Source organism: Canis aureus, chromosome 6, assembly GCF_053574225.1.
Source record: "Canis aureus isolate CA01 chromosome 6, VMU_Caureus_v.1.0, whole genome shotgun sequence".
NCBI classification, from domain to species: Eukaryota; Metazoa; Chordata; class Mammalia; order Carnivora; family Canidae; genus Canis; species Canis aureus.
Genome location: NC_135616.1, coordinates 69,441,169 through 69,563,152, shown reverse-complemented (window position 1 = coordinate 69,563,152; position 121,984 = coordinate 69,441,169). Strand labels below are relative to the sequence as shown.

At 42.4% G+C, this 121,984-nt stretch overlaps 2 long non-coding RNA genes across 4 annotated transcripts; one reads left to right on the top strand and one right to left on the bottom strand.

The window, feature by feature from the left end:
* Window positions 1–45,113: 45,113 nt before the first annotated feature.
* On the top strand, window positions 45,114–88,985 carry LOC144316326 (uncharacterized). Its single transcript, XR_013382217.1, has 2 exons — window positions 45,114–45,214; window positions 88,766–88,985. It is a non-coding gene; the product is annotated as an uncharacterized LOC144316326 (long non-coding RNA).
* On the bottom strand, window positions 66,752–120,104 carry LOC144316325 (uncharacterized). Of its 3 annotated transcripts, XR_013382214.1 has the most exons (5): window positions 120,018–120,104; window positions 95,579–95,659; window positions 94,364–94,610; window positions 67,675–67,767; window positions 66,752–66,888 (listed from the first exon to the last, which is right to left on the bottom strand). It is a non-coding gene; the product is annotated as an uncharacterized LOC144316325 (long non-coding RNA). The 3 variants fall into 3 exon arrangements; XR_013382215.1 differs by lacking the exons at window positions 66,752–66,888; window positions 67,675–67,767 and adding an exon at window positions 90,415–92,398; XR_013382216.1 differs by lacking the exons at window positions 66,752–66,888; window positions 67,675–67,767 and adding an exon at window positions 93,663–94,172.
* Window positions 120,105–121,984: the final 1,880 nt, after the last annotated feature.

Genomic DNA, 121,984 nt, shown 5'->3' with positions numbered 1-121,984 from the left:
AAAATCAGGCTTAATTTTAGGGACAGTTTACCTGGAAAGTCTTTCTAAGATTCTTTAAAAAAAACTGCCACAAAGAAAAAAATATTTGAAAATGTTGCAACTTGAAAGTGTCATTGAAGAGTCAAAGTAAACTGGGGGCCTGTTCCCCTCATACCTAGCCTCCTCCCTGGCAGCAAGATTCTTGGCAGTAGATGATGTTAGCCTGAGCAATGCATGGTATAACTCTTAGGAAATGCTGCTTAAGATAGCCATCTGTGGAGAATGGACACACCACAACATTTTATATACTTTGGAACTCTGCAAAACTCCAAAGATTGCTTGAATATTTTATTATCTATTTCTTATGAATGTTTATCAATATTCGGTTGATTACTAATTGTGAATAGCAATACTTTCTTGTTTTTGTTTTTCAACAAGTTCTAGTGCTGTGCTAGGTCCTTTGAAGTGTGTTTTAGAAATCTACGTGTGTTTAGAAATCTATGGAGTTGCTATTTTGGATTTTACATAAACTTATTCCACTTAACTCCCTCCAAGTGAAATCAACAGTTTCTTTTTACTCTTCTATGATTTGTTTCTCCTGAACTGTTTTTCTTTGTCTAACCATGTCCTTGGCTCCTTTTCCTTCATTTCATGATCTGTATTTGAGAGGGTTGATTCCGGGTTTCCTTATCGCTGTGGCCAGAATAGGATACAAGACTCCATGTCTTCAATGTTCTCCTCATGATGTAATCGCCTTTGAAACTCTGAGATATCCCCTGGCATTCTATGACATCATCATTGTTTGTGACATTATTTAAGACTATTGGAAGCAGATGAGGATGTTTGACACCTCAGAGTTAAAAGATCCATTAAAAAAATACATAATTCACATTATTTATCGGATGTTTTCACTTTGGAGGTAAATATTTTGTCTTTGGCCCGGGTAGCATTGGAATTTTAAGAAAGAAGCATATGATTTTCATTTTCCTGTTTCTTTTGCCCTGACCTAGAATATGTGGAGGGGAGTAGTAGGGAAGTATAGTTGGAATGAAAAAAGGAGGAGAAAAATGTAAAGGATGAGAGTTACCCAATTTACTTATTTATGCTCTTTTAATCTTTTACCAAGAAGTTGAAAGGAATGAGGCAATAATAAGAATAATTTATTTCAATGTCTATGTGATGGTCATGGTGTTGGACACTTGGCACCATCACATATGATCTGAGAAGTTAAGAACAAGGGCTATTCACTTATGCAGAAGAAACAGGCTGGTAGAGAGCAGATGAACTGCATCAATGGATGGAACTTATGAGAAGGCAAATATTAAGACTACAAAAAATTGCTAAGTTGTTAGCCTTGTCTGGGAGGGAAGTGACTTTCTGGCTGCAAAAGGGGTTATCTTAAAGATTGCTGACAAAACATGCCAGATAGCTCACCATCTAAAAAGACCTATCAATTTTTTATATTCTTCTGATCTGAAAAAGATATTATTTTAAAAGACATTAAGTCCCATCATCCACATTTTACTGTGCTAGGGAATGTGCTGTGGGAATGCCCCAAACACAAAGGACTTTGCCCTTTAGAAACTGTCAAGTCAAGAGGATAACGCTGAGGATATTCATTATTACTTTAAATACCTCCATTTCAGATTCAGGGGGCCAGCAATGGAGCTTAAGCTTAATCTAGGTGAGATGGGGACCAACAGAAGTTATTTTTTCTCAAAGAATTGGGAAACTTTTCTTAGGGAAGGTAGCATGTTTATATTAGCCTCAACAGTGGAAGAGAGGAGCACATTTTGGTGGATGAGGAGGTAGAGACACTTGGATCCATCTTGAGAAGAGGCCCAAGGATGGAAGTAAGAGATTAAGATCAGCACTGCCCTTAGACCCAGCAAGAAGGGTCCTTGTCTTGGTCCTGAACTTTTGGGGCCCTGTTTTACCTCTTTCTGACCCTTCTCTCTATGGGAGGTGAAGAATCCATGGAACCAAGGATGTGTGCCACCCTGAGCTCATGACTTGTCACCTTCACTTTCTAAATCATGCTCTAGTTTCAGAAACTTGAAATTCCTTGGGCTTCCAAGTCCAGCATAGACTGTTTCTTTGGCCAGCCCCCTGGAACACAGAACAAAATACTCTTGTGCACACCCTAGATCTGAAAGTTTGTGGGGAGTAGCGGCTTACAGAAAGCATATTGGAGATTTGGGCATGTGGACTGGAGTGTCTGCTGATACAAGAGGCTTATGCTGTGCAGGATGGAGCCACAAATGGAAAGAGAAAAGGCAGCAGGGCAGGATCCTGGGATTGGCTTTTTCTATATATCCCAGGCCATGCACAAGTCTGAGTGCAAGAATTCTCATTGTGAAATTGGCTTTCCAGGTTGGTCTGAAGGTGTATTTGTAAGGTATGAACATAGAAGATATTTTCTTAAGCAGTTTGTTGACTTGGTATATATTAGACATGTCCAGTGTGGACTTCATTTGTATTCCTGCCCTGGGCATGCAAATGTTCCCTCACCTCCTCAAGATTATTGTTGAAGATTTTCCTTCGGCGGTAGCTGTTCATTGGACAGAGGATGAGGGCAGCAGAGATTGGGCCTCCATTTCCCACTGATGAATCAGACTTATTCTGGACAAAACACAACATATGTCCTGACAAGTAAGGCTAAGCTCCACGAGTTCTTCTCTCTGTGCATTTCGTTTGTCACAAGGTACCAGTTCTCATGTTGTGGTGTGTATAGGACAGGTGTACTGCCCATGTTCCCAAAGTTCTCTGACTCTCTCTGATAGAGAAGGAAAACTTGTAGAAGAATGAATTGTAAGAGAGATTTGCCTATGAGCATGTTCATTCTCTCTCTTTCTTTCTATCTCTCTCTCATGTGTGTGTGCATATGCGTGCGCATGCACACACACACACATATGCTATTTGAGGAGCTTCCTTCCCATCCCTTTTTCTTTGTACACTTGGGAGGCTCTATGGAAGCTTTTCTTCCACCTGTTTGCATCGGCTACAAAAGGGGCTTGCAAAGAGAGTTGCTATGGCACATCTTTGCAGATAACAGAAGTTGGCAGATGTTTTTTAATTAAAGAAATTCAGGTTATGAAAAAGATGTCATGGGTAGAGAGAGTGGGAACTTGCCAGCCGCAAACCCCTGCTCATATCTGCTCAGCCCCAACACGGAGCATCTGCTTCTGGATTTCATGAAATGCCATTGTCGGAAGTGGAAGGGAGGGGGGAGCAGATGTAGGTATCAAGACGCTGCCAGCTCTTGATTATCTACCAGTACAGGGCCAAAACTGGAATGATCTATACCCATGGAGAACACAAAGCAACACTGTAGCACAATGTTTTGCCTTCTTTCTTTGACAAACTATCCATAGAAGCTCTTTAGAACTTGCAGTATTCTTGACTCCCTCCCCCTTCCTCTGGGGCCAATTATAATAAGGAAATAATGTACAAAGGACAGAGAAGCAAGTATCAAGTCCTGCTTTTCCATGTAGCTCTGTCTGATTGCTTTAGCCAGCAAAGCCATCATATTTTGGTCTTCAAGAGGAACTTGGAGGCCTTCACTTTGTCATTGAGGGAACAGAAGCCCATGGAAGAGAAATGGCTTGCTCAAGGCCTGCCACTGAAATCATTGACAACCTCGTCTAGAACCAGGTCTACTGACTCACTGTCACCAGACTGCCCATGAAGACTCCTTGCTTTTGAAATTCTTAGAGCCGTTTTGAATCATGCATGCTAACATTTGACTGAATGGTTGTTTTTTTTTGTTTTGTTTTGTTTTTTGGTATTTCTCCTGTGTCAGTATCTTTTAATATGCCTAGTGCAAAAGGAGCATGACTATAAGAGTCACAAAATTTAAATGCTTACAGAAGTCAGGTAAAATAAATGTGTAAATAAGTCAAGTGACAACATAATAGGGAGTGGCGAGACCTGGGGCATACCTGAAGATACATGCCCATCTTTAAAGGCATCTAAACAATAAAAATATTTAAACACTGTCCTGGCCAAACAAAACATCTGTAGGACACAGTTGGCTCTTGTGTAGTCAGACTGCAACCCTGCCAAAGGGCCTAAGACTTTGGTAGTAGCCAGGCACAGGCATCAACAAGATCTGATAGAAATGCAAATGCAAGACTCTTTCGTATGTAACTTTAATTTCTAGTAACCATATTGACTGTTAAAAATAAAGAGGTAAAGTTAATTTTAATAATATACCTTGCTTAATCACATATATCCAAAATATTATCATTTCGACATGTAATTAACTTAAAAATTATTAATGAGATGTTTTACCTACTAAGCCTTTACAAGTTAGTGTATATGTTATGGGTCTGGAATTTGACTTTACCTTTCTTATAAGATACTCTCACAATTTCATGGAAGCTGGCAGAAGAGATCACATCCTTGGGTCAAAGATAAAGGACTTTATTATTCATGGCACAGGAAGCAGTGTGAGTACCAGCATATTTGCCTCAGCTCCCCTGGTCCCTGAAATAGGTAGAAGCCTAAGGTGGCCCCAGAAACCCTTAGTCCCTTATATACTCCCACCTTCTCCTCGTTATTTAATCCCTGTGAAGGGATTTTGCAGTCATAATTAAAGTCTGAAATCAGTTGACCCTAAAATAGGGTGATTAGGCAGGTATGTCTGACCTAATCACATGACCTTTTAAAATCTGGGTCTAGAGGTCAGAGATAGAGGAGTCAGAGAGATCAAACACATGGGAAGGATTTCACAATAAGAAATTCTCCATTGTTGGCTTTGACATGAAGGGCATCATGTGGTGAGGAATACAGGAGGCCTCTATGAGCTGACAGTGGCCCCTGCTGACAACCATCAAGGAAAATAGGGGGCTCTCAGTTATGCAATCATAAGGCATTACATTCTGCCAACAACTTGAATGAGCATGGAAGTGAACTTTGCCCCAGAGTCTCCAGATGATAACTCAGCCTTGTGATACTTTATTTTTTTTTAATTTTTAAAAAAGATTTATTTATTTATTCATTTGAGAGAGAGAGTATGTGCATGCACACATGCAAGCATAAGCAGGGGGAGGGGCGGAGGGAGAAGCAGACTCCTCACTGAGCAAGTAGCCCAGTACAGGGACTCTGGGATCATGACCTAAGCTGAAGGCAGACACCCAACCAACTGCACTACCCAGGTGCCCCAACCTGGTGATACTTTAATTTCAGGCTTTGAGACCCTAAGCAGAGAACTCTGCATGGCTCACAACCTACAACACTATGAGCTAATGACTGGGTAATATTTTAAGTTGCAAAATTTGTGATAGTTTGTTATTCTGCAATAGAAAACTAATACCCCTCCAAAGTCCCATGGGGGTGACATTGTGCCCAGGTGGTTACCACACATGTAATGGGTTTATGTTATAGCTGAAGAACCCTAAGCCTGGGAAACTCGCCTTTTCATAGAAAGCAGAAGGTAAAGCTGTTCTTTGTCCCAAAGGCAGATATTATCTCATCCTTCAAGGATGCTCACTGTGAACACAATTCTGATACATGCCCTAGGTAAAAAGTGATCAGTCTTCCATTCTTGGCATACCACTGTAGACTGAATGTCTGTGTCCACCCAAATTCATATGTTGAAATCAAGTCCCCAGTATAGTATGATGGTATTTGGAGGTGGGGCTTTGGAGAGGTGATTAGGTCAAGAGAGTGGAGCCCTTATGGGTAGGATTAGTATTCTTATGAAAGAGATCCCAGAGAGACCCCTCACCCTTTCTACATGAGGGCACAGCAAGAAGATGGCAGTCTACAAACCAGGAGGCAGGCCCTTAGCAGACACCAAATCTGCTGACAGCCTGACCTCAGACTTCCAGCCTCTAAAAGTGCGAGAAATAAATTTCTGTTGTTTAAGCCACCCAGACTATGGTATTTTTATTACATCAGCCCAAAAGGGCTAAGATTCAAACCAAGCAAAACATGTGGCAGCAAGAGAGATCCATGAAAGCATGTCTCAATATTTTATACTCACGGCATATTTCAATTTGGACCAGCCACCTTTCAGGTGCTTGGGAGCCACATATGGCTAGTGGCAAACATATTATACAGCACAGATGTAGAAACTACCAAATATTTGCTGAGAGGCTGACTGAAAACTTGAGAATTGAGCTCTGTGGTCCCTTATCAGTGTGACTGATGCCTTTTCCTAAAGTTTAAAAGCTCTTAATGAAGGACAGTTTAGTTAATTAGTCTGACCATTGACTAAATGGAGGATTACTTAAGGGCAAGATCTGACTGCCAGACTCCTTTGTATCCACCTATTCATGGGTATTATCATCTGTATTCCTGGATATTTTTCAAACTTTCTTTTTTGTTTTTAAAATCGCTGCCCTCTTGAGGATGTTGAAGGGAACCCATTGTACACTGTTGGTGGGAATGCGAGCTGGTGCAACCACTCTGGAAAACACTATGGAAGTCCCTCAAAAAGTTGAAAATAGAGCTACCCTATGACCCAAGCAATTGGGCTACTGGGTATTTACTCCAAAGATACAAATGTAGTGATCCAAAGGGCATCTGCCACCGCCCCCCCCATGCTTTTATAGCAGCAATGTGTACCACAGCCAAACTATGGAAAGAGTCCAAATGTCCACTGAAAGATGAATGGATAAAGAAGATGTGGTATATATATATATATATATATACCACATCTTCCTTATATACCATTATATATAATACATATATATATACAATTATATATATAATATTCCATCATATATATATCATATCAGCCATCATGAAATCTTCCCATTTGAAATGATGTGGATGGAGCTAGAGGGTATTATTTTAAATGACATAAGTCAATCAGAGAAAGACAATTATCATATGATCTCACTCAAATGCAGAATTTAAGAAACAAAACAGAGGATCATAGGGGAAAAGAGGGAAAAATAAAACAAGACAAAATCAGAGAGGGAGATAAACCATAAGAGACTCTTAACTATAGGAAATAAACTGAGGGTTGCTGGAGGAGAGGGGGGATGGGGTAACTCGGTGATGGACATGAAGGAGGACACATGATGTAATGAGCATTGTGTGTTATAGTGTGACCTCTACCTCTGAAATTAATAATACACTATATGTTAATTAATTGAATTTAAATAATAAAAACATTTTAAAAAATAAGATTGTTGCCCCCTTATGGAGCCTTTTAGGATTTTTTTTTTCCTAATTGTTCCCTCCCCCCATGAACTTTTATACCACAGATATACTGTATATCTAATTATGTTCTATGACCCTTTAGAAGGCCATAAGTCATTGTAATATTTAAGTATTTTTACTCCCTCCCCAACCAAATTTTGCTCCGTTGGGGGTAATATTGCCTCTGCTGAGAATGTATCCTCTAGAAGACTATTGTTGTAGTTCTCAGACTCAGCAGAGGCAGACTGATAAACTAGGTTGACATTGTATTTCATTTAAGGTGGAATAACTTTAGGGATGATCTCATAGTGTCAGGAGCTTAGAGCATGAGGATCCTGGGGGGATGCAGATTGGAGATCCAGAAAGTCAGGCTACCTTGTCATTGTCACCCTATGTCCGTGTTGCTGCATGAAGTGCCTCACCTCTTTTTTCTAGACTCTTATCCTGCCAGACTGCAACCCCTCCCCTAGGAACTATAATTTCGATAGAAGCCAGGCATATAGGCCAGTACTATCTTTCCTTGGAGACCACTCTGGATAAAAACCGAAGCATTTTTGTTCTTTTTTAAAAGATTTATTTATTATGATAGACATAGAGAGAGAGGGAGAGAGGCAGAGACATAGGAGGAGGGAGAAGCAGGCTCCATGCAGGGAGCCTGATGCGGGACTCGACCCCAGGACTCCAGGACCCCCCCCTGGGCCAATGGCAGGCGCTAAACCGCTGAGCTACCCAGGGATCCCCAGCATTTTTGTTCTTAAGGTCCCCCTCACCCATCAGTTACACACTCCAATCCCAGTGACCAACCCCTTTTTTCTCAAGCAATTTTAGAAAACATATAGCCCAATTCATCTTTGAGATAGTTGTTTTGGTCTTTGGAAGAGTGGGGCAGAAATGTGTCTGCCCTAGGAAGAATATGTTAAGCCAAACTTTTCAGGTGAGAGTACTTCTAAATTCCTGAAAGTCAATTGTTGGAGCGGCAGGCCTAGGGGAGTCAAGATTGCATATTCAATATCCTTGGAGATCAGATCCTTTCTTTCTTCTGGGGCCACTGATTTAATTTTTAAAAGGGGATGTATTATCCGTTTTACAAGTATACTTTTAACATCTTCAAAGTTTTTTTGTCATTAATTTCTAACTTACTTGTATAATGATCAAGGCATTTGATCTGTATATCATTTTAAAAAAAAGTTTTTTTAAAGATTTTTATTTATTTATTTGGAGAGACAGAGAACAAGTGGTAGGGAGGGTCAGGGGGGCAGAAAGAGAGAAAGAGAAAGAGAAGCAGGGACCCCAGTGCCAGGATTGATTCTAGAATCTGGATATCATGACCTGAGCTGAAGGCAGATGCTTAACTGACTAAGTCACCCAGGCACCCCTGTATGATACCAATCCTTTGGTTTTTATTGAAACTTGCTTAGTAGCCTAGCATATGACAAGTTTTGTTAATGCTTTCTGTGTGCTTGAAAAGGATATATTCCATAAAATTGCCTGAAACATTCTTTATATGACTTTAGGTAAAGTTTGTTAATTGTGTTGCTGAATCTTCTGTGTCATTATTGAGTTTTCTATCTGCTTGATTTACTAATTTGAAAGAAGTATATTATCATCTCTTGTGAGGATGGATTTGTCAATTTCTTCTTGAAAGTATATTAATTTTTGTTTTGTTTATTTCAAAGCTTATGTCAATAGAAGTTTGTAATTATCTGATTTTTCTGATGAGTTGTTCTTTTTATCATTAGAAAGTACCTTTCTCTATCTCTAATAATTCTTGAAATCTATTTCATATGGAATTAACATGGTGACACCGGATTTCTATTAGATACCATTTATCTAATATGTTTTTTCCATCCTTTCATTTATAATATTTATATGCTTTTAAGTTTTAGCTATGTCTTTTATATAGTATAAATAGCTGCCTTTTTAAAAATCACAGTAAGAAAATCTCTGTCTTTTACTGGGGAAGTTTATTTCATTCATAGTTATTGGAATCACAGGTATATTTAAATTTATGTCTCCAAAAGATTTAGTGCTTTCATTTGTTGTGATTTAAGCTTTTCTTCTTTTTTCTCATCATCCCTATTTTATTTTGAGTAGGTAAAAAATATATTTATTCTGTATTTTACTGATTTTAATATTGTTCATCCTATTTTTGTTCTTAAAGGCAACCCTGATATATAGCACACTTATTTGACTTAGAATGTATCATCCAGGATTGTGTTGTACACTTCTAGGGAGTATCAATTACATTGTTTTCTGTATTGTTAAGTGGTAAGACCCTGAAGTCTACCTTCTTTCCAGAAATATAAGGAGCTTAAAACATTAAAAAAAAAAACAACATTTTAATTCATCATTTCTTCCTGTCTCCCAGATTGTTGTCTAACATTTTAATTATCCCTTGCTTTTATACCACAAATTAGCCATTTTAAAATTATCATTGATTTATACTGTTCTTTCTCTCTCTCTCTTTCTTTTTTAGTTATTTATTTATTTTTATTTATTTTTTATTTATTTTTTATTGGTGTTCAATTTACTAACATACAGAATAACCCCCAGTGCCCGTCACCCATTCACTCCCACCCCCCGCCCCCCTCCCCTTCTACCACCCCTAGTTCCTTTCCCAGAGTTAGCAGTCTTTTTTTTTTTTTTTTTTTTTTTTAATTTATGATAGTCACAGAGAGAGAGAGAGAGAGAGAGAGGCAGAGACACAGGCAGAGGGAGAAGCAGGCTCCATGCACCGGGAGCCTGACGTGGGACTCGATCCCGGGTCTCCAGGATCGCGCCCTGGGCCAAAGGCAGGCGCCAAACCGCTGCGCCACCCAGGGATCCCCAGAGTTAGCAGTCTTTACGTTCTGTCTCCCTTTCTGATATTTCCCACACACTTCTTCCCCCTTCCCTTATATTCCCTTTCACTATTATTTATATTCCCCAAATGAATGAGAACATATAATGTTTGTCCTTCTCCGACTGGCTTACTTCACTCAGCATGATACCATCCAGTTCCATCCACGTTGAAGCAAATGGTGGGTATTTGTCATTTCTAATAGCTGAGTAATATTCCATTGTATACATAAACCACATCTTCTTTATCCATTCATCTTTCGTTGGACACCGAGGCTCCTTCCACAGTTTGGCTATCGTGGCCATTGCTGCTATAAACATCAGGGTGCAGGTGTCCCGGCGTTTCATTGCATTTGTATCTTTGGGGTAAATCCCCAACAGTGCAATTGCTGGGTCGTAGGGCAGGTATATTTTTAACTGTTTGAGGAACCTCCACACAGTTTTCCAGAGTGGCTGCACCAGTTCACATTCCCACCAACAGTGTATAAGTGTTCCCTTTTCTCCACATCCTCTCCAACATTTGTTGTTTCCTGCCTTGTTAATTTTCCCCATTCTCACTGGTGTGAGGTGGTATCTCATTGTGGTTTTGATTTGTGTTTCCCTGATGGCAAGTGATGCAGAGCATTTTCTCATGTGCATGTTGGCCATGTCTATGTCTTCCTCTGTGAGATTTCTGTTCATGTCTTTTGCCCATTTCATGATTGGATTGTTTGTTTCTTTGGTGTTGAGTTTGATAAGTTCTTTATAGATCTTGGAAACTAGCCCTTTATCTGATATGTCATTTGCAAATATATTCTCCCATTCTGTAGGTTGTCTTTGAGTTTTGTTGACTGTATCCTTTGCTGTGCAAAAGCTTCTTATCTTGATGAAGTCCCAATAGTTCATTTTTGCTTTTGTTTCTTTTGCCTTCGTGGATGTATCTTGCAAGAAGTTACTAAGTCCTAAGGGGGAAATACATCGCAATACAAGCATCCATTCAAAAACTGGAAAGAAGTCAAATACAAAAGCTAACCTTACACATAAAGGAGCTAGAGAAAAAACAGCAAATAGATCCTACACCCAAGAGAAGAAGGGAGTTAATAAAGATTTGAGCAGAACTCAACGAAATCGAGACCAGAAGAACTGTGGAACAGATCAACAAAACCAGGAGTTGGTTCTTTGAAAGAATTAATAAGATAGATAAACCATTAGCCAGCCTTATTTAAAAAAAGAGAGAGAAGACTCAAATTAATAAAATCATGAATGAGAAAGGAGAGATCACTACCAACACCAAGGAAATACAAACAATTTTAAAAACATATTATGAACAGCTATACGCCAATAAATTAGGCAATCTAGAAGAAATGGACGCATTCCTGGAAAGCCACAAACTACCAAAACTGGAACAGGAAGAAATAGAAAACCTGAACAGGCCAATAACCAGGGAGGAAATTGAAGCAGTCATCAAAAACCTCCCAAGACACAAGAGTCCAGGGCCAGATGGCTTCCCAGGGGAATTTTATCAAACGTTTAAAGAAGAAACCATACCTATTCTCCTAAAGCTGTTTGGAAAGATAGAAAGAGATGGAGTACTTCCAAATTCGTTCTATGAGGCCAGCATCACCTTAATTCCAAAACCAGACAAAGACCCCACCAAAAAGGAGAATTACAGACCAATATCCCTGATGAACATGGATGCAAAAATTCTCAACAAGATACTGGCCAATAGGATCCAACAGTACATTAAAAAAATTATTCACCATGACCAAGTAGGATTTATCCCTGGGACACAAGGCTGGTTCAACACCCGTAAAACAATCAATGTGATTCATCATATCAGCAAGAGAAAAACCAAGAACCATATGATCCTCTCATTGGATGCAGAGAAAGCATTTGACAAAATACAGCATCCATTCCTGATCAAAACTCTTCAGAGTGTAGGGATAGAGGGAACATTCCTCGACATCTTAAAAGCCATCTATGAAAAGCTCACAGCAAATATCATTCTCAATGGGGAAGCACTGGGAGCCTTTCCCCTAAGATCAGGAACAAGACAGGGATGTCCACTCTCACCACTGCTGTTCAACATAGTACTGGAAGTCCTAGCCTCAGCAATCAGACAACAAAAAGACATTAAAGGCATTCAAATTGGCAAAGAAGAAGTCAAACTCTCCCTCTTCGCCGATGACATGATACTCTACATAGAAAACCCAAAAGTCTCCACCCCAAGATTGCTAGAACTCATACAGCAACTCGGTAGCGTGGCAGGATATAAAATCAATGCCCAGAAGTCAGTGGCATTTCTATACACTAACAATGAGACTGAAGAAAGAGAAATTAAGGAGTCAATCCCATTTACAATTGCACCCAAAAGCATAAGATACCTAGGAATAAACCTAACCAAAGATGTAAAGGATCTATACCCTCAAAACTATAGAACACTTCTGAAAGAAATTGAGGAAGACACAGAGATGGAAAAATATTCCATGCTCATGGATTGGCAGAATTAATATTGTGAAAATGTCAATGTTACCCAGGGCAATATACACGTTTAATGCAATCCCTATCAAAATACCATGGACTTTCTTCAGAGAGTTAGAACAAATTATTTTAAGATTTGTGTGGAATCAGAAAAGACCCCGAATAGCCAGGGGAATTTTAAAAAAGAAAACCATATCTGGGGGCATCACAATGCCAGATTTCAGGTTGTACTACAAAGCTGTGGTCATCTTTCTTTTTTAGATTTGATTTATTTATTCATGAGAGACACACAGAGAGAGGCAGAGATATAGGCAGAGGGAGAAGCAGGCTTCCTGTGGGGAGCCTGTCATGGGACTTGATCTTAGGACCCTGGGATCATGACCTGAGCTGAAGGCAGGCACTCAACCATGGAGCTACCAAAGTGCCCCATACTGTCCTTTTTATTTATATTTACCCATAACTTTACCAGTTGTTTTGCTCACCATTTTTGCCTCGCATTTTAATTTTCCTTCTGGATTCAATTTTCTCCTTGAGGGGAAACACTTTAGTAGTTCTTGCATTGAGGGATTGTTAACTTATACACCCTCAGTTTTTGATTGCCTGAAAAAGTCTTAGTTTACCTATATGTTACATATTTTCTCTTGTATGTATTGTATCAAGTGTAACAAAAATTTTTTTTAGCCATTGCTGTGCCTTGAATGATAGGTTAGCTGGGTATAGAAATCTAGGTTCATAGGTATTGTTTTTCTTCAGCCCTTGGAAACTATTTGTGCTTGTTATTAATTTATTGCCTCTCAGCTTCAAATCTGCCCTTCTTTGTCATACACTGTGATATCAGACCTGAACTCTCTAGATTACATTTCTCTCTTGCCAGAGGGCTTCATGTTGGACTCTGCCAAGGGAGGGCGCCAGAGGGACATTACAAGGCTGGAAGAGGAAGAAGGAAAAAGGAAATTTTTTTCTTCTGTTCTGTTTTTTGGCTTAACATTGAACAAATCAAAGTATAAGGATCCTTGTTTATCTGTGGCACTCTCTAGCTAGTTTCTTTGTTACCATGTTGGAGAGTGGTTCTTAGATCTTATGGCTTATCAATGCCCAATTTCTTTGTTACCACATCAGTGGGCATCATATTCTTATGGCAACCATGTCCTCTTCTCAGAGGTCTGAATTTCAGCGTTCTCAGGTCCTGTCCCCTGATATTTTAAGTTCTTTTCTTGTTCACTTTCCTCTCTTTTATAAGGGTGGCAGTTTTCCTGTGTGTATAGTTTCTATCTCTCACACCTTAGAGTTTGTTTTGGATTATCAGTTAATAATCCATTACATTAAGTTTTCCCTGTTTAAACTGCTGGTTTGGTTTCAGTCTCCTGATTGGACCCTGACTGATAAAATACTATTCTATTGTTTTCTGTTTTATATTGTTGCTATGCAAAACAATGTTCTCAGCAAAAAGGTTTGAATAGATACTTCATAAGAGAAGATATAAATCTGCCAATAAGCCTATGAAAAACTCTTCAACAATTATTAGTTATCAAAAAAAATGCAAGCTAAAATCACAATGAGATACCACTACACACCCACAGGAATGGCTAAAAATAAAAAGATTGACAATAGTAAATGTGACAAAAATGTGTAACAACTTGTTGGGAATGTAAAATTATACAACCAATTTAGAGAAAAATCTGGTGGTGTCTTATAAGTGTACACCTACCCTATGACCCCAGTTAGTCCACTCTAGGTATTTATCCAAGAGCTATACTGTTCACAAAAAGAGCTTTTCAAGAATTTTCATATTATTTTTTAAGTGACATGTTTCATCTATGGTTTTTTTCCTTTTTTATGTTCTTTCCTTTTTTTATGTTCTGCACTTTCACTGCAATGTGTTTAGATACGAATTAATTTTTACTGCACTCAGAGTTAATAAGTTTACATCTTTTTTCATTTCTTGAAACTTCTCAACCCATATTTCATTGAATATTATCTTTTTTTCCCCTTTTTTTGCTGGAATTCCTGTTAGATTTGTATTTAAATTTCTTGTCCTATCATCCTCAGATCTTAGCCTCTCTTTTATATATCTTTGTCTCTCTCTGCTGCATTTGGGTGACCCTACCTTGCACCTTCAGGTATGTCATCCTGGTGTCCACTTTTCAGTTTACTCATTCTCTCTTTGGCTGCATCTATTATCCTGGTTACATACAGACTATGTTTTTCATTTCTAGAAATTCCATTTAGCTTTTTCTCAAAATAATTATTTCATTGTGTTTTTTAAAAGATATTTTTATGTGGTTAAGCTTTTAAAACATATTTGTTTTTTAGCTTAATTCTGATAGTTTATTTCAAGTGGGTCTTCTCAGGGGTCAAAATCTGCTCTTTGCTATCTCTGCTGATTCCCACTCATTGTGGATTGCCTCCTTCATAAATTTGGATTGTGATTATGGTAATGGATATTTATCTGAGGGACTCTTCCAGCTTGAGGAAGTTTTGTCCCTCCAGAGAAATTTTCTTGTTTGTACAAGATGTACCAGAGTCATAGGCTCTAATCACTTTTTATATTAGTCATTCATATCGTGCATCTAGAGCAAAGTTGAACCCAAAACCCACATGAAGGCAAGCCTGTGCTCATGAATTATCAGAGGAGACTATTTCTTTTCTTTATCCAGAGCCTGGTTTAAGACAACTAAGCTTCTTGATCATCTTCCTGAGCCTGAGTATAGATTCTACTAAGATAGCACTTCGAGGCTTCTGGTTTTCTGTGGGGGAAAAGGAAAGAGAGGTGTTTGAATTCCACTTTCTTCATCATGTGGACTCAAGGCCTGTTCTCCTAACCACACAAGGATATTCATACCTAGGCCCTTGCATTACCAAATCTGGCCACCACCCCCCATAGGCAGCTAGGGCATCTGTTCAGGCTTTGCACTCTGGAGTTTAGTTCTCCTTTTATTTTGAGTCTCTGGGAATTTCCCTCATTTTCTTATAAACCTAGTTATTGCTTTTAAAAGAATGTTCATTATAATCTACTCAGCATTTTCTAGGTGTTTCATATTGGGAGGGTCTTTAAGTAATTTGATCTTCCATAATGCCAGAAATGAAAGCTGTGTTAGGCATTTCACATGGATTATTTTGTTAATTCTTCACAACAAACATCTATGTATTATTAGTTCAGGAAATCCAGGCATAGGGGAATTAGGCAGTTTCCCCAGGTCTTACAAGCTGGTTGATGTGGAAAAATTGGGATTCTCCCATTGTCTAAATAATTCTGGTATGCAAGCTTTAGTTCTCTTGTGTTCCAAGGGTAGAGAAACCTACCTTCTGCCCTTGGAACATTGTTTTTCCTGGACCAGCAGTGTTACTCAATTAGTACTGTAACAATCTCCCTTCTGGGTGTGCATTCACTATCTTCTCACTCAGCAACAAGGCCTGAAGAGTGTTCTTCGGACCATGAGAAGCAGGTGGCTTTTAGAATTCTCCCATTACTTGTCATGTCCAGCCTGTGGGTTGTCTTGAAGACTAGCATTTGAGGTCCTTTAGGGGGCACTCTTAAGTGACCCCCTGCTGCTTGACCAGAAGACTCAACCACAGGAGCATGAGACTTCTGTGTCTCCTGTAGATTTTGGACTGTTTTATTTGAGTTACCTGCTCTTATTTGCAGACTTGAGAAGCGATGAGCTTTCTGTTTGTCTCTGAAACGGCCTTGCAGACAATTAAGGTGACCAGATGCCCTGGTTTACCGGGGATGTGGTCTTTCCTAGGATGTGGGACTTTCAGTTCCCAAACTGGGTGAGTCCTGGAAAAAACAAAATGTTAGTCACTCTGCAGACCATTCCAGGGGATCATTAACAAGATCAGTCCCAGTTCTTGGCCATGAGAGACCAGAGAGCATCTTCTGGTTTCCAGATTTCCCCAGAGATGAAAGGAAGGGGGTTTAATGGTGAGAAGAGGAGCACAGAGGACAGAAGATTCATTTCAAGGACATCTGGAATGAAGCAAAACATCAACAGGTATTTCACAGCTGTTTCTAGTTACATCCCAGCAAAAGATGGAGCAGCTTGGGGGTGGGGGCAGAAAGTAGGAGCGACAGTGCAAAGAACTGAGATTGACAGAGCATGGTTTTCTGATCCAGATATTTGGTTAGATTCTCAGTCTATATCATATGTTTTAGTCCTGACCAGAACTCTAAGAGGCAGACAATAGTATGCCCATTTTGAAGAGGAGGAAACTGAACCTCTGTACCTCTGCAAGCTTGAGCCCCTTGCCTAATATCATGTTTGTCAATAGTGCTGTTTGGATGCAAACCCAGGTGAGCTGGACCCCAAAGGCAGGCCTTCAAGTTGACCTTTGTGAGGGGATAAGGAAGAGTGCTCATTATCCCAAGCTGTGAGTCAAAAAAGGAGACACCAAAAAGAGGTGGGCTCTGCAAGCTGTCATAGTCTCACCAACAATCCCCACTGTTAGGAAAAACAGATGGTGACCACTGCTCCATCAGGCCTGGGAGATCCAGGGGCATGGACAGGAGAACATGGGGTGCCTCTACCTGTACCCTATATCCCTCTTCCTTTTCTCCTCCCCGACATGCTGCTACCCACTGTCGGGTTCCATGGAGTGGTCAGGGATGCTGGGCTTGGAAATGAAGATTCTTTTCCACTCAGCTGTGCTGTTTATAGATCACTGTGCAAGCAGTCCCACCCTCTGGTGCCTGGTCTTTGCGCTTTGCTGTTGAGTGCCTTACTGCCTGGTCTGAGGTCATGAGCTTGGTCTATCATGCCCCCACTTGCTTATCTTCAGAAAAACAGCCTTCCTATTGCCTGTCGGCTGCATTGTAAAATGCTGTATCAATATTAACCATTATTAGGGCATCCTTCCCTAACAAACACATCCTAAGGATCCAGTGATCAGGGCTGCTTTTAAATGCCTCTTCTAATATTTACCTACCCTGCTTCCTTCTACACTCTTTGCCATGTTTTTCTGAAACAGCTGTGTAGAGAACAGAAGGCTCTTCTGTGCAAACTCATAAGTCACCTGCACTTATTTTGTGTATCTAGGGCTGTTATGCTCTGCAGCAAGCATTTAAAAAAAATAGGAGTGGATATTTGATATAATAGATTATTACATGTTCAGCATATAAATTACTAGGTCTTAGAAGCAAGAAATGAGTAATTTTGCTCTGAGGTAATATAACAGCTACTGTGGAGTCACTAAAATCAATTAAATAGATCATTTGTGGTCAGGGCAGAAGTGTGGAATTACTACCTGAATAGCATTCGGTAGCTGTTCCCTCATTTAATCATTCAACAACAGGTACTGAGAACCCAAGGTGAGTTTGGGACATTATCTAAGTGTTGGGCAAGACTACAAAGAAATACAAAACATATAGTCTCTAGGAAACCAAAGACTTTAGTCAATTCCTTTCCATAGCAAGTTAATGGAAGTCATTGCTCTGTTTGGTGGATATGAATAAGCAAGAGAAAAGTGGGCCTCTTAGAAAACAGCTGGACATGGAACCAGAAGCATGAGGGGTGACCTATATGGCTTTGTTTAGGATGGCATAGGGTGAACATGGATCAGACACGGAAGGTTCTGCCTCCAGAAGACCAGCTATAAGACAAGACATATTCAGAGCTGGGGGGTCTTGGTACCACGCCCAGCTCAATCACTTCTTAGCTGAATGATTTGGGACAAGCTACTTTACCTCAATGCATTCCAGTTTTTTCATCTGCCAAAAGGGATAATCATACTATTTGCCTCAGAGTTATTATAAGAATTAAATGAGATCTCATATGTGAAATGCCTGGCACTCAAAGAAAAGTGTGGTCATGTGCTTTTAATACAGGCCCACATGAAAAGATGGGGTGCCATTCTCACCATGGGGATCATCCCACTCTGCCCAGAAGCCCAGAGCTGTGAGGGTCTAATCTTACCCTGGTTACTGACCTGTGTCACAGTTGAAAAAGAGACTCCAGTTTTCTCATGGCCCCCAAAGAAGAATCCAATTTTGTATGAGTCATGGAGAGTGCAGCATTCTCTGTCCAGGATATAAGACCATTTGCTACTGGATTCTCCTTGGGAAGAGAATTCATTTTTTGCTAGTAAGGAAATTTCATTTGCCTCTCTAATTGAAATAGGACCTCTGGGTCATGGGGTCAATATCATCTGGCCTATGAGTCATTCAGGGCAGTTGTCCACTTTATATCAAGTGAATTAAGAATCTATTGACCCAGGTCAAAGGATGTGGAGGGGTGAGAAATTATGTAATGAATCTGGGTGATCTAGCCCCACCCCTCTTCTGCTTCAGGGGGCACACCAACCTTCAACCCTGATGGCACCCACCCTTCATTGTCACTGTAAAATCCATCTAACAAGAACGGGTGGGCCAAATTGGACTTCTTTTATTAGAGCACCAGTGAGTGAAAGATACTATAAAATAACTTATGTCAAAAACCAAAGTTAAAATAATGTCATACTCTGATAATTAATACTATCAGGCTTGACAGTGGAATATGCTAAAGAAGTCTTTAAATGCTTATGTTTCTTCCAATTATAGGTTTTGGGTCTAATAATTGCTTCACTGAATAGATGAATCGCCTCAATACTCTGCTTACTTTTGCCTGTAAAGATGTGACCTTTACAAACCAATATTCAGTAGAAATACTGCCCACCCCCTTTCCTGGTCTCAATCTGTAAAATGGAGGACATTTTGAAGATTATTAAAGGGACTCATGAGCATGATTTCAATTAGACAACCAATTTCTATAGGATATTGTCTCAATGTAAGGAGTAGGGCTGGCCACTGAACGGGACTCAGAGACAGGGAAGGAAAGTGGTTGTGAGGACTATGAGGGCAATAGAAGGCAGAAAGGGCCTTGAGGAGTAGGGTCAGCACAAAGCATTTTTAATGTTTTGTCGGTGGCTGGACCTTGGCAGCAGCGAAGAGGGTTGAGGAGAGTCTTTTGGTTTCCAAGACATGGCAAAGACAGGGAAGGACAGAAGGAATTCAGGGCCCTCAGAGATGGCTGTCCTTGGGTTCTTTGAACTTAATTCATGTAGTTCCCTGAATGTTAGGAATCCTGTGTCCCTTTAGCTCATTTCTAACCAGCTTGTAGTTGCTGGCAACTTGTGTCTGTCTGATGCTTTTGAGCATCTCACTACTGGTACTTAGACTTGAGACAGAGCAGATCCACCCAGGGCACTGTTGAGACACAGAATCCAGGATGTCACCCAGGTCATCCCCAAAACCTCAGGTTGGAGCCTGGGCATGTGTATATTGATAACCTCTGGGGTTGTGCTTCTCAAACCTTATGTGCACAGGTCCCCCGAGGAGCTTGTTAAATGCAGGCCTGGGGCAGGGCCTGAGAGTCTTGCATTTCCTACCAGCATCCAGGGGAGGCTGAAGCTCTTTGTGCTTGGAGACAGGTCTACCCTTAAACAAGCAGGGTTCTGGGTTTCTGAGTCTTGCCCAAAGTTGACAGTCATCACCCTGGTCTATATGGTGTCTTATTTAGGTGTCTGCAAATATGGATACAACCATCCAAAGGGGATAGAGTGGCTCAGAGCTGAGAGGCGGAGGAAACCAGGACGGGGCTGAGCTGTGGAGTTCAAACTAGCAGAGTTTTAAGGCAGAGGGACTGGCAGGCAGATCTGTGTGTTTCAGAGAGGCCTTGATGGCCAAGCTCTATAGAAGGCAGGCTGGAGGTGATTCCATCCCTGCCAGATCCCACACACAAGACCCTCAGAAGGACCCATTGATTAAATAAATGTGTTCTCAATGTAGGAGGAAACTCCAGGTTTAAAACTAATTTCCTTCTGTGGGGCTCTTCCTCCCTTCCCCAGTATTGACACACATAGACATTCTCAGAGGAAATAACTGGGTGCTTTGAAACAAACCCACATGAGGCAGGCACACACACATTTTGATAGAAAGATGGCCTTCCTGATTTTTTCTGGTTCCCAGACTGGGGAAATATTATTATGTTCCAGTTACATTGAAATGAAACACATTTTAAAGTTGTTTTTTTTTTTCTTAATAATGGAAAAAACAGGTAATCCGAAGAAGTGAATGTAATTCCTTTAAACCATTTTAAAAATAAATGAATTTTTTAAAAATTTTAAATCAGGAAATAGTTTCATTGTTTGAGTTTAGATATAATTAAACCATTGATTTGGCCTCATTAGAAAGTGAGTGTTTATCAAAGGGACAGGGACACTGTGACAAGGATGTAGGTGAAAGGGGGGGGGGGACGACACAGACTTTGTCCAAATTCATTCCGTTAATTTCTTTATAAAAAGATAAAAATTAGGATTAGCGAGTGCCCTCAATAGGGAAGTGTAACAAATGTCTTCTCGTTTTCCTAAGAGCCCACATCTTGGCAATATTGTGTTGCTTAGGAACTAACAAAACATGTCTGTGTGTGTGTGTGTGTGTGTGTGTGTGTGTGTCTTTTTTTTAATGGTCCCTTTGTGCCCTGATATTTTTCCAAGTTGGCAGCTGCGAGGAAAAACAATGTGATTTGGTTAGATGCAGCCTCCTTCTCTCAAGTCTGGAGCAGAATAGATAAGAACTTGTATGTCAGAATACAAGGTTTACTCAGCACCAGGCAAAAGCTTTTGATGTCGCCTGCCCAATCTGGCCTCACATCTTTGAAGTTCTATTACACATGCTAGGGTTCCGTCAATAAGAAACAGACCTTTCTTTCCCCTGCTAGTTAAAACATCTGCCTCCTGGAAACGCCCTGCATTAAAGCAGGTTACAATAGTCCCAGGGCTAATAGAGACCTGGGCTTTGCCACGTTAGTGACAAGAAGAGAAAGGTTTAGGGAATGGAAGGCATTTAAGAAAACCCTCAAGGATCAGGGGTGATGGTATTTTCTTACTCCGAGATTTCAGAGGAAAAGATTCAGCTTGGTTGGGTCTCTCATAAGCAGAGTGGCTGATCAAGGCAGACTTTCCGTGTGGCTCTTTATACAGAGCTGTATTCACGTTATAAGTCACATGTGATCTACACCCTTTATCTGGGGCATTAGCTGTTTTTACAGTGAATAGGAGCAGAGAAAACAGGCTCATTGGTTTGTAGTGTCACTCTTTGCAATGTCATTTAAACTGCTCAGCAAATGGCTTATTTGTCAGAGAATATTGCTTTTTCCTGGAACAAAACCCAGTTACTGATTGCTGAAACCTATGGATATCAGAAATGATATCATGATGTGCTTGCTGCTGCTGCTACAGAGTGGTGCCCTTTGAAGGGACAGAGAGGTGGGGGTAGAAGAGCCTTTGTTCCTGGAAATGAAAGCATCAAAACAATGGAGTATCTGAAGGACCTTACAGGCCAGGCTTCACGCCCCAAACTCTGGCTTGCAACAAAAGCCTTCAACTCAGAGAATCCAGTCCTGGAAATGTTGGAAGTGGGTGGAAGTCCAAGAAACATTGGTGAAGGGCAGGTAGGCAGACAAGCAGTTAAGACTGCAACCCAATGGCCAATGGTCCCAATTGCAAGTCCTGATTCTATGGCTATAGACCTGCTGCATCAGCTGTTAGCGAATGTGGAGTGAAAGTCAAGAGGAAAAAGAACATGAGCCCATGCTTCAGAAAAATCTTTGCCAAAATGTTGAGCTCAATGTGCAAGTGGCAAGGACAGGGGCATGTGAGTGTGCTATGGGGCAACAACATTATTGGGCAGAAAAATTGTTTGCAGGCATCACTGACACCCCCTTTCTGTGCCTTTTCCTCTCTTGATAGCATCTTTTTTGTCTCTTAATCTTTACATTTTGTGCTCTCTTACTCTTTCGTTCTTATTTCCCTCCTTTTCCTCAAATGCTGACACAGGATTAAACTTACCTATTACAAGAATGAATGGCTTGAGATGCTCAATTAGTAACTTCTGCTTAGTGCATTTTCATTTTAAGGGAATACAGTGTTAAAGAAATGAATCTCTAATGGTGGAATTTTAGGAAATGGTGGCTGAATTTCTTTCCCCTGGACTTATACCATGGGAGAGCTCTACCAACCTTGCTAAGGAATGATAAACAGTCCTCAGTCACTTTGAAAAAATAATAGGGAAAAAAGTCACAAGAATTCTAGAATTCTTACTCTTGAAACATTTACAGGTAAACCAAGTCATGGTCCTGTTATGATATGGATGGTGGAAGGTCGATGGTGAGGAGGAGGCTGTGCAGGCTTAATCATATCTCCAAAGCTGATGTGAGTAGGTCCAATCTAAGTTTTAGGGATATGGTTAACAAGGAAGAAAGTCTGAGGCCCCCCCCCCCCCATAGTGGTATGTAGGTCAACTACGTGTCGAGTCAGACAAACTGTGTGAGGGTGCTGGATGACAGACGGGAGAGGAAGATCCTGATCCCCAGGCTGGAGTTCGGGGCTTGCAAAACCAAGCCACCGTGAGAGGAACATGCTGATATTTGTGTCTGGAGAGAGCCACAGTGCATAGGCTGGCTTCGAAGAGGCAGTGGGAAGGTGGAGACAGGGAAATTGTCTGAGAAAGATCCCAAAAAACAATCGGGTAAGGTGTTGAAAACAACTCTACACCTTGACTACCTGCTTGATCCCAGCTCTGCCATCCTATAGCTGTGTGACCCTGGGCAGATGATTTCATCTGAGCCACAGGGTCTTCTTCTATATGATGGGTTGATACTAGCATCTGTCTTTCAGTGGTCTGAGAAGGAGGAAGTTATATATATATATATATATATATATATATATATATATATAATTTGAATATCTATTATCTATCTATCTATCTATTATCTATCTATCTATCTATCTATCTATCTATCTATCTATCTATCTATCTATCATCTATCTATCTCTCATGTGAAGCACCTGATCTGTGCCTGGCACACAGCATATACTGTCAGCGTTAATATTTATGGCTGGTATCCAAATGTGAGGAGGGGAAGTGCAGACCCTCCATGACCACCAGGCGTGATGCTGGTGGAACAGTCCCATGAGACCACAAGTAGGTCTTCAGACCTACTGTGACCCCCTGGATCTGTTGAGGCAAGGCAGGCCCGCAGAAATGTGATGCAACCTGCATGCTTGTCAACAGACACCTTTACCTCATGTCATTCCTTGGGTAACCTGTTGAGGAATTTAGCACCAATCTCAATAAGAAGATGCCAATCTTCAAATCTCTCCTCACATTCCCATTTAGGGAAAACTAAGAAATGGGCTCAAAGTGCAGTTAGACAAAGAGTGGTACAAGCTGCAGGATGGGCTTCCCAAGAGTGAAATGGGGATTTTTGGATCTCCATTCCTGGGTTGGAAAAGGACTGTCAGCACCTCTGGGAGGGGTGGGTGGGGTGAACTGGATCATCTCTTAACTCCACCTGTGCCACTCTTCCCAAGGGAGGGCATGGTGAAAATATGGGCCCAGAGAGTAGTTTCTGTGCCCGAAGCCTTCACTTTCTGCTCACAGCGCCAGGGCACCAATGACTGAGGTCAGCTGTCACCCTCTGAAAGAGAAGTGGCCTCACGGTGTCCACAGCTGCTCTTCATGGCTCCTCCACCCCTCCTCCTGCTTCCACCAGCCCCACCCCACCTCTGCTGTCATTCAAGTGACATTTTAATGTTACTTTTTTCCTTAGTTGCCATTCAGAGTCTATCCACTAGCTCTTTCCTATATTGTTTTGGTTCACAAGATACAGCCTTTGATGGGGGGTGAAAAGTCAGGAAAAGGAGCCATTTATTTAAAGAGAGAAACAGGGGAAAGGTACTTTTCTTTTTATTTGAGAACTTTTAAGATCTAGTCTCTTAGTAACTTTCAAATATACAATATAGTGTTAACTATAGTCACTGGGCTACACCTTATATCTCCAGGACTTATTTATCTTATATAACTGGAGCTTTGTACCTTTTGGCCATCTTCACCCATTTTTCCCACCCTGCAACCCTCACCCCTGACAACTGCTGATTGTTCTCTGTATTGATGAGTTCATTTTTTTTAAGATTCCAGATATAAACAAAATCATAGGATATTTGTCTTTGTCTGCCTTGTTTCATCTAGCAGAGTGCCCTCAAGATCCATCCATGTTGTCACTAGTGGAAAGACTCTTCTTTTTTAGGGCTGAATAATATTCCATTATATATGTATATTTTAATCCATTCATCCATCAATGGACATTTAGGTTGTTTCCATATCTTGGCTGTTTTTTTTTTTTAAGATTTTATTTACTTATTTGAGAGAGAAAGAACATGCACAAGTTGGGGAGGGGGGTTGAGGGAGAAGGAGAAGCACACTCCCTACTGATCAGGGAACCTGATATGGGGTTCAATTCTAGGACCCTGAGAACATAACTCGAGCCAAAGGCAACCAACTGAGCCACCCAGGCACCTCAAGTCTTGGCTATTGTAAATAATGCTGCAGTGAACATGGGGGTCCAGATATTTTTTCCAATTTGTGTTTTCATGCCCTTCAGATAAATTCCCAGAAATGGAATTGCTGGATCATATGGTAGTCCTATTTTTAATTTTTTGAGGAAACTCCATGATGTTTTCCACAGTGGCTGTACCAATTTACATTCCCTCTAATAGTCTACAAGAGTTCCCTTTTCTCCACATCCTCACCAGCACTTGTTATTTCTTGTATTTTTTTTTATACTACCCATTCTGACAGTAAGAGACACAGGGAGATATTTCATGGTTTTTGATCTGCATTTTGCTGATGATTGGTGATGCTGAGAATCTTTTCATGTACCTTGTTGGCCATACGTATGTTTTCTTTGGGAAAAATTCTGATAAAATCCTCAGCCCATTTTTAAATCAAGTTTGTTTTCTTTTTTCTTTTCTTTTCTCTTCTTTTCTTTCTTTCTTCTTTGTTGGTATTGAGTTGTACGGGTTCTTTATATATTTTGGGCGTTAATACCTTGTCAAGTGGTTATTTACTGAAGCACTTTGTCACCATTATCCTAGCTGGGGAGAGCAGCTTGGAGAAAAACATGGGTGTGGGAGATCTGGATGGTATTTGCTGAATAAGAAGTAGTACTGTCTGGCTGGAATATAACTGACCAAGTACTTTAAACTGATCTCCCATTTGCTTGTGTTCCTGGTCATTCTTAGACACCACTTAATGATAGAAAATTTATCTGCTTTTCATAGGTAACTGTACTGAGTTACAGTAAGTCCCAGTATCTAGTCTGAGGTGACACAGCTACTACCTGCCCTGAGCTTCCCTCACTGCTTTACGTCTACTCAGTGGTTTGCATTGGGAAATGGTGGGAGTGAGTCTGGAAAACTAAACTGTGAAGGGATTAAGAAGAAACTTGAAAGATCAAGTCCTTTTATTCTGATAGCAATAGGGAGCCATCCAGCAGAGGTTCTTGAGTAGGACAGGGATGTTGGCCAGACATCTGCTTTATTTTTTTAATATTTTATGTATTTATTTATTTACTTATTCATTTAGAGAGAGTGAGTGAGCTGGGGGCAGAGGGAGAGAGAGAAACTCAAGCAGATACCTCACTGAGCATGGAGCACAATCTCACAACCCTGAGATCATGAGCTGAGCTGAAATCAAGATCCAGAGGCTTAATTGACTGAGCCACCCAGACACCTGCTTTAGAAAGGGCAGTGAGAAATGGTTCGTGGAGAGCAGGGGAGCAGGGTGGAAATGAATGGTCATAAGCCCTGGGCAAGGTGGGCAGAGGGACATGGCAATGTGGGATTGAGGTTGGGGTGGGGGTGCTGAGCTGAAATGAACAGAGGAAGCCAGTTAACTGAGTGGTTAGGAGGCAGAGGACAGAAGGAGGGATGGTGTCAAGAGTCTCCATACCCTGCAGCCCAGAGTAGATCTGTCCACAGAAAGATGGCAATTTTTTAAAAAAAGATTTTATTTATTTATTTGAGAGCAAGAGAGAGCAGGAGAATATGAGCTGAGTGAGGAGCAGTAGGAGAAGCAGACACCCCGCTGAGCAGGGAGCGCCATGCTGGGCTCCATCCCAGGACCCTGAGATCATGACCTGAGTGCAAGGCAGATGTTTAGCAGACTGAGGCACCCAAGTGCCCCAAGATGGCAAACTGAAAGCCATGTCCTAAAGTGCTGGGGACTCCTTTCATGAAAGTTCTTGGTTTTTTCCATGGTTGAGTCTTCAGGGGGCACAAATGAGGGGGAAAACAAAAGAAAACCAGAAACAGGGGATCCCTAAGTGGCTCAGTGGTTTGGCACCTGCCTTCAGCCCAGGGTGTGATCCTGGGGTTCTGGGATCAAGGGTCGTGTTGGCCTCCCTGTGTGGAGCCTGCTTCTTCCTCTGCCTGTGTCTCTGCCTCTCTCTCTGTGTTTCTCATGAATAAATAAATAAAATTTAAAAAAAAGAAAAGAAAAAAGAAAACCAGAAACACAATATGTAGAGGCTGCCCTGGGCCAGAAATCAACTGTTTATAGGGGGATCAAATTTTCCAAGTGCAGTGGTGTTATGCCTAGGGACTGAAGCTCAGGCCTCTTGGCTTGGGTTCTTAGGTTGGGTTCTCTGAAGCAGCACTCAAGTGATTTATGGAGGGTGAGCTCTCAAGAGAGGTCAGTAAGGAGGTGAGGGAAACAGGATCAGGTGGACAAATAAGGTGTGCACAGGGGGCAGTTCTGCAGCCGGGCATCCCCTGTGTGGGCCCAGGGGGCCCTCTGGAGCCTGAACTCTACCTCGAGGAGGTGGTGCTGCCCAGAGCCAAGAGGGATGGGCTCTACCGCTGCAGGTCAGCCGCTGTTGGCCGGGATCTTCTGGAGGTGTGGGGAGTAGAAATGCCCAGGTGTCTCCAGGTAAGGCAGCTCCAGTCGGCCAAGGGCACCTCTCGCCAAGAGGGCAGATGTGAGACCCTCAAAGCTCATATTTGCTGCAAGTGGGGAAGCAAGCAGCTCCCAGTGTGTGTGTCCACCTCCCTCACATGAGCCTGGGGTCTGCTCAGTCTTCACTCCCAGCATCAACTGTTTGCATCCCCTGACCTTACCAGGCCTTTTCAGGCTCTGTGCTGTTCCACATGCTATGCCCTGTGCTCCGAAGGCCCTCGTTCCCTTGTCCTGGGTCATCATTTCAGACCAAGGTAGTGTCAGCTCCTCCGTGGACCCTTCTTTACTCCTCCCAAGCAAAAGCTGATTCTGACTTCTTCTGCCACATGCAGATGTGACCTCTGGCTATATCACAGCATGACAAGATATTGCTCTCATTATTTTTTTCTTGTGTATCTGTGATCTGAATACACTTTGGGCTCTTGGAATATAGGAAATGTATATATTTTTAAGATTCATTTTTGAACAGCCAATGGCTGTCCTCTGTGCCTGACAAATATTCTAAATATGTGCGAAATGAGAAGGTGTTGAATACATGAAGGAAGGTTCTGCAACCTGTAGGTACAGTTGAAAGGGGAGCAGACCCCGATTTCTGGCATAGAGTGCTACCTTCGTGCATGATTTTGGGTGAATAGCTTAGTTTTTCTGTGCTGTAACAAACTATTAGTAAACATGCGAGCCCCAGGACACTTCCAGCTAAACCCTGTTTTCCAGCAGCTTTAGGACCCTCCTGCCAAGCACAGACAAAACCCAAGCAAAAGATAGCCTCTCTCTACTATTTGCCAAAAGAACCTAAAATCCCCCCGACTGTATGTGATGTTGCTGCTAACCTACATCAGCCAGGATCACATTATTGATGAGGGGCACATCCTCAAAAACACCACAAACATTTAAAAATGAATATAAACATTTGAACTGTGACTCTTACCTATTAAAAGATGGCTATATGTAATCAAATGGGGCTCCTAGAGTTTTAAAGGAAGAATGGTTTTGGGGTGAGAGGCACAGTGGAAGATGGGAAATTCCTTTGGATTGGGATGAGGAGGAGGAAACAGGAAAATTAAGCACTTTGGCCAAGGTCACATAGCTAATAAATGATGGGAATTATCTGAACTTTAAAAAATATGTAAAAAATCAATTTTATCGAGTTATAATTTACATACAATAAAATGTACCCACTTGAAGTGTAGTTTGATGAGATTTTTAAAAATTCAGTAGGATTATATTGTTATGAGCTCTCCATGCAGTCTAGTAAATTGGTACTGTTTTAAACATCCATATACAAAGTAAATTTATGCTAATTTATAGTAGGAGCATTATTTTATTATTTTAAGTACTTGCAAATGTTAGTTGTGTTTTGGCATACTGTTGAACATGCCTTCATTTTTGTAAAGATGTTTTTTAATCCAGTTAGTTAACATACAGTGTAATATTAATTTCAGGTGTAAAATATAGTGACTCAGCACTTTCATACATCATCCAGTGCTCACCACCACAGATGCCCTCCTTAATCCCCATCACCTGTTTCACCCATCCCCCCACCCACCTCCCGTCTGGTAGCCACCAGTTTGTTGTCTATAGTTCAGAGACTATTTTTTGGTTTATCTCTTTTTCCCCTTCTATTTGTTTTGTTTCTTAAATGCCACATACAAGTGAAATTGTATGGTTTTTGCCTTTCTCCAGCTGACTTACTTCACTTAGCGTAGTTCTCTCTAGATCTATCCGTGTTGTTATTGCAAATGGCAAGATTTCATTCTTTTTTATGGCTGAATAATATTCCGTTGTAAATATATATTCCATCTTCATCCGTTCATTTATCGATGGACACTTGGGCTGCTTCCGTAATTTGGCTATATTGTAAGTAATGCTGTAGTAAACATAGGGGTGAATGTATCTTTTCAAATTAGTGTTTTCATAGTCTTTGAGCAAATACCCGGTAGTAGAATTACTGTTTTTTTTGTTTGTTTGTTTGTTCTATTTTTTTATTTTTGAGGAAACTCCATACTGTTTTTCAGAGTGGCTGTACCAGTTTGCATTCCCACCAACAGCGCTTCAGGGTTCTGGTTCTTTTTTCTCCACATCCTCACCAACACTTGTTGTTTCCTAAGTTGTTGATTTTAGCCAGTCTGACAGGTGTGAGGCCATATCTCAGTGTGGTTTTGGTGTGCATTTCCCTGATGAGGACTACTGAGTTTGATGAGCTTTAACAAATATACTTGCTTTGTAACACCTCCAAAATCAAGATGCAGAATCTTTTAATCACCTCCTAAAGTTCCCTCATGCCCCCTGTGTAGCCACTTCCCCTGCCCCTGGCCTAGGCATCTATTGATCTGCTTTCTGTCACTGTAGATTAGTTTTACTTTTTCTAGTATTTTATTGAAAAGGAATTATACAGTATGTAGTCCTCCACATCTGGTTTCTTTTTTCACTTGGCATATTGTTTTTGAGATTCACCTCCGTCGTATTTGTTGATTTGTTGATTTTTATTGCTGAGTCATGTTACACCATGTAGATGTTCCACATTTATTCATTCATTCACCAGGGGATGAGCTTTGGGCTGGTTCCAAATTTGAGCCTACTGTGAATAAAGCCACTCTGAACATTTGCGTGAACACATTTTCTTTTCTCTTGGGGAAATAACCCAGAGTAGAGCTGCTGGGTTGTATAGTAAGTATATGTTTAATTTTATAAGAAACTGTCCAACTGCTTTTCCAGGTGTTTGGGTCATTTTGTATTCTGAACAGCAGTGTGCATGTGTTCTGAGTTAAGGTTCACCTGATTATGAAGCTCAGGTCTTCTCTTTCATGTATACCACGTCTATTTTCAAATCCAGAATATGCATGTGAATCATCCAGGGACTCTATTAAAAATACAGATTCCAGGACCCATATGCTTAGAGTATCTAATTCAGTATCCTGGCGTAGAACTTGGGAATTTGCATTTTGGACAAGCACCCCAGAAGTTTGGGTGCTGGTGGTCCCTAGAACAGTCTTTGAGAAACCATGCTGGGTGGTTCACTGGATTTTCCAGAGAAAATCTCCCCAAACAGGGACATCTGGTATTCTAACAGGGAAATGGCTGCAGTTAACAAATGCCAACATCTGGCTTGTCCAGCTGTTTCTATATCACCATTATCTATGGATGCTCTAGATAAAGAGATAAATGACACTGAATGGTGGATAATTTCCAAATCTTTCTAAAGTGACTTTGAAATGTATGTTTATACTTATTTTTTCTAATATTATGCTCTAGGAATTCATGTCAAACAAATAAAGAGGCTACATTTGGAGGAGAGCAGTCAGGAACTGCTGGGAAACTGTGTAATTCCCCTTGCTGCTTAAGTCCTGCTGGACACCAACTATAGGCCTTGAAAAGATACATGGCTCTCAAATGTTATGTGCATAAGAATCTCCTGGGCATGTGTTAATATGCAGATTTTGGAAGAGCTCCCACCAGGAAACTGCATTTGATTAATATCCCAGTTACAGCTGCTGATGGCAGTGGGCCGTGAACCTCACTTTGAAAAACACTGAAATAGCCTAGTTTTTGAGTCTCTCTCCAGGGCAAGAAGAAATGGTCAACTGTCTGGATTCCTAGGAGTTATAGACAAATGAACAGAAGCTGAGTATATATATTTTTTATTTTGTAGTCTCCTCAGTTGGGTTATGATGCGATGGGTAAGAAATTGGTTTTTAGAATCAGATGTGAACTAGAGCTTCGACTACCACTTACTAGCTTTGTGATCCTGGGCTAGTTCTGTGGTACCCTAAGCTTCAGGTGCCTCATCTGTCAAATGGAAATAAAAATATCCACTTCATTTACCCTCCTTAGTTTTCAGTGTCTGTGAAGACTGATTGAGCTCCTTTCTGGAGCTTAGCATACAGTTAGCACTAAGTGGGTGTCAGAAGGAACAGCAGTACTGCCTGCTGTCATTCTTCTGGCCCATATTAGTCCAGGGCTATAAGCAGAGAATCCTCATCATACAGACTTTCCCTCTGCAGAGCCTGGGCCTTCAGAAACACACAGCTTTAGCTTTTCTCTGCTGTGCAAGGGACTGCATTTATTCCAAACCTTTCTCTTCTCCCAGGGGAATGAAAAGTACCCCCTCCTCCCAGCCCTCAGCCCTGTGGGCCTCAGTCCGTTTCCCCAGTGAGCCAGAGCTTATTGCCACTTGTCACTTCTTATCTGATCTCCAAATAACACAAAAGCAACTCCTGCCCAGTGAAGGTCTGATTGCAAGTGACCTTCAGACACCCGGGCGTGTGAATGTGTGAGAACAGCGCAGGCTGGTGCAAGGAATCTGTCTTCTCCCAGCTCGGCACTCCCTGGATGGAATCCTGCCCCTCTCTGGCCACTTCGGGGAGGCCTCCATAGCTGCATGAAAGTGCTTCCCCTCCTGAGGACTCAGCCCCAGGAAAGCGTCTGCAGGTGGAGGCAGGAGCATACTTTTCTGGGTCTCTCCACTCAAACCTGTGGCATAGCTCGACTTGACCTTTGCAGATGGTTCACTGTAATCAAGAGTGTATGTTCAGGTCAGGCTTCAGATTAGGGGCCAATGGCTGCGTTTTCTGGGGGTTTCCCAACCTCAGGTGGAGATGAGGCATGCTGAATTGACAGCAAAGGATCTCACATCAGAATAAGACTATTTTTGTCTCTCTTGTTCCTCCCAGACACCAACCCTCAGGTTTCTTTCTTGCCCGTCCCATCCAGTCTCCCCAGGAGAACAATCTTCCTTTGGAATTCTTTGCTCCTGCTCTGAATGCATTCCTCTCGCCTCCCCTCCCCTTGCCATACACAGTGACCTTGGCATGTCTGCCAACACTCAACATCGTGAGGCTTTATAAACCTCATATCTCAGAAGGGGCTGACATTACATTACAAGAGGATCTGTAAACCTCCCCGGGATGACTGATGTCTTTTTTAAACAACAGACCAAGACTTCATTTAAATTAGTAACATGGAGATTAGAGGCGCTCTCTCAGCCCCTGGCTCGGCCACGCCGCGACGCTGGGAATATCAGTCACATGAAAGCTGTTAAGTTTGAGATGGAAATAAATCTGGGAGCCTGTAAAAACTGTCAGCAGGTCAGGGAAGTTTATGAACTCTTGCTGTATCTAATCATAAATCATCAGAATAAGCTAAAACTGAGAAGAAAAATGTCCTCTTTTGTAATCTAATGCTGTCTGTTAGGGCAATAAAACTCAAATGAAATGCATGCATTGCAATTTTTAGCTGATACTTTACATTATTAGCAAAGTGAAGGAAGAGACTCCAACTTAAAAGAGTGAGACAGATGAGGGGAAGGCCACCATCCTTCTAAGGCTCTGGCTCTCTCTCTGGCTCTGTGGCTCTTTCCTCTCTGCCACCTCCTTGGGGCTCAAAACAACAAGTTGTCAATGGTACAGATCCCAGGGACTTGGGTGCTAAGTGACAGTGTGAGAGTGTCCTGGTGATGGCCTTGAGAAGTCACACGGCCTGGTTCTCAGCTCCCAGCAGGGGGTTCCCACACTGGCCTTGTTCACCCAGTCAACATATTCCCACAGTTTCCAACCGTGGAGGGTGGAAGGTGTGTGCCAGCTTTCCTTGTTCCCAGCTGTCTGGACATTTACCTTCTATCCTTGAAGCCCTTTGAGGGTGACTCACTTCCAAGCTGAAGTTCTTGGGCACTTCTCAGTATCCCTGGAAACCTTCCACAATAATTCACCTATCCCATGTCTTTCTTCCATTTATTGTCTGTGATGTTTGATGTTAAGGATCACCTTTTGCCTTTATGTTTCCTGGGACCTTCCCAGAGATTATTAACAGTGCCCCAAGCAGACACAGAAGTTGTGTGAGGAACAGGCTTTTTTTTTTTTTAATTTATATCAACTACTTATTGAGTGCTAGTATTCAAAGGAAAATAAGTCAATGTTCTACAATAGGATGGAGGTAGGGAGGAAGGTGGGAAGCCCTGGGTTCCTGTTCTAAATATCAAGGATGGCATCCAGCTTACCATGGCCTCTTGTCGGTCTTCCTAAACACTGGGAAGACATGAAAGATGAGAGATGGAGCAGGATGAGAGGCACAGATATGCCTTCAAGGAGATGATGGGTTTTCAGGAGGTAGACAAAGAAACACTGTCATCCACGACTGCTGATAATTGCAAAAGAAATGGGCTAACCTAGTGTTTGGCCATTGTAGGCATTGGAGTAGTTGATAAATAAAAGAATAAATGAATAAAATGAGTTTAAGGTAAAGCAATCTAGACTCTGACTGGATTTACTGTAGAAATTCCTGATCTTTGAGATGTTCAAACATTGGAATAAGGGAGCCTGGGGAGCCTGAGAAAACTGTATCTCTGAAGATCATCCAAAAAATATTAAATATCTATTTGTGTGAGTTTTGATATCCTACTGCAAGAAAGCAAAAGTCGAGTGAGTTCGTCCCTGGAGGTCCTGTTAGGTGCTTCTTTCTACTTTCAACTCAACTAAATTATAGGGTGGGAAATTCTCTTCCAGGTAGGTGGCAGTGTCTCTCATATCCTGTGCCACAAAACAATATCTCCCTGGCCTTAGTCACTGGTGCTCTGTGATTCTCTTCCCCTCAGTGGAAATTGAGTAAAGGTCAGGTGCCTCTGCAAGAGGTACATATACATCAACTCGGTGTAGGGATCAGCATGGCAGTTGGTCATTTCCATTGGCTCCTAGGTTGGGGGACACAGATGAGACTTATAAAGAATGAGCTTCCAAGAGTAGGCTCCCAACCCAAAGATAAACAGAAGAGGAAGGAAATTCAGAGATGGGCAACTTTAAAAAAAATTAAATCTATAAGGAGCACAGGGAAGCAGCTACTAGAAGAGCATCTCTAGTTTGGCCTCTTACGGTAGAGGTGGGAGGTAGTGGGACATCTCAGCAGAAGCTTGATGCCTGCAGAAATCCCCTTCACCAGTGGATCTGTAGCCTTGAGTGAAAAACCCAGACCTGAGTCTTCTGGGGGCTTGTAGGAGGCCCAGGACCACTGAACTGTACATCTCTTACACTTGCTTAAATCTTAATCTTTCCTTTAGGCAACATGTACATTGGAAGAGAAAATTCAAAGAGATTTTGAATTTAAATTTGCCCTTATGGATATGTTACCACTTCCTATGAACTTCCACATATACATTTTTAGTTTAGCTTCTTGATGGTCCAAGGAAGAGGGTTGGTTGCTCAAAATCTATTCCCTTATTTTTAAAGTGGGAAAACAAAGAGCTTAAGAACAGCTAATAAGTGGCATAACCATGACTAAAACCCAGGTCTCTTTGCTTTCAGAGTTTACTATTACATTATTCTACCTGTTAGTCTTCTGAGATTCTGTTGGTCATAGAGGACCAGAGAATTTTTGTGAGCTAAAAAAAAAAAAAAAAAAAAAAAAAAAAAGGAATTGGCTCTGCTACCCAGAGGCTGGAGGTTATCAGGTAATGGGCTAAAAGATGGCTATAATATGGAACTCATGTATATTTTGTGGGTATGTTTTTGTCTCATCTTTGTGATAAGTGATGTGTGTGTGTCTATGTCTGTGTGTGCACGTGTGTAGACCATCAATAATGGAGAGGAGTAGCATTACATAATGTAAATTTTTGTGTAAGATTCTGAAACTTCTAATACCCTCCTGACTTGGGAAAACCATTTGTTATACGTAGTACCCTCTGTTATATTTCCCAGGGGCAGAAAGAGAAGTTGATAGTTTACTTGTAAGGAATGTGAAGAGTAGGAGAGCTAATGATATCACAGCAATCCATTTATGCAGATGTGGGCATAAATCTTCTGCCAGTAGGTAGCATCCTATCATCAGAAAATCCTCTCTTTCAAGGAAAGGCTTCTATGATAAGCTTCATTTACCTTTAAAGAATGGGAGGAAGAAGAGGAGCATCCAGAGATGGAGGTGAAAGCTACCAGAAAGATAGGAGAAATGCAGCATTTGAGAATTAAGGGGCACTTAAAGAAGGAAAAGTCAACATGTCAAAAGTTGAATTTTCGGGGTTAAAGATCTGAGGAAGAAGATTAATGTGCAAGAAGTTTTTAGGGAGTGTTTTGGGAATCAGCACCAATAGAAGAGAAGGGGAAGAAGCAAGACTGGGTAGAGGGAGACACTGAGCCATATGTTCATTCTCAGCTGAGGTCACAGATGACGTAAGAGTGGTCGGAAATTGGAATGACACTTTAAAGATATCCTGAGATGGGGTGAGGGGACTGAACCTTTATACCCCCACACCTATTATACATAGGATGTGGGCTGCTCTGGAAAGGGGATATGATCTTGGGCAAGAGGGTTCGTATCTCTTGAGGCTACTCCCATAGATGACATCTTAGGACCATCTGCTGGCCACACTCCTGACAGCTGGGTGTGGTCATGGTGGTGGTTAGTCATCCTGAAGGGGAATCTAGGCAGTGCATTACAGTGTACACTATAGTTCACCCCTTATGCCTCTCAGAACAACTTCATATATGCTCTGGGAACAGCTCTTCCAGGATTCAATGGGAACTGAATTTCTTCCTGAGGAAAGCTTAGAAGAGGATGAATTAGTAGGACAAACTAAAGCCCCCACCACTGCAGCTAGTCTCAGGACCATGACTGATATTCCTCCTCTCCCCTGTCCCTCTGTCTAGATTCCCTTCACCATCAGCTAGTACTTCTGTCGGTGTTGTTGGCTTAGTGGGTGCCATAACCCAAACCCTTATTTCTGAGAGTCTGAGCCACTGGACTCTATGCCCTTTTCAGATGAGAGTTGCTATATTTGTCCATTTATTGTCAATTCAGCAAGAGAGAACCAAGAGATGCCGGAGCAGCACTTGGGTGCCAAAAATACTCTTCTCTATTCCCATTCTGTAACAACAGCCCTACTTCCTCCCAAAAGTCAGTGTCTATTCCCCTTGCCAGGATGGTGACTCCTCTCCTTGACTGCTTGTCCTTGCACACAAGCCCTCAAAGTACCAGTTATTCATGCTCAGGCTTTTGTTATCTTTTCAAGGTCTCAATAGAACTTCCCAAGGGCCACCAAATTCCACTGTCCTTATAATTATGTCTCTTGCCATGTTTCTCAAATACTTTATATGTTCCCCCAGCTAGTACATCCCCCTCCACCAGTGCATCATCCCATTTCATCAGATAGGAAAGTCGTGACAATGGCCCTGTAACCCTAGGTAGAGGACTACCTGTGTTTGGCCCACCACCAGGGCTGGGTCCTTGTTACCAGATAGGTTGCAGGAGATCCAGTCAAAATTCTCACTTTTTACACCAGCAGCTACATTTGGGGTCCCTGGAGAGTAGAGTCAGATGAAGATTATGTGTAGGAGGTTCATTAGGGGATGCTTTTGGGAGTAATGTCTCTGAAAGGGAGGTTAATAAAACAAGGTTAGGCAGAGGGGGAAGTGGGGCTGTGCTGGAATTATAACTGAGGCCTCAGTGGACCCTAAGGGCAACTTCAAAGTGGGTGTGCCTCTGTAGAGATTTCCTGAGTTGGGGCAGTGAGATAGGACTTTATACTCTCTGTCAATCAGTCAGTGGATGTGAGCCACCCCAAGAAGGGGGCATGGCCTCATGCAAGGCAGCTCTATTCAGCTTAGGCAATCTGCAAAGGGGCTAAGGGTTGTCTGTAAGCAACACTCCCAGCAGTTTGGGGGTATCAGATTTACATTCTTGAAGGAGGTCCTGGGTGGTACATTTTACCACCCAGGGCATGACTGATTCCCAAGGTATGAAATGATCAAAGACAGTGAGGATTTCAGTAAAACATCATCGGATTTGGTACTCAAACCCCAATGACTTCTGAATTACTGAACTGAAGGGAGCACTATAAGAGAAATGTGAAAAAGAAAAAAAAGAAGAAATTATGGATTTTGGAATTGTTTTTGTCAAAGGTTCAGTTGCAATTGAATAAAAAATAAAAATCCAATTAAAGACATTTGAATTCAGAGTTGCAAAATGGTAGCTAAATGTATCTAGCAGTCTTATTTTGTGGTACAGTTTTAATAATTATAACATTTTATTTAAAATTTGAATGTCTAACTTTTCTTGTAAAATGAGAGATTCAGATTAAACTAGGCTAATAATTTTTTGCCTCTATGAAATGAAACAAGTACTATCCAATTGGCCACAGTCCCCACCCCTCCCTATTGTGCCTTACTCCTGTACTACTGCCAAATGTCTGTAGGGATTTGAATTTGTAACCACCCTTTTTGCTGCTTTGTGAATTATGATATAAATTTAGCCTTCCCTTAATATATCATTGGATTTTGCCAACTGCAGGAGTTACATGGGATTTTTATATTGATTCATAAATTGGAAGTATTAATGGAAGATTTCCATTTTGTTGGGCCTCCAGGTCCTGAAGTACAGTGATGAACAAAAGGGGAAAGTTGCCTGCTTACATTATATTTTGTAGGCAGACATCAAGTGAGCCAATCAATTAATGATCAAACAGGTTGCTGTGAAAGACTCTAAGTCCAGGGGTTAAGAGTAGAATCAGGCAAGGCCTCATGTATGACAAGAAGAAACCAACCAAGCAGTGAGGGAGATCTGGGGGTGTGGCCAAATGTGGCAAATGGAGGGTCCAGCAAGGGTACCAGCCCTAAGGTGGGCACGGACTCAGGGTGCTCAAGCAGCAAGAGGTAGGCCAGTGTGGCTGGACACAGTGAAAGGGGTGGTGATGGGAGTCAGGAGGAAGTAGGGCCTGCCCACAAGAGCTGTGAAGAGCTGGCTGAGAGATGTGCCTTTCATTTTAAGAAAAATGGCGAGACACTAGGAAGATTTTTGATGGGGAGATATATGGTCTAATTTGTATTTTTTTGACAAGGTCATGCTGGCTACTGTGTGGACTTTCAAGAGGGCCCGGGAAGGAAGCAGGGAGATTAAATAGGAGGCTACTGCTATGGTCCAGGCAAGAGGAAAATGGCTGATAAAGTTAGAGGTACTTCCCTGGAAGGTTTTATAATCAGGTCAGAAAAGTAGCATACACACACAAACATACATCTACACAGAGCAAACACATAGACCAAATAGTTCAGATTGCATACACAGAACTTTGACCACAGCAGGTTGTAAGGAATGGTAATAAGTCCTTTGGGGACAGCTGCGGGGAAAGGCTTTCATGGAGGAGGTGAGCTGGGAGTTAAAGGACGTGAGGGCCCTGAAAGAGAGGAGGGGAAGGCATTCCAGGTAATAGGTCCAAAGTAGGAAGGAGCTAGTGCAGGGGAATGAAGAGATCCTGGCTGGGCCAGGGAGTGCTATAGGCCACGTGGGAGGTGGGAGGCATGAGGTCAGTGGAGAAGTCAGTGGGGGGCTTAGACCTACCTACACAATCCAATACAGTGGCTTCTAGCCTGCTGTGTCTATTGAGCCCTTGAGATGTGGCTAGTGCACCTGAGGAATGGAATTTTAAGTTCTTTAAATTTAAATCTAAAAGCTGAAGCAATGCAGATAATTTTTTTTCCACTTGACAAAACTTCACTGTTTTGGGTTACATATGACTTCCACTGTTGAAAAATAAGCATCCAAATTAAGATGAGGTGTATGTGTAACCTACAGACCAGATTTCAAAGACGTAGCACACAAAAAAGTAGAGTATCTCATTAATGATTTTATATCAATTACATGCTGAAATGATAATGGTTTTGATTTGTGGGTAAAGTGTATTAACATTAATTTCATTTTTTCCTTTGCTGTTTAAAATGTGATTACTAGAAAATGCAAGATGACACATGACTCTCATGTATTCTATTCTGATAGCACTGCTCTAGGTGAGGAGTTCCCATAATTTCTCATCTGATCATTTAGAGTTGACTTTAAGTCAAGGTCCTCAAGTAGTGATTGCTTACACCACCCTGATCTTTATAACAATAACAATCTATTAATTAATCACCTCCAACAATACTATTAGTCAGCATTTATACTGTGCTTACTTATATAGTGCTCTTCCAAGTATTCTCTGTATCTATATATAAAGATACATATACATTTACATTTATAGACTCATTCTGGCACAGATCCTTTGGTGTGGTTGGCCAAATAGAAGGATTGACTCCTGGCAGGAAGGGCCATGTAGGGCCAAGGGTAGGGTGCTGGAAGGAGAGAAGTGTTAGTACAGAAGTGAGTGGAGGATGGAGAAGAAGTCCAAGTGAAGCCATTCCTCTTGGAAATGTGGCCTGAGCTTAAATTTCATTGAAAAAAAAAATTGGCTCTCTTGGCCTTGAGGATGAGGGGGTAGGGTGATATGTTAGAAACATCAAATAGAAGAAGGAAGAGAGCCATTCCAGAACAATACTTCTTTATTTCCCATCTTGAGCTGTGAAAAGAGAAATTTCCTGTTTATGAAAACACAGTTGGACTGCATTCTGGGGCTGCAATGACACCACCACCACCAGGTCCCAGACTCTTCCTCCTCTTTGTCTTCACTTTCAGGGTAAAGCTCCATCGTGATCTGTATCACATACAGTGACACAAATGTGGCATGTGGCCTCACACACAGACCCCAACTCTGCCTGTGGGTCAGAGAATTTCTTTTGCTTTCCTGCTAAAATTTCCACCTCCAACCATTGTCCCCTGGATGGAGTGACCCGTTTTGGGTTAATGACCGTGACTTCCTCTTGCAACCTCCAAAACACAGTTAATACTTGCTCTCCATCTCCCATGGGGCAGCAGGGCAGAGGAAAAGGTGATGAAACAGCCTCTTGTCCATTTCTCCTCTTTGTTGTGGTGAGAGGACATTACAACTGCATTTCCTCTGCAAAGGGCAAGCAGGAGAAGGGAGCAGACGGGTACACAGGTGTCGCCTTCCTGACTAGGAATGGCCGGGACACAGACCATCAGCCCTCCACACTCTCCTCAGTTGCTTTCAGAAGCAAATTGCTTTCTCCTGCTAGCCCCCCAAGGTGTGCCTTACTCGGGACACCATGTAGTCAGCTGACTTTTTGATGGATGTGCCCAAAGCCTTTACCCAGGGAGTTACAGTGAAGCCAAAGTTGAACAGAGTATATATCATATGATATTGAGCCACGGACAGTCTCCATATTCAACAATTTTAGATCTAACAAATGGCAATTTCATAGATTTTTTTTCCACCTAAGAATGTATGAAACTGTGTGCCTTAGCCTACTGGAAGCTTCCATATCTTGCAGTGATTCCTGAATGACATGGCAAAATGCCCAGTTCCCCAAGAATTTTATTATATTGAAGATTTTTTGTTTTGTTTAAAATACTAGAAACAAAGGCAGAAGTATAGAGAGAAAGGGACATGGGAAAATAATTGCAGGAGGTAAGTTAATTTTGATTGCCAGATGGTTTAAGACGGAGTTACCAAAATGGTTAAGAATTGGCAAAGATTGGCTTGATTAGAAGGATGAAGACATTATCACAAGATATACTGGAAAGCCTTGCCAATTCAGATAAGGTATGAAGAGGGAATGAAAAAGTTTAGGGCATCTTAGTAAAAAAGAATAAAGAATTCTCTGTTCCTCTTTGGTCACACTTTGAGATAACACCTCGGGGGCTGTCCCATGGGCTGATGGGGCTCAGTCTGAGTGTGGCTTTTCTGCCTGGTGGCTCTATTTTGGCTCAAGTTTCTGGCCCCAGTAGTCCACTGAGAGGTGGTTGTCTTCACATCTTTATTATTTTTAAAAGATATTTATTTATTTATTTATTTATTTATTTATTTATGAGAGAGAGGCAGAGCTAGAGAGAGAGCATGCACGTGCATGAGCAGGAGATAGGGGCAGAGATAGAAGCAGACCCCTTGCTGAGCAGGGAGCTTGATGCGGGGCTTGATCCAAGGACCCCGGGATCATGACCTGAGTCACAGGCAGAGGCTTAACCAACTGAGCCACCCAGAGGTACTCATCTTCCCATATTTATTTTACTTTTTAAAAAATATTTTATTTATTTATTTATGAGTGACACACAGAGAGAAGCAGAGACATAGGCAGAGGGAGAAGCAGCTCCCTCCCCTGCAGGGAGCCTGATGTGGGACTCGATTCCAGAACTCCGGGATCACACCCTGAGCTGAAGGCAGATGCTGAGTCACCCAGGTGTCCCTATCTTCCCATCTTTAAAGGGCTTTCTCCACCAGCCTTGTAAATGAGGTCCAGTTGGGGAAGGGACCAGAGTAAAGCTAGCCACTGAAGGAATTGGTTTTAGGTGGGCTTGGCTATGATAGAACAAAGGGTCAGCTTTTTCGCTATGCACAATGTATATCAACAGGGGTCCCCTTTGTCAGGAAAGGGATGTTTGGGTAGGAATTTCATCATTCACGGTTCGATCTTCTAAATTACTTTGGCTAGTCATTGCTTAGATTGCAAATTGACAGCTGGTCCCAAAACCTTACTTCTGAAGAATTCAAATCCTTAAATTAACTTCCTTTCACTAGGCCGTAAGATTTTCATTCTCTTGTTCTTGCAATTATTTAGCAAATTTTTCTCAAATCTAGCACTAGTCTACGAGAGGAAGTCACAGTTTTTGCCCTTGTGAAGTCAAATATTGACATACATATTGGGTAAAACAATGAGAGAATTATCAAGGAAGATGATTACTTTAAGTGTTCGACACTGGTGTTCGACGCCCTGCCCTTGTCAGCCAGGGTAGCCACGTGGATAGATCACAGTAATGGGGGCTGGGCAGGGGCATTGCTCAAAGGGGAGCCAAAGTCAGGGTCAGGGTAGACAGTTCAAGACCAATGTACCGATTAGAGACTTCACAGACTGAGAGCCGAGGAGGATGGCATATCCGGACAAGGCAATGAAAGAAGCATATTGAGTCTTTGTTTCCTTTAACATATAGATGTTTCAATATTTTTTATAATTAAATATACTTTCCTTTGTGATTACTTCTATTGCTTTTAGGTTGAAAAAGTTACTTTCCATCCCTACAGTTAGAAAACAGATAAATATTCACGTATATTTTCCTGTAGTTAAGAAAGTATAAAACTGAAATTGGAATATCCAGGTAACACCCTTCCAGAGACTGGGAGAGAGGCAAGTCGGTGCTCAGATGCAAAGCAAGTGTAGATTCCTGGGTTGGGACCACATCAACCAGGACAAGGGTAAGTGAAGCAGAGCCAAGACCACAGCTGAGAGAGGGTAACTTTCAAGGACATCAAGAGAAAGATGGCTCAAAGCAGAGAGCTAGAAGACCCAGGAAGAGAGCTCATGGAAACCCAAGGGGGGGTTTGACAAAAGAGGGATAAAGGCCCACACCCAGTTTAGCAGGGCGATCCACTTAGGATGATGTAGGAAGGGGGACACGGAGGTCAAAGAGGCTCCAGGAGTGAGTTACCCAGAGGGTCAGCTGCTGTCTGGGACTGGCACTGGGTGACGGAGGCGGCTCCGATGTCTTTTCTGAAGGGTTTAGGTGCTCACTGGTGTCTTTCTCTGGGACCTCCTGATTACCGAGGAGCCCAGAGCTGCTCTGACTGAAGGACCACATTATTTTGTTATTAATTAGGGAAGACACTAATTAAACAGTGCAGGAAATAAACATTGTAAAGGACAGAGCTGGGACAAGGGTCAGGAGAACCTAACGGGGTGCATTCAAAAAGGCACTTGCAGGACCCTGAGGGTGAGCATCTCCTTCATGCCTACCCCACTAAGCACATAGATGGATGGACATGTAATGACTATAAGCCCAATTCCAAAAGGAAGATAGGCTTTAAGAAGTCACCTGTCAATTTCAGGGCTGTTAAAAATTTAAAAAGTCGCATAGACTGATAACTTGTCCCAAGACGCATAACAAAACAAAACAAAACTTCTAGAAACACAGTCTATGAAAATTCAGTTTTACCAGTGCCAGGAGAACATCCATGAGAGGAAGTGTATCTGTGCCTTCAGAAGTGGAGATATTGTTATGACCCATCACCTTCTGTGTTCCCTAGAAATGGATGGGAAGCCGGAGAAGGTGATGAGAAGTCACACGATACAACAGCACAATTGTGGAAAGTTACCTGCTAGCTTAAAGGACGCACAATCTCATGTTAATAAAGAGACTCTCTCTGCAAAGCCACTCAGCCCATACAAAAATTGAACTAGTTTTTAACTCACCTAATCAAGGTATTGAATTTTCTAGTGGTATACCTAAATTTTAATCCCAGCTCTGCTGCTGGCTATCTATGTGACCTTGGGAAAGTTACTTCCTCTCTTTGAGACCTCGGTTTTCCCAGCTATAAAATGGGTGGGTTGACTGAAATGATTGCCAACTGTCCCTATTCAACTTTAGCCATCCACAATGAACGAGGTTAAAAGAAGAGGAAAAATCAGAACTCTCCAGGAAAATACTAACTTTGAGATTTAGTATTTCAGTCCTTCAAAGCAGACTATATCTTACATTTACTATCTTGTGATATTTTAAGATTCTTGTGACTCTCCAAATTTCATGCGAACAAAACGCATGGGAATTTCACTCGCCCGGCGTGGTGTTTGGCATTGGGTATGAAGCTAGGATATGAGGGTAGCATGTTATTGTTTTGCACATTTATGACTGCTGGTTGCATTTGTTTTAAACAACTCTGTTCTATTTAGGGAGCTGGTGATCAATAAGGCAGATAATATTTTCATCATATTCCAAAAGACTAATGTTGTGAAGACAGCCTGTGGAGCGGGCTCTGTTTTCTTAGCAGCTTCATGATTTCCTGCAGACTGTCTCCTATCCAGGCTCTGTTCTTTGCTGGGTTTCTCCTCCGTTCCAAGTACCAGAAGAATCAGACCCAGTCATTTGTTAAAGCTAGAGAAACACACACACACACACACACACACACACACACACACGAAGTGTTACTTCTGGTAGAACTAGGGGGAAAAAAAATCATGGCAAGATTTTCTTTTTCCATATTTCCAAACAGTGGGGGGAAAATAATGGAATGTTTGCCTTGAATTTTGTGTTGCTTTGGCTGCAATAAAGAGATAGTTTCTTGAAGGCAAAAATCTGTCTTTTGTCTTATTATTGCCATCTTCAAACACAGGAAAATCTGTTCTAGCTGGCGTTTTTGCATTATTACTTTTTCCCTCAAATCTGTCGTCTGCATTGGTTGTGGGGTTTCTTGACTCACACGTGGATTTGAAGGGTATGGTAAAGAAAGTGGCTGTGACTCATGAAACAGAGCAGAACTTTCAGCTTCTTCTCCCCTCATTGCCTCTTCTTGACAGCGGAGTCTGGGGAAGAAGCCTGGAATGGGCTCGGATGCTGGGGATTCCAGCAGTGGGGATGCTCCCGTCTGTCTGGGGTAGAAGGCTCTTGACAGCCCGGACACCACAGGAGCACCTAGCAGTCTCCCCCATTCTTTTGATAGTCACTTTTGAAACAAACAGAGAGCCATGAGGTGTCATTATCATTTTGTTGATTCTCCTCTGGGAAAATAACTTGATTTTCTATTCAGGCCTATGGTAAAGGTTGGGGGCAGAAATAGAGTGTACTTGCACCCCTTTTCTTAAGCCCTGTCCCCCAGAACTCTCTTAGTATTTCCTTTCTCTTAGTATTTCCTTTCTTATTCCCAAAGTGATGAGGGTGGTGTCTGTTTTGGGAGATGTCAAAATAAGAGCATTCTCTCTCCATCTGAACCTTAAGATCATTGGGAACCAACCCTCTATCCCCACCGCTCCCACTTTTCCCCATTAATAAGAGACTCACCAGAATTTTGACTTGAAATTTTTATACATCAAAAATTAGCAATCCTAGTGGGTACCTTTTTAATCAGATTATTTGATAAGATAGTCTCAAACATAATAGCCGATTCGTACTACTTAGGAATATTTGTCAAGGGAATGGATGAATAAGTAGTAGGACATTACATGGCCCCAAATACTGATTTTGTGGGAAGATTCGTGGGCTCCCCAGGCTGCAGGGTGGACAGGGCATTGTGACTCACGTGTGAGGCACTCCAGGTGAAGCAATGCTTTGCAAGCTGGAAAGAAATCATAAGGCAGGAACAAAGAACCAGAGAAGACAGATGCGTCCCGATCCCTCATGATCCCTCACACCCTGGCATGTGGCCAGATTCAGGGTTTTCAGAAACAGGTAAGAAATTCCACAAAATGAGTTAATTTTATTTTTCCAAAACAAAAGTCTGGCTCAGTCCAAATGAGTTAGATTTGAGGCAGTGGTTCATATTTATTTTTATTTGACTGGAATATGTTTGTTTAAAAAACAAGTCCTTAAGATACATGAAAAGGTCTCAGATGGTCAAGGATTAAGAAGATAGCCAGAGGTCCCAGGACCTTGACTCCCCTTGACTTAGGAGCCAGGATCGAGGAGCAAGCGCCCTCCAGGTGCAGGGTTTTCTGAGACTGTGCTCCTCACAAGCCTAGCTTGGGCTCGGATGTTAGGACAGGGCTCTGGGCTGGCAGCACTTGGTACCCTGGTCAGGCAGTGACTCAGAATGCTGGATGAGTGGGAATAGAGAGGCTGGTTTAGAAGACAGCCAAAATCTGACAGGTTGCAGTTTGAAGAAAGGGACTGGTGTTGGGGGTCTTCTGGGAAGGAGGCGCATGGGGAGGAGGGATGGGACAAAGACTCTGGCCTATTGGCCAATATCTATTGGGTCAGATATTGATATGATTCAATATCTCATGGTGCTCCCTGACAGTGGAGCTCCTTGGCTAGGACGTTTAATGGTTTCTCAGAACACAGTGGGTTCTTTGGAAGTATTCTCAGAACTCCATGCCTCCAAATTGGATTCTGTCCTTTCTCTATGGCTCTTTGGTTGTTGAAATGGTTAGATCCTTTTTGTGCTCTATTTTCTTCCTGTGGGGCTAGAGAACAATTCTTCTCCTCCCACATAAAACTTTAATCTTCACCCACTCGTCATTCATTCATCCATCCTTCAGTTTCGATGAGAGGATATTTCGTGGCCTTTTTTGAGGTTTCTTAGGATCTCTGAGAGAAGAGGTTATGTTAGACTTGATTTTTCAATTAATATTCTGAGGGTCTCTACTTCCTAGGTCATGACCAGAGGCTCAAATCAAAATTAGGGTCACTGGAAAGCAGAGAGACATGTTTATGTCTTAGCTAGAGATATTAGATGCTGAGCAAAAATGACAAATATTTTTCTCTAGCTGGGAACAGATATAACACCTGGCCATGAGCAGAAGCCAAGGAAAGGGGGCTCATGGAAAGAGGTAGCAGCAGAGGGATTGCCAGATTGTTGGTTTTCTTACTTTTTATCCTTCCTAATTCTAAAGCTGGCCTTGGTGTTGAATCAAACATCTGGTAGCCCCACCTCGTACCTTCTAATTATTGACATTCCATGTTTGTGTGGAGAACCAATCCATTTGGGGACAATCAGCTTCTCCAATGGCTTTGGTCTGCACTGGGAAAGGTCATTGCCCCAGGCAGCTTCTGCTTTTGTTTTATTTTCATTAAAGAAATCAAGGTGATAGTTTTGGTTTTTCACCGTGGAAAATTTGGGAAGTACAGAGAGGTAGGAAAGAGAAATTAACGACACTCTGCCCATTTAGAACTCATTTGGCTATATCTCCTTCTGGTCATTATTCCATTTCTTCTCTCCTGCCTGCTGTTTCCAACTGTATACACCTTGTAGGCATTTTGTTTTACAAATTAGGCGGCAACTGAATGTCCCAACTTCATATATTTGATTTTTTCCCCCCTATCCTCCGTGGTCTTATAGAACATGTTTGTTTTGTTTTGTTTTGTTTTGTTTTTTCATACTGCACAGTATTCCAAAGTGTAGTTTTACCAAGATTTATTTAATGATCCCCAACTTTGGACGTTAAAGCTGTTTCTGATTTTCTCCTGTTATAACTAGACCACTTCCTGTCCACTGGTCCTTCTCAGCTCTGGGGCCTGTTTTTGTAACTGGGCTCCTACTTTGTTCTTTGTCATTGAACCTCCACCCTGTGCCCCATTTCTGGGAACTGTGTCCCTGCTCGGTTTCCTGCTCAGAACCTCAGTTCCTTCCAGGGACTAGAGTCCTGTCTCTGAAATCCAGTCTCTCCCTGGCTGGCTCTCTGTCACCTGCTGCCAGACCTGCCGTGCGGGCTGCTGACACCGCCCTTCTTGCCCGCTACCTGACACTGCTGGGGCAACTGTCTGCCTGGTCCCACCCCGGCAGACTTGTCAAATCTTTAGGTCTTGATTTTCCCTGCTTGGGTGTGATCCCAGGCCTTGGATGCCTGGGAATAGAAAGGAAGATGTTGGGCAGAGGCTTGGGGAAAGGGAGGGATGTGTAAGAGTGTGAGTGGTGCGCATGTGTGAAACAGGGGCTGGGTGGTCAGGGTGGCTCATCTTGGGGGAGCAGGAAGCTGGCACATTCGAGATAATTTACAGTTCCCTGACTCACCGTGTTCTTTCTCACATCTGAGCCTTAGATATTGTGTTAACTTGACCTGGAAAATTCTTTCCCTTCCCTTCAGCCCAACTAGAAGACCCTCATCTTTGGGACACTTCAGTGGCTCAGAGGTTGAGCATCTCCCAGAATCCCGGGATCGAGTCCCACATCGGGCTTCCTGCATAGAGCCTGCTTCTCTCTTTGCCTGTGTCTCTGCCTCTCTCTCTCTCTCTCTCTCTCTGTGTGTGTGTGTGTGTGTGTGTGTCTCTCATGAATAAATAAATAAAATCTTTAAAAAAATGCTTATCCTATGGGTTGCAGCTCAGATCAGAGATTTTCTTTTATTTTTGAAAGATTTTATGTATTTATTCATGAAAGACAGAGAGAGGCAGAGACACAGGCAGAGGGAGAAACAGGTTCCCTGTGGGGAGCCTGATGTGGGACTTGATCCCAGGATCCCGTAATCACCACCTGAGCCAAAGGCAGATGTTCAACCACTGAGCCACCCAGGTGCCCCTCAGATCATAGATTTTTTTTTTTTACGATTTTATTTATTTATTGAGAGACAGAGAGAGAGACAGAGAGAGAGAGGCAAAGACACAGGCAGAGGGAGAAGCAGGCTCCATGTAGGGAGTCTGACATGGGACTCGATCCTGTGTCTCTAGGATCAGGCCCTGGGCTGAAGGCAGCGCTAAACCGCTGAGCCACCCAGGCTGCCCTCAAATTTTCTCTCACTTGGTGTTCTTAGTGTCTCTAATTTTTCATGGAGCTTCCAGGCCCAGAGCAACTCCGAACAGCTACTTGATTAAGTAGTTAGGTCTGAACAATGCAGTGTTTAAGCCGTAAGAAGTTAGTAGCCATTTAAAGAAAAACTCTCACAAATTGAAGGAAGTATAGTATTTAAAATTCATTCTTAAGTACCGTGGTTACCCACTCTCGGGATGCACGAGCTGTGGGAGACACTGTTCACTTGCTTAAGCTTTACAATCAGATAAGACAATACATTGAATTTTACCCAGTACCTGTTTTTTTTTTTTTTTTTTTTTTTTTTTTTTTTTTTAACACAGCGACACTAGCGACGCTGTATATACATCATGGAAAGGAATGCCCTGTGATTGAATGTGGATGCATATCCCACCCTGAGTCAGTAGTTCATGCTCTATCTGATGGGTGCTGAATACTGCTGTGACCCCTCAGGCTTCAAATATCCCATGGAGCCCCCTTGAGTTTGTCATGATGGTCTGGACTTCCTCGGGCCCCCCAGCCGGCGGTGTCTGTTTGCCTGTCCCTTCCCCGTTACCTTCGTTGTGACCCCCCACACACGAAGATGGGGAACATACCTGTCTTGCCTCTAGACCACAGTGCTTGGCACAACTGAGGCGCCCAATAAGTCAACTTTGGTGAAGTGGAGGAACAGAGTCCACCAGGGTCTCCTGCCTGGTCTTTATGAGGCAAGGTTGGAGGATTTGGAAGCAAAGTAGCTGAAGTGCTGGGTGTTTGGTGAGATCAAGGACAGCCCTCCCAATTCGAGAGGCTCTGGTGGATGCTGAGGGGAAATAATCAAGGTTACAATGGAGGACGTATGCAAGGGATACGGCGCCAGGTGCTAAGAAGGATGCTGCTGATTACAGAATGAGGTTGAGGGAGTGCGAACCACGATAAGAAAAGCTCAAGGAGAGGATGAAAAGCAGATTGCACAAGGGGTCAAGACAGATAATGAGAAATGCTTCCCGTACATAAGGAATGTCCGCTCGGGGAGGACAGTGGCGGCAGCCCCTCCAAGACACAGCAAAAGCAATTTATTGACAGACACAGTTTCTGAAAATTAAATGGATCTTCGCCTTGGTAGACTCACAAAAGAAGGGCAGAGGACAGATCCCACAATGACACAAATTTCCCAAGGGATGGAGAAGAAATATCGTGGAAGGTATGGAGGGTGAGTGGAGAGGAGAAAAAAAAAAACAACAACCCCTTATTTCCCTAGCATGGCTCTGACCTTCTGGGGCTGGCAAACGGTCCAAATGGGACACCAATTGAGGAAACCAATCTCTTATCGCTGGCCTCGCTGGCCTCAGAGCTGCCAAGTGTTTGGTGCCCACATCGGTCCTCAGGGACTCATTTTGTCACATTCTGTTCCTGGGTCCGAGGTGAGCGGCTCCAAATGGGCTTCCTTGACAAGTCAGGGCAGCGAGAAAGCTGCACTTTTGAAGTCGGTAATAGTGTCTTCCTCGGCTGATTTCTATAAGGTATTGTTTTCCGGCAAAGGAGGAATAAGGGAAATACTTGAACAATAACGCTCTGAGGGAGTGTGTACAGGGAAATCATTATCTCTTATTGTGCCAATAAGTTTCAAGGCAACAAGCCAAGCTGTTCCTACTCCGAAGGAGCCCCGGCTGCTGCGCTGAGGTGGCAATCCGAACCAAGGAGGGGGGCCTCCCCGGGACGCCCCGAACTGTCAGAGGCATATTTGACACCAACTGTGTCTCTCATTGTGATGCGATGGTTTCCAACTCTGTACTTCTAGGAGAGGAAAGAAATCCTCACAAGGAGAATAAAGCAGAGGAGCTGATGTTACCGAGGCCTTATTCTGTGCCAGGCATCGTCATAAACACTTTGTGTATAATCTCATTTAAAGCTCACTAAACCCCAATACGGGGTGGGGGGGCTGGAATTACCTCCGACTGCAGACGAGGAGACAGAGTGGGAATTGTCCCCAGGCCAGCTCGTTTGCAAAGCTTAGCTTTTCGCCAGGAAGTGATGCTGAGACCATCCAGCGGGTCCAGTTAGTCTTCCTGAACTCGTGTGATGCGCCCGGCGGGGTTTTCAGCCTTGAAGAGGCCATGTGAAGAGGCCATGTGAAGAAGAGTCAGATGTCCTGTCCCCTGCATGCCGAGCTGGAAAGAAGTACAATTTCAGTTAAACTCTGAGGGTGTGGCAATATTATTACAAATTGGAAAAACCGATCAGATGTTAGAAAAAAAGGGATATAAGTTCATAGAACTACATAGTCTTAGAGGAAGAAAAGATGTGGAGATTTAGTATAATCCCCTCCCCTTTAAAAAAAAATTAAGGGCCATGTGGTTGTCACATAGGTGACATAGAGACCTGTCTCCTGTGGTCTGTATTCCAGTGTTTACAATGAACTTCTGAACTAGTTTGTTACTCTCCACCTGCCTGCCTAGTGCTGGAGAAGGAGGGACCAGCCAAGTCTTCTCCCCACCACCCTTAGCCAAGGCCCTGTGCGTGATAGGGAAAGATGACAAGCAGGAGGAAGCCCACACCAGGGGACAGTGTTTATAGTGGCAGTCTGTCACTTGGAAGAGTTTTAAGAATAATACAATAGCAATAACAAATAGTTTCTTGGAGATCCTTAGGTGGCTTAGCAGTTTGGCGTCTGCCTTCGGCCCAGGACATGATCCTGGAGTCTCGGGATCGAGTCCCACATCGGGCTCCCTGTGTGGAGCCTGCTTCTCCCTCTGCCTGTGTCTCTGCCTCTCTCTCTCTCTCTCTGTGTGTGTCTCTCATGAATAAATAAATTAAAAAAACAAAAAAACAAATAGTTTTTTCTCTCAACTTGTAGAAATGTTGGTTTCGTGTCAAGGGTTGGCAGTTCAAGGCAGTTTCTCATTTGCATCCACATGCTTTATGTCTAGTTTGAGTAAGAGATGTCTAGACTCATCTGGCTTTCCTTCCAGTTTGTGTTTTCTGATGCTTAGGGAAGGTTTTCTCAATCCTTCCATCCTCTGGTCTTGTGGGCTCTGCTCAAAGGAGGTAATTTTGACCAGGATCCCAGAAATCTTGCTTCCCACTGCTATCCCCAAATGTCTTCTACATTCCGAAGTCTTGTGCCAGACATGCTGCCTTTGGGGATTCCTCTCTGGGCTGAGTTTGTCATCTCCCTGTTAAAAATGAGACTTTTAGAAGGGTAAGTGTTTGTGTGACTTAAATGAGCAGATCTTTTCACAGGAAGTGAGACATAATGAAAGTCCCTGCAGCATGGAGAATGGCCAGGGGGAGGTGATGAGAGTGTGTGGAGGCCTAGGGTGAATGCAGCGAGGTCCTCACAGCTCACAGAGGCCAGAACCCCTCAGGAAAAAGGCAGTGGGTTCCCTTGGCTTTTGTAAGAGCATCCGTACTACTTCCCTCTAGAAGACATCCTCCTGGTAGCCCAGTGAAGAGTTAGCATGAGGCCTCCAGGGCTGCTCCAGGGCTGTTCCAGGAGCCCAAACGTCAGAAGGTACCGAAGGGAAATAACAGTTGGAAATCAGTATTCCACAGTGGCGACAGGTCGGAGGGTCCACTTGTGGATTACGTCAAAGGCCACCAGGGTATGGCTTCCTCATGGAAACACAAACCTGGACAAAGGCACAGACATGTTTAGACTTCTAAACATGTTTTTTCCTGATTATAAATGTAATCTCTAATCATTGTAGAAAAAAGCCAAAAATATTTTTAAAGATTTAATCAAACATATGCACAGCTAATATCTTCATGGTTTTCTATTATAATATATATATATATATAGCAGACAGCATATATGGTAAAATAAAAAATATGTCTATAAGATATTATATATTGTAGTAAATGCAATACATATAATACATATTTATTGTATAAATACAATAAATATGTTGTAATAAAATATATTATATAGATTATATGTAGATTATTATATAATAATCTCATATTTATATTTTTAAATTTATATTATACTATATTATATAATCTTGTACCTTGCTTTTCAATTAATATTGCATTGAGAATTTTTTTATGCTTTTTTATTCATGTAAAATTATTTCACTAATATAATTTTAAAATGTTTATACATATGATATGGGTATAACAAAATTCATTTGACTATTTCCCCATTGTTTAGCATTTAGGTTATCTTCATTTCTAGGTGCACAAATATTTGTCAACATTTCTAATCTTGTTTTTTAAGATTAGATTCATAGGCCTGGAAATATTAAAACAGAGAACAGCAGTTTGTTAGTATATGGTAAACAAAAAATACGAACATGGGGAGAGATTAAAAGTTATAGGGAGAAAGGAAGGAAAAGAAGAGGAAGAGGAATGGAGAGAGAGAGAGAGAGAGAGAGAGAGAATAAAATCCTTAATTCTATCCAAAGCAGGCCCATCTCTAACATTTTTGTGGGCTCTGACAAGATTATAAACGAGAGCCCACATACCATATATCTAAATATTTAGAAGTCATAAATCCCGCTATTTAATTAAATATGTTGTATCCTTATTGTTGTGACAATCTGAAAGTTTGGGTTCACATTTAGAGTTCAGTCGGAGAAGGACAAACATTATATGTTCTCATTCATTTGGGGAATATAAATAATAGTGAAAGGGAATATAAGGGAAGGGAGAAGAAATGTGTGAGAAATATCAGAAAGGGAGACAGAACGTAAAGACTGCTAACTCTGGGAAACGAACTAGGGGTGGTAGAAGGGGAGGAGGGCGGGGGGTGGGAGTGAATGGGTGACGGGCACTGGGGGTTATTCTGTATGTTAGTAAATTGAACACCAATAAAAAATTAAAAAAAAATAAATGTGACTAATTTAGAATTAAATGTGTGACACATTTAGAGTTCTAAATGGGAATCCTTGAAATACCAGAGTGTGGTAGCAAGAGGAGAGATGACCTCAGGCCCTGGGCACCTCCTTTCTTGTCTCAGCCATGACTCCAGCCTTCATCTTGAGGGCCCATGTACACATGTGTGGACACTGCAGTCCCAAGTGCAAGTGCCACGCACACCCCTGCAAACAGCTTCCTCCTGACCACCTCCTTGGGTCCTGGGCATGCGCACCAGCCATATAATCCGCCCTCAGGGAAAGGGAACGAGGAAGAAGCTCTTGGGGTCCTAAAATGGGAATTCCAGCGTCCTGCATCCTAGAAGGAGGATAGGCCAGGGCTTCAGGTGGGTTCATCTCTTGGGCCTTGGGAGTCCTTGCCCCATAGAGGGAGGTTGGAGAAGGGCCAGAGTGAACCCTTTAGATGATGGGGCTCTAGGAAGGCCCAAGCCTACGGGTGGTATAGCTCTGAAAAAATAAATAAATAAATAAATAAATAAAAAACCAGAAATAAAAGTTGGGAATTCATCCTTTTAGATACTTTTCCACACCTACACCCACAGATAGGATTATTCTGGGTGAGCTATTTTATAATCATCTTTAAACACCAGAGATGTTGTGAACCTATTTCCAGGTTACTACATGTCCGTACACGAACACCTTTATTAAGATATTGTGAAGTGTCTTCCAGTTTTGCCGGCAGTACCTTGTTTTAAAACCATACCCTGTTCAAGGTGGAACATTTTAATGTTTGTTTCATTGTTGATGTATTAAGCAAAGATAACATTTACTGTTGATTCTTAGTCAGATTGAATGTGTCTCCATACATTCATGAACTGGCTTACTTTCTCTTAGATGCGTTGTCCCTTCACGTCCTTGGACTGTTTTACTGATAGGCATCATACAAGTGTTTCAGAGCCTGAAGTTGGGAGAAATGAGGTGTGTGTGGTGGGGGTGCTTGTGATGGATGAGGTGTTGAGGATGCCCCATCCCCACTGCTGGTCGCAAACTATTGCTTTGCCCTTGAGTGCTGAGACACGGAGAGTCCCCAGAGGGCCACCAGGGGAACTAGGCGTCTGTGCAGGAGCTGGGAGGATGTGGGGCGGAAGCACCTACTGTCAGCGATACGAGATCTGCCTCCACAGAGGAAATGCTGTCGACTTGTTTCCTGACCCCGGCCATCTTAGAGTTTCCTATATAATGATTCAGTCCTTCTCCCTCAGGAAAATATAATTTGGCTTGTGACCTTGAAGTTTATTTGGATCAGGGGAGGTGATTATGGTTTGGGACACACACCCCAACCCCCTCTCCCCATCCCGGATTGCAGGAAAACAATACATGACATTTGTCGGCTGACCAACACGTGCAAACAGTTCAGGTAGGAAAACGTCATTCCCTGAGGGTTAACTTGCTTCGGACAGATTTGTTTGTGCAAAGACTCAACACATCAGGTCAGCTGGAGTCACCTGCATTGGCCAGTGGGAGAAACTTGGCCCCTTTCCTGTTTGGGGCCCATCTGCCAGGTTCATTGACACAAGTGACATCCCAGGGTCTGAAGCATGTCCTATGAATTCTTCTTGGGTTGCCTGTTGGGGTTGACACCAGAAATGCTCATGTAATGTTTTGTATTGCTTTATGTATGAAATTTCCCTGACAATAGTAAATAAAGTTTCCTTGGGACCTGATCTCTGTCTCCTTGATTCTTATTCAGCTCTGTTGGTGGTGGGGCCAGAGGGGATGCTCCTTCCCTGCCTTGTTTTCTTTCATTCCATGAAGGTTTCATTTGTTTAACACCCCTGGCCTTTCTCTCTGCCTCCTCATTCACTTCTTTCCAGAAGAGGAGGAATGGCCCATCTACCTGGTCAACCTCAGAATTCCTTCTTCCTTCTAGCTGGGTCTAGCTGCCCACATGAAGGGTAGGTTTTGCTCTGCCCCTCCATTCTCTGGGCTTTATAGGACAGGCTCCCCATGTGTGCCCATTGGGGCAGAGGTGGCGGAGGAATAAACTCAAAACTGGAAAATTATCCAGCCAACTCCATAGGACCTGCAACTCACACCTTAATGGAATATTTACTAATGAGTATTTATCAGAATGCTTTTTCTCCATGAAATGATAATAAGGGTTATTAAGGAAAGTAAAGGGGTTTGTAGTCATGTGAAATAGAGAAGAACCATGTTAAACAAGGTTAAACTGGTTTACATCCTGCAGGACTTCTTAGAGCGTTAAATGTACTCATGTGCATTTTGGATCTTGTGGGTATGCTGGAGGACAATGGTATGGGACAGCATATAGCCCTTGAGACAAAGTTGCTCCCCTGGCTAAAACTTGTGTGCCTAATTTCTGTCTTAAAGTCTTTGGGGTTTCTCAGAAACCATAGTGAAAGGCAAGGATTTGTAATTGTAGCCATCAAGCCGGAGTCTCACCACAATGGGAAAATGCCATTACCAGCATAGATATGAAATCTGTGGAGGGAAGCAGGTCCATGGCATTCACAGAACAAGCTCTTTCCTGGAAAAAATCTGAGCAGTACAGGGGCTGGGAGATGAGGCAACATTCCTGTGATGAATTTCTGCCAAGGCCAGATGGATGGACCAGACCACAGATAGATGCAGAGGAGGAGGGAAGACTCACCTCTCCCTTCAAGATGCTTTAAGCTGAGTGAGAAAATCCCTAAATCTGTGGTTCTCCAGGTGTGGGCCCTGGGCCAGAAGCATCAACATCCCCTAAGAGCTTGTAGGACATACACATTCCCAGGCTCACCCCAGACCTACTGAATCAGACACTCCAGAGCTGGGGCCCAATGATGTGGTTTAACCAGCCTCCAGAGTATTCTAATACATGTGAGGGTTTTAGGACCCTTTGCTTTGTATAATACCCAGGTCTGCATTCTGATTCAGTAAGAGCCTCACATCCCACATTTTTACAATCAGTTACTCTGGTCGCTATTAGTGTCAAGATGAATGGTATAAATGGAAGGGCCTCAGAAATTGGGGAAATGATGTGGCCCAGTGGGAAGGGCTGAGGATCATCCAGAAATTCATCTTGTTTTCCTCATCTGCAAAGGGACTAAATGCTGCCCTGAGTGGCTTCTAGTACTATATAAACACTAACTGAGACATATAACTAAAGTTGCTACAGAGATGTAAGGTGTTTCACATGTGCAAAGACTAGTATTAAGTCAACGTTCTTTGAATCAGGCTTTGGCAATAACTACAGTCTCAGTAAAAATCCAAAGTTGCTTTGGATTCAGGCATCACTTTTACACTGAGACTTTACCTTCAAATAACCACTTGGGTTTTAGGGAGGACATTGGGAGATCTTTCCCTTCAACATAACATTATGAAGTCTGTTTGCTTTGGCAAAGGAAGGTGTAAAGGTGTACAATATTTTTATCAAATTATTCTTGATGTAATCTTAGCTTCTCCTTTAGAGAACAAGAAAAAAACTATATTTTCCACTCTTTAATACCATTTTTCATACCGAGCCTTCTGCAATGAGAATTGAGGAAATCAACACACCTTTCCCCTGGGATGGTGACTGTCATCACTCTTGCATTTTCTGCAATTGCCTAGATTGCCTGTGTCATCAGCAATTATAACTCATTCTCTCCCAACCCACTCTCTTCAACCACCCAAGAAGGCATTTGTTGGGTAGACTTCATCAAGATGTCAGCACATTTTCACTCAGCTAGTCATTATTATGAATGGCGGAAATCTGCAAAATTGCCTTTATGAGTTAGAGGACTTGGTGGCCCCTGGATGGAATAACTTTTGAGATAATTCTCTCCATCCCCAACTGCACCACCCAGCATCACTGTGCTGGGCTCTCCACCCCACGACTACTCCTCCTGCAGGCTCATCTTTGTTACTTCTTATTGTCCACTATGAAAAGTTAGTGCAGTCATGACCTACCTCCTTGAGGGGGTTGGACTTTGGGCTACAGTAAGCTTAGAGTGACAGGCAGGGTCAGAGTACGAGTCTTGGAGCAGGGTTCAGGTTCTTGTTAAGACAAATTGGGACAAAAAAATGGGAAAAGTCCAGAAAGGGAAAGAAAGTAGTGAGCTTTAGACTCCTGCCACTTATCAACTTCATGAAAGACTATCTCTGGCTTTATTTATTTATTTATTTAGATTTTACTTATTTATTCACAAGACACACACACACACACACACTCAGAGGCAGAAACATAGGCAGAGAGAGTAGCAAGCTCCATGCAGGGAGCCCAATATGGGACTCGATACCAGGACTCCAGGATCACTCCTTGGGCCAAAGGCAGGCACTCAACCACTGAGCCACTCAGGTGTCCCTATCTCTGGCTTTAGAACCCATATGACAATTGGTTGCAGCCCATGTTACAGGAAAAAAAAATGTGTCTATTGGGCTTCCTCTTGCTTTCATATAGATTCTCTGATGGTGATTCTAAAGGCAGGGAAGATCTACTTGTAAACAAAAGTTTTAGAGATAACTCTAAGCTTGTGACATGTAAAGCTACAGTGCCTCAATGTCTCTGGACAAAGCACAAGAAGGCCAGGTGCCAGACAATGGATGCCCACCTCACTTGCCCAGGTGGGATTGCTCTCACCCAGCAAAGCCATCCCTAAGGCCAGTGTGGTTGGCTTACTTGTGAAAGCTGGTTCATATAGGAGCCAGTTGAGCTTGATAATCCTTTGTGTTTCACCAGATAAAGAGGCATTTTTCACAGCTGCTGGGTATAAATGTCCAAGGCAGGAGGGAATTGGCTGTTTCTAGGGCTGAGTGGAGGAAAGATCTTTGTATCTTAGGTCAAAGATCAGTGAGGGTCTCTCTAATCCTCATTCTTTCTGGACATGTGTCTGTTCCTAGCCAAGCTCACCAAGTCACAGAATCATTGATTGGTCTGGCCATGTTTGCCCACATTTCACTATAATAGCTGAAGATCTGCCTCCTGGGGAAGTGAAATGGCTCACCCAAAGTCACAGAGCAAAATATGTCAGTCCCAGGAATAAAATCTGGTCTCCTGATCCCCATTCTAGTTCTTTCAGGAATTACATGGATGTGTGGATACCCAGAGTAGGAAAGACTCTCTCATGCCCAAGGGGGTATCTTTTGAGAGTCCATTGTACCAGTTTGGCCTTTCCAGAGGGTGATCCATGGAGGGCTAATAACTCAGCTAAGAAAATTTAGGCATTTAGGGGCAAGTTAACAGCACATAACCTAATTGTGAGAGCCACACCTTAGATAGCAATGCTCCTCTATTGTGAATCTTCTTTCTGGCTTTTGGTCAAAGTAGAACTCTGGGGGTCTCTTTGTTAGTGGAAATTAATGTCTCCCTCCACCATATTACCAGATGTTTTGGATGTCTTATTCTACTGCCAGCTGTGCTTCAGCACTATTCTCAGTTTGCATTCTTGGAGGGCAGAGATCACTTCTTAATCATTTCTTGGTTAATAGAGGTTTCCTTTTGGTTGGTGGTGAAGGGAGAGGGCTGGAGGAAGCATCCCACATGCCCCCAGAAACTTCACCACATGGGACCCAGGGTTAGGGGCAAGACTTGGATCATTCAGCCTGAGGAACAAGGGCTTACAAACCTTTGGGATTGTGACCCACAGGAGGAAATGCATTTTATACTGTGTGTGTGTGTGTGTGTGTGTGTGTGTGTGTGTGCGCGCGCACGCGCGGACATTTAAAAAATCTAGTGAAACAATACCATTCCAATGTGTGATGCACTAATATGTTCTATTCCTTTCTATTTCGTTAAAACAATTGTTAGTCATGACCTGGTAAATTGAGTCTTTGTTCCGCTGATGGGCTGCGACCCCACGATCTGAAAACCACTGCCTCGGAGAACACACCTTCCTGTCCCTCTGAAACAGCATGGGGGCGTGGGAGGCTGGGGGTAGGGGAGCTGGAGCTTTATGTAGCCCAGGCGGGCTGCTCTGGGGGGCTCTGGAGCCAGGAGCACATGGAAGGAACAGTACTGGGGCTCTCGCATTGGCCAATGTCCTCATTCTGTGGATAAACAGAAGACACGAGCCTTCAGTGCCTGCAATCTGCTACCTTTCAAGAGCTTTCCAACTCAGCCTGAGAGAGGAAGGAAGGAAGGCTTGATTATAAAGAAGCAAGCAACCTCCTCTGCCCAGAACGCCTCTAGCACTCGCAGGCTGGATGTGGCCAAGGCTTACTTTCACCATCAGGATGCCCGTTAAGAGCAAGACATCTTGTGGAAAAGCCAGGAAGAAGGGACAAATGATTTGGTGGCACTCAGCCCCCAGGCAGTTCTCCTCCCTTACTGGTGCCTCCCTCCATCCCCGCATGCTCCACAGAACGTGCCATCTGGGGGCCTTGATGCAGGAGATGGCTGGGATTCTGGGAGGCGGCTGAGCTGCTGCTAAGACAGAATGTGTCCCTGCGAGAATGTACACCGAGTCCAGGGGAGCCATCCAGCCTGCCTCCCTTTGAGCCTGGCTCTGCCAATCTCCATGGGGACTGTGGAGAGAGAGAGCCACTCTCTGCAAGGGGTAACTTGGAAGGGGGAGCAGAATGCCACCTCAAAGACTGTTCTGGGCTAGGGAGAGGTCACATGATTAAGAAAAGTTAGTTGGTTAGTTGACCAACTCTAGTCCCACACCCCAAGTGAACAAAGTGCCCCTTGGGTCAGGTGTTTAAAGGAATCCTGTTACATTATATGTCCTCCCCACTGCCCCACTGCAGGGGGTAAGAGTTTGGTAAGGACAGGATTGGAAAAGCAAAGGGCAAGCATGGTCCCAGCTTCTAAGGAGCTTACAATCCAATCAGAAAAAGGATATTAAAAACAGAAAGCTATTTATGCACAGGACATGAGACAAAGTAAGCAAATGCTAAGTGGGGCAGAATGTATATGCTGCAGGAGTCAGGAAAGGGAAGGTGTGTGGTGTGTGGGGGCTGAGCAGCCAGGCGGTTCTCATAGAGGCCTGGGTGGGAAGGATGAGGGAAGGAAGCAATCCTAGGGGTGGGGCCACAGGGGAAAGGTCTAGGGGTGGGGAGAAAGGAGACTATGGTGTTGGGTGGCAGTGCAGACACGGGAAGGAGGCCAGGGGGTCACACTGGAGGATGAAACAGTCTCTGCACACCCTTGATGTTTGGCTAATAAATGTCCTGGGGGAATTTAAAATCTAGATTCTTAATCCTTTGGTGGCATACATGACACATGCAGTGGGCAGACATACCATGAGGTGGGTACCAGAGCAGAAAATGGGTACCTGTAGTAAGGCAGCCACTGTAGGATACCTGATGGGACTGGGCTAAACTTCCAGGGCTTGAGGCCACTGAGAGTCTGAATCCCAGGAGGACAGATCTGTGAGTGGCTGCAGAGCATGATGAGTAGGCATGGTTCTGGAAGCAGACAGGCCTGCATGCATACCCTTGCTCTGCCAACTTTGCACCATGAGATGCTGGCAACATCTGTGGGCCTCAGTGTTCTTGTTGGCAATAAGGGAGGCAGCACAGTAGTCCATCTGGGTCATCCATCAAATATGGATGCGATGGGTCTGGCACATACTTAAGCCCTTGCTTTGGTCTGAATGTTTGTGATCCCCTCCCCTCCACTGCCAAATTCATATGCTGAAATCCTAATGTGATGGTGTTTGAAGGTGGGGCCTTTGGGAGGTGATTAGGTCATGAGGGTGAGGCCCTCATGAATGGGATTAGTGCCCATATAAAAGTGGCCCCCCAGATCTCCCCTGCTCCTTCCACCATGTGAGGACACAGTAAGAATTCAGTCTTTCTGCAATCCACAAGTAGTATCTCACCCAAACTAGACCATGTCAGCAACTTATATTGGACTTCCAGCTTCCAGAACTGTGAGAAGTAAATTTCTGCTGTTTATATGCCACTGTGTGTGGTATTTTGTTTTAGCAACCCAATGGACTAAGACAGCCCTCAATAGAGATACTTATTACTACTATTATTATTATTATTATTATTATTATTACTATTACTCCATTGCTCTTTCTTTAGGTTGGCCCCCTACTTCTTAATGCAGAATGACAGGCTCCTGCAAAGTTCACCCTACTTCCAGGGGTCATCCAGACATGTGTCACAGGAGCTCACCACATGGTGGCTGCCAGGCACTATTGCCCTTCTGTGGTGGTGAGGGGGGTGTGTCACCACATCTAATGAGAATGACAATGGTAATATGCTGGATATCCTTAACAGGTACCACCCATGAGACCCCCTAAAATAAACTGAATCTGTGCCAACTGAATGTATGGAACTGATAGCAAACAATAGGAGGGGAAAGGGCAAGGCATCGACCTGGATATAGAGATGGAAGGAAGAACACCAATCTGATCTCATTTTGTTTAATTTAAAAAATACCTTAAATGCCTTCTCTGTGCTTAGCATTGTGCTACTGCTATGTGCTATTGTACTGGGAAAAGAGCCACTCAATAATTGATTCCAATAATGAAATACTGGAAGTTTATTAGAAGTTAAAAAACATAAATACTATATGTTAGATGATCCATGAAAGGAAGGTTTTGTTTTTAAGGGGAATGTTGAGTAGAGAAACTCATGTGCTCTTGTGAGAGATAAAAGCATGTCCCTGCAATTCCCTTACTGCAAGCGCTGGGCGATACCTGTTTTGCCTTCACTTCCAAGGAACCTGTTGAGTGGCTGATGATGAGTGCTGACCACTTGGTTCACTGGAACAAAGACATTCCAGTGCCCAAAAGTCTGGGATGGAAGCACAGAGATGCTCTACAGAATGAGGTTTCTCTTACTGCGCTAGCTCCTGTCTCCATCAAAGAGGTTTTGACAGAGGGGTCTTCTGAGAATGAAAAATGAGAGAGGGGCTGGAAATTAGGGAATTGCTCTCTGCAGCCTTGTTTCTTTGGAGGATTGGTTCTTCCTCATGATTTATTTTTTCACTTTGAAATATTTCATTCATTCTTCCCACAATTCATTCATGGCATTTCATCAACATGCCACAATGACAAACTGGGCCAACTTAATTTTTTTCCTTTAGCACTAAAAAAAGTTCCCCCAATTCAGTCACATTAGGTTACTTTCTGTTCTAAAAAGGTTGTTCTTTATTTGAAATGGATTTTTAAAACAACACACTGAAGGATGAGGGAGGAGTGATGCTCTATAATGATCCCACTGTAACTTCTAGTTGGTTAGCAGTATGAATAATAATATCAAAACAATGTGGCTGGTCATATCTACAGCTCCTTTGAGAACACTGGATAAGATCATGTGCATGGAAGCACTTTGATGAGTCTGTAGTGCTCAGAATGGGATTTTCTGGGAGCAATATGGGAAGAGCCCAGGGTCAGGAGTCAGACACCTGGGTTCAAATCCTGAGTTCATTATATACTGGCCCTGTGAGCTTTAGCAAGTTATTTGTCCCTGTTAGTTGGAGGTTATGCATATCGAGGAGTGTTTGAGAGATGGTGGACTCAGCTAATGGTAACCACTATTATTATGTAAAAGCAAGGCATTACTATAATCATTATAATGATTCTTTTTCTTATATTCAGCCTTAGTGTGAGTCATATGGCCTCTCTGCAACCTTCTTAAAGATATTTCATTCAGGTTAATGTCAAAATGAGATTGTGTTCCAGGACTCCCCATGTTAGTGAGAGGTGAGGCCAAGGAGTGCAAAGGATCAAGAGGCAATTCCTCAAGGTGAAACCTTGACAGAGAAGAATACCTAAAGTGGTGAACACTGTTTTTTTCTCTAATTGAAAACCCTTAGGTGAGTTCATTCTAGTTCATAAAAGTTCATCTCACTTACTCCATACTAGGTATTGGGAATGCAAAGAATAAACCTCAACAGGCACCTGAGCCGAGGATCACGTTATCACAGGATAATGTGGGGAGTGCAGGGATAGAGATGCTTGTGGCTTATGGGTAGAATAGAGTGGGCCATATGAATCCATAATAGGATGCTCTTGGCCACTAGTAACAGAAAGCTTGACTACAAATAGCTTAAACAATAAAGACATGTGTTATCTTCCATGAAAAGTAGCCCTAATGGAAGAGAGCCCAGAACTGGTTAGTGACTGGGTGCAGACCCAGGTTCTTCTCCTCTTCCCCCCATTGCTCTGGTCACTCAGGCTGCTGTTGAGATGCCCTCTTGATCACAAGATGGCTGCAGTAGCTGCAGACACCGTGTATCAACAGATGAACACACAGGGACACATAGGAGTCTATTTCTTCCACATGCGTCTCTTTTTAAGAACGAAGAATGCTTTCTGAAAAGTGCCTATTTCACCACCACGGACTTCTCCTAACATTGTCTAACCAAGTCACCTGGGCACCTGTGAAGAATCGCAGTAAGGAGAAGGAGAGCAGCACCAAAAATGACATTTAGACCTGTCAAAATGTACCAAGTCATGGGGGAAGGGAGAGGAAGAGGGAAGAGGCCTTGAAATAAAACCGGTTTTGTCAGCACTAAACAAAAGTTGGTCTTGGGGCAACTGGGTGGCTCAATCAGTTACATGTTCCACTCTTGATTTCAGTTTAAGTCACAATCTCAGGGTCCTGAGATCAAGACCTGTCAGGCCCTGTCAAGCTCCGTGCTGGGCATGGAGTCTGCTTGGGATTCCCTCTCTCTTCTTTCCATCAGCCTCTCCTCCCCATACCCTCCTCCTCACACGCTCCCTCTCTCCCTCAAAAACCAAACCAAAACAAAGCAAAGCAAAACACAACAAACACAAGTTGGTCTTTAGCTAGGCAGCCAAAAGTGTCTTCAGCAGCATCTAATAGTCTTAAGATGAGCAAATGGGAATCAGAGGGGCTTTTTGGAGGAGGTAATTCCTACCAAGCTGAGACTGAAGCTTTGCTACTCCATGTGAAGACTATGAAAAAGCAGCATGGGCATTCCCTGGGGCTTGTTAGCAATGCAGAATTTAGAGTCTGTCCAGACCTACTGAATCAGAATCTGCCTTTTTATGAAATGCCCAGGTGAACAGTATATGCAGAGAGGTTTGAGAAGCCCCAATCTAAAGCATGAATAGGAGGTGGCCGAGTAAAAGTGTATGAATATGGAATAGGGCTAGGAAATGGGAGAGGTAACCTCATGAATGAGGGTAGTAGAGGAAAAGTGATCATGTATATTTGGTTGACTGCCAGGAACTCAGGGCTGTGTATTTTTAGAGAGAGCTTCCAGTATTTTAAAATAGAAAATTTGATCTACCCAATGTTGCCTGAAGATGTCCCTGAAGAATCTGTAAGAGCTTGCAGGCTGTGTTGTGGAAGCTGTCCTCATCTATATTGGTTGCTCTGTATTGTGCTGTGAAGGTTGTTCTATTTTTGTGTGGCTGCTAAGCAAACTACATTAACTCTTAGAAAATTGAAACAACAACCATTTGACTATATTTCCTAATTTTATGGGTCGGAAATGTGGGCAGGGTTCTGCTGGGCGATTCTTCTGCTTCACGTTGTGTCAGTGCGATGGTATTCAGGTGGTGGTTGGGTCGGTCTTCAGAGTCCAAGATCGCTAGACTCACACGCTTGGTGCCTTGGCGGGGTGCCTGGAAGACTCAGCACACCCCTCTTCCTCTCCTTGTCATCTCATTGCCTCTTCGTGTGGCTTCTCCAGGGAGGTCACTGGCTAGAGACAAAGGTGGAACTACTGATTCTTGTAAAGATTAGGCCTTGAGCTGGCAAATTTCACTTCTGCTCTATGCTGTTAGCTAAGGTCATAACAGACCAGCCCAGAATCAAGGGGAAGGGGAATAAGATTCCACATTTTATTTTATTTTATTTTATTTTATTTTATTTTATTTTATTTTATTTTATTTCATTTCATTTCATTTCATTTCATTTCATTTCATTTTCACTTTTTATTTTATTTAAAAAAATTTTTTTAATATTTTATTTCATTTATTTATGAGCGACACACAGAGAGAGGAAGCAACATAGACGGAGGGAGAAATAGGCTCCTCACATGGAGCCCGATGCAGGACTTGATCCCAGGACTCCAGGATCATGCCATGAGTAGAAGGCAGATGCTCAACTGCTGAGACACCCAGGTGTCCCAGATCTCACATTTTCATGGGAAGAATATCAAAGAATTGACAACAATTTTTGATCCACCAGACGCTAATTCATTTATTCCCCCAATCACCCTGACATAGTTATTATTAGTTTACAGGTAAGGAAATGGAGGTAGAGTGTGAGTAGCTTGCTCAAGGTCAATGCTCAGTAAGGGAAAGTGTCAAGATTAGAACTCAGTCACTGTGGCTTCAGCAACCATATTTAACCACTGTACCATTACTGCTTCTCCTAAGGAAGACCACATGCACCAAGAATTAGAAAGAATATGTTGCTGTATTTTTAAACCACAAGGAAAGCTATAGCTTCTTTTCTCTGAAGAACCATTTGGCTCTCTCGTTGGCTAACTCATTCTCCATGACACACTTGTTGAATAGCCCACTTACACTTTTAATACCCTGGTTTGGGCCCCACATTTTTAAAACGCTTTTGATCTCTTCTTTCTGTGTCCTGTAACCCTAGCTTGGGTGTGGAGGATCCAGCAGCAGATTAAATGCATTTCAAATAATGAGAAGACAAAACCCTGCCTTTGCTGCCCCCACTACTCCCCTGGATTGGTGACGGATTATTTACTGTGTTTGCCTTGACTTGAGCTATTTAATTTTTCCAAAACAGATGCAGCCGATTGATTAATGGCATTCCCCACTAAAAGTCAGAAATGTCAGCGAGACTCTTAGAAGCCAGTGTCACTCTGGACGAGGACAATAGATACGGCTGAGAAACAGGGACCTGTGCCAAGTATTCTTGAGGCTAGGAGGTCATGTGCCACTTTCCTGCTAAGAGAGAGAGATATATATATAAGGGCAAGGGAAACAGGAGTTTGGGGGGTTGGGGATGGCTGGGCATGTGCTAATAATAGGACGGATCACATGACGCCTAAGTCACCTCGAAAGAGGCTTAGTTGGTGGAGGTGAATTAAAGTGCTCGGAATTAAGGACATTTCTTCAAATATCCCCTGATGTGTAAAAATAGACCCAAGGAAATAACATGTGTGATGAAGAGAGGATGGCGAGGTTAGGCTGACCTCCCTTCAGAGGGCTTTTGTGATTTGCTAAGCAGGACTGGCTACATAATTTGTGGGGCGCAATGCAAAATGCAAATGCCAAGCCACTTGTTTAAAAATTTCTCATTTAGAAATTCAAGATAATGACAACACACAAGTGTGGGGGGGCCTTCTGAGTGCAGAGGCCCTGGAGCCACGATACAGGTCTTTGCCCATGAAGCCAGCTCTGTTACTAGAAGCCGGCACCCGATTTCTCTAGAGCGGAGCAGCAGTGAGTGGATCTGACAGTGATTTGCGGGGTGGCCCCAGGCAAAACTGCACAGGACAGGTTTGTTTAGGAGCTGGCTTCAACTCTGTGGACCTTCCTCTGCTCCTCCTCCCTCAGTCCCCCAGAGATCTCTGGCTCCCTCCCCTGCTCCATCCCTGCCCCTCAGGAAACCCTGCAGGAAAGGATCCAAAAGGTTCCAGACATTGAGGTATAAATGACTGGTAATATTTGGAGTGCTCCCCGTTATGTGTTTGCATTTTTCTAGACGTTTAAGCCTCAAGCAAAGCCATGATGGAATTTCAGGTATTATCTGATTCATGGGAAAATTAAAATTTTTTTTTTTAGGCTGGGAGGTTTGCCCAGAGCCCTTGAGATCACACTGTGAGAGGCATCCACTTACTCTGGCAGCCATGGAGGCTTGTGGCTCTCTGCTGTCAGGAGAATTTATCCTGGAGGGTGTGAGTGGCAGCCTCTTCTTTTGCGAATGGTACTGGATGGACTCTTTTCACCTGTCCCTAGGCTGGACAGTGGGACGTGCTGAAACACCATCCATGGGAGATGTCTATAGACTGAATTTCATTTTGCTTGTACATCTGTAGGCTGTCTTTCCCCCATCCCCGCCCTGAACCCTCCATGCCCACTCAGCTCTTTCAGAGGACACCACTCATGACTCAGCAGGCCTACACTGTCCTTTCTTTGACACCCTCTGGATACTGGAGACAGCCCCCACCCCCGGCCCCATTGGCTGCACATGTCTCAGGACGTTCGCTCCTCTAACCTCCAATAAGCACTCAATTCAAGGTGGGGGGTGGGGTGTCTTCCTGTAAGAAGGGTTGGATGCCATCTGGACATCCCAAACCGGGCTTTGCTCTCTTTCTCTTGGGCCTGCTGTGGATTGCCTGTCCTCTTCCCCTGCTTAGTGTCAAAGGAAACACCTTCTATAACCACAAACCACCAGGACCTCCCTCATTTCTCAGATGAACTTGGCTTCTAGGAAGTGGTTGTGGCCCACAAAGCCACGGCATGAGCCCGGGAGAAAGTCATTTTAGTCACAGAAGGCCAGAGAGAAGCTCGGCCTCCGTGTAGGAGGTTAATAATAGAGCCCATCCTAGAGGCTGTCCGGGAAAGCCTTTGGAATTCGCTGTCTTCAGATATGCCTCAGATGGAGCCATTCAGAAGCACTTTATTCTCTAGGCCTTTCTCTGTGGCAACCTGGCTCTAGAAGGAAGATGATTGCAGTCCTGGTTTTGAAACCTCGGATGCTAGGACTGTTTTAGGGTTTGAAGCCAAAACACATCGAGCAAATGAAAACCTCTGACTCACCAGGAATCTTCCCTCTTCGTTTTCAAACACATCAAAAGACGTGTCAACAGCATTGACGGAAGGTCTAGTCTGTGAAGAAGTATGGACAGGGCTCTGTGGGGAAATTTGCGGAACCTGTATTAATAGCTCATTCATCCATCTTTATCTAGCCATTTAATTCAATTTAGTGAATCAAACCAAATCAGAAATACCCACTGAGCTTTACTAGCCACAAACCCTGCCTTCCAGGGATTCCGGAAATATAGAGGTAGTAATGTATAAAAAGCCACTTGTAAAAGCCTCCCATGTAATGGAGGTGGTGGCAAAGGCAAAGACACAGAGAGGTTCAGCCAGGGGAACTATGATAAATACAACAAGAGAAGCTGCCCAGAAGTGAGCCAGAGATCCAGAGAAGGGACCTGTCACACTGAGTTGGAGGAATGATAAAATGCTGTTTCTTATTAGCAACTCCTGACTGGACACATTATATATTCAATAAGTATATGTTGGCAACTGAAATAAGGTGGGCATGGATACAGGCCTGGGAAGGCTGGTGTGAGAATTCATAATCAGTCAAAGGGAAGGTGGGGTGAAGCCACTGTCCATGGTCGTTTCCACTAGCAGCAAGTCTGGGGAGTCTAGGCGGGCAGCAAGCTGTTGTGCTTATTCATCCATCCTCATTCCTTCCATCTTAGTCATCCACCCACGACGTCATGCTGGCAGCGAGGGGCAGCCCGGGGTGTGTGTGTGTGTGGGGGGGGGGGTGGCAATTGTCATTGCATAGGCCATGAGTAGGAGCTAGAAAGTATTTGCAAAGTAGGAAACAATATCACAGGCCGGGCCAGCAGAATGGAGGAACGATGTTTGATGACAGATCGGGAAGGAGTCAGAGGCAGAGCCCAAAACCTGGGTCAGGGGCCAGAGACGGGGCGAGCAAATAAGGTGACTACATATAGACACCCCAGACGTGGTCACTGAGTCTCTGTGACTCGACTCTAGTTGAGCATTTAGGCCTGGCACTAAGTCTACATTAAGCACTTGCTGTATACTCAGCCTTGTGCCAGGTGAGAAAAAGATCCCAGAGAAATACATGAAATGGTCCTTGTCCTGACAGCGTATACTATCCAGCTGAGCAAAGCCAGAAACATGGTCAAGTACAGCGGAGTAGGAGAACGACTGCGAGAGTGTACGCGTCAAGTGTGAATGAGTCGTGGGAACTGGAAGAGGTTAATTGCGGGGCAAACGCACTTCATAAATACTAACGGGGTGCCTGGTTTCTCTAGGCAGTCACAAGAAGCATGCTGGAGGAGTTGGGTTTTGAACAAGACTCTCAAGACTGCCCAGTGAGATATGGTCAGGCTGGGGACCTCTGCCTCAGCCACCTGCCGCCCTTGGTACAGGTGTGTTCTGGGCCAGCGGTGCTCTGGAGCTGGCTCACCCAGGCTTGGCATAAGATGATTTTGTGTATCTCTTCTCAACTCACTTTCACATGACATCACGTAGGTAGCTTGAAATCGACCTGGACAGGACTGTTTACACCACAGACATCGGCAAATATTTCTTGTAGGGACTCCCTGTCGACCCCAACCCCGCCTGGATTTCTCATGTATCCACACGCTTTGTCCCTGACCCATTTTCCCCTGTCAGGGAAGGAAAGAATTAAATCACTGCTTCCAGGAGGAGACTTATCAGTCTGGATCTAATCAAGATTGTATTTTTATTTAAATTTCAATAAATAGTTCAAGAGTTCATTTCAAAAAAAAAAAAAAAACAAAAACCAAAAAAAAACAAAAAACAAAAAACAGGCACTTTTCAGTACCTATGACCTAGTGGGCATTGTGCTGGTACCAGGAACCCAAAGAGGAGTATGATACCATGGTAAGGACAAGGGACACGCAAATCAGGGCAAGGGACACACGCCTTTGAAGGAAGTACCTCTAGGATGCTAGAGGAACCCAGGACAGGACCTGAGGGGGCAGAGAATCAGGAAGGGCTTTCCTGAGAAAGTACCAGTTGTCCTGATTTCCTGAAAGAGAATCCCAGGCAGGGAAGACATGCCAGCAAAAACAAAGGGATGCTTGAGGGCTTTTTGCTTTGTGCACTGTCATTTGTAAGGCTGGAACATAAGAGGAGCCACAGGGAGATGCTGGGCAGGTAGTCAGGGGCTCCTGATAGCAGTAAGAGCATTTGAATGCTGTCCTAAAGGTGAAGATGGGCCAGGGAGCAGGGTGCAGGGAGGCTGCAGGGGCCAGTAGAGTCGGTAGCTAACTGTGCCAGGTCTGTTTCTTACTTATTCTTACTTGACTTCTGTGAAACCCTTTCACAGCTTCTCACTAGAATTTCTGGGGCTGGGAGAGAAGTAGGGGTTCCCCTGCTTACTGCAGGCATAGGGCAGATCCCGTTCTTCCAAGACTTCTCCAGCCTGGCCTGACATCTCAGATCCACAGTAACTGAGCTTCTAGTTCTTGGGACCACCTGCTCCTTTGGTGATAGTAGAGTTCTCACTTGTCCACTGCCTTCTTTCTTTCTTTTTTTTTTTTTTAGAGGGTTTTCCTTGTTTTTTTTTTTAAAGTATTTTTTTGACACACAAGTAATACATTAGCACATTTTCAGTGTAAAAAAAGAAAAAAAACCTTAAAATATGTTTAAGTGCTCCCTATCTCATTTTTTAAAAAAATGTATTTATTTATTAGAAGTAGGAGAGAGCAAGGGGGAGTGGGAAAGGGACAGTGAGAATCCCAAGCAGACTCCCACCTGAGCCAGACACAGGGCTTGATCCCTGGATCCTGAGCAGAAATCAAGAGTTGGACACTCAACCAACTAAGCCACCCAGGCACCCCGTTCCCTATCCCATTTTAATTCTCAGAAGTACTGCTCTTAATTTGTTGTATCTTATAGACTCTTTACTACGCTATTATATGCATGTGCATTTATGAAATTTGTATATAAATATATATAAATGGTAACATGCTGTATGCATTGATTTGCAAGTTGCTTTTTTTTCACTTAAAAATGTCCTTTAATGTAGCTCTTTTCATGACACTACAAATAGGTTTGTCTCATTCTTTGAAGTCGTGTATTATATTCCAGACATTCTTGGTCATCCTTCTACCAAGGGATGTTTTGGTTGTCCTCAATTTTTACAAATAATGCCAGAACAAAGATACCCATATAAACCTCCCTGGGTATTTATATGAGCGCTTTTATATACAATAATTATGACTATTGGGCCATAAATGATAAATATTTAATATTCAAATAGGTAAATTATCTTTTTAACTGACTTACCAATTTATCTCTCACCAGTAGTCATTTCTCTGAATCTCTTACCTAGATAAAGGCTATTATCAAATGTGCTGATTTTTGCTATTTTGATGGATATCAGATCTCACTGCTTTCCTTTCCTTTCTAAAAACAATGTTAATTCTGAAAATACAGATCATTGCCTTCTGAAATTCTATGTTTAAAATTATCAGACAGTGAGATAGGCTTTTTTCTTTTGGTGTACAGTTTTATGAATTTCAACACCTGCACAATGAAGACAACCTCTTCCCATCCCTAACACCTGTCTGCCACTGATCCATTTTCTATCTCTAATGTTGTCTTTCTGAGAGTACCATATAAATGGATTACAGAGTTTGTCATCTTTGAAGTTTGGCCTCTTTTACTTAACAGAATGCTTTTGAAATTCACGAGAGTTGTTGCATAATGTCAATAAATTTTTCCTTATTATTGCTAAGTAGTATTCCACTTAATGGTTGTACCAGGTTCTGTTTAGCCATTCACTGAATGGAGGACATGTGGGGTGTTTCTAGTGTTGGGCAATTATGAATACAGCTACTCTAGACATTTGTGCACAAGAGGTTATGTCAATATATATTTTCATTTCTCTGGAGCAAATACCCAGAGACAGGGACTTCTGGGTCAAATGGTAAATGTATGTTAAACTCAAAGAAACTGTTGAACTATTTTCCAGAGTCGCTGTACCATTTTGCATTCCCACCACCAGTGTATGAGAGTTTTACTTGCTCTACTTCCTCATCAGCCTGCACTTGATAATGCCAGTTTTTTTTTTTTTTAAATTTTAGCTGTTCTGATAGGTGTGTAGGGATATTTCACTGTGGTTTTAACTTTCATTTTCCTAATAGCTAATGATGTTGAGCATCTTTTATTTACCATCCTTATATCCTCTTTGGTTATGTGTCCAAATCTTTTGCTCACTTTTTAACTGGATTCTTTGTCTTCTTACTGTAGAGTTTTGAGAATTATTTTTATGTATTATGGATACAGGTCTTTTGTTGGAATTGTGATTTGGAAATATTTTCTCTGAGTTGCAGTTCATTTCATTTTCAAAGAAAAGTTTTTAATTTTGATAGGCTTCAAGCTATACGTTTTTCTTTTATGGATTATACTTTTGGTGTCAAATCTTAGAACTCTGCATAATCCAGGTCATTGTGACTTCCTCCTATGGTTTTTTTCTAAAAGTCTTATATTTTACATTTAGATCTATGATTTCTTTTCAGTTAATTTTTGTATAGAGGTATAAGGCAAAGTTTATTGTTTTGCATATAAATGGCCAATTGTTTCATAATCATTTTTTTAAAAAAGACTCTCTTTTCTTCATTGAATGACTTTGCATGTCTATTAAATGCACATTTTTATGGGTCTAATTTTGGACTCTATTATGTTCTATTTATCTGTTTGTCTACCTTTTCATCAATACCATGCTGTTTTGAGTCCTGTATCTTAATAGTAAGTTTGAACATCATGTAGCTAGATTCCTCTAGACTTCTTTTTTTTTTTTTTTTTTTTTTTTTAATTTTTATTTATTTATGATAGTCACACAGAGAGAGAGAGAGAGAGAGAGAGAGGCAGAGACATAGGCAGAGGGAGAAGCAGGCTCCATGCACAGGGAGCCCGATGTGGGATTCGATCCCGGGTCTCCAGGATCACACCCTGGGCCAAAGGCAGGTGCTAAACCGCTGCGCCACCCAGGGATCCCCTCCTCTAGACTTCTTATTTTCAAAGTTGCTTGTGGATATTCAGAGTCCTTTGCATTTCTGTATGAGTTTAGAATCTTCTCATTAATATATACAAAAAGGCCTGCTGAGATTTTGGCACTAAAGCTATCCATAGATTTAGGGAGAATTGATCTTTTAATTATGCTGAGTCTTTCGTTCCATGAACATGATATGTCTCCATTTATTTAGGTCTTCTAATTTCTTTAATCATCATTTCATAGCTCATAGGATACAGATTCTGTTTATGTTTTGTAATATTTATGCCCTTGTAATAAGTATTTCATTTTTTAGCTATTACAAATGGTATAGTTTTTATAATTTTAATTTCCAATTATACATTGCTAGTATACAGAGATACAATATACTTCTGTGTTGACACTGTATCCTGCAGCTTTGCTAAGTGCATGTTATTCTAGAAGATTTTTAGTAGAGCTGTGGGATTTTCTACATAGATGATCATATCATGTGTGAATAGGGACAATTTTATTTCTTCCTTTAAAATTTATATTCCTTTAATTTTGTTTTCTTGCATTATTACACTGGCTAAGGCTTCCAGTGTTATGTTGAATAAGAATTTTGGGAATAGATATCCTAGTCCTCTTTCTGATCCTAGGGGGAAAGCATCTCAGGGAAAAATCTTTTACTGTTAAGTATACTGTTGGCCAAGTATTGTTGGTTTTTTGTTTTGTTTTGTTTTGTTTGTTTTTTTTTAGTAGATGCTCCTTGTCATGTTGAAAAAATTCTCCTCTTCCTAATTTGCTAAGAGTGTTTATCATAATGGATGTTATTTTGCCATATGCTTTTCTGCATCTCTTGATAAGATCACAGGGTTTTTCCTCTTTTAGATGATTAGTATGGTAAATCATATTATTGGTGTCTGAGTATTGAATCAGCCTTGAATTCCTGAAATAAATCTCAGTTAATCATGGTGAGTTTTTCTTTTTATATATTGCTATATTTCATTTGTTAAAATTTTGTTGAGGATTTTGTTTTCCTCTATGGTCATGAAAAATATTACTCTGTAGTTTTCTTTTTTCTGTACTGTATTTTTGTGGCTTGGTAGCAGTAAAGTGTTGAGTTTGAAATTACTCCCCTTCTGTTTTCTGAAAGAAGTGCTACTTTAAATGTTTAGTAGAATTTTACAGAGGCTACTATTTGGACCTGGAGATTATTTTGGGGGAAGGTTTTGACTACACATTTAGTTTATTTAATAGTTGTAGAATTATGGGGTGTCTAGGTGGCTCAGCTGGTTAAGTGTCTGACTCTTAATTTCAGCTCATGATCTCAAAGTGGTGAGATTAAGCCTTGAGTGGGGACTCTGGGCATGGAGGCTGCTTGAGATTCTCTCTCTCCCTCTGCACCCCCCCACCTCTAAAAAAATGGTTGTAGAATTATTCAAGTTATCTACTTCGCTTAGGATGAGTTTTAGTAGTTTTTGGTTTATAAAGAAACGGTCAATTGAATCTAAGTTGTCAGATTGCTGTCCATAGAGTTGCTTGGAGTATTTTTTGTTCTTACTATCCTTGCAATGTCTGTGGCTTTTGCAGTGGTCCTGCCTCTTTCATTCTTGATATTGGTAATTTGTGTCTTCTTTCTTATTTATCAGTTTTGTTAGAGACTTATTAAGTTTATTGATTTTTTTCTCTAAAAACCAGCTTTTAATTTTAATGATTTTTCTCATATTTCTTCAATTTCATTGATTTCTGTATTTATCTTTATTATTTACTTTCTTCTGCTTGATTTGTGTTTATTTTGCTCTTCTTTTTCTAGTTTCCTAAGCTAGAGGCTTAGATTATTCAATACTCTTTTCTCTTTCTAGTATCGGCATTTTAGTGCTACAAATTTCCCTACAAGTGCTGCTTTAGCTGTGTCCCACATATTTTCCTATGTTGCATTTTCTTCTTTTATGCAGTTTAATTGAAACTTTCTCTTTGACCCTTTTTTTAAGATTTTGTTTATTTATTTAAGGGGGGGCAGAGAGAGAGAGTACAAGCAGGGGGGTAGAAGGAGAAGTAGGCTCCCCAGCCAGCCCTGTGATCATGACCTGAGCCAAAGGCAGATGCTTAACTGGCTGAGACACCCAGGCACCCTGACTCATGGATTATTTTTAAGTGTTTTAAATTTCCAAGTGTTTGGAGACTTTCCTGTTAAATTTCTATTACTGATTTCTAGTATAATTTCATTATGGCCAGAAAATACACTTTACATTATTTCAATTATTTTAAATTTGCTCATGCATATTTTATGATTCTGGATAATCCATTTCACTTAGAAAAAAAATGTTTTTTTCCTGCTATTTTTGGTTAATAATGAGGTCCAGCTGGTTGATAATGTCAATCATTTCTTCTATATTCTTGCTGATTTTTTTCTATTAGATCCACTACTGAGAGAGGAGTATTGAAGTGTGCAAGTATAATTATGAGTTTATCTTATTCCTTTATTTCTTCTGTCAGCTTTTGTTTCATGAATTTTGAAAGTCTGTTGTTAGGTGTACACATTTGGGATTATCATGCCTTTTTGGTTAATTGACACTTTTCACAATATGTAATACCTCTCCTTATGTTGAGGAACTTTGATATTAATATAACCATTTGATATTAATAACCTTGATATCCATATAACCATTTGTGGCAAACAGGGTCTATAATGGCCCCCCAATGAAGTTCACTTTCTGGTATTCATGCCCTTATGCAATTCCCTTCTCTTGAGTGGAGGCTCAATATACCTTGATATTACCTTGATATTCATATAGCCATTTGTGGCAAGCAGGGTCTATAATGGCCCCCCAATGAAATTCACTTTCTGGTATTCATGCCTTTATGTAATTCCCTCCTCTAGGGTGGAGGCTGACCCTTAGTTTCTTGCTCCCAACCAATAGAGCATAGCAAAGGCAATGGGATGTAATATTCATGATTAGACTGCAAAAGATTGTGACTTTAGTCTTGCTAGCAGAGTGTCTCTCTTGCTTTCTGGCATTGATTAAGCAAGTTGCTGTGTTGGAGAGGTTTTATTACACACAATTGAGATGTCCTTGAGGCAACAGTCTGTAAGGAATTGAGGCCATCAGTTCAGCCACCATCAAAGATTTGTATCCTGACAACAACTATGTTAGTAAGGACTTGAGAGAAATAGAACCAATAGACTATAAAAAGATATATAGGAGGAGAATTATTATAATAACTGGCTCATGCAGTTTGAATATGATTTACCTGGGTGTGGATTTCTTTAGGTTGACCCTGTTTGGGATACATTTATCTTCTTACAACTTTAGGTTTCTGTCTTTTGCCAAAGTTGAGAGGTTTCCAGCCATTATCGCTTCAGGTATTTTTTTCAAAACTCCCCCTTTTCTCATCCTCTTCTAGAAGTCTGATGACACACATAGTAGACTTTTTGTTGCAGTCCCACAGGTCTCTGCAGCTCTGTTGTTGTTTTTCAATCTCTTTTCTTTCTGTTGTTCACAATGAATATTTCTATTGATCTATCTTCAAGCTCACTGACTCCTCTGTCATCTCCAATCAGTCCAGGATTTAGTTGCATTCAATGAAAGTGAAAGTATGGTTTGTGCTTTGCTTCATTTTACCTGGAACTGGCTTCCTGACTGTTGTCTGAATATACATTTCTCTGGTTATTTATGAGTTTGAATGTCTTTTCAGATTATTTCATATCTCATATTTTCTTCTGTGAATAATATTAATATCTTATGGTCATTTTAATTCCTGGAATTATTTTTTCTTATTAATTGTAGGAGTATTTTTTGTCATGAATAGTAAAACTTTGATGATTTTCTATGTGACTAATAGTTTTTATCATGGAGGTCTCCACCCTCCTTTTTAGTTTTAAATTTTTCATAGCCAATGTTTTTTACTATAATCAAGAATTTAAATTTGATAAATTAGTCAAATTTATCAACATTTTCCTTTGAATTCTTCTTTTGATAACTTTATTTTTAGGATGGCCTTTTTAACTCTAGGGTCATGATTATATTTACCTATCATTTGTAATACTCATAAGTGTGCTTTCTTATATTTAGATCTTTTATTCATTAGAATAAATTTTTCTGAGTGTTATATGTTAGGAATGTAGTGTAATGTTTTTTCCCCAAATATGTTGCCATTTTTTTCCAACACTATTTATTATACATTGCTTTATTTGCTGATTTTATCAATCACTAAGTTCCCATATACACACTGCTTTGTTTTAGAATTATATTCAGTTCCACTGACCATTTATTCTTTCAGAAATTTATTCTTTCAGAAATATTACATTATTTTAACAAATACGGTTTTATAATATGGTTTAATAAATAATAGATCAATGACTTCCCTGACAAATTTTTCTTTCTCAAAATTGTCCTTATGGGACACCTGGGTGGCTCAGTGGTTGAGCATCTGCCTTTGACTCAGGGTGTGATCCTGGAGTACCGGGATCGAGTCTCACATCGGGTTCCCTGCAAGCAGCCTGCTTCTCCCTCTGCCTCTGCCTGTGCCTGTGTCTCTGCCTCTCTCTCCCTCTCTGTCTCTCATGAATAAATAAATAAAATCTTAAAAAAATTGTTCTTACTGTTTCTGGCATTTATATTTTTTCATGTGAATTTTAGAATAATAAAGTTTTGGAGATATTGATTAGAAGCACATTAAATCTATAGGTTAATTTGGGTGAAATTGCTATGTATATTGTATTTGGGTCTTCTTATTCATGAGTATGGTATATACCTTCATTTATTCAAATCTCCTTTTATGTTCTCTTAGAAAGCTTTATAGTCTTTTTGTCCTATGGAGATTTTGTGTATATTTTATGAAATATATTCCCAGATGTAGTATGCTTTATTGATATTTTGAAGGGTGTTATTTCTATTTTTATATTATGCTTGGTTATTGTAGGTATATGTAAATGTTGATTTTTTTGTGTTTGTTTTGTATCCTGGGTTTTACTAAATTCAGCTATTTGTTCTATTAGTTTGTCAATTAAATCTTCTAGATTTGGGGGAATATGTGATCATATTTTTCATAAACAATGACTTTTTATTTTTTTATTCAATCTTTCTCTCTTTCCCTCTTCGTTGTGTGTGTGTGTGCATTTTGTGTTAACTAGGAATATCAGTATAATATTAAATTTAGAGCAGAAAGAACAATTTTATCTTATTCCAATTTTACTAGGAATTCTTTTTAACATTTCACCATTTAATGTTTCATTTTAATGTAATATAATGCTTGCTATAGATTTACAATAGATAGCATTCATTAAGGTCAGGAGGGTTTTTATTTATGTTGGGTCACATTTTTTTTAAAAAAATCACAAATGGATATTGAATTTTTTGGATATTGAATTTTATCAAATGATTGTTCAGCATTTATTCAGATTGCATAAACCTATTAGTAATTTTCTCCATCTTTGTTCTCCTAGGATCACTCTACTGTATAATGATTTTTTTATACACACAAAGACTCAATTTGTTAATAAATTATTTAGAAGTTTTGCATCTATATTTGTAAATGAAATTTCATTTATAAAAACATAAATGAAATTTTTCTTGTAGTGTTTCTATCTAGTACTAATATCAGAATTTCCATCACTACAGGAGATAAATATTATCAGTTTCTTACATATACATCTGGAGATATTTTAAGCATATACATGCAAATGCACACACACATATAATTCTATCTTTTCTGTTTTTATAAACAAATGTATATATGTATACATTTGCCAATGAGATGTGAAAAAAGTCATTAGGTATAGCTTCTAAGAAAGCAATTTAAAAGAGAAATGGGTGTAGACTCAACCTAGCCACTGCCTTCTTTCTTTCTTTCTTTCTTTCTTTCTTTCTTTCTTTCTTTCTTTCTTTCTTTCTTTCTTCTCTTTCTTTCTTTCTTTCTTTCTTTCTTTCTTCTTTCTTTCTTCTTTCTTTCTTTCTTTCTTCTTCTTTCTTTTTTCTTTCGTCTTTCTGTCTTTTTTCCCCCTTTTCCTCTCTGGAGTAGAGCAAACACAAAGCTGATGGCAATGAGTGCATGCTCCAAGATGACTGAACAGAAAGAAAAGAGGATTATGGGGTGTGGCAGAGAGGACATGTGAAGCACAGGGGACCTCACAGATACCAAATAAGTGACTGGTCACAGAAAGTTAAAATAAGAAGTAACCATAAATGTCAGCTAGTCCAGTGCCTCCCTTTTACAGATGAGAGCACTGAGAGTTAGAAAAGTGAAGTGGCTTGCTGAAGCTATCACTAAAACTGCCAACATTCACTGCCCTGTCCCCTGTCCCAAGCCCTAAAATTAGAGGGGTAGTTTTTAGAAAGGTCTTGCCAAGCTGGGAATATGCGGGTCCAGAGAAAAACAGGAGAGTGCCAGTATAAGCAATTATAAATATATCTTTTCAGAGGAAAATAATCCAACCTCTATTTGTCAAATGATGAACTTATCCAATGAGGTCCATTCAACAGTGCAAGACCTAAGCAACATAAGAAAAACATGTCCTTCAGCAGGCCTGGATGGCTCAGCGGTTGAATGTCTCTGCCTTCAGCTCAGGGCATGATCCCAAGGTCCCGGGATTGAGTCCCACATCGGGCTCCCTGCATGGAGCCTGCTTCTCCCTCTGCCTGTGTCTCTGCCTCGCTCTTTCTCCCTCTCCCTCTGTGTCTGTCATGAATAAATAAATAAAATATTTTAAAAAAGAGAAATATGTCCTTCACCTTCTCCCACAGTCCATACTCTTCATATTCTTTGCCAGATAACTATATATATATATATATATATATATATATATATATATATATATCTGTATATATACATACATATACACACACACATATATATGGAAATAAATAAATTCTGGGCATCAAGAAGAAGATTGGAAATAAATGAAAAAAATCCATTATTCCATTTAGTAAATTTATAGGACTTAGATTAGAAATGCATCTTAAGGAAAATCTAGAGAAAGTAAATAATATTCATATGGTGCATTTGCCTATAAGCCCTTGTTCAAGGTGTAAATATCTTATTTAGTCTTGAGAACAACTCTGTGTCCATATTATGTGGATGGGGAAACTGAGGCTTGTACCACATTAATTGCTAAAGATCAGAGACCGTGTATTATCATAATTAAGTGGTAGAAACCCAAATCAGTTCAGGTAGGACAAAGAATGTAGTAGTTAGGCTAACAAAACTTCAGGGAGGTGGAGAGGCAGCTGGTTTCCAGGACAAGTGGAAGCTGCTTTGGAGGCCTCCTTGCCCCTTCTGAAGGTCAGCCTCATTTCTCAGACCAGCTTTCTCTCTCCATCAGGACTCAGGGCAACCAATTGCTCAGGCTTTACATCTCATGGCCTTACTTTCAGGGAGGAGCTCAAGCCATCTTTTTTTAATGGCACTGTGATCGGCAGCTTCCATTACAACTATATGGTTTGAATGGGCCAAGGAGCAGCTCCCTAATAGAAGAGAGTGGATGTGAGCACAGAAGAAGAGAAAATGTGAGAATCAGAAATTCCACTTTAGTCAACATTCATTCTCAACAGTATTCTATTCCAAATTTCTGCTCTTAACTAGCATAACTCACAATGAATAATAACTAAATTGACTAAGGTTAATGAGAAAATGAGAGGTGGATTTCAGCTTTGACTGCATATTAGAATTCTCCAGCCCCATCTTCCACTAATCAGAATTTCTGAGGCTGAGGATGGAATACCAGGTTTTAGTTCTTACAGAGAATTAAGAACCTTGGAGGCAGCTCATCAACTTGAATGTGCACTTGAAATTATCCGAGGAACCTGCTAAAATGGAGATTCTGATCCTGTAAGTCTGAGGTTGAACCATAGAGTTGGCATTTCTAATGAAATACCAGGTGATGCCCATGTTGCTGTTGCACGGACCATGCTCTGAGTAGCAGGGCTGCAGAGGGGCTTGCTTGTGAAGGAAATTTTAGAAGAAATAAAACAAACTGAACTTTTACATAGTGAGTCGTAAGCCAGGAAGATACTTGGGCCCAACACATTAGCGTCCATCCTACTGGTTGCTGCAGAGACATCCACAGTCCTCTCTGCTCTCTGGTAGACACTCTATACCTGTCATTCTCCATCCTTCACATCCCAGCTGTGAGGCCACTTCAGGTCCCTTAGCTCTTTCTCTTTGTCCTAAATTCCTCTCAGTGACAAGGGAAAATATCTGTATCTAAATCCCAAATCTTATGTTAGGAGTAGATATAAGGTATAAAGTTTAGATGCTAAGAACCTTTTTTTTGTTTGCTTTTGCTTTTGTTTTGCTTTATTTTTTTTTCTATACACCTTTGCTCTGCATGGCAAGGTGTATTTTGGAAGCAAGTAGAGGCTAACTAGCTAAACAAAAGCCATTAGAGGTGAAAAATCCATTGGTAAATGGTATTTCACAAAATTATTCTGACACACAGGGATAATAATAGTAGTTACTTTTAGGCCTGTTGAGAGAATTCAATGAGAGAGTGTGTATAAAGGTGCCTGGACCAAAGAGAGGGTCCTCAAAATGTATCCAGTATTACTATCATTAGCTATTGTCCCTGGGGTGGTAGCCCCACCTCTGTGTCATCCGCTTGCCTGGGGTAAGATTTGTAGCTCACCCAGATTATGTATTAATAGTGACAATGAAGTGGTAGAGGCAGAGGGAGGGGTAGGGAGTCATGGGTTCATGGCAATAGCTCCGTTTTCTTAAAGGCTTCGGTGCAAAGCCTCTGATACAATTTGTTAGCCCACCCAACCCTGCAAATCGGAAATTGGGTTTATATTTGATCAATTTGGCTGGGCCACTGAAGCTTCATGTGTCAACAGCAGCACCGACTTATCGTCATAAAGCGCTCAGATGCCTGACCCGCTGCTCCAGCCTCTGGTTCACACCTCCCACAATCTCGAACTGGAAAGAAATTCACTCACCCTTCCAGGTGTCATTTCTGGGTCTGAGACTGTCATAGACAACTCAGTCAATCTTTGGAAGCAGTGGCTCCAGTAGCTTCAGAGAGAAATGCAGCAGCATCTGAAGCTGGAGTTTTGAAAAAAATCCCTTTGTTTCTCCTATGGCTGCTTTTAGCTTGTGAGGTCTATCTTCTAACGGGAAATTCTGAATATTGTAAAGCAACCCTGTTTCACAATTTGTAGTAAATGCTAAAGAGGTGTAGCACCATGAAGTGGGTGTCGATGCCTTAATTAGTTTGGATAGATCTACTTAGTTGTAAGAACCCAGGCACCAGGGCTACTGTGGTGACAAAAGGAATAAATTCTCCAATTATCAAAGTGAGAGGCATGTGGAATTTTCTGCCTGGTGTTAGGGATTGGACTAGGGAAGTGAAGGTAGTAGAAATAGTCTACAATCAGGAGAAGATGTGGAAGATGGTAGAAAGCTGGAAGCTGGGGAGAAAAGCTTTGTGAAGAGGAATGGCTGTTGACTTTTCCAGATAGTGATCCCAAACATGTACATTTTAGCTGGTTCCTGTTCTGTGTGCTCCCAGCCCCCTGACTATTTGTCTGGATCTGATATCAAGTGTTGTCTTGGAGAGAAGAAGAGTTGCCCTCCGTACTTGGGACTGTCGGGCAGGTGGCACAGCAGAGAGAACCACTGTGGGAGGCAAGGTGTGGAGGGCACACAACCCTTCCCCCAAGCAAGAGGAAGGAGGGAGAGGTGGAAAACAGAGCCCACCCCCTGCGCTGCCCTAAACTCTCCCAGGAATCACCACGGGCCATGGCGGAAGCACCGAACCCCCATCGGTACATGGGACAGAGCCTTCAACTAGTTCGTCTGCTTATAAAACATGAGTCAGAATAATATGTTCATATTCATCATATTTCTGAATCACACTTTGAATCTGAGAGCTGCTGTGGAAGCTCTGTGCAGGAGCTAGCAAGTGAGCCCAACTGCCTGCCCACATTCTGTGTCCCACGCGGCTTCGTTGTTCTCCACTTGGTTGGTCATGTTTTATTTTTAACACTATCCCAAACTGGGAGGATTAGAAAAGTTTGGGGAAAGTAGCCCTCTGGAATATACAGAGGCTGCTGATTTCATTTCCAGAATTTGGTCTCACTCCATCAAAAGAGATTGCTTTCCCTTACTTACAGGGTCCTGGAAAAGCATCAACAAGTGAAGTTGTGTCACTGTTAATAGGTACAGATATCAATAAAAGCTCACAGGAGGAATGACCCACACATTCCTGAGTTGGAATTCTCCATTTCTATAAAAAGAGTTTTTTTTTTAAAGATTTTATTTATTTATTTATTTTATTTTATTTTTTAATTTATTTTTTATTGGTGTTCTATTTACTAACATACAGAATAACCCCCAGTGCCCGTCACCCATTCACTCCCACCCCCCGCCCTCCTCCCCTTCCAACACCCCTAGTTCGTTTCCCAGAGTTAGCAGTCTTTACGTTCTGTCTCCCTTTCTGATATTTCCCACACATTTCTTCCCCCTTCCCTTATATTCCCTTTCACTATTATTTATATTCCCCAAATGAATGAGAACATATAATGTTTGTCCTTCTCCGACTGGCTTACTTCACTCAGCATAATACCCTCCAGTTCCATCCACGTTGAAGCAAATGGTGGGTATTTGTCATTTCTAATAGCTGAGTAATATTCCATTGTATTTATTTATTCAGGAGAGACACACAGAGAGAGGGAGAGACACAGGCAGAGGGAGAAGCAGGCTCCATGTGGGGATCCCGATACGGGACTCGATCCCAAGACCCCGGGATCACGACCTGAACTGAAGGCAGATGCTCAACTGCTAGGCCACCCAAGTGTCCTTATAAATAAAGTTTTGAGAGAAAATTAATGAACGTTTAAATTATTATTATTACACAAATAATAGGAGTGATTCAGCTACTTGTTTTCAGCAGAGGGCATATAGGGAAGAATGAGACCCAAGTGGTAGTTGTTATTCTACCAATAACTGATTACTTTTGACAGCACCCCTTATCCTTGCTGAGCTGTGTCCTCTGCAAAAAGAGAGATTGTTCTAAATCATCTCTCAGGTGCCTTCCAACTTCAACTCTCTGTGATTTAAGAAAGTTGTAGCAGAAACCCAAGTTTGGGTAATCCATTAACTCGAACTTTCCCAAACTTCCTTTGTTGGCAGCCTCCTTCTCGTGCCTTAGTGATTTTGTTCATGGTGTCCCAAAGCCAAAATAAATACCCAAAAGTTCCATGTGCTAAATGGTTACGTCCAAACAGTAAGTGTTTACGTCCTGATAATTTAGTAGCCATTTGGAAAAATAATACACACCAACTGAATTGAAATGAATTGAAACTATTTCATTCCTACATAATCACACTTACTCATAGGTGCTTATGCCCTTTGAATACCTCACAACCTCTCAGATCTTCGAATCAGACTGGACCATAGCACTCCCATTTCCTATTCCACATTGCTTTTCACTCAGTACTTGCTTTTCATCACAGCAATCACTAAAACCTAGTTTTTCAAAGCTATGATGTCATCGAAAGGAGCATAGTACCATCCGTCTTGATACTGTGAACAACCTCAAACTAACAGTTGTGTGGTGTCTGACCCAGATGTTGCTGTGCTTCCCCCAAAATTAGAAATCTCCCAGAATACATTGTGAGTGTGCTGCATGGCCCCAGGGTGCCTTGGTGCACAGTTTGGGAACCATGGCTTTAAACAGTGTGTAAGATCTCCCTCTCATTTTTAATGGAATCATATGTACTTCCCTGTTGCAGACATTTTTGGAACCCCATGGGCTAAGCACAGAACAAGGCACTTTTCAAAAACTAAGTGCAATGTCTCTGGGAATCTTGTCCTGTTAGTAAAGAATCAACCAGGTGATGACCTTCCCAGCGCGTCGGCCTTAAGTTTGCTGGTGACATTCCAGAGACAGGCAAGTTTCATCCTCACTCCACTGTGGCCACTGCTCCCATGCCACACACTGGGCTTTGTCATCCCTTGGAACTCACTACGCTCCTCTGAAACCCCTGGATGTTACTCTGCTGTCACATCCTCTTACCCACCATCAGGCTTGGCCCCCTGCTCCCAGCCCACTTGCTCTTTGAAGTCATGGAGACCAGTCATCTCCTGACTTTTTCTTGCTAATCTCCCCAGGGGCTTCACTTCTCTTGCCAACCCTAGGATATATCACTTCCACCTTCTTCTCCCCAGCACCCTCAGTGTCTTACAATCCTACAAAAGCTCATTCGTGCTTCAATATAATGAATCATTTGCCTCATGTCTTCTCTCAACTGAGTTCAGATGAAGTAACCTGCCAACTGGGTGCCTCGGGCCACCACAGGTGTATGATCTATGGCCTCAGCTGAGCCCTCAGGTTCCTGAGCATGCTTTAATATAGCCAAGTGAGCTCTCCCAGCAACCAGTGAAATATCGCATGGTTTCTCCAGCCTCCTCCCTCATGCCAATCTCTCTTGCTCAGCAGATAACCTGTCTTCTAGCTCACAGAGTGGTGCAAAGCTCTCAGAAAGCTCTGGCCTCTCCCAGAGGCATTCCCTTCTGTACCTACTATGTGACTTTGTCCCTCGAGGCTCAAGAAGGAGGCATCACCCTGGTACTACAGGCTCACTCTTGCTCTGGGCCCTTGATCCCCTCTCTGCCTATAGTGCCTGGATCAACATCTGGCTCCAGTGAGTTGTTCCTCCCTCTCTCATACTTTCAAGTTCTCCTTCTTTACTGGTTCCTCCTATAGTGGTTCCTTTAATTGAGGAACCACTCAATTAAACACTGAGTGTGTTTTAATTCTCATACTTTTTTTTTTAAAGGTCTCTAACCACATCCTTTCAATGTCTGGACCCTGATTGTCTTCCTCCCATTGGCAGACAGGTTTCTGGCAAAGAGTCCATACTTACTGCCTCTATTTGTTGACCCCCACGCGCTCTTGCACTCCCTGCAGGCAGCCCCAGGCCCCCGCTCCCCTCCAGCGGCAGGAGACACCTGCAATTCTCAGAACAGGCTGTGCAGGCCACTCTTTGATGTCATTGTTCCCCACGCTCACTTTCTCCCTTGTCCACCTGGCAAGCAACACTTATTTCAAAACAGCCTCTGAGAAGCCTTTCTGGACCCTTCCTCCCTCCTCCGCCCACCAGGCAGAAATGGTCACTCCTCCATTGTGTTTCCAGCTGTCCCTCGAATCACAGTGACTGTGACCATTTCCTTTCCATGTTTTCGTGCTCCACCCCCCCCACCCCGGAATGTATTATAAGTTGCCAGAGAGCTAGGACTGTGTCTTAACTGGATTCACATTCCCAGTGCCCAGAATACCTGGTGCACCTCCATGACCTGTGTTCAGTGAGTGACTGAATAGAGTTTATCTAGGTATAAAGAAGTCTCCCCACATGGCAGTGGTGGAAGTGGACAATCTACCCCGTGACATCCCGGTAGCAGACAGATGATCCCAAACAGTTTCTTCTAGGTCTCTTAGCATGCATGGCACTTTCTAGACGCCATCTCATTCTCCCTTATAGCAACTCCGAGGCAGGTATGTTTGACAGAAGAGGAAACTGAGGCTCAGGGAGCTTAAGGAAGCTTGCCCTGGTCACACTGCTGATAGTAGGGGAAGCAAGTACCAGCTCGGCTCTGGCTCCTTTCTGTGCACCCCAGCACCCCTACTTTACCCAGCCAGTGTGTGCTTATTGACAGCCACCTCATTAACTATCAGCCTTTAGAAACATAATGAAGATGGCAGGTCAGAAGCAAAAGCGCTAAGTAGCACATTCACACCCCAGTAGAGCCACAAATGCTTGAGAGTTATCAATGTTCGAGACTGTGAATTTGTGCTTTCATTTTGTTAACTTAACAACTACCATTCCTTTAATTAACAAGTCAGCCTTATCAAGGAATTAGACTTTACCAGAACAGTCAGCAGTCATGGCCTGGGAAGCCCTTCAATGCTGTTCATGAAGGTCTGAGTGCCCTCTGTTATTCTTCCTAACACGCCTGCCCTGGGACAGGCTAAGAACTCCCCTAGGTTGACTCCAGCTGCCAACCCCCACCTCGTAGCATCTGCACCAGGTCCCCGTTGGGCCCCCTCTGCTCTGCCAACAGCTTCCCTGGGGAGAGGGGAAGGAGGGGCTGTCCCCTCAAGGAAACTTGGAGGAGTCTTTTGCCTCCTGAGCCCATCAGTTCCTGTCCTCCTCCCCACTCTTCCCTTTTTGTTTAGTTTGACCTTGGTCACTGATGACAAGGCTTCTTTTCCTGCCAAACCAATCAATAAGCTAAACAGACAGAAGATGAGTATTTAGAATATGGGAAGCCAAACTCAAACACAGATAGGTTATCAGTCTAGTCCAGAGCAGACTTCTGAGCAAATATTTCATTAACAAATTTTTCATGGCAACTTGCATGTTAAAAAAAAAAGAGGGGGGAGGGAGAGACAGAGAGAGAGAACAGGAGTGGGGGGTTAAGGAAAAGGCTGGCTGAATCCTGAGCTGCCCTGGGAGGAGGTACTTCTTGGGGTTAGGGGTACAGAGTGGGGAGAAGGATGGGATGGCAGACAGGAGCTCTCAGGAAGGGGAGCCCCAGCCCCTTAAAATCTTTCAACTTCAAACCTCCCTCTCCTTGCAGGGCCAGCCAGGGAGATTCATCTTCAGCCATCTCCATGGCACTGGAGCCTGGTTAGGTCTCCTGTATACAAACCCCAGTCAGGCAGTCAGCAGCTGGCTGCAGAGCCCTGGACTGGTTGCACCGAGGGGGCTCAGGAGAGGGCAGGTGTTGGGTTCTTAGAGAGCCCCATTGGGGAACTGGGGGGGGCATAGGGAACACTAAATGTAATAATAATAAGAGCTCCTGCTATGTTGTCGGCACCCTCAAAGGCTCTCCAGTATCCATCAATTAATCCTCAAGACCAGGCCCAAGCTGTGGGAGACACTGGTACTCATGCCCTCTGGTGTCTGAATGACGGCTCAATATTTTGAATATCATACATTACTCATGACAACCCTAAAAGTAAAGTACTTTGGTTTTAATGCATAGACGAGGAGCCTGAGATTCAGAGAGGTTAAGCAACTTGTTCAAGTTTGCACAGCTGGTAAATAGCAGGGGCAGAATTGGGAATAAGGCCTGTCTGATTCCAAAGACAGTTTTCAGCTCATTTCCACTCCTTCAATAATAGCTTTAAGAACACTTTAAAGGGAGGGGCCAAATCCACATCTGGCTCTTAATTTCAGCACAGGTTGTGATCTCGGGGTCCTGGGATGAAGCCCTGGGTCAGGCACCATGCTGAACGTGGAGCCTGCTTGAGATTCTCTCTCTCCCTCTCTCTTTGCCTCCTCCCCCCAAGATAAATAAATAATCTTTTAAAAAATACTTTAAACGGAGGGCCAGCAAAAAATGGAATTACTGATACTTAATTCCTTTAAGTGCTGAGGGAAGAGAAGAATGAAAAGACTGGATTTTCTTTGCCTTATGTCCTGTGCTCCTTCCCACCTTAGCTTATATAGACATGGCTCCTGGCTCTTGAAGACCCCTGCCTGCCTTCATCTGGGCTCATGTGCACAGTATTCAGGCCTCAGCTGGCCACCACTTCATGAGGAGGCTCCTTGACTCACCCTGTGTGATTTGTTCTTGTCATTTTCCATTCTTCCCTCAGAGTGCTTGCAGCACTACTGATCTTGGTATGCAACTTATTGGTGAATCTCTGTCTCCCACATAGACTGGATTAATACTAATACCAATACCATGCTAATAGCTAACCTCTATTCAATGCTTACTACAAGCCTGGCATGATCTTCAGGGCTTTACATATGTTAACTCATTTAATCCTCCCAAAGACCTTGGGAGGTAGTAACTGTGAGCACTCCCATTTTACAGATAATTGAGACACACAGACATAAAGGAACTTGTCCAGTGCTGCTTCACTAGCACATAAGTGAGTGACAGAGCAGGATATGAACTCAGGCGGTCTTTGGTTCCAGAATCCATGCTCTTAATCATGATGACATGGCCACAAATTCCTCCCATCTCAGTATGCACACTCCTTAGAGATGGAGTCTACTTCTCCACCTCTTGAGTCTGGGAAGCTCATGTGATTTGCTTTGACCAGCAAAGTACCAGAAAAGTGATGTTCTATGACTTCCAAGGCTAGGGCTTAATGCTCTTGCTCTCTCTTTCTCTTTCTCTTAGGATGCTGCCCTGGGACCACTGTGTAAGGAAGCTGGTGGAGAACAGAGACACCCCAACCAACAGCTTGCACCAACCTCTAGATTTGTCACTAGGGTGAGACCATCTTGGACAATGTAGCCCAACCATACTTCCAGCTGAATGCAAGCACATGATTGAGCCAGGCACAGCCAGCTAGCCCACTGAATCATTGAAATTAATAAATCATGGTTGTGCTAAGTCACTAAGTTTTGAGAAGTTCTATTTGCCCAGCAAGGGCTAACTTGGCAAGAACTATCTTGTTCATGTTGCATGCCTCATGCCCACTGAGAAGTCTGGTCCATAGGACTTTGGTGGTAAAAATGTTTTGACTGAGTGAAGAAACAAAAGTGTGATTGATACAGGAAGGCCTCCTGGAGGACAATGACTGGCTATATAATACATTTTGGAATCCAGTCTATGGGATGCATTATGGAATTCCAGAACAGATAATAATTTTAAAATATTAATTTTTTGTAGTTGCTTTCAAGTTCTTATTGATCTAATTTCAGAATATGTTATAAAGTCATTGGTTGACATTTTAGGTATTTTTCTTTTGTGTTCTCTTCTTATTTAAGGCTCTTCAACCTTTATCTTGGCATCGTTTTATATTTATTTGTAGAATTATTTTATGGATGTAGCTCTTTCCCTAGATGATGAACTCAGACAGGGCAGGGACTCCAGCTCATTTTGCTCATGGGTGTAGGACCTGTTCTGGCAATCTGGTTCATACCAGGAGTTGAGTATGTACCACTGAATGGTCTGAATTTAAAAAAATTTGGTTTTAACGTATTTTGATTTCCAGTTTCCTTAGGCTGGCATTACAATCCAGATGGCTGTCTCATCTGGATTTTTGAGTTTTCCTTTTTAAATTCTGAATTATAGAATGCGAGAGGTGGTGGGGACCTCTTTTATAGGAAAAGGACATCCAGAGGAGAGCAGGTTGTCCCATTGTCACGGAGCTAGTTTACAGCAGAGTTAGGACATTGGTCACATCTTCATCATCCACTGACTTTACACTCTTCCAGAGGACAGATAGACTCTGGAGTCCCCATCGTACAGATGGGCAAACTGGGACAGAGCCAGCGCCAGACCACGGATGACTCATCTCTCAGCTGAAATCTGTCTTCGTGAGTCCAGGCTGACTCTAGGGTTAAGCTTCTGCCAGTTCCAAGTATTTTTTTTTCCTCTTTCATGTTGCTCTCAAATATATTTCTATCCCCGTCAGACCATCCCCCTTGTTCCCATTTAACCTGAGAAAGTTAAACCCACTTTTGATCATCATGTGAAAATCTGAAGCAAAGTGCTTCCTTCAAGGCAGATGTTTGGAAATGCTGAGCGGCAGGCGTTCAACTTGTCAAGTAACTTTTCAAATGATGAAAAAAAGGGGAAATGTAGGTCAGAAAGCAATAAACTATATTCACATCCAATATATCATTCTGGTTAAGGAGCCGACTTTGAATCTCCACCTTTTACTAAAATGAAACAAAAATCCAAATCCAACCCAAAGCATTACAGCTTTAAGTACTGAAAGTATTTATTATTTCTATTCAAGTAATCCAAAGGCATAATCTCAAGAACATCTATGCTACAGGAATGTCTCAAAACACCATGGATTTGATGCGATTCCTTTATCCAGATGTTTGTAGATGGCATGAGGGGAATTAAAGATTTATTTTTAATATTTGAGAAAAGTCATATTTCTAATAACGTGAGCCTTAAAATGTGTCCTCAATTCTGCTGCCTCTCTCATCTTTCTCATTATTGTTTCTTTAAGTAATAGCTCTTAGTCTTCTAAATTATCAGCCTGGAGGTTTCCAAACGATAGTATTTAGATATTAGAAGAACAAGGTCACTGAGGTGCCTTCACTATAACTTTGATATTCACATCAACTTCAAGAGACAATTTTCACCCACAGAGTGAGTTATAACCGAGTCCTCCAAAAGATCACTTTTCATGGGGCAAAACCTCCAACAAACTTCCTGAGTCTTGCAGCCTTACCGGATAGTGTGACTTGCCTTTGAAGACCATGGTATGTTTCCAAGTATCCCATCAATCTAGATGCATGGCACCAGAGACCCCAACGGTTGCTGTATCCCTCCTGTGTCCAGCCATCCAACAATAAAATGTCTGGGATTCATGAGCTTTTTTTTATTATTTGAAGGCATCTCCCTTATCCATTATCCCCTTACCTGTAGAGAAGGATATTCTAAAACATGTTAGATTATATGAGTTGACTGAGTTTACCTGCTGGAGAAGACACATTTCAGGTTCTAGTGGCAGAGAGAAATTTAAAATTAGGTCACCTCATGGTTACAAGTTGTATCTATAACAGAAACTAAAAGGTCTCAGAGATCATACGCGTTCTTTGGTTGGGAGCCCAAAAGGGACCTACTGTGAAACATTCTTTAATTGGTTTGTTACATTCAAAATAAAAAATATACTGAATATCTCTGTGGAAACTGGAGTTTTGATATAAAATAATACAGCTAGGTTAGAATCTAAAATCTGAGCTCTAAAATCAGTTCCCAGAGAACTGGCGTGTGTGCTTGTTGGGCAGGCCAATCTGTGTGTTGTGATTTTAGGGAAACACAATAGTCCTTTCTAGCCTCTAAACCTTTCATTTCGTTTACTATCTCTTGAAACTGATGCATTAGAAGTCAGTCGTTTATTTTAAGATTTGAAGACTTCTGCAACATAAATGCTTCTTTTTTCTGTGGCTAACATCCATATGGTGCTTACTTCCAATGCGGTAGTCTCCTAATGCTTTATGAGTACTAATTTACTGAATGCTCTCTGGAACCTTCTGACTTAAGTGCGGGTGTTGTCCCCATTTTACAGATGAGGATCAGAGGCACAGAGAGGCTGAGTCACATATCAGAGGTCACAGAGCCATGTGTTAAATTGGAAAGTCTGACTCCAGAGCTGTCTTTTCTCTGCACCAGACCACCTCCTAGGCCCCTTGGTCTGCAGACTTTAGAAGCCTCCCTCCTTATGGAAAGGTTGGGGAGGGTGAATGGAGTTACGTCCTATAGAACATGGTAGCATTGGTGGGAATCTAGTGGGCTGGAGAGGAAGAGAAGCCTAAAAGAGAGCAAATAGAACCAAAGGGAGGCCATGACTAATGAGGACAAAGTCTGCTTATGTCTTAATTATGGTGGCAGCTGAGAGAAGGTTGTCACAATGGACACCCTTGGAACCATAGGACCCTTAGATATGGCGTTCAATCCCTCCTTGTACAACCAAAGAAAATGGAGACTAGGAGAACAGACTGAGGACAAGGGAAAAGAAGGGGCTGATACTTCTTCACAGGTGGTTAGTGGCAAAGTCAGGACTGGGGTGCCATTGCCCTGATTCTAGATCTGGGGCCCTCTCCTCTGGAAGCAGTTTCATGGGCTCCAAATTACTGAGAGAGAATGGAGGAAGCTCAGCACAAAGGAGCCTTTTATTCCTGCCTGGGGTGAAATGTTTGTTCCCCGGGTAGCATAGGAGTAGACAATGACACGTGGAAGAGAATTCTTGTCCTACTGTGTACAGGGATTGTTTCCTTTTGGACACATTTCCCGGGAGCACCCTCTTCTCTCTCTGGAGTTACTTTTGGGGAGCAGGTGATGCACCTGAGACCAGAAGCAGAGTTCATTGTCACTATCCCATATCATAAAGATGCTGTGCATTTCTGAGGAGCATGGGAGGGGCCAGGTAAAAGCACAGGGGCTGGGGTGAGGGAAGAAATGGAGAACATGCTTGGAAATGAAAAGTATTCAAATATAAATTAATATAAACCCAGGGGTCATCTTGCATGCAGTCCTGGTAATAAGAGAATCCACAATGTGGATGAACAAGTTAAAAAAAGTAATCAAAGGTAAGAAAGAGGCGTATGTGAGGCATTAAGCATCAGGTACAGAGGCGGCCGGGGAGGATTACCGAACAAAGTCCAGAGAGTGTAAAAAAAGATAAGAAAGGCAAAGGTAGCAAATGAAAAAGAGATTGCACTGAAGGTTAAGAGAAATCATGGGAAAATTTTCCTAGTGCGTAAGGAACACAGGGGTCATTGAACTAGACAGCTGGATGGCGAAGACACGGGAAGGGTAATTTATTGAAAAAAGAAGTAGATGTGGCTAAAAATGTTTAAATAAATTTTTTTTCTGCCTTGGAACTTTCAGGAAGATGGGGAACAAATGTTAGAAAGAGACAGACATCTCCTAGGGGAAACCAAAGAAATATTGAAGACTAGCCGGAACATGCCACTTGGAGAGATTCAGAAATGAAGCGTGGGAAATGGAAAAAACTGGGAGAGACTTCGGTCCAAGGAAGAACATGTGCAAACACACTTGAATAATAAATAACAGGGACTTAAGAAGTGAGAATGTGAAAAGCAAAAGGTTTGGGGCCGAGGGGCGGAGGAGGCATCCCATGAGGAAATGATCAGTGAAGCCTCCTAGCTGTCTTACCTGATTAGACCCATCTTATCCTTGATTTCTCTCTTCTCCCTCCCTATGGTCCTTCCACAAGGAAGGAACTTTCATATATTTTGAAAATCGGCTACATGCTCACCATGATGCTGTATTTGGGAGGTACGTAAGGAGGTACGTAAATGAATAAGCTGTTGTCTGTGGTCCCTGCCTCAGCAAGTTTGCATTTCAGTGGAGCGGACCTGCTCTGTGAGCAGCTGTGGGATCTAACCATATGCCAGGAACTATGAACTGGTGGGGCGGTTGTAGGAAAAGAGATGTGGGTGGTCATTTTGGATTGAAACCCTCAAATTCCACCTTGAGGAGGAAATGAATAACATTGATACTTGTTGGAATTACAACAAATAACAATGGCCCCAGAGTTCCTGGGTTTATTTGATTTTGTATAGTGTTAAAAAGTTCCCATAAAGCCTGGTGTTAGTGGTATGGGTTATCTGGGGAGAGATGTTCTAGGAACCCATTTCATCTCGTTTTATAGGGTAATGTCTGCAAAAGCTTGGGGTAATCTGCTCCTGGATGAGGCTGCGGAGAAGTGGCCATGTCAGTGAACTTGGGCCCTAGGGCAGGGGTGAGTGTTTGGCCCACGGGGAGAAGGTATAAGAACTGAGCTTGCGAACTTGTCTCAGGGGACCCCCGTTCCCCCACACAGAATGAGAGAAGCCCCTGCAGGAGCTGACGAGCTCGGAGATGTAGGAGACAGGAACAAAGATGGTCAGTAAGGGCAATAAAACTCTAAGTGTTTGACCAGAGGAGGCAAGTAATTTGATTATCCAATTCAGTGTAGTGACACATAAGGTAATGAGACCAGGACAAGAAATTCAGAGGTAAAACAGATCCTCCACGGTCACAGGCAGGAGACTTGAGAGGAGGAATCCCAATGCAGAGGCAGATAAAATTTTAATGCCTTTGGCACCAGGATCTAGAGCAATAAAAGAAATCCAATGTGATTCTGGATTGCACAAATAGATTTGTGAAGAAGTCAAAAGGCAATTAACTCAGTTATAAAAGGGAATGATAGGTACTTGACCAAGGAAACTGGGGGAAATACATGCTAAATTCTCTCCATTCCCTGTCTCTTCCCATCCAGCCCTTTTGGCTTGTGTTCCCTACCTTTCACCTTGACTGTGGGTCTCTATGTTGTTCCCAGCCCTACATGTTGACAGCAAAGGTGTATAAGTAGCAGTTGCTCATCCAGCTGATAGTCTCACAAACCGGCAGGGCTGGGGTGACAATGGGATGTGGGGAAACTTGTATCATTTTAATCCTCCTCCAACCTTTGTGGTTCTGATATGCTTTGGTAGGATCGAGGTGTCCCACGCTGTCCAAGAATCCTCCTTCTAGGTCCCTTTCCAGTGATCTAAAATACAGATTTAAAAAACCAATTATTCATTTCTTTTTCTCAGACTGTCTTCATTGACTCCTAGGTCCCAAAGAATATTTTTGCAGAAAGAAATTAGTTACAGTCAAGTACAACTATGTTATTAGCTGTCCAAAGGGAAATTGCTACGATCTTTAAATTCAAACAGAAACAAATCACTTTATTGATTTAAGGATACTGCTTCTATTGGGGGCTGGGGGTTTAACTTCTCTCTGACACAAATGTTCAAGCTTCAAATTGTTACAATGAAGCTTTCTTCACACTTATTCTCAAAACAAATAATTACAAGTAAATATGCCAGAGACACATATATGCCTGTAAAGGTATATCATTCACAACATCGCTCAGAAATACCTTTGGATACCTTGAGGTCAATCAAGTTTTAAAAAAAGAAAATGATAGGGAAAAGGGAAGTAGTTTATCTGACTTCAGGGAAGCTATCTCCTCCATCCCTTGTTTACACCTGATAATACATCCACCAATTAAGCATTTAACTTATTTCTTTAAGGTCAGATTGCAAAGGGGTCAATTCAAATTGAGTCGTCAGGGACAATTTCACATGGGAAATCCACTTTATACCTACAGCAGGTGTGTGTCTTGGCTCAAAGAACAAGGTGTCTCAGGTGTGGTGGCCCCCATGTGCTCTCTGGGAGATCCGGGATCATTGGTTTAATATTAGCTCCGGGTACTTGGGCCTGGATGCAAGAGTCCCTAAAACTACCCTCTGTCCAGGAGGTGAGTTTATTTTGAAATGGTTGAATGTGTGAGGGACATGCTAAGATAATTCATTTAGTTGGAGTGACAGGGAGGAGGAATGGGAAGGGAATGAAGTTTAAATGTAAGCCAATATCTCTAGAGAATGTGAAAAATGTCCAGTTCCATGTTCAGAAGCCTTAGGGGATTTTGATGCCAGTGAGCTCATTTTGGACTCTACCCTCCCTGCGCACCGAAGCCCTCTGGGCACAGGTCCGGAATGCGGAAGGGAAGAAAGTGATCTTCGCCTACAAGTGCAGCCCCAGGATTTCCATCTGGAAAAAAATTAGGTCCATTTAGAAAAAAACCAACCAACCAACAAACAAAAACAGTCATTGCTCACTGACTCAATTTAGTTAATTACACATTGATTGAATACCTACTGTGTGCAAAGCTAACCAGCAAACCTTGTAGAAGATTCTAAGTGGTTCATTTTAAGGTGCTTAGGAAGACAGATGCATAAACAGCTCAAGTGCTTAGAAGGCTGGGATAGTGAATATAATAAAAGAATGGGATGAAAAATCATGTCCTCTGATGGTGATTTATTTATCCCTTTATTTATGCTTCATTCTGCAGTACACCTATCATGTCTCTAGCTGATCCTAAAAATTAAGGAGTAACTGTAAGGCAAGCAGCACTGCCGTCCTCTGTGTACACAGTAGGGCGATGCAGTAACACAACGGGCTTTCTTTGAGGGTTAGAAGAAATCGTTCTTATTGATTATGGTCATGTGGCATATTTACCCATTGTGCAAATTAGCCTTTAAGTCCTGCGGCAAGATTTCAGAGGTCACTCTGCCTTTAGAAACTAACTCCGAGCCATGAGGCTCTGTTCTATATTTTGAACCTTCAGGGCAGTTTTCACAGCCTTCCCTGGGAGTCTATTCTAGTCTGGAACGTTTTCATCTTAAGGAAATTCTTTATGTATGGTTGAAGTCACTCAGATAACTGGTTAATTTTGTCTCCACTTCCACATCCAAGAGCTTAGGCTACCCCCTTCTTCACCCTAGCAAATGGGGAATCCTTTCCCAGACATGCAGCCTTTTTGAAATTACAAATAAGTCGATAACTACAGGACTGACCCGATTACTGGTGCGTGAACCGGGTGAGCCCGAGTCATGCCCTCGTATGGAAACCCGGGGCTGGTGTCAAGGAGGCCAATGTGATGGCAGGATCTCAGGTACAGGGAAGTGAAAAATAATAGACGAGGCCCTGTGCTGGGCCGATCTGGAAGTCGGCGGGGTGGAACGGCCTGGGCGAGCCTCCTTGTCATGCCTCCAATGGCCCTTTTCAGAGTATGAGCAGACCTTACAAAGAGGCACTGACCTCGCCTTTCAGATGACTAGCAGCTCACCATGATAACCAACCCCACGGGGATTTCTTTACAGTGATGTATGGTAAAGGTCAGTCTGAATCAGGAAGGAGTCTGAAATGGAGGAGGAGTTGAAGAAGTGCACTTCCATTACTTACGAGGGCCTATGATAACTCAAGCACACAGACTGAGTCTTATTTAGTAGTAAGAGGATCCTCTCTAATGAAACAGCGAGGGGGCTGTGGAGAGAACATCACATCAGCTATTTCATGTCAATGGTGCTCATCAGGATATGCGAGGATCACGTGAAAATATTTTACTCTCTCCAATGCAGTAGATACTGCCCCCCGACCCCCGAAATATTTAAACTTGCCATTTGTCCTCGTTTGTGAGGTATGAATTTGCTTAGATAAAACTAAATTTCTGCCTGGCCAGTTAGAAGACTCACAAATTCTGATCTAGGGAGCTTGAATCAAGGCACTACCACTGTTTTCATGGTAAAATTCAGACTATATTCATAAAACTCTGAACTGAATTGATCCTACGGAATTGGTAGGCATGTGATTGGAACTGGGCTGACATTTGGAAGAAAGCACTTACCTACTCCATTTCTAGTGTAAAGTTAAATGCAGGGAGAACCCAGGGTTTTCAGGATCTTTCCCAGAATCCCTCTCATTCCCTTCCCTCCTTGTCAACATCAGAAATAGATTCACCCTCTGACTTTGGGATGGCTGGGATGGCTCCTTTTTCTTTTCTTTTCTTTTTTTTTTTTCAAGCACACAGGCTAGACACCTGAGAACGAGCTTTTATTATTCATTCCTTCCCCTGCTCACACATACATAACAACTCCTGTTTGTTCCTGAGATGTGTGTCTTATCAGATCCTTTCCCTCCACCTTCTTGGAGCCTTCCTTACCTCCTGCCTGGCCTATTCTAGCAGCTTACTGATATCTCCTTGCTCTGTTTCTGTTTCCTCTGATTTCATTCTATTCACTATCAACTAATTAACTTCCCCTACAGCATGACTTCGATCATATCTTTTCTGCTTATAAATGTTCCGTGGCTCAAGATTACCTACCAAATACACTGTAAACCTCTCTGCCTGGAGATCTCAGAGTCTAGTCCAACCATCCTTCTGTTCCCTTTAAGGGCCCTCAACTCCAGCCACGCTGGCCTGTTTGCCAAGGTACAAGCTTGCTCCCTTTTTCCATCCCAGCCCTTTTGCTAATGACCTGCCTCTGTTTATGGGTCCCACCCCCCACACCCCCCCCCAAGCTTTCCTTTTAAATCCAATCCATGTGCATTCATTCAGTTAGTCATGTACTCAACTGTGTTCTTTAGCAAACTTTTACCAAGTACCCACCAAATGTTGGGTACAGCCTCTGGAAAGCATTCCCTGATTTTCCCATCCAGAAGTAACCTGGTCCCTCTCACTGATATTTTGGTGCTTTATATTGCTCTGAGAAGATTTCTCATAGGCTGCAAGTCAGGCCCCGGCTTTGCCTCCTGGACTGTCTATACTTCTGTGCCTCCTGGACTGTCTATACTTCTGTTCCCCCGTCTGTGAACTAGTAAGTAGTTCCTCCCTCTTGTGGTCTTTGGATTGTGGGGATTAAACATGATGATGCAAACACAGTGCTTTGCAAAGCATCTGTGCCCTTGGGGTGAGCTGTTATTGTCCTTACTATTATTCCTTATTGTGTTATTATACCTCATTTCCTTCTCTTTGAGATAAGGGCTGTAATTTTGGAACCTCTGTATCCCCTCTAGAACTTTTCAGGTAGGGTTTGCTTTCATCATTTGATCTGGTTTATTTAGCTGCAAGACACAGAGTGCCCGTTCTGTTACTTCACAAGAAAAGGGTTGATTATACGTGTCTAGACTGGAACTGAGGACTCATCAGATTATTCTTTTTTTTTTTTTTTTTGTATTTTTTTTATTGGAGTTCGATTTGCCAACATATAGCATAACACCCAGGGCTCATCCCATCAAGTGCTCCCCTCAGTGCCCATCACCCAGTCTCCCCACCCCCTTGTCCACCTCCCCTTCCACTACCCCTTGTTCGTTTCCCAGAGTTAGGAGTCTCTCATGTTCTGTGACCCTCTCTGATATTTCCCACTCATTTTCTCTCCTTTCCCCTTTATTCTCTGTCACTATTTTTTATATTCCCCAAATGAATGAGAATATATAATGTTTGTCCTTCTCTGATTGACTTATTTCACTCAGCATAATACCCTCCAGTTCTATCCACATTGAAGCAAATGGTGGGTATTTGTCATTTCTAATAGCTGAGTAATATTCCATTGTATACATAGACCACATCTTCTTTATCCATTCATCTTTCGTTGGACACCGAGGCTCCTTCCACAGTTTGGCTATTATGGACATTGCTGCTGTAAACATCGGGGTGCAAGTGTCCTGCCGCTTCACTGCATCTGTATCTTTGGGGTAAATCCCCAGTGCAATTGCTGGGTCGTAGGGTAGTTCTATTTTTTAACTCTTTGAGGAGCCTCCACACAGTTTTCCAGAATGGCTGTTCACATCACCAGATTATTCTTGACGTAACTCGTCCTCTCTCCATGTGTCAGTTCCTCTCTCTACATCTATTCTCTTCTCTGCTCCCTACTGATGGCTTCTGCAGCTGACTTAGAGTCTGGACCTATTACAGAATTTAGGGGGTCCCTTGTTCCAAAGGAGGGGTCCCTTGTTCCAAAAGGCAAAAACAGGTGTTGTTAAATGTGAACTAAAATATAAAACTTCTGCTTTCTCCAGAGGACTTTTCTCTCCCTTCTCTGTCTCTTTCTGTCTCCACCTGCATGCTGTTTCATATTTGCTATTCAACACTGGCCTCCCTCAGGCAAGGAGACACTGCTGTGAAAGCACACACCCTACTGGTACCTAGGGCCCCAGGCCTGCCACTAAACACCCACAGCTGGGTTCCCCTTCCCTGCCATCCACCAGAGGGGAGCACGGTGCCCAAGGCTCACTGTGCCCAAGGGAGGGGTGGAGAAATTGAGCCAGGCATCACCCCTTCCCCCAAGCCCACACCCCTAACCCAAGGCAGATAGGCAATCCCCAAGGCCCAGTGGTGTTGCCATCTCTGTCTGTGGTGATGCACAAAGTACCTGGATCAGGGGAGGCTGAGAGATCTGCTCCACTGAATCACCTGCCAAATGAGCCATGGTGTGCCAGCCTGGGGCTGGGACGCTTGGCACTGCACTCCATTTCCAGATGCCGTGGAGCACAGGAGCCCAACCATAACCAGCCCATGCTCAGTTCCCTGCTGGGCAGTGTGGAGAGGAGGAAGGAAGGAGAGGTGGGACGGTGAGGGGGAGCAGGTCTGAGAACTCCAGGCAGGGAGGCAGCTGCAGGAAGCAGAATTGTATGAGATGAGACTGGAGTGCCTGGAACCTGCTCCACTATCCCATCCACTTCACAACAAAACCCAAACTTGAAAATAAAATTCAGCACTAAATCCCAGCACGGGGCCCTGTTTGACCACTAGTCACCTGCCCACGAAGCTAGTAGCCCTTTGTAGAATTTTAAAAGGCCAACATACATATGGGAGAGCATAGCTCTATATTATGACTCTTCTGGTTGCATCTTCTACTGCTAACTGGTTTATCTTTTCAGGTTCCAGAAATTAAATTATAAAAACAGAAATATGACTGGCCCAGCTCTTTTCTTTACTTTTTTTTTTTTTTTCTTAATAAACCACATAGGTCATTGGTTGCTATCCAGCAAATGGATTGGCTGCTTTTGGGTCAGGTGTCTATTTGGGGTCCAATCATTTGAAGCCTAGAGGGCAAAGTGGTGCCCCCTGAAACATGGCTTGACCACGTTGTGGGAAGGAAGCATTGATGACTGTTGTTAGTTTGGAGCTCAGCCAATATATTGAATTTTGAATGAATGAATGAATTTGATTTTTTTTAATTAAAAATGTCCATCGAGACCCTAGTCAGCAATATTTTCTTGACAAGGTTATGGTTACATTTTACACATGGAAGGACTAAATGTTTTGTTAAGGTCTATCCTTTTGTTTTATTTTCAGAAATTTAGGCTGGGTGCCATACATCTGTGCCATAAAACTTCTAAAATGAAGTTTTAGATCATGTAAAATCGTGGCTCTATAGAACATACTTTAGAAATTATCTTGTACAAGTTATATCTTTTTATAAATGCAGAATGCATTAATTAAGTTAGGACAAAATAGGGTGATTTTGGCATAATACCAAAGCCAGGAAGAGTAAAGAGACAACCTGAATAAAACTACCAAAACAAAACAAAACCCACTACACATATATTTCTCTGTCAAAATTAAAGAGAATTTTAAAAATCTAACAAAGGCAACTAAAACTTGTAGAGAAAAGAGTTAATATCCTTAATACACAAAGCACTCAAATAAATCAATAAGGAAAAAAATCAATAGGAATATTGACAACAGGCATGAGTAGACAATTAACAAAAAAGAGTATAAATTGCCAGTAAGATGTTCAGCTTCACTATTTAGAAAAGAAATTAAAATGACAACAGAATTTTTTTCCAAATTGGCAAAGATGCAAAAGAATGATAAAACACAGGGCTGGTCTATAAACCCAGGGAAATAGGAGCATTCATATGCTTAGGAGGAGATTTTGGAAAGCCTTTAAAGGTTGGTTTGATGATATTGATCAAAATATGATAGACCCAAGAGTTCTGACCCTAAATTTTTACTTCTAGGTTCAACTCAAAGAAGCACTTATGTATGTGGACAATGGCATATGTGTAGACTGTTCCATCACAATATCATTTGTAAGGGTGACAAATTTGAAAATAAAAGTTAAGTAAATATATAATATTTTTTAGTCCATTCGATGAAATACCATGTAGCCAATACAAAGAATAAGAGAAGATCTCTATGCACCTACCTAGAAAGATGTCCAAATTATATTGTTCAATGGGAAAAAAATTAAAGAAAAAAAATCTATATTATGAACCCATTTATATAAAAACTTCTATATAGTACTATAAATATTTGTTACCTAATATTGATTAAACATTATGTATAACATAAAATAATGTTATAGTACAATTTTACAGCATGTATTCTGCATACGTTTGTGGGTGTGTGGAAGGAATGCTATCCAGGACCCCCCTCTTGGCAGTGGCCTTGCAGGGCAGATGCATGTTATTCCTGCTCTTACAGAGCTCACAGTCCAGGATAGGGGATGAAACTGGCTGCAAAGACTAAAAAGCATAGCATAGAATGTTGCCAGGTACTTACTAGTTCTAAAGTATTTTCATAATCATAGAAACCTTGTCAAGTAGATATAGATCCCCATTTTTTGGATGGCCAAACTGAGACTTCCCTAGAAACACAAGGGGGTGCTAAGTACGTGACCAATCATTTCCCCATAGTCCTTGGATGACCAGCATTTCACAACCTCCACTCTCACCTGTCTCTTGCAGCAGAGGCCTATCACCACCTCTGACTTTGAAAAAAAAAAAAAGAAGTAATGCAAATATATTCTGATTATGTTTATAAAATATACAAATATGTTAGAATTCTACTCCTATTTCCTCTCTGCTGTAAATTCACAGAACTTTTTTTTTTTCATATTTTACTCAATATTTACAGTGACAAGATTGTTTAAGGAGCCCTAGATTCTCAGCCTCTCTCATACTGTCACTTGCTTCTCGTGGGCTCTGGGCAAGCCCAGTGATAAAAAGTGTCCCTAACAGACCTGCTTTGTTTGTCTCCCTCCAGATGAAACAAAGTATGGGTGAGCCCTTTGAACCCAATAAAATAATGAAGATGACTAGTTTCTCCTCCACAAGACTTGAATCTGGGCTCTTTTTTTTTTCTTCTTCTTCCATTTCTCTGATTGAAGCATCATCACACAGAATCAGGAAACAAGGTCATTTTCTCTCTAAGAACCAGCTCACGTGCCTCTCCCTGCACCATATGGGGATCTTTCTTTGGAGAGGTTGCTTGGCCAGGTGAACAGCTGTTGCTGGGTGCCCTTATGAATAAGTGGCAATAACTCTGATAGAGTGAGCTTAAGAAGACAGCTTAACTACTTTACTGTGAGAGTAGGCTTGCTTTGGGTTTTTCCTTAGCTTATGCCACCCCTGGATTTATTTCTCTTGCTTTTGTGTATTTGGTGATCATGTAAGTTGGCATGCACTTAGAAAAATGCTCTTTGGGAACTCTAGATATTGTCACTTGACAAAATGTATGTTGGCTGGCAAAATGTACAGAAAAACAGACTTTTATGAAAAATCAGAAGGGTAAACATCAATATATATCAAATGCCTTAAATTATGTCCGTACTTCGTCCCGTAATTCTGTTGTGAGGGGTTTATTTGTCGGATAATATTGGACGTCTATGAAAATAGTAATTTTTAAGGAGGTTTATTTCAGTATTATTTATAAAGGTAAAAATAAGAAATGATCTCGTCGTATAAGAGGGGATTGGTTAAATAAATGAAAGTGCATCTACACAATAAAATATACGCAAGTATTAGAAATGATGTGGCAAATGTGTATGTTCGTTCACACACATGCACATACACAAATATATCAAGAGATATTTTGTTGTCAAAATTGGGTTATAAAACAGTATGTGTAGTAAAATCTCATTTTGTTTTAAAATCTCTATCTTCACTTCTATATGAATTCTGGAAGATCATATACCAAAATGTGGACCTCATCCTTGGATGATGATATAGGATAAACATATACATATAAATACATAAACATATAGACATACATATATATACATTTTACCCAGTGATCAGGTATTATTAGTACAATTAAGAAAAAAACATGTAGGGACCCCTGGGTGGCTCAGTTGGTTAAGCATGACTCTTGATTTCAGCTCAGGTCATGATCTCAGGGTTGTGAGATGGAATCCTGTGTCAGGCTCTGAGCTGGGAATGGAGCCTGCTTAAGATTCTCTCTCTTCCTCTGCCTCTTCTCAACTCAAAAAAAAAAAAAAAGAAAAAGAAAAAACATGTATTTTTTCTTTAAACTGCAATTATGAGATTCTGTGTTTTTTTCATAAAGATCAATTATAAAAACACAGAAGAATCTCAACTTACTGCACCAAGAACTCCAGTGAGGAGAAATAATTAACAAAGACCTTAGATCTCCTAGGAATTAACTGTTCTGGAAGTGGATCTGCAGAATTTTCAGAACTTCATATCCCTTTTCAGCAGTTTGCCCTAAGCCTGAATCTCTGATCGGTCTTTGACAGTTTTTGCTCTCTTTCTAATCCTTAGACAATGGGATTTGCACATGCACTTCTTAACAGTTCATCCCACTGGTTCATCCCATCGTGCTGTGAGTGCTGACTTACCTTCTGCCCTAGAGGCTGTGAGCTCCTTGTGGGCAAGCACCCCACAGAGGCTGCAGCGTGGCGCTTCTGAGTTCTCTATAGGTGTTGGGGAATGAATGCTTTGATAGCAAGAGGTGTTAATGAAGTATGTTTGTTAGAATTTTAAGGACGGGAGAGAAATCACTGTGAATTCTGGAGGAGATGGTACTTGACATGACCTGGAAGGATTTATCCAGGCACAAGTGCAGAGAGGAAGGCTACTGATTCCAGGCAGGTAGGGGGTGTAGCTGGGGAGCCAACTGGCCTTGTGTGCTCTGCACTGAGGAGTTTCCCGGGACTTAGGCCTTTTAGTGTCAAAACCCTAACAGTCCTCTGCAAACTGGATTGACTAGGGACTGACTGGTTACTTGGTTGAACAGGATAATCAAAGGCAGGAAAATAGAAAAGCAGAATTGAGAAACATGTTGTCCAGTTTGGTTACAGTATGGCTTATGCATAGGGAAACTGTTGCCAGTATGGCCAGGAAGGTTCCATTGGGCCCCCTTAGATGCCAGAGTGAGACTCTTATACCTCATTTTGTGTAAGTAGTAAGACCAAAGGTACTTTAAATCCTAAGGCTTGACTCTCCTAGTACACATTAAATGAATCTCTTTCTCTCTCTTTCTTTCTCCCCAATATCTCTCCTCAAAAGCATCTGTTACAGTTTTGGCTCTTTTGTCTTGACACGATTTTTTCCCCTTATGAAGCACACCTTGAATTTTCAAATGCAGTCCTCAAATGTAAGTGATAACTGCCTTCCCTTGCTGGAGGGAAGACACTCTTACCGCTGGTGGGGAAGGACTCTGCTGAGCCCAGCATTGGGCATTTTCAAGCCCAGCCCCTCTGTGACTGGCCACGTGTAGGAGATGACTCACTGGCTGGGATTTAAGACATGGTGGGCAGCATCTAGGGAGCAAAGCAGAGGTGGAGGGCTGCTGGGGGGTGAGAGCTGGTGACCCTGGCCTCATCTGCACCATGCTGCTGAGCAGGGAGCCGCAAACCCCTCCTGGAACATCTGAGGAGAGGCACGGGCTGTTACAGCATCAGGGGCTACACAGAAGGCCATTGCCATCCGCATCCTGGTCTCTCTGTCTGTGCACTATAAAAACTGACAAAAGGGGCCTCACTGCTGAGTTTCAGACTGAATGTTTAATGCAATTAATGCATATTTCATAGCACAATAACTGCCAGAGCTTTGCTCTGCCATCCTCCCTGGCTGAGTTATTTACACAGCCATTTTGAGCCCAGTCACAGAGGAAGTTGACAAATGAGTATCTGTGCAACACGTCTGGTCTTTTCCCATGCAGATCAGGGCCGCGCAACTTCAAAAAGTCCCTGAGCAGCATCTCAAACTCACCCCCCTCCCCTCAGTTGGGTGAATAGATTTTCCCTTGGAAAAAAATCCCTTGCCTTACAGCTTTCCCTTTTCTCTCCTCCCAAGCCCCAAGAAAAGTACAGAAAAAGGGTTTTATGCTAAAATTGTCATGCCCCGAAATGAATCTTCGTGATTTCTCTCATTACAAAATCCCTTAAAAAAGAAGAGAGTGAGCTGTCCCCCTGGTCAGTGACTTCGTTTATTCATTGATCGGTTCTGACAGTCCTTTGCAAGGCAGCTCTGCCCCTAGGATGGTTTGACATAAATCAGGGGACTCCTCAGCTCACCTGCTCATCACGGGTGACGGATTTGGCAGGTTTTCAGGTTCCTGTGAAACAGATCTCTGGACCGGGAGAGCCAGACTGGGACTCCGACGGTAGCATTCAGCACGAGAGGGATGTCGACTGACTCACATCTCGTGCCGGTTTTCACTCACTAGGCACAAATCCAGCCCTTTGAGTCTGAGTTGTAACCTTCGATTAAACATCAAGAAGCTTCAGGTGTACTTCTCTTTGTGCAACTGTCGTGTTCCTGACAAGTTGTAGATAATCATTTCTTTGGGTAAACGTGATCCTGTGTTTCCAGTGACTCATTTACAGACATTCTGGGTTGCTCTTCCTTTAACATGTGAACTTTTTCTGCTTCCCTCGTCCCCCTCCCCAATCACTTGCCAAATACTTAGAGAAAAAGAAACAAGTTTAGAAAAGAGAAGCTGAGAAGCACGCTAAAACAAATCCTTTTACAGTGTCTGAATAGTCACCTTTAATATCTCCGTTTTGTCACTGTGGATTTTTTTTTTTTATGCCAGGTTTTCCTAAATAGAGGTCCATCTACCATAAACTACCCTGGCAAATCAAAACAGCTGGCTCGTTTTATTTTTTACTGAATGTACAAAGCTACATTCAGCAAGTTTGATTTTTATGATGAACAGATTCTTAAAACTACAGTCAGATGTAGTAAGCTCTCCTTTATCAACCATGTTTGGTTTTGAGGTCCTGCCATGGTAGAAAGCAGGGGGATAATGGAAAGACTCAGGTCTCAGAGTCAAAAACTAGGTTCAAATATGACACCCAGCCAGACACCCAGAGGGAAAGGTTATTTAGACATTTTGGCCAATGAGAGAATTGACTTAGACAACAGGTAAGGAGCACAGATGGTAGCCACGCACGGCCCTGTTGTGGCTATGGGTTTATAGTGGGAAGTCCTACTGGCCTGGTTTGATTGTCGGCTCCACCCTCTACCAGCTGGGGGACTTGGAGCTACTTGTCTTTATCAAGCCTTACTTTTCTAACTGTAAAATGGGTATAAAATAAAACTTAATGCCCTTACCAGGGTTAGATTATGCCCAGATGCTGCTTTAGCATGGTCCTGATCATCACACTATTCACTGGCTACTAGCATAAACAGGGTAGACTGTGGTTTGGTGTGTTTTGATCTTCCCGGCCTCTCGGTGACATAGGACATTATCATCCCTATTTTGTAAAGAGAACATTGAAACCCAGTGAGATCCTAGGTCTTGCCAATCATAATGAAGGACCCAGGAATAAAGTCCAGTGAGTTCCAAGAACTCATGGCAGCCCTTGACTTTGCTCCTTGGATACTGGGCGATATGGCATAAAATAAAAGTCCTCACATCCTTCCCCATAACCCAGTTACTTTGCCTGAACTGACCGGCGGGGACTGGAGAGGGAAGCAGCCAGCCTCCCCTTCCCTAGATGTCAGGCCTCTGAGGACCAGGCTACTCCTCTCTCTTCTTTAATTCAGCAGGGATGCTGAGATGGTAACAGCTTCCAGTTATTGAGGGCTTGCTTTTCGCATGGGATCTTGCTGAACGTTTTACCCACATGAGGGCTGGCTGCCCTTAGTGGGTTTTACAAATGACAGAGCAGGCTCAGAGAGGTAGGGTGACTTGCTCAAGGAGGATAGCTAGCAAGTTGTCACATCATGACTGAAATCAATTCCTTAAGTCAGTCTGACCCCAAGCAGGACTTAACATCACTTTGCCATGCAGTGAATCAAGTTCAGGTTTAAGGTTCCCTCAAGCAGAAATGACCAAACCCGACTAATCATCAGAATTGCCTGGGATGCTCATAAAAGAATGCAGATCCCTAGGTACCATTCTTGGAGACTGATTCAGTAGGTCTAGATGAGACAAAAAAATCTGTATTTTTAAAATCCTCTTTTGAGTCTTGTGATCAACCAGGTGTGGGGAAGTCAGCTTTAGGACACATGGCCAGCTGCCCTCCAAAGTGTCCGACCTTGTAGGTGGCTTAATTCATTACTTCCTTGTCCTATGAAGCCATTTTTATTTCTGGTGCCTTCCTCACCTTCGGGCTCAGCATTTCAGTCCACACATCAAATATTTATGGAATGCCCTACTGTGAGCAGGACACACTTGCTCTAAGAGACCAATAACTTATGGCCCCTGGGATAGCTGTGTTCACAGCCCAGAGGTGGGTATATGTGCAAGCTTCTGGAAGCATGTTTCTTTGTAAAGGCTTTAAGCGTTTTGCATGTATCTCTTGTGTTATCTGTTGCCCCAGAAATCAAGGGCCAGTCCCCTTTGTGCTTTCACAACACCCCATACAAACTAATGACACCTAGTGCATGGCCCCATGGTTAGTAAAAATGCTTGATAGCATTTTTGGGTTTGAACAAAATGGAAAATTCCTTCTTTAGAAGGAATTAAGCAATCACTAGTTGGGGATTTCTGGCCTGGCCCATGTAGGTTCTTACCTGAGTTTTCTATCTTTTAATATACAGCAACCCAGCCTTCTTCTTCCTAATTATCCCTCCCAATCCCATCCCATGCATAGATCCAATGAGTTTGGACAGAGGCTAGGAAAGAGGCTGAGAAGCAACATGGCACTGCAGTGATTCTGACCTCTAGCTCCACATTAGCCTCACAGAGGGAGTTCCTAAAATACATTAATGCTTGCATCCCTCCAAAGTCCAATGAAATGAAAACTCTGCAGGTGGGATCTGGGGAAAGATTTTTCATTTTGTTTTTTACTTATTAATTTATTTTTTTAGAGTGAAGGGGCAGAGGGAGAAAGAGAGAGAATCTTAAGCAGGCTCCACACCTAGTGTGAAGCCCAATGCAGGGCTGGATCTCACAACCCTGAGTCAGTCAGGTGTTTAATCAACTGAGCTACCCAGATGCCCTCAAAGTTTTATTATTTTTTTTTCTTAAGATCCCCAGGTGATTCTATTGTGTAATACATTGAGAAGCCCTGTTGTAGCAGAGGAGAACTGGACCAGGAATTGGGAGGATATCTGGGGTCACCTGTATGACATTTACACATGGCTGTCCCTGGCTGAGCTTCCCTAACACCTGTACAAGAAGGATGCTGGACTAGATTTCTCATGGACTAGTCTCTCTATTTTCAGCTGCCACATTCTAAGTTTTAATGGTCTGGGGTCAGCTTACATGAAGAGGGAGGGTTGGGTGGGGAATAGCAGCAGAGACCTTGTTTCTTTTTAAGGGCCAGATGCACAGAGGGAGGCAGACAGCAAGAGGGAAAGAACAGGAGCTGGATGCTAATTGGAAAGGATAAGGGACATGTCGAGTTGTCAGTTTCACTCGCGGGGACCTGGTCTGTGAATGCTGGAGCAGCACTGGTGGATCACAGGAAAGATCTTGGGCATGCCAGCGTCTGTCCTCTCTCCTATCTGTCTATCTGTCGGCATGCTATTCCATAGCAGAGGGCCTCTGTTTGTTTTCTTTAGGACAATTAAGTCTTTCTAAGTCTCCCTTAGCAGAGCCTATGATTGAAAGTGACAATTGAAGTCTACCCTATTTAAAAGCCGCCACTTTGTATTAGCAGAAGGATCAGCTCAGGTTGGAAGATATTTTACTGAGGCATTTTAAAACTTGATCACAGAGAAATGAACAGGTGTATGGAAGCAGGGGCAGGGTAGGATGTACAGAAAAGTTGGAGAAGAAGTGACAGGGCTTCACTCTTAGTTTAGAAGGCAGCTCCGAACAGAGCAAACCCAATGCTCTCCTTCAAAAGGGCAAAGTAAAATGGAACACTGGGCAAGGAGGAGGTGACTTTGGGTGGTGTGAACAGCTCTGACTGAGGGGACCCAAGGGCCAATAGAGTAGAGGACTGTGAGCATCAGTCCATTGCTGATTTAGACCTCAGCCCTCAACTTAAAGCAAAATATTCTCAATGTCTTCGTTCCTTCTTCCTCATGAAGACCATTCTTCCTACACGTGCAGTTCCTTTCTTTCCTCTCCATTCCTCAGACAAAACTGCTGTGAGACATTTGTAGAATGCCTACTGTATGACAGGCACCATCCTGAGCACTCTAGGAGACAGAATGGTAACCAACAAGTAGATTCGCATGTGACTAGTGCGAAGGGCAGGTAACTTACAGCATTGTGGGTATAGGGCACTCATCAACCTGGAGAGTGAAGAGGGACGCTTAAGCTGATTTTTGCATTTGGAAGAGGAAAAAGAGAACGGCATACACAAAGGTATGGAGGCCCCAGTTCTGCATGTTCCATTCAGGGAATTGAATGTGTTTCAATATAGCCGGAAGAGAAGTAGAAGGAAAGCTAAAGAGGAAGACAGGAGGCAAATCACAAACGATGGTATAGGTTTAGTTGAGTGAGGAATTTATCTGAAAGCTAAAAGAAGCCATTGAAAGGCTTCAGAGAAGAATATACAATTAAATGTATATTTTAGAAAGATCATTTCAGGAGCAAAATATAAGAGATAGAAGATTGGTCAAAGGAAAAATAAGTCTATCACACACTAAAAAATAGAGGGCTACTCCAATGGCTTTTTGGAGTTTTCCAGGGCATACTGAAACCATGGAACATAGGAAGCTAGTTTCTCCTTGTACTGAGAATCTTTCCCTCTCCTTGAGTTTCTAGGTCTGGACATGAGGTAAGACACCTGGTCAGAATTTATATAGATGGTGCTTCTAAGAGTGCCTGACCTGACCTTGACCTTGAGTGCATGCCAATTTCATGCTCAGGCACTGCACTTGCCAGGGATATGCCTTCAATTTGTACAGTCAAACCCTCATCACTTCCAGCTTCTAACACCCACTGCAGTTTCTCTAGTCTGAGCATTGCTAGTCTGTCTTATTCTCAGCTGACTGACAGATTCACCTCTTCTTTCTCTTCAGCAATGATTAGATCTACCAACAGTGAAAATCTAAGTGGCTTCTAGAGAAGCAATGGAATCCATTGTTGTTTAGAATCCAGTGTGGTTTAGACACACATTGTCTCATTGTGTGTTCCCCAGAGAAAATTTCACTTAGCTACTCCTACCTTATTCTGCAGTCCCCTGGCAGATGGGAATTCAAAGCAATTTTTCTAATCAGGAATAACGGTACAGGACATCTCACTGGGCTGCTGATCCATGGTTATGAATATAGCATATGAATCCCAGTTGCTGTCAACCCTGCACAAGAGCTTCTAAATCAGAATCACATGGAAGCTTTAGTTTTTTATGGCTTTGGGTCCATGAAAAATTCTTGCAGGCTCTCTCATGCATAACTCTCTCTGCCCAGAGTTTGTCCATCCCTTTATACTTGCTATGGAGATGCCTTTTAGTCATCCTGGTACTGCATCCTAGCAGGTTTCTCTTGGATCTGATAAAAGATAATGTGTTTTGTCTGTATCAGTATTTCCACAGCCTGAATGTTTGCTGACCCACACTAGCGTCCAAGGAACTGGGTCTCCTGGCAACCAGGGGAGTAAAAAGAACTCCTTGAATTGGTCTGAGCATACCTGACACCAATATCCTTTCTCTTTCTCTTTCTCTCTCTCTCTCTTTTTAAAATTTCTTTACTTATTTGAGAAAGAGAGATAGAGAGTGCACACAAGCAGAGGGAAGGGGAAAGAATCTCAAACAGACTCCCCACTGAGTGTGGAACCTGAGGAGGGGCTTGATCTCGCAACTCTGAGATCATGACCTGAGCCAAACTCAAGAGTCCAATGCCTAATCAACTGAGCCACTCAGGCACCCCCACCAATATCCTCTTTCAAATGAAAGGACTTACTAAGAAATCAAATATCTGTATAAAAATCAGTCTGACCCATTATTTCTAGGGAGATTTTTTTTCCCCTTTTAGATTTTGTAAACTTACATGATTACATAAGTCTAGTTCTTTTTCTGAAAAGTTCTTTACGTAACTATATTCTTCCCCAAATTATAATTTTAAGCTTAACATGGTCTCTTCAAGGTGCCTATGATTTTTCACAAAAGTCTTCATGGCTCATAATTGGGCTAACATTTACATTTTTTTACTTGTAAGTTTAGCATTCAGGGATTCATATATTCTCAGCATCAACTTAGGATAATCATTCTGTCAGGTATAGGTGATTATGGCACCCTAACTAAGTCCAGAATTCTAGATGACATTTCCTCAGATTATAACTTTATGTAACTATGAACCATGTGGTCTCATCCCATTGGGTTACTGCTGTTTAAAAAAAAAAATCAACAAGCAAATTATTTCAGAATAACTCAAGTTTTCTACTTGTATTTTTGAACATTTTGTCTTTTTCGTTCACTATTATATCTCCAACATCTAATAAGATAATGACTGATATGTACTAAATACACAATAATATTTTGTTAAGTGAATACATTGACCATACGAATTTACACCCCCCCCCCGCCCCTTGTCCTCTTTTATCCACTTTCCCATTTACAAGAGCTCCTCCAGAGATTTTTTTTACCCCAAACTTCATCCCTGGCCCTTGCCCATTTCAGCCTTAAAAGATAGGAGAGGAAAAAGAATGAATGGGCCCAGCCAGAGGAAAGGCAGGCAATACTTTTTGAGTTGTCAGAGGAAAGGCAGGAGACACTAACAACAAGAGTTGTTTTGTCTCATCATATAGAGATCGGCTCAGAGTCACTGACGAGTTTTTAGTGGGTCTCTTTTAGGAGAATGATTGTGAGTTTGAAGACCTGCCCCACTCAGTCCAGCATATGTTAGTTAACTGATTCTTTGTAGAGATAGTCTTCCCAAGGGCAAGTTGTTATGGAGTCTTTCCTCTATGCCACACAGCTGGGTGCTGATGGGATAAGAAATTATAGAAAACAAAAATTTTTGTTTTCTATCATAGAAATCATCATAGAAAACATCATAGAAAACAAACATCATAGAAAACAAAAATTCTCTTTTTTTCTGTTTTAAAGGGGTAAATAAAGGCAGAAGAGAAAAACATATATAACCTGGAATTTGGGCACCCTCTTGAGTTTTCCTAGCATAATTTGACCCCAAACTCTCTCTGGCATTATTGACATCTCGGTTCTAACATCATGATGGAAATATTCCAGGTAGAGAAGTTAGAAGGAGGAAAGACCTCTAGAAGCACGAGGCAGAAAATCAGGAAATGAGATTGAAGTTGTACATAAGAGAATGGTCTCGGAGGTCCACAGGCAACTGGTGGGGGTTATGATAAGATTTAAGATAACAAAAGTCTTCAACTCGGGAAGTGCCACGGTCAGACCTGCGTTTAAATGGATTTTTAAAAAAATTTGGTGGCTCTATAGAGGATGGATTTGAGAAGAATAAGATTAGAGGTAAGGAGATCAGTTGGGAGAATGCTTCATGTTAATGGAAAAGGGATAATGACCTGAACTAGAACTGGGGTAGGAAAGACAGAGAGGATGGGGTAGATTTGAGAGGTTCTTTTAGAAGGCACAACTAACAGGACTTCAAGTTTGTTGGCATTTGGATGGAGCAACAGGGATTCCCATGGTTCTGGCCTGGTAATGGGGTGGATGGAAATGCCAGCAACTGAGATTGAAAATGGTCAAAGGAATGCTGTTTGGAGACGAGATGATGAGTTTGTCATTAGGTATGTTGAGAGGTTCATCTGGGTAAAAGAATCTAGCCCACTTGTTGACTATGCAAATCTGAAGCTGAAGGGAAAGTTTTGGGCTATAAATAGTGATTTACATGTGGTAGTTGAGACACACAGACTGGATAAGGTCAGAAGACAAGAGAGAGTAGGATAAAACTGTAGAATACCTATATTTCATGAGAGACTAGAAGAGGTCTCCACTCAGGAGATGAAGTTGTAACAAATCAGAGGGATGTGATGAAGGCCAAATGGGTATGCCATCACAGAAGCTAAGGTAATCTAAAATTTTAAGAAAAATGGCATTTTTAATGTGTTACTTCAGTTAGGAAGTATGATAAAGATTTGAGTTTGGTAATTAATATTTTCTAATGACTTTGGCAAGAGCACTTTCAGTAAAGTAGTGAAGGGGCCGCCAGACTGAAATTAGTTTGAGAAAGAGAGGGAGCTACAGAAATTGATGCTTCGAGTACAGACAAGTCTTTCAGGAAGTAGATGAGAGGGAGAAGAAAGAGACTGGGTTGTGGCCATCTTTGTATGGAAGATTTTAATTTGCTCTTGTTATAGGATGAGATATGTTGAACATGTGCACAGGCTGAAAGGAAGGTTTACCCATAGAGGAAGAGGTTGAGAATGGCTAATGGGACAAGGTCTTGAAGATGTTGGAGAGGGTGGAGTCAAGAGCATCCTGGTGAGCCTTGAAGAAGAGGGATTCTTCATCCTTTGATACTAGGTTGGGTGTGCTTAAAGATACTGGTATAGATAGAGATATGGGGTGGAAAGTTGTGGGCCATCACCCTTGCCAGCCTCAATTTTCTTAATGAAGAAAAAATAATTTAATTGGAATGGAGTGTGGTGGAAGGCTCAGATTCTAACCCCCCCTTCTCTGGGCTTTTCCGTCAAAGGTGCCAACAGTTAGTATAAATTGCTCATTCCTGGGGGCAGAGCAAGGCCCCATCCATTGTCCTCATTAAGCCCCACAGCTTCCTGAGAGTGAATAGTACAGAGGATCAGAATCCACAATACTGTTGAGTAAACCTGGCCAAGCTAGGGACCTGCCCAAGGTCACAGAGGGAGAGAAGAGAAGTGCTGGAACTGGAAGCTGCTCTCCCTGCCCCGTCCCTCAGCCAACCGACAAGTGACAAGCGGGAGGGAAGAAGGGATGTGCATGATTCAGTGGGACCATCCCCACCACAAACGAGGTGAAATCAGAAGAGCAGGTGCACTCCATGGCTTCCAGGTCAGTCCTCGCCTGGCAGGTGCAGCCCAGGTGCAGATGTTTGCAAACACAGCCAGGCCCCCATTCCAGGCTGGGGGAGGGTGGAAGCCACTCACTCTTCATTGTTATGCTTGGCTCTTCTTGCGGAGGGAATCTTTGCTGTCTGTTCCTGAGAGCAAGGAGGCTTTGATTCTGGAGGAGCGGTGCTTCTGACTTTCATCTCTCACAAATCAGGTCTTTGCACACTCCCAAGAGAACATTTTACATTTTAAAGGCTCAGAGCTGGCTGTCTCTTTTGCTCACCTGTGGAGCTGCTCTTCCCCTCACAGGCTCATCCTTCCAGCAAAACGGGCCCCTGGGCAACTTGTCCAGGACAGTCAGTGAAAACAGGCTGCCCAAGAGGGCTTCTGAGCGAAGAGCAACCGAGCTAGCGGCAGCCCAGATCATAGACTGACACAACCCCACCCATGGCTTGGGGCTTAGTGGGGCATCCACAGTTAAGGGCAGAAGAATCTGAATAACACAAACTGGGAAGCCTTGCTCACCTGTGAACAGCACGGAGGTCTTTTCAAAGCACTTGCAACACTCTGCCACTGAGGCTTCATAGCCTCTGCGGGGGGTGGGCTGGGTGGGTAATGATGCAACCTCCCTGGGGCAGGTGACAAAGCTAAAACTGGGACCAATTTTGGATTGGGAAGATCCAAGATTACAACACACACCTTTAGATTTCTTACCCTGAACCCTGTCAATCATTCCAGAGATCTTGTAGGTAGAGCCAGAAGACTCCGAAAACGTTTTCCACGGCCAGGACAGCCAGGCTAGAGAAGAGTGCCAGCCTCCCAAGGTTACAGACCATATAGCTACAGAACCCTGGACATGGTAGTTAGAAGAAGTTAACTCTGACTCTCTCATGTATCATCAGTTGAGATCTTGAACAAGTGACATAACCTTTCTGAACTGCTTCTGTAATAAAACCTGTCTGCCTGCATCATAGGGAAAATTGAATAAGGTAAATTATTTGAAATTCCTCTGTGAATTGTTAAGTGCTCCAAGCAAGTAAGTAATTATTTATCTTCATTCTTATTTCTCTCTGGAATCTTATTTGAGTCAGCCTGGGATCACTGGGGTCAAGAGTCTCTCCAGTTTGTCTTCAAGCTAGGCCAGGGACACAATCTCCTCTGCATCCACCTTCCGTGTTTCTTGGACAAGCACTGCTTCCTACTGTTCTTTGTTTATCCTAAGGATGTTGGAGGTGCAACGGATGAACCCCAACTGTGATGAGAAATCCATATCTCCAGGTGCCCAGGGCAGCACTCCTTCCACTATATACACATTAAGAAAAATGCCTTCTCCTTCCCACCCACACCCAGCACCCTCACTAGGTCCTCCTGGGCTGAAAAAAAATTCTGCAATTGTAAGCCGGCAATTGAGCTCAACTTGGAAGGGCGCAGAGAACTGGTTAGTAAACAAAAGTGATTTTCCTTAATCAGTGCTGGTCACACGTGAGAGCTGGAACTGTACGAGTTCCACCTGCTACTTTCTAATCCTCCTCACACACACCCGCTTTCTACCCTCTAGGGACCTTGGCCCAGCCCTCCCCAACTCTCTGTCTTCCACCTGTTGCTGTGATTTCTTTGGTGGCAGACAGAGGAAAGGGCCTCCCAGAAACTAAACACTGGCCAAGGGCGGAGCCAGCTTCCCTCTCCTACCTGGGAAAGCTGGCCCTGCCTGGGGGAGTCCTCCCTAACTGGAATTACCTGCAGCTCCTTTATAGGCACTAACTTATAGCCATAATAAAAAGTCCTCTTCCCAATACCATTCCAAGGAAACATCAACTTACTGAAACTAAGTTTTAGCCTCGATATATGTGGGGCTCACTGTATGTGAGACTATGCATTCATCACCCTGGCTATTTGGACCTAGCAGTCCAATCTAGTTACAATTCTCTGTACACACCCTACTTATTCCTGTCTCCTGTCTCTGCTGATGGTAGTCCCTTGCCTCAAACACACTCTGATATTTATAAATCTTTTTCACTTAGCATTTCAAAAAGCTTTCATGTCTGTGATCTCATCCAATTGGATCATATCATGATCCTCAGAGCAACCCAGAGGGTTTTGTTATTACTATTATTTAAATTATTATTCTGTTATATTTGAGGAACTGAGGCTCAGAGAGGCTCAATGACTTGTTCAAAGTCACATCAGTAGTTACATCGAGAGCTGGGACTACAACAAGGACTTCATGACCCCCTCTCCTGGGGCTTCTTCACTGCCCCATGCTGTGTCCCTTTCACCACTGAAACATCTACCTAGGGATGCCTCCAGGAGCTTCCCCCAACTCTGCTTCCAAGATAACTTGTGCCTAAGTTATAATACCCCAATTTTTCCCAGTCTCCACCCCCTAAGATCATGTGATTTTAGTGGGACTGATCTCGTCCCTTGGGTCGTTGGTGAACCATGATCAGAACTGGCCAGTCCAAGTAGTACATCTCCCTGACCATAGAGATTAGTTCAGAGAGAACACGTGACCAAATCCAGCACAGTGAGATGCAAGCCCAAGTCTTCTGCTGGAGTTGTCTGAGAAGAGACTTTCTGCTGAGATTTCTAAATCTGTGAAACGTAAGCTTGCAGTTGTAGGGCCACCACTGCCTGAGAATAAAGCTGACCAAGAAAAACACAAAGCAAAGCAAGCCATTGCTCAAGCCATTGGGGTCTGTCATGTATGAAGCCAGTTTGAGCTGGTTGCCTGAAGCTGGTTTCAGTTCGGTTTCTGTCACCTGTATTAAAAAACAGCCTTGACCAATTTGCCCATCCCCTTGGAAAATCCTCCATTTATTTCTTGCTTCTACATCCCCTTATAATAGTCTGGTTACATGTTACTCTGGATTAAAATATTGTCAATATTATGTGTTCTAGTTCTTCCACTTTATTATTACAAGTAGTTCGAGGAGGGGAAGTGTTCTTTTCTTTTACCTGTGCAGTGGAAAGAGCACCGGTTTTGGACTCAGAAAACCTGGTATGAGTCCTCCCTTTGCTACAAGCTGAATGGTCTCGAATGGATAACTTCATTTTCTTGAAACTTATTTTTTTTAATCTGTAAGAGTTAAAAAAACACTTCCCTTTCAGGCTTATAATGAGGATCAAATGAGGTAAAGTATATAAAAAAGTCCTTCTCAAACTTTTTAAAAATTAGATGATGTTCCAAGATAAGAAATTATGGAAATCAGTGTCTGGCATGTAATAAACACCATAAAAGTCTCTGGTAAATTAAAAAATAAATAAAAATAATTATTGAACACAGCTTTTGTGTGTTGATGTTCTCTGCTTGGATTCTTTGCTTTAGGAAAAGGGTTAATGGCAAATTGGGAACAGAGCATTTGGATGCTCGAGTGATTTTTAAATTTTTTTTTTTTTTTGCAAATTTGTCATAGAGGACCTCAATGGGGGCATCTATCACCAGGTAAGAGAAGATGTATCCTTAAGGGTGGGAGAGAGGGGCAAGAAGACAAAGCATGTCTTCATTTCTTTGTCTTTCATTTGCATTGAGACCACACACAAGGCTGGCCCAAGCACCATCTCTGAGTAGGAGCCCATGTTGGAGGGAAGGAAGACTAGGGGGTGTCTACCATCTTAGTCCATAGAGACTCACTGTGGTCCCCCAGTTTCAACCATTTGCCAGCTCTCTCTATCAAGAAAAAGTACAGCAAAGTGAGATCAGCTTAGGACACTGCCCTCTGGAAGACATTCATGCGTTTCAACAATAGCCTTTTTGCAGACCTTCTTTGGAGGCCACAAATCTTTTGCACACTCATATGAGGGAATGTGTAGTAGCTTTAGCTCCTTATTGGTTCCAGCTGAGAAAGAACTCCTGGGTTGGAAACTGAGGTCAGTGTAGTTCAAAAGCAAGCTCTTGGCAACCTTGACCTTTTTAGATTCCTGGCCACTCACCCAAGTGAACTTCACCCAGAGAATTTGAAAATGCCCTGAGGAAATAGTTGTTTGTTAAATCATTTTGTGTGGAGGATCAGGAGAACTGAGTATGTGAACTTGGCATCATGTCATGAATTTCCTTTTTCTTTTTTTCTTTTGCTACTAATTTCAAGCACTTATCTCTGGTAGACCCCATAATGAGTACATAACATGTGATATATCATTTAATTCTCCACTTACCTCTTTGAGTTTCTATTATTCCCCCATTATGGAGAGGTTTAAATAACTCACAGAAGGCCTCATTGTTAGTAAGTGGCAAAGCTGGGTCTTAAGTCCAAGTTTATTTCATTCTTGGATCTGAGTTCTTCTTGCCTACCTTCCCTCCCTCCATCTATTCTGAGAATCTATGGTGTCTGCATCTCTTCCTAAACACCTGGCACTTGATTGAATACATGTATATATTATATAATGCCACAAACTCCTTGAAGTTAGGGATTGAACACTATTTTCCTCTGCATTTCTCACACATGAAAACCACAGGGAAATATGCCACACACTGGTAGGAGGTGGATGAATGGAGCCATGTGGAGCTAGAGAGAAATATCCTAGAGTCTCAGGCCTCAAGAACTGGACAATTAGCATGAGAAACAAAACATCTATGAGAAACTGACATTTATAATAAGAAAGTCCCCACTACCGCCATGATTATCCGACAAGTGAATGATAAACCCATGAAGTGTTCATTCTCACAGAGAGATAGATGTCTTTGGGCTGGTTCACACTGTAACATCGCTATCTGCATTTTGGGGTTCTGACTCCCCAGTTAGCTTCTTCTGCTCAGGCTCCCAGGGAGTCTCTGGGAAGCAGTGACTTCCAATGCATCCAGGCCCTGTAACCCAGGCCTTTGAGGGGAAGATGCTGAGTAAGTGCTAGTTTATGATGATTGATGATCACTCCCAGATTACTCTCAGCCTGTGTGTGGCCCTAAGTTCCTCAATTTTCATTTAATTAGCTTCCCCCTTTCTTCAGCTTCTCCCAGGAAAAGCAAGCTCTTGTCGCTTCTAAGAAATTCTTTGCCAGTTCCCACCCTTTTAGAAGACACCCTGTGGAACATGGAGGACCCAGAGAGGAAGTAGTTCTCTCTCCGTCTAAGTCTGATTGCCCAGTTCCCTCCTACTTCCTCCTCCCCAATCTCAGTTCAAGGCCACCTCTGGTAGTCTTGGCTATATCCTACCTGAGACAGTCTTCCAACTCCCAGGTGTCATAAATATCGCTCATATCACTTCTTTCATTTTATTGGCCTGGTTGAACTTCTCCTTCCTCAGCCCCCACCCTCCTTATTCTATCTCTGATTCTCTGATCTCTCAGTCTCCACAGCTGGGAACCTCCCGGGTTGCACTTCTAACATGCCCAGAGGTAAATCAATTTGGTTTTACCTCTCTCAGATAAGGAGCAAGCAGGAAGGAATAACTTAGCTACTCATGTTCTCAAAACTTACTGGAAAATGGGGAAGTTGCTAGGCCTGATTAGTGAAGATTGACTCCCTCTGATGTTGTCCTTCTCAGAGAACTATCCTGACTACTCCTTAAACTCTTCCAAACTCACATTTCTGAAGGCATATGTGGTACATGTGGATTCAGGATCCAGGCCCAGCATAACTGCGGAGTAGAATTTTCTCAGAGGTCCCTTGCCTCCTCATTTCACACACACAATGATCCAGACACCACATCACAATTGCCACCTGCTCTGTAGTGAGCCTCCCCGGCCTGTTAGAGAAAACACACTTGCAGAAAGCTGGGAACTTTTCCAGCACTATGGTCTATTTTCCCCTCTAACTAATGTTCCTTTTTTTTTTTTTTTTTCCTTTCATTTTTTGGGGAAGAGAGAGAGAATAGGAATGCTGGAGAGAAGGGGATTACAACGGGATTCATCATTTTGTGGTTGAATCTAAGTAATATTTCACAGCAATGCTGCATTGTGTGTTGAAGACTCTTCACTGAATGTTCATCTTTCTCTTCAAGGCTCCTGGCAACAGTCAGAGGAGGGCTCCCACACTAACCTGAAGCTCCTCTCTTAACCTCTGGATTTTAGAGGTGGAGCCGAGTCAACGCCTTACACCAATGGCTGGATGCTGGGCTAGAATAGAGGAATAATCAATCTCTGGGTCCCCCCCAAGGTTCCTTCCCTTTTTTACCTCTCTTTCATGTTCAGTGCTTCCTCAGTAGCCTCTGGCTGCTGGCTGGAAGGGCAGGCTCCAACCATACACCTGGTGCTACCACGAAGTGGTTTTCTACCTTTTAGATCTCCTTTCTGTAGGGTCTTCTGAAGGTCCCTGTTCTCACACTGGGCTACCATGATTCTACTGTTCAATGCAATTCCACTCTATTAAGGTCAGGATTGCATTTATTGGGCCCAGTTAATGCTGGGCTGTGTAAGGCAAGAACCTAACTTCTCAGAGCTTGGGTTTCCTCACTTGCAAATTGTGAATTAGATCAGAGGTCCTCTAATTCCTCTGCATATGAGAATTGCTGGAGAGTTTTTCAGAAGCTGCTTCACATCTCAGCTCCCAGGGATTCTATCACCACATTTCTGTAGCAAGGCCCAGGAGTCTACTTTTTAAACAAACCTCATTTTGGTGCAGATCTTCTGGAGAACACCTTTTGAGAAGCATCGGGTGATGCAATCTCCAAGCTGAATGTCTATTAATCAACATATAGGTTGGAGCCCCTCCTGTGACCATGAGGCAGAACCCTGTAGAAGGCAAAAGCCTATTAATTAGCCCTACAGGAAAAAGAGGGTTGGGGTTTTTGCTTAGACATTTTCCCTAAAGGGGAATCAACATGGAGTTTGAACTTCTTGCACAGAAAGAGTAGGTGGCTGCCAGCCAGTGTGAAGTTCTATGTGTCGATGATAGCTAATCTCTTCCCTCAAGTATTTTTCTAGATCAAACCTCTTTGAGTTTTGAATGCTTCAAGAATCCTTAGATTTCAATTCAATGTCACCTGGAATAGGTTATTAACCAACAGTAACCGAACAGCTCTGATAGAAGCTAAAAGATGTATTTTTGGGGGGTGGAGCTGGGGGAAGAACATTGACAATACATACTCTGTGCATGTATGTGCAGGACTCAGGGAAGCCACAGGTTTGGTCTGCAAAACTGTGGCATTAAGAGACATGTAGAACAAAGGGGTCAAGCCAGCCAAGGACTGGGGGATCACTGAGTTCCGAGGTAGGCAGCCTTCTCAGGGCCCCAAATGGAGCCTTTAACTCCTACCCTTGCTGTGTGGTCCAGGGGCAGGAGAACAGTCTTCTGGGACATAGTTACCTTTAGACTTTCCTGAATGGTTCTCCTTCTTGTGCTACAGCTTGTCATTTCCAAGCAGCTATTCTGCAAGGGATCTTCCCTAGGCCTGTCCTCTGGCCTCTTACTTCTTTCCCTGCATCAAACACACCCACACCCACACCCACACCCACACCCACCCACACACACACTTGCTCTTGTGCTGTGTTCTTCCTGTGCTACCTTTGCACTGATTGGAATGTCTCATGGTCATCCATTGCTTTCAAAATCC